This window comes from Bos taurus, chromosome 15 (genome assembly GCF_002263795.3).
Source record: "Bos taurus isolate L1 Dominette 01449 registration number 42190680 breed Hereford chromosome 15, ARS-UCD2.0, whole genome shotgun sequence".
Lineage (NCBI taxonomy): Eukaryota > Metazoa > Chordata > Mammalia > Artiodactyla > Bovidae > Bos > Bos taurus.
The window spans coordinates 75,183,366-75,293,030 of NC_037342.1; the positions used below are offsets into that span (position 1 = coordinate 75,183,366).

At 50.9% G+C, this 109,665-nt stretch overlaps 1 protein-coding gene across 9 annotated transcripts; it reads left to right on the forward strand.

The window, feature by feature from the left end:
* Positions 1-11,967: 11,967 nt before the first annotated feature.
* On the forward strand, positions 11,968-108,124 carry PRDM11 (PR/SET domain 11). Of its 9 annotated transcripts, none has more exons than XM_024975909.2 (8): positions 11,968-12,159; positions 52,661-52,785; positions 53,132-53,235; positions 53,814-54,076; positions 78,236-78,303; positions 93,467-93,654; positions 97,565-98,191; positions 99,192-108,124. In XM_024975909.2, the coding sequence occupies exons 2-8, from the start codon at positions 52,667-52,669 to the stop codon at positions 101,354-101,356; spliced, it is 3,534 nt and encodes a 1,177-aa protein (XP_024831677.1). In that variant the 5' UTR covers positions 11,968-12,159; positions 52,661-52,666; the 3' UTR covers positions 101,357-108,124. The 9 variants fall into 9 exon arrangements, with proteins under 9 accessions (XP_024831677.1, XP_024831676.1, XP_059731151.1 ...); XM_024975908.2 differs by lacking the exon at positions 11,968-12,159 and adding an exon at positions 12,267-12,478; XM_005216519.5 differs by lacking the exon at positions 11,968-12,159 and adding an exon at positions 12,525-19,430.
* The last annotated feature ends 1,541 nt before the right edge of the window (positions 108,125-109,665 follow it).

A 109,665-nucleotide genomic window follows, 5' to 3' on the forward strand; every position in this document is an offset into this window, starting at 1 on the left:
TTTACAAATTGCTCATGTTATTGACTTTGGTATGAGTGGGTTTTCTTAGTTTTGGAATCAGGTTTGTGTTAACCTCAATAACTTTTTGTTTCCATTTGCTTCTTTTTTGTAACAGCTGGAGATTATTTATCAATGCAATATGCTCATGAATCTTAAAGAACATAGGAGCAGATTGTTTAAAGTTTTCTTCTGTTCCCTGTATTAACTCTTCTTCAGCATGGGCCATTTGGTCTGACTATTCAGTTTAGACTATGGATTCTCTTCACACATCAAAGGAGTTTTCACTGTCTGTTCCTGTTTAAAACAAAGGACTGGACTGATCACCATCAGTAGCTGATGTGAGCTCCCTCAACAATTGTGTAGGCAAGTCGTCGTTTGATGTCTATATGTGGCCAGGGGTATAAGGAGACTTAGGTGAGCTGTGCCCCAACTGTATGGCACAAAGGCTGGCAGAGCTCCCTCCAGGAAGCTTGAGCTAGGAAGCACACTGGCACCATGAAGGGAAACACAGCAGCTATTAATGTAATTATGGCTGTATGATTACATAAGAGGGTGATGTAGAAAAAAACAGGTACCAATTCTGACATACCAAAAAAAAGGCATTGATACACTTCAATTTTCATTCCTCATATAAACCCCTACTAAAATAGGAATAGGAGGACATTCCCAAAGGATAAGAAAGAGATTATCAGAAACCTGTAGGCTTCCCAGATGGCGCTAGTAGTAAAGAACCCGCCTGCCAATACAGGAGACACAGAAGACTTGGGTTCGACCCCTGGGTCGGAAAGATCCCCTGGAAGAGGAAATGGAAACCCACTCCAGTATTCTTGCCTGGAGGATCCCACGGACAGAGGAGCCTGGAGGGCTACAGTCTATAGGGTCGCAAAGAGCCTGACACCACTGAAGCAACTTAGCACACAGCACTCATAGAAAACATAAAAGCAGGTGAAAACCTGGCATCAGTAACAAAACACTGTCTCCATCCTAATCATCATTGTTTGAAGCTAATGTGATAATATAAGAAAATTGACTGCTGCTGCTGCTGCTGAGTCGCTTCAGTCGTGTCCGACTCTGTGCGACCCCACAGACGGCAGCCCACCAGGCTCCCTCGTCCTGGGGATTCTCCAGGCAAGAACACTGGAGTGGGTTGCCTAAAATTCACAAATGTTTATAAGAATGAGTCAAAATAATTATTTGCATGAGATCTTGTTTATCAAAAAATTCAAGAGCATCAACTCAAAACTGTTATAAATATTATGTGATGGCTAGTCAGAATATACATTTATACAAGTCAGTGGCTTTCCAATGTAACAGCAAGGACAAATTAGGAAGTAAAAGCAATTGTGGAGATCTTACCCACAAGAGCAGCAAATGCTATAAAATATCTGGGAATAAGCAAGCAGTATGTTAGGTTTATAAGAAGCAAATTATAAAGCCTGCCTGAAGATTGTAAAAGAAGATTTGAATACAAAGGAGAAATGGGCCACATCCCTGAAGGAAAACTCGATATTGTAGAAATGTCAATTCTCCTCCAATTATTCTATCAGTTGAATGGCATTTCACCAAAATCCTGATGGCTTCCTCCCCTAAACCCATCATCCCGCTCTAAACTTGGGAAAGGCATCAGATAAACGATGGTAGAGAGGCATTCTACAGAATGCCTGACCAATGCTCCTCGAAACTGAGGCCATCAAAGAGAAGGAAAGCCAGAGCAACTGTCACACTCAGGAGCAGCCCAGGGAGATGTAGTCTCCTGGGTGGGATCCTGGAACAGAAGAATGGCTCTAGGCAAAAAGTAATGGCATCTCAACAAACTATGAACTTCAGTTAATAATGATGTATCGACGTTGGTTCAGGAATTGCAACCAGTGTGCCACACTGAGGGAAGGTGCCAACAGGAGAAACTGACAGGAATATATGGAAACGCTCTGATTTTTTTGTAAATCTAAAACTGTTTTCAAAAAATAAAACCTATGTTCTAAAAATAAAAAATCCCAATGAGATATTTTTGAGGGGGTGGAAAGAAGGAGAAACTTTCAACTTTAAAGTTTACTTGAAATGATACCTGGATGATGACAAATTTTCTATTTACAATTAATGAGTGCCTACCAATTAAGGTGAAGTGCAGAGAGTTTCCACCTCCTCTCGTCTTGAAGATCAGCCCAAACCAAAAGTAGAAAGAAAAAAAAAAGCAACACTAAACCCACCTTACCTGAGAAGAGGATGCATCGGAAACCTAAGATCTCTAGGTGAGCAGATGGGAGGCAGCTGGAGGAACAGAAGCAGAGGAGCAAGAACCAAACCTGAGTGTCCGGTGGAGGCCCCGGGACAGCAGGGAGCCACTTCGTTCACCACCACTGACCGGCTCGGGAATAGAAAGGAACAGGTCCCCAAGAAAGTCGTGGGGAAGCCTGTGGCTGAAAACAAAGGGATGTTTTTTCAAAACCTTATACAAGATGCAGTGAGACCCCAAGATCACCGGTCCCAAGCACACCCATGGCAGCCAAGAGGCTATTCTTTTCCTGTTTCTGAAGACTGCTAGAGATTCCTTTTCTAAAGAAATGGACACAGAAAGTCTAACTTGGTTTCAGCAGGCACTGAGGAAGGTGGAAAGGTGCTGAATTGAAAACAGATGAGTAAGGAGACATCAGAGACCTCCAGCTTCCTCCTCATTCAGGTCCCAAACTAGAGAGAGGTCCCTCTGCTCTGGCATCACTTTGAAGTCAGCCCAGGACTGGACTTACTGCCTCCAACTCCCACCCATGTCCCCTGCACATACGTCCCCTGGTAGCAGGGTGGAGAAACATTCTTTATAAATGCAGTGAAGACTTGTGCCACCAGGGGCATCAGCCAACTTCAGCTTCCAGTAAGCCCTGTGCACAAATCCCACCCTCCCGACACCTCCCAGAGGACACTCGGAGCTTCACTCTTAAATATGAAAGACAGCCAAGGATCATTGTACATTTGAAGACAATCCTACCGTGAAAGAGAATACAATAAATAGGAGAGAAAGAAGTTGAAGAAAGCAGCTAATTCACAGAATAGGAGGGGGAAGAGGATATTTCTAAAAAAAAAAACATTGCCTCCATTAAAAAGAAAAGAAGCTATAAGAAACAAAGAACAAGAAATCTTGTTTCTTGATGGAAATTCAGACTATGAAAGATGAATACACACACACACACACACATATATATATATGTATATACACACACATATATATATACTGGCCTCACCCCACACAGCATGCAGGATCTTAGTTCCCAGATCAGGGATCTAACCCATGCCCCCTGCAGTGGAAGCAGGGAGTCTTAACCACTGGGCTGCCGGGGAAGTCCCCAGGCTGAAATTTTTTAAGAAAAAGGTTAAGTATTGAAAGACAAGGTCATGGAAATCTCCCAGAAAGTACAAAAAAAAAAAAAAAAAAAAAACAACCCAAAGCCTGTGGTATATCAATGGAGTGAAATGCTACTCAAAACCAAAAATGGACAAACTGCTGGCTCAAGCAACATAAATGAATCTCAAAACATCCTGAACAAAGAGTTGTAAAAACAAATAAATAATGTAGTAAAAACCAAGAATATGTGGCAGAGACTCCAGGCAGCGCATAAAGCCTATAGTATTCACTATCTAACTCTTCAGAAAGATTTCTGATCCGTCATGTAAGAAAAAAGTGTAGGAAAAACAAAAGGCTCTGATAGGTAATCTAAAAGGTTTGAGGGTATTGAAAATTGTAGTGAAAGGCATTCTACAATGTTAGAATAAACCCTTAGATGTTAAAAAAAACTAAGCAAATGCAAAAAAAAAAAAAAATGGGTCCATTATGAACTCTAGGAAAAACAGAAAGCTGTAAAATCAAGGCAATTTAATAACAGTGTGTTCTTGGCTTAGCAATTCACAACACTGATACACTCATTACAATGAAGACCCTGTGCAGGGACACAAGTCACCATGAAGATGTTAGCAGACTGAGCCCAGGGTGCGGGGCGGGGGGGGTGGGGCGGGCATCCGCGAATCGGGAGTGTGAATGAGTGGAAGACTCATCTTCCATGTCAGGAAATCGACAGACAACGTTTGAGATTACTTACTCAACAGCTAGCAATATAAACATATAATTTGGAATGTGAAGGCAAATATCATCTAGGAGTTAAAATCTCTGCCTCTGGGAATTAGATCAAGTTAGTTAAAGTGGAGGCTGTGTCCTGTCTAATACTAAAATATACTATAAAGCTATAGCAATGTGAACAGTTTGGTACTGTGCAAATAATCAATGATACATAATAGAGAAGAAGTAGGCTTGTGTGTGATACGGAAATTTAACATGGGATACAGATGGCACTGTAGAACAATGAGAAATGGATGAATGACCCAATAATTGGTGTTAGGACAACTACTTATTCACTAAGGAAAAAAAAATTCAATCTCCATCTTACACTCTGCACCAAAATAAATTCCAGATGGGCCACATTTTTTTTTTAATGTTAAAATTAGAAGAAAATTTAAGAGAATATTTTTACAATTTCCTGAAGAAGAAAGTCTTTCTGACAGCAGAAAACCAAACCCTTTAAATTTCCATACAGAAAAAAACATCATAAATACATTTACAAATGTTTCTGAATTGAGAAAATAGTGATAAAATTTCAAAGACTTTTGTTATCCTTAATATGTAAACTACATTTATGAATCAATAAAAAAGACACAAGATCCCAACCTTAGACAAAGAATGTGATCAAGCAATTCACAAATGAGACACCATGATTAATAAACACATGAAAATATGCTCATCCTGCTATTAATACCATGTGATTTAAAGAAACAATGAGACAGATCTCTCTCACATCAAATTACTGAAGATTAAGCAGATGGATGATGCTCAGTGTAAGGGTTTAGAGAATCAAGCAGGCTCTCACAAAGCCAATGAGAACTGACATTGGTACCACTTTTCTGGAAGGCACTTTGGCAAAATTTTTCAGGATGTGAAGCCTGGCACATGCTTTGTCCACTTCTGGAAATTATTTCAAAGGAATAATGAGAGAAGCACATAAAACATACGTCTAAGTGTGTCTGGAGGCTGAGGGCCGAAGAATTGTTGCTTTCAAATTATGGTGCTGGAGACGACTCTTGAGAGTCCATTGGACAGCAAGGAGATCAAACCAGTCAATCCTTAAGGATATCAACCCTGAATATCCATTGGAAGGACTGATGTTGAAATTGAAGCTCCAATACTTTGGCCACCTGATGCGAAGAACATCTTTTCATTGGAAAAGACCTTGGTGCTGGGAAAGATTGAGGGCAGGAGGAGAAAGGGGGCAACAGAGGATGAGATGGATGGATGGCCTCACCGACTCAATGGGCATGAGTTTGAGCAAGCTCCAGAAGATAGTGAAGGACAGGGAAGCCTGGTATGCTGCAGTTTATGGGGTGGCAAAGAGTCAGACGGGAATTAGCTACTGAATAACAACAAAGACCTCTTCCACCAGTTTCCCTGGAGCACAGACTTGCCTCACTCTCCACCCTGAATTCCCTTCAGGGCATGTTGAAGGTCAGAGCTGCAGCAGCACAGGGATCAATCTCTGCAGAGGCAGATGGCAAATGCCCTTGTTGTTCAGTCACTCAAGAGTCTTTTCCAGCACCACAATTTGAAGGCATCAGTTTTTCGGTGCTCAGCTTTCTTTATGGTCCAATAATCTGTACATGACTACTGGAAAAACAATAGCTTTGACTATACGGACCTTTGTTGGCAAAGTGACGTCTCTTCCTTTCCTTCCAAGGAGCAAGCATCTTTTAATTTTGTGGCTGCAAAATTTGGAGCCCAAGAAAACACAATCTGTCACTGCTTTTACTTTCCCCCTCCTATTTGCCATGAAGTGATGGGACTGATCTTAATTTTTTGAATGCTGAGTTTTCAGCCAGCTTTTTCACTCTCCTCTTTCACCCTCATCAAGAGACTCTTTAATTTCTCGTCACTTTCTGCCATTAAAGTGATATCATCTGAATATCTGAGGTTGCTGATATTTCTCCTGGCAATCTTGATTCCAGCTTGTGATTCATCCAGCCCAGCGTTTCACATGATGTACTCTGCATATAAGTTAAATAAACAGGGTGACAACATGCAGCCTTGATGTACTCCTTTCCCAATTTTGAACCAGTCAGTTCTTCCAGGTAAGGTTCTAACTGTTGCTTCTTGACCAGCATACAGGTTTCTTTGGAGACAGGTAAGGTGGTCTGGTATTCCCAGCTCTTTAAGAATTTTAAATGCCCTTGAAAAGCAGCAATTTGTAGTTGACGGCAGAATACAGTAGAAGGAATAGTATGCCACTCTGAGGTTAGGTTATAAAAGATGATGACTTTCTTCTGCCTCTCTCTCTCTGATCATTCACTCCAAGGAAGACCAGCTGCCGTATCAGGAGCAGTGATCCTGAGATGCCCAAATCAAGAATCTAAGCTCTGTCTTCAACAATCACAGGAATGGGGTGATCAACTTGCCCTGGTTTGCCTGGAGCCAACCTGCTTTTAAAGCTGAAAATCCCATATCCTGGGAATCTTCCTCATTCCCGGCCAAACTTGCATCATGGTTTATCCTACATGTGAGGGAGTTTGGAAGTGGACTCGCCAGCCCCAGGCAAGCCTTCAGCCCAGCTGACAACCTGGCAAGCCCCAGCTGACAACCCGACTGCAACCTCACGAGCAATTCTGGGCCAGAACCACCCAGTTAAGCTGCTTCCAGGATTCCTGGTTCTCAGAGACCGTGAGGTAGGGAAGATCCACTGGAGAAGGGAATGGCTCTCCACTCCAGTATTCTTGCCTGTAGAATTCCATGGACAGAGCTACAGCCCATGGGGTTGCAAAGAGTGGGACATGACTTAACTGAACAAAAACATTGATTTAAGCAACAGGGAACCTATTGAAAGGAGTTCAGGTAGCTCATAACCCTCTGAAAAGTTGAAGAACCAAGTGCAGGGTTCGCAGAGACAGAGTCACAGCCAAGACCATGCCACAGAGCCCGTGCGGACGCTGCTCGATACTGCCGAGAGGCACTATAGCTTGTACCACCAGCCCCTGCAGCCCTTCCGTATCCAGCTACAGGCACTCCTGCCCTCGAGAACTGACTCTAGTGCACCCCGACTCTCACCAGAAAGGACCGTCCATGGTCCCTGTCTCTACATGTCACCAGATTTCAGTCCAAAGGTGGGGGATCTCATCTAATTGGCTGAGGCTCCATCATATGTCTGTACCTTACCTTTGAGCTTCTACAACAAAATACCGCTGGCAACTTAGAAACCACAGAAAATTATGCCTCACAGTTCTGGAGGCTGGAAGTCCAAGATCAGATTGGGTCTAGTGAGAATCTGCTTCCTGCTTCTTGAATGGCGGTCTTCTGTTTGTGTTCTATGGTGGGAAGGTCAGGAGAGCTCTCGAGTCTCTTTTCTAAGGGTGCAAATCTTATTTATAAGGACCCCACCTTCATGACCTATGCATCCCCTGAAAGGGAATTTTTGATGTTTTCAGATTCTCTAGTGGGCATGGGGGCGGACACACCCTGGGTCTCTCCAGGGCTCAGAAGGGTGGGAATTTCCCCAGTCACTGGAAGGGAAGTCAGACACTAGGTAGCCAGATAAAAGACAGGTCCACATCAACCTCATAAGCAGGAGGGACAGTTAAATAACATGGTTTATGAACATACCTACTGACTCATCTGGCACTTGGTCAGTGTTAGTAGCCACATGGCAGCCAAGGTGATGGTGTGAAAACATAAGTGAGGCCCTGCGTTTCCCCAGCTGTAAAGCATCGATGGCTGCTGCTGATGTTCAAATAATCCATGGAAAAGCGTCGCCTAGATCCAACCCCTTCTTCTGCTCATCTCCTTCCCCGTCTCTCCTTCTACACTATGCTCTACACTAGCCTTGGGCCACCCCATACAACAAGCTTAGCTAGCTTCTGCTTCAGGGCCTTTCCCCAGGCTGTGTCCTCTGCTGAGGGGACTCGACTACTCAACCGTGCATGGGGCTGACTCCTTCCCACTGATCAAGACTCCCATGAGATGCCACATCTCTGAGACCTTCCCTGTCCAAGGTTCTAAAGCTGCTCTTTCACCTTCAACCTGCATCTTAATCATCTCACCTTGCCGGGCACGTGGTAGACAGCCCATGAGGGGCAGTAGCTTCTGTAGAAAAGAGGAATCTATTTCCTGCCAAAACTCAGCAGGAGGTACGAATGAGGGATAGCTTGGTGGGGGCGGGGTGGGGGGTAGGGGATAGAGGTTTGTGCTTCCTGGGCAGTTGACAGGAGAGGCAAGCTGTTTGTCAGCAGAACCAAAAAATAGCCATGATGATCTGACCCAGGGCATTTGATCTTAGTCATCAGCAGCTGAGCGAGGAATCCCTTGGTTATAAGCCAGTCCCTCCTCCCTTCCAAGAGAGGAATCCCTCAGCTGTTGGGCGAGTGGACAAGACAAGACCAAAAGAGAACCATGCCTGGCTTAACACAAGGCCCATGGAATCCAACTCCCTTCAGCAACTCTTCCAAATGTGGATTTATTTTAAATATTTATTTCTTGCCATTAAAGGTGGGGGGGAATCTTTAATAAAAGGCAGAGAAAACAAAGCTGAGTTAGTAGGATTAGAAGTGGGAAAGGAGGAATGAGGAGGGAGCAACTGCCAAAGTTGTTGGGGACGGGGGTGGAATCTGGCCCTGAGCTTCCTGGCAACCTGCGTAAAAAGGGAGACCTGATCAGTTATGCAGCTCTTCTTGTTAGCAAGGGAGATGCTTGCCAGCTCCTCGAGGGAAATGCAGTTGATCTTTGGTCTGTTTTTTACAGGCACTAAATCCTGAATGAAATTTCTCCCTCAAGGCTTTCAGAAGGGTCATTGATTGATGCAATAAACACTGGTCCTTGCTTCACAGCAAATGTGGAAGTGAATCTCTAGTGATCCAGGGGGCATTTAAATCGCAGCTCGTTGCATAAATGTTTTACTTGGGTATCAGTAGTAGATGAGAAAGGTCTCAGATTGGCTTTTCTTTCTGAAGATCTGAGCTTCATTCACTTAGAACATGTCAGTGTCCTCACAGGGACCTGGAAGTGACTGGGATTGTTGGTAAATTTTTTGTAGGGGGTGATCATGAAGAGCCTGACATCCCATCGCACAGTTCTGGTCAGCTCCTATTGTGTGAAATGCACAAAGGAGAAACCAGGGAAATATTTTACCAACTGTTAGGCTAAAAAGTTGTCTTATGGAGAAGGACGACAAACCAATGTCGTCCAAGGGTGGAGAGCATGGAGCAATGGAGTCAGACACATCTGGCTGTGAATCTAGCTGTGCGGCTTCGGGTAAGTTTCTTAACCTCTCTGAGCATGGTGTCCCTGTCTGCAATAACAGCAATGATGCCAATTGCCTTGGATTACTGAGAGGGTCAAATGGTAAGGTCCCTGAAAGTGTGTGTCATGTGCCCTATTCATGTCAACCCCCTTTGTACCGCCTGACCCCCAACTAGTTCTCAGGGGATCTGAGTGGAGCTCCTCTTCATCCTTACTTCTGTGTTTCAGGCCCAACTCAGCCCACAGAGGGAAGAGGCTGAGGCACAGTCTCAAAGGCCTACCTTGTCCAGACCTCTTGTCTACAGTGATCACTTTCGGGCCCTGGGATAATCACTTTAGGTAATTACCACTTTCTGCCCTCTGACCCCAGGCATTTGTCCCAGCCCTTGCCTGTCTTGGGCTCCCAGAGAGTCTCCCAGTCTTGTTTCAGATGCCTTCCCAAGCCGTGGTGTTGATCACGTGGCTACAGGGCACTTCTTGAGGGAACAAGGTAGGACCCCTGGTGCAAATTCTGTGTCGCACAGGAAAAAGCTGGAGCTCAGACAGAAGAGTCACGCGCCCCAGGTTCCATGGCAGGGGGTGGCAGGCCGGACCTCAGACCTGGGTCTTTGAACCATGCAGACTCTCTGTGCCCACCAAGCGTGACGACTGGAGACTCCTGGCCTGCAATGCCCAAGGACCCAGCCTCACTCCAGAGCTGGAGCCTGGAGACCGACTGTTCCTGGCAAAGAGAAGCCAGACTGGGCCAAATGGATGGGGAGATTTAAATAGAAAACCAGCACCACATGGAAAAATTCCCTCTTTGCCTCACTCCTCAGCTCTTTCTCTCAAAGACCATTTTGCTTTTTGGAGGCTGTGACCACCTTCTCTCTTTATCCTCTTGGCTTTCTGGCCTCATCTGGGCTCCTCTGCCCCACCCACTCTTGAGTCATCATAGCTGGCCACGTGTTACACACCCTGCCGCTTTGAGACCTGCAGGTCTCTGCCAGTGCTGTTCGCCTTTCTGGAACGCCATCCTACTGCTGGTGGAAATTCCAACCCCGTCAGGGCCCACCTGACACCCTTTCCTTGGTGAATCCTTCACAAAAGGAATACATGGCTTCCTCCTTGGTGTCCTTTCCTCTCTCTGCCCAAGCACCTGGCCTCCAGTATAAAGCTGTGCATTAATTATTGAATTAATCTGAGTTAACTACCAGTTTCTCCATCTCCTGGCCAGACCAAGACCTCTTAAAAGGACCAGGTCTAACTAACCTCAGTACTCCCCAGTACCCAACACTCTGCCTGGCACTGAGCAGAAAGACACTCAGGAAACTTTTTATAGTTATATTGAAAGTCATATAATTCTGATGTTAATTATCGTTACTTGAGCATCTACTGTGAGCAGTCTGGTGCTAGGCTCTTTAAACAGTTTCATGGCTCCTCACATGGAGCTGGCAATGAGGGTTGTTATTCCTGTGTCCCACTTTGCAGATAGGAAACTGAGGCTCAGAGAAGGGAAGTCCTTTACTCAAGATCACACAGGAAGTACAAGATGAAGGACTTCAAGAAGGTGTGTTTGTGATGCCAGATTCAAGGGAAACAGAAGACGTGGTACATACAGAGCTTCTCCCCTCAACCCCCAACTTCCAGACTCCAAGAGCTAGGAGCATGTCCTGGGGTCTGACCATGGATGCCATCTGGGACTCAGGCTCCCAGCCAGCAGGTAAACTGACAGGGACCTCCATCCCCGAGAGGACATCTCCCCGGGGCGGTACCCACTGGAGACCTCCTGCGCCAAGACTTTCAGGGCTTCCACGGATGTCTGAAGGTCGGGAAGCCCCTCCCTAAGCAGCGCCCCGCCCCGGCGCGGTCCTGAGGTCAAATTCCTCCTGACAACCTTCTACTAGAGGTTACACCTCGGTTTAAGAGCCAGAGCAGCATAGCCTCCCCTGACAGGAGAGATCTGGCACTTGGGCCCCTTGCCTTGCAGACAACGCCAGAAGAACACTGTTATTTTGGGAGTAGTTGTCTTGGTTACGCCATCCCGCGGTGTTCTCTGCTGCATCCTAACCCGTCAGGTTTCCAAGCGTGGAGTAAAGCCTTTCAAGCTTTTAAACACCGTCTTTATGAATATTCCGCCCGCTCTTTTCTTTGCTACCTTGTTGCTCTGCGATGTTGAATCCCATTTCACAGATGAAGAAATTGAGGACCTAAGCAAGCGATTTCGGTTTAAACACCTTTACCAAGACAGCCCGGGACCAGCAAGTCCGGTTCTCAGGATCTCAATCCCGGTAAAAAAAAAATTACAATTTGAAGAACACGTGCGGCTCGCGACGTGAAAACCGCTGCCCCACGTAAATAGTTAAACGTTTCAAATGAACCCCCCCCCAGCCCTCTTCCCCCAGCTTGCAGCGGGATGCACCTGGCGTTTGGAATTCCGAATGGCTGGGCATTCAAAGGGTTAAACCGGATCAGGAGGGGGCCAGTTGCGGGCAGTGGAGCCAAGAAAGGGTTAAAAATATCAACACGTTTACCCCCCAGTTTGGTTCACAAGGGGCAGCAACAGGAGTGGGAGAGCCAGGGAGCCCCCTCAAGGAATGACTTTTTAAAATTCTAGAACTTTTAATTCCGACCAAAAACAAAAAAAAAGTGTCCCAGTTCGAAAGTTCTTTTAACCTCTTCTTTTTTTCATTTTTTTTTTTTTTTCTCGATTTCTCCCGGGCTGGTTTATAAAAGTCGCCCTGTCCTTTTGGGTTCGAGGAACCAGGTTCCCCCCACCCCCGCTCCCCTCCAGGCAGGGCGCGGGGCGGGGGCGCCGAGAGGACCCCGGCAGTTTTCTCCCGGGGCCGGGTTGGGACGCGCGGCTGGTGAGTCCCGGCTCCGGGCCCCTGAATTGGGGGGTCCGCGTCTGCCCCAAACGCCGCTTTCTTCCGTTTTCCATGTCATTTCCTGTACTAATAAGATGGTGGTCAAAGCAGGGGAGGAGAGCAGCAGCGAGTCGCCGCCGCCGCCGCCGCCGCCGCGCCGAGGCTGGCGCTGAAACTTTGCCGGGGCCCAGCGCGCCCGCAGCGCGGCCGCTCCCGCCGCGGGGGCCGCCAGCCGGGGCCGCGCCGCCTCCGCCGAGCCGCCCGCCCGGGCCCGCCCGCGCCGCCCGGGCCCCGCGGCTGCCGCGGCGCTCCCGGGAAGGTGAGTCAGCCCCGGTAGCCACTGTGGCCATTGAAAATGGCTTCGGAAAGCGCTCGGCAGTTTGCCAGCGCGCGCGCGCGCACGCGGGGGGCCGCCGGGGCAGGGGCTGCGAGCGGCCGCGGGGGCGGCGGGCGGCCGGGGGTGCAGCGCCCGCGGCGCGGGGGGGTCCGGGCGGCGCAGGAGCGGGGTGGTGGCGGTGGGGGTGCGGCTCGCCCCGGCCCGAGGTGGGTTAACCCTTCGGCAGGTAGCTGCCGCCGCCGCCGCCGCCGCGGGACTCGGGGGCCGCCCCTCCGCCTCCTTCCTCCCCGCCCGCGCCCCGCTCGCTCGCTTGCCTGCCTTGTTACAATGTAGCCTTTGCTCTGCGCCGGCGTGCCGCCCGCTGACGGACGTGGCCGCCGACCAATGGCAGCGGCCGCCCGGGCCCGGGGCGTTCGGCCTGAGAACGCTGAGACACCGGCGGGGCGGGGCGAGGCGCCGCAGGCTGGACTGCTCGTCGCGGCCGCCGCAGCCGCTGCTGGCCTAGTTCTCAGGGGGCGGCGCGCTTTGGGCTCGGCCACGGGGGTTGCGGCGGACGTGGGAGGCATGAGTCCTGCCGGGGTGCGGTGGGGGGCCCTCTTTCCAACGGGGTGCACGATTTCCCGGTAAATATGGTCGCGCCGGCGGCATTTCTTTTAACACGTTTCGCATCCCAGGTGCGGTGTAGACTCTTCGGGAAATCTCTCCGGAGTGTACCCCCCATTCCCACCCCCCACCCCCGCAATCCCCAAGGTAGTCTCCTCTGCAGGCACTTGGCGGCCGATGACCTTTCTCCGGTCAAGGCCAGCACGCCCCAGGCAAGTGGCTGCAAGGAGAATACAGATTGTCTTGAGCGCTGGTCGGTGCCGGTGGAAAAGTTGCTCGTGTCTTGTACGGGGTGTTGTTGGGCGATAGGGGCTTAGACCACCCCCGGGATGGGCTGGGACTTCAGGGAGAAAAATGTTAAACCTCTCTTCTTTCTCAGATGCTTGTTTCATGTGGAGTAAGGCTGTTGTATATAATTTAGAGTGGCTGAAAAGAAACACACCCAGCTCTTTGTCCGCGGGGACAGGGGGAAGAATGAGACAGGGCTCTTGATGCCTGTAAACCTATAAACTGGGGGTTCTGTCTGTGCTGTAGCAAAAGAATTTTCCATGAAGCATGATGCCTGTGGCACCCAAGCTGTCCTTCGCCCTCATTTCCCCTTGAGAGAAAGGAAGGGGTTGGGGCTATGAGGTCCATGGGGCAGATGTAACTCTTCTTCCCTGGGGAGTGGGGCATGATTTTTGCTCATTGACTTTCTCAGAGGTGGGTGAGCAGAGTTCTGTGTAGGCACGTGTCTGTAAACCTTCCTCTCTGGAATAGAGCCCAGGCCGGTTGCTTTAGTTAAATGAAACAGGGCTTCTCCATTGGAGTCCTCCTTCCCCTTCATACTGACCTGGGACTTTGGACTTGGCACGATTGCCTTTGACCTCTCTGGATCTTGCTCCTCCATCCCTAAAGTAGGGCCAACAAAGCCTGTCTGGGCAGGCAGTTGTGAGATGGAATGAGACAGCACAGAGACAGTGCCTAGCCCATAGCCCACAGTGAGTTAAGAAGTATTTTTCTTCCTGGGATTATTGCAGAACACTCTCCAGGGAATATCAGAATTGCCCAACAAGCTCCACCCAGGTCCATTCAGTCCCAAATTTGCTGGGGCCTCCAAGGGGCAACTGAGGCAGAGTCTATGCTGCCTACCCTAATGACGTGCTCAGAGGTGAGGGGCTCCCCTCACTGGTCCCAGGAGTCCTTCACCAGCCCTCACAGCTATCACTTACATACTACTCTGACCTGAGTTACAGTTCTGTCCTCTTGACCCTTTGCATTGATATGTTTCAAAAATTTGTTGTCTTTGGTGTCAAGTAAGACTTCTGAATGTTTCCTCACCTGGACTTAAATGGGGGAGGGGTTTCCCCTGGTTCTAAGTTCTTGGCAAGTGTGAAGGAAGTGAAGACCACTGGACGAGTAGGCAGGAGTCATTCCTGTTTATTCAGCTGCCTCCTCAGCTCGTTCTCTTGACTATCTCATAGTTATGACCCACACACAGAGTCCGAGGCTGTTCCATCATTTTCATCCCTAAACCACCTCCAGGGCTCTCATCTTGTCCAAGGCTGCCACCATCTTGCTAGTCCCTAAGGCAGAAACCTTGGTGTCTCCATTCCCACACTGCAATCCACTGTATCTCCAGATCTAGGGAACTCCAGCCGATTAAATTGACTCCATCTACATCTTCTCTGTCTTCTCTTCCCGAGCGTCTTGGTCAAGCACCACTGTCTATTCCCAAGACAATAGCATGAGCCTCCTAACTCCACCTGTGACCTCCCCTCCACGTCAGTCTTAGGGTGGCAGAGTGATCTGTTCCCAAGAAGATCACAGCAGACTCCCCATTTCCGCATAAAGCATTGAAAAGTCTTCACAGTACTTGTGGGGTAAAGAACCAAATTGTTCCCATGGTTTAGAAGCCTCTGAGTGATGTGGGCCTATCCTTTCCTTGGCCTCGTCTTCCATCTTCCCTGCATCTCTCTGATCTCTCCGGCACATGTCGGTCCCTCCTTCTGGAATACTGAAACAGTTGTGATCTAATGAATGAGTTAAGGTTGGGGGACAGCAAGATGGAGTGAGTGTCTGGTGGTGCTTAATGCTACACCCTAAATATTTCCAGTTCCTCCAGGCAGGCACGTGTAGCACTGACTGTAGCTCCCCTTGTGCTGGCTGGGGCCGTGAGTTGTGAACTACAGTGGCCCATGCCACTTCTGGTCCAGAGCATCTGGTTGCTGGTGTTGAGACCCTCCTAAGTGCTCTTTTCCTGTGGTGTGGCAACTGGCAGGAGGTAGGGTTGGTGGCTGCTTCTGCTGGCCTGGGTCCCTGTGTCGCTCCCTGAGTGGAACCCCCTTGGTGCCTCATAATGGACGTGCAGCATCAGTGATGGTTAAGCCTTTGTTGTTTCAAACTACTTAGATTTGGGGGTTGTTTGTTACTGCAGCATAACCTAGCCTGTCCTGACTGATACAGACTGGGGGAGCATTCTAGGCAGAGATACATACAAACACACACAGGCTTGGAAAAGCTCATCCTCAGTGGCCAGGGTGATCTTTTTGACATAAATCTGAGTCTGTCAACCCCTGCCCGAAAAGCCTTCTGGAATCCTTCAGTTGCCCTTAGACACTGTGGGGACACCATCTTGAATCCCTCCATTCATCATGTTCAGCCGAACGTAGTACTTTACTCATGTTTCCCTGCCCTGGTGATGTGTTCCATTGCATCTGTGTGGGTCTCCTCATCCTTCATCTTTCAGCTTCAGCATCACCTGTTCAGGGAAGCCCTCCCTGGTTAGGTCAAGCCCTCCACGGCAATCTCTCATGGCCCATGTGCCTTTCCTTTATAGCACTCGTCTTAGTGGTGGTTTTATATTTATTGGTGTATTTACAGATTGCAGGCTTCCCTGGTGGCTCAGTGGTAAAGAACCCACCTGACAATGCAGGAGACTCAGATTCAACCCCAGGGTTGGGAAGATCCCCTGGAGAAGGAAATGCAACCCACTCCAGTATTCTTGCCTAGGAAATCCCATGGACAGGGGAGCTTGGCGGGCTACAGTCCATGGGGTCACAAAACACACAATTTAGCGACTGAAGAACAACAACGTTGATTGAGTCTTACTCTTTGATCAGACCATAAGCTCTGTGAGGGTAGGGCCTGGTTTGGTGTGAGAGTAGGGCCTGGTTTGGTGTGCACGTGCTGCTGTGTCTCCATTGTCTGTGCACGTGAGTTGCTCAGTAACTATCTTCTGACGAATCTCTGAGCGTTGGCTGCAGGCTCATGGTGTGCTGGGAGCTAAGGACAGGATTCCTTATAAACGTTGCTTCCCTGGGGTGTGGGCAGGTAGGTCCAGCAGGAAGGAGGTGTCAGGTGTGGCAGGCAAAGTGATTGGCCCTTAGAGTATGGATACCAAGCTTTCCATATTTACAGATGTTCATACCCCCAGAAGGACTGTGTTTCTGGGATGTATGAGAGAAAATTCCAGGAGGGCCAAGAGGGTGAGATTTAGCGGATCGTTGAGGTCTCTGATCTGGAGAGTATATGATTTAGTGAAGGAACTGCACAATAAGAGATCCAGGGCTGATGAAAATGAAGGTCACGGTGATGAAGGCAGCTAATATTTACTGAATGCTTACTGTGTCCTAGGGTATGGTCCTAAGCATGTCACATACCATATGTAGAAAACAGAGATAGGTATTATTATTATTTCCATTTCACAGATGGGGAAACTGAGGCTCCAAGAGGTGATGGAAAGTATCCAGGGCTACCCAATGATGTAGCCAGAATTGGAACCCTGGATCTGATGCCATCTCTCTAGGATGCCCTCTTAGAGTGGGTCTCATCAAGGAGAAGCCGCTTTGGAAAAGTCACATGGGGCTATAAGGTTTCCCAGAGGTAACCCACCTAACATCGCGTTTGAGCAAAAAGGTTCTTGGCTCAGAGGTGCCTGGTAGCCTTGGTGCCAGAGCTCGTCTAGAACCGTCTGGTGCCTCCTCCATCCCTGTTAGGGCCTAGGAGTCCTTAGAGGCCCCAGAGCCCTGTATTCTTAGAGTGGGCCTGGGAGGGACTTCCCTACAGCTGGTCCAGGGCTGCACTGGAAAAATAAGCCGTGCAGAAAGAAAAAAAAACAATGAAGGAAAAAGAAAAATGTGCTGTTATTTTTAAAAAGCCTGTTTCATATTGCAGATTTATATCTGCGTTGAAAAGGCCAGCATTCACAGAGGCGGTCATTTGTGGTGGCATGCCCAGGGCGAGGGCTCTGTAAGGGGGGAGGCCTGGGGCATCCTTCGTTTCTGCCTTCATTCATCAGGTGGTCAGTGCACAGAACCGCACTGTGCTGTGCTTAGGGGTGCAATGCGAAAGCCAGTCCTATCCCTCCAGAACTCACTGATCCGTCTGGGGAGGTGGGCAGTTAACCATGCAGTTTCAGGTTACAGCAGAAGGGGACAAGAGAGTGGGCCATGGACTCTAAGTCAAGGAAAGCTTCCCTGAGGAGAAGGCCTTTCAGCTGGGTTTTGAAGGATGAGTAGAAGTTGGAGAGAAAGGAAGGCATTCCTGCATGGAGTGTGACTTGTCCGAAGGCATGTGCACACAGAAGGGCTTGGGGAGGCTCTGGTAGTTCATTTGGCTGAAGGGTGCAGGAAAGGGAGGAGGTGAAGGGAGATGAAACTGGAAAGAAAGAATAGTGATGATAAAAGTAATATGACTAACACACCAGTTCTGATCCTGCCTCAGGTCCTTTGCACTGGTGTTCCCACTGCCGTAACACTCTTACCCACTGGTAGAGTGGGTGCTCTCCATGGTAGGCTCCCTCACCTGCATTGGGATTTGCTCAAATGTCACCCTCTCGTGGGCACTTGTTTAAAATCGCAACCCCTGTCCCCTTATCCCACTGTTTCCCTGCCTTTTTTTTTCTCCATAGTGCACAGCATGTACAACACGCCTTGGGTTTTACTTATGTTGGTTTTGTCTGCCTCCCTTAATTATACTATAAGTTCCCAGAGGGGGGAGTTTTGTCAGTTTTGTTCAGGGCTGCATGAGCGGTGCATGGCACATAGTAAGGCCTCGTATTTGTGGAATGAATGAATGAGTTGAGCACTTACTATTAATGGATGCAAAGTCCTTCATGACGTGTTTTCTATTTCATCTTCCCAGCAGCACCCTGACATTGGTGCTGTTATTTCCCTTTAGGAGCCTGAGGCTCAGAGAGGTGGACTAACCTGCCCAAGGTTTCCCCTTTGGTTGGCAGCAGCGTTGGGATTTGAACCCAGGTTTTCTGGCTCCTGAACCATCCCACCTAACACGGAGACTCTATCCCAGCCAGATTGTAAAAAGGTTATGACCGCTCTGCAGAGGAGTTTATACTCTGTCTGTGGGGCCTCTGGGAGCCACAGAAAGTTTTATTAGGAGAAAGCTGACATGGAGAGCAGGCCCAGGTCCCAGTCGTCAACAGCAGCGGCAGCTTGGGTGTGAGGCTGGAGGCAGGGAGGCCAGTTGGGAGGCTGTTACAGCGTCAGGGTAGGAGACGGTGAGGATGAGGGCATGGTGGAGGCCGTTCCAAAAGGGAGGGTGGGGGCGCGGGGAGAGGACTTGCCCCTCCGCACTGAGAGTCAGTGCAGTTAGGTTGGAGCACAGTTCTGGGGACTGAAGGCTTCCTGGAGTGTGTCTGACTTCACTTCTGAGTAGCCATGGCACCCCCAGATAAGATGCGGCAAAGTCCCTTGGACTGGCCTCTTGGCAGCGGGGTGGGATGGAGAGGGAGTGTGTGGGCGGGGCGCTCTGGAGGGGGCGTGGCCTCAGGTCCAGCCCTGCCCCTGCTCTCGGCAGCTGGGAGATGGCGGTAAGAGGCTGCCCCTTGTGCGTCTGCCTGTCTCCTCATCCGCACAGTCGGGGTGATAATGGTGCTGGCCTCACAGGGCTCCCCGGGAAGCAGCACCGAGTACCGGTGCGGCACAGGGCCAGCTCTGGGGGCCAGCTCCGTGGATGTGAGATCGGAACCACAGGGGCGGCATCTCCCAGGGCACTGACATAATCTTGTGCCGGACAGCACTGCCCGGAGATGGGAGGGTGCATAGTCACAGGGGTCTCGACTTAAAGGTGACCTAACCATACCTTCAGACACACTCCCCCAGCGGGCTTGTGTTCAAAGCCAAACATGCTTGGGCCTCAGTCTCCCTTGCTGTAAACAGAGACGGTCATGTCAGTCCTGTATTACCTGCTGTGGAAAAAAACTCCTTCCTCCGTGTTTTTTCAGGACCACATTTTAAGAGGACCATGTATCGAGCATCAGGGCACTTGACATCGGCCCCATAAGGTCTCTTCCTCATCCATTTCTGGATGAGGAAACTTGGGTTCAGAGAAGGTAAGTGACTAGCTTCAGATCACACAGCCGTCATCTTATCTTTCCAAACGCCTGAAGAAACCCACCTTAATGAAGGAGGTTTCCTTGTGTTATGTGATAGTTCCTTGCAGGGCCCCTGGATGCTTTCAACCCAGGATTTGATTATAAGCTCTGGGCTTCCCTGGTGGCTCAGACAGTCAAGAATCTGCCTATAATGTGGGAGACCTGGGTTTGAACTCTGGGTTGGGAAGATCCCCTGGAGGAGGGAAAGGCTACCCACTCCAGTATTCTGGCCTGGAGAATTCCATGGCCAGAGGAGTCTGGGGTTACTACAGTCCCTGGGGTCACAAGGAGTCGGACACGACTGAGTGACTTTCAGTTTCACAATTTCCCTGCAGGACCCCTGGGTGCTTTCAACCCAGAGTTTGATAAGCCCTTGGTTTCGGGACCCTCTCCCCACCTGGAACCTCACGAATCAAATCTTACTGGTATATCTGGACCAACTAAGAGTCTCCAGTGAAACGACTCTGGGTGAGGGGAGCAGAGGTGAAGGACAGAGGGCCGCTCGCTGCCTTGCTCCCCAGTACCAGCCCCAGATCAGGGTGGATGCTGACGGATGGGAGCCCTGTTTGCAAAGTGAGGTGCCCCTAGGCCTCTGGAGCCTTCGGCGCCTTCTAGGGCTTTCCCTGACACCCCTCTCCCACGTCCCCCAACCTGACCTATAAGGGCAACCCAGACCTCTCCCCAACTTCACACTACTCCCACATCCTTTATCGTTAGCCTCTGAGGTGAGCAGAACCACTCTCGTAACGCCCAGTTTATAGTTGAGAAAACTGAGGCTCAGAGACAGGAAGTGGCTTGCTGGAGGTCCTGCAACTTAGGGACCGACCAAGCTAACATTCTAACTCCAAATCTAGCACCTCTTCCTCTGCACCCCAGGCCTCCACTTCCTGGAATCAGAGCACAAGGGGGGGCCTCTGAGAGCGTTTGGCCCAGTCCTTCCCAAAGGGCAGACTGTCCAGCCCCTGCCTACATATCTGTGGTGGCTGGAGCTCGCCCCGTTCTGGGGGGACCGAGGCAGCAGACCCCAGACGATGTGCGTGAAGGAATGGGGGTGGTCAGCGATGTGCTGACCGGTAGACTGCTTCTTCCAGGCAGGGTTGGGGGCGAGAGGGATCAGCAGGCAGGCTATCAGCTTGTCTTGGGCTGGGCTGCTGTGGACGTCACTGAGCAAGTATATATGGAACCACCCCCACGATGTCAGCTTCCCCAGAGCAGCTTCTCTCACTATCTCGTACTTTCCCCAAGGAAAAGTGCTGAGGGCCGGGGAGGGATCCTGCTGCCCGATGCCCAGGGGATGGACATGGCCGGCTTGGGAGGCTCCGGGACGGCTGCGGGGCGTGGGGAGCGGCCCACCCAACCCACAGCCTCAGCAGGGAGTGAGCCTCTCGTCGGGGCAGCCGACTGGGACCCGGCTGGGCTGGACTCGGCATTGTCGTGGCCCAAGGTACAGGGCGGGTGGGCTCTGGGTGGGTGAGGGAGGAGTTGAAGGCTGGGACCCCACTCAGCCACACAACCCAGCACTTCACTGCTCCAACCCCAGCAAATGGGGCTTTTCCTGGGGTGGGTCAAGGCCCTTCCTCAGACCAGCTGTGTCCCAGAGGAAAAGTCAGAGGGGGCTGATATCTGGGGAGGAGGTGAAGAGATTCAGAGGCTGAAGGTGTCAAGGCAGAAGCCCCTTAGCCTGGGGTGGGGGGAGGGCAGGGCAATGGGATCTGCAGAGGGAATCAGCCAACTCAGCAACTGAGCAGAATTTACCCCCAAGAAGAGATGTTGGGTCTTGCAAAGGGAGGATGAGCAGAAAGGGAAGATCCAGGTCAGAATTTTGGACAGGGCGATCCCAGGTGTTTTATAAACATCGTGCGGGCATTCGTGCAAAGTCGCTTCAGTCATGTTCGGACTCTTTGTAACCCCACGGACTGGAGCCCGCCAGGCTTCTCTGTCCGTGGGGTTTCCCAGGCAAGAATACTGAAGTGAGTTGCCGTGTCTTTCTCCAGGAAATCTTCCCGACCCAGGGATCGAACCCACATCTCCTGTGGCTCCTGCGTTGTAGGGAGATTCTTTACCACTGAGCCACTGGGGAAGCCCTTTATAAACATCAGTGACAGCCAAACTTGAATAAAGCTTGTCGGTGTATATGGGCCCTGCCTGTAGCAGGGTGCTGCCCAAATCATCTTATCAGCCTCAGTTTACAGAGCAAATATCGAGGCCCAGAGACGTGAGGTGACTTACCCAAGGTCACACAGCTATTAAAGGCTGAACCAGGATTTGCATCCTGGTTAGGTCTGATTCCAGAGGCCGAGCTCTTCATCGCTGTGAGGGGCTGCCTCACTGTTCCTGCAGTGGGCACTGCCGTCAGGAGCCTGTGCTGGGAGGGACAGTGGACTGGAGGGCTTGCGGATTCCAGAAGTGTGCCCTGTGATGCCAGGCAGTAAGAGAAAGAACAGCCTGGACCAGGCATCAGGCCAGTTACCCTCTCTGTGTGTCTACGGGCTCACCTGAGAATGGGGGTGCCTGGCGCAGGTGCTGCCCCTGTTCCTGGGTTGCTGGGACCTTCCCTTGCAGCATTTGGGTCGGCACTTGTTCAGGGAGCACCCCTTTGGGCTCTGGAGATCCAAACATAAACGTAATTTGAATGGGCCCTGAACTGGAAGCACCAGGGGCAGAGTCCCCCAGGGCCAGGGAGAGGGTGGTCCGCAAACCACTGCCCATCCGTGAGTTTCCTGTTACTGGTCCGTAGCACGGTAGGTGCAGACCTTAGAGTAAGTGTTGGGAAACTCATATCGGCAGCTTGACTTGACACCGCTGCATCATTTCTTATTGTAATTTACAAAAGCATCAGTTGGCAACAGATTGGAAAACTTAAAAAAAAAAGCCTCTTTACCATAAATAGCTTGAGCAGCTCTGGCCCAGATCCTAACTGTGATTGAAGGTAGGAAGTGCCCTGCTGCTCAGAGACAAGGTGGGAAAAGGAGCAAGTATTCTGCCTTGGTGGCGGGGGAGGGGAGAGTGGCGTTAGGCTTCCAGAAGTGCTGTTGGGCTGGACCTTGAAGGAGGAGTAGGAGTTTGCCGGGTGGAGGAAGAGGGAAGGACGTTGTTGGTGCCGGGAACAGTATGTGCAAAGGCAGGTGACGTGCGGTTCTGAGGGTTCCGGCATGGCAGGTGATCAGAGTGTTTGGAGAAGAGGTGGTGGATGGGCCCTGGAGAGGCAGGTCAGGGCCAGCCCAGGAAAGCCTTGACTGCTCAGCTAAGGAGTTAAGACCTCAAGACTGGCCCGGGGTCAGAGGTCGCGTGGTGGGGGATAAGATCAGGCTGCGCGGGCGCTTTAAGGCCCGAAGGGGCCATCTGTGCCGAAGTTCCCTTTGGTCTTTGGCCTTGAGGGAGGCTGCCTCGTGGTCCCCAGAGGGGTCAGTGGCTGGTAAGCAGACTCCAGAGTTTGCCTGGTACCTAGTTGCTCCGGGAGTCAGTCCGGGCTGGACAGGCAGGCTGTTCTCCGGTGTGAGGGGCGGGCCTTCCCAGGCCGTCCTGGTCAGTGGGTGGGTGTCTGGTGTGGTTGGATGGCCGTGGCGGAACCTTTTTGTGCCCCCCCCACCCCGCCCTAAGCTGCCAGTGCTGCGAGCTAACGGGGTGTGTCGGCCGCCTGAAGGAGTCCAGGGCCGCATTTGGGAGGGGGAAGGCCTGAGGCCCCGGGCTGAGTTTGGGGGCTTGGCCAGGCCCCAGGAGCCTGGTATGTGAGGAGCCTGGGGTTCGCTTAAGAGGGGAGCCGTGGACGAAAGCCTGAAGCTGCTTCCTGCACGAACCCTTTCTGATGGGCCAGAGCTAAGCTGAGGCCTGCTTTTGAGGCCTGAGGGCTGGACGCTTGATGGAAGTGGCAAGGCAGGATTGCTGTCCCCACGAGGCCAGCACCCAGGAGCAGCAGGCACGGTGGCGGGGCAGCAGAGTTCCTGCTGTGGCCCAGCTTCCTGTTCCGAGAGGAGGCAACTGCTCTGTCCCGGGGCCCCTGGGAACAGACCACGGTGCTCCTGGGCCTGCATGTGGCCACAGGTCCTCCCCATCACGTTGCTGCAGGGAGGACCTCTCCCGTCCGCCCCACCTACTCTCTCCTCCTCGGGGCCCTGTGCAGGGTGGCCCAGGCTCTGGCTTCCTCCCTGCAGCTCCCTGTTGGTGGTGGGCCCCACGCTGCAGGCCTGTCTGGCTGCCGTTCAGCGGGGAGTCCAGCAGGCATTTGCAGGAGTCACGCGGGGTGCTCTGGTTTTGACTGTGGTCTTGGTGGTGCTGGAAGAGATTTCCCTGGTGGCTCAGACAGCAAAAGTATCTGCCTGCAGTGCAGGAGACCCGGGTTCGATCCCTGGGTCGGGAAGATCCCCTGGAGAAGGAAATGGCAACCCACTACAGTATTCTTGCCTGGGAAATCCCATGGACAGAGGAGCCTGGTGGGCTACAGTCCGTGGGGTCGCAAAGAGTAGGACACGACTGAGCAACTTCACTTTCACTCTGGTGGTACTTGGAGGCTTGCCTCTCCCGAGGCAGGAAAGGGCGACTCTGGGGCAGCTGGACTCCCCGCCTCCCGCTCTCCAGGCTTTGTCCCGCTGCCCCGGCCTCTCTCAGAGCTGGCGCTTCTCTGTGAGCAGTGGGTGGCACCATCTTGCTTCTTGGCCGCCCCTCTCCTCATAGGCGCCCCTCTGAGCCTGTTCTTCATGGGCTGTGTGGCCTTCCTTCCCAGGTGCTCCAAGGCCGGCCCTCTGCTCCAGCGTCCTCTGGCAGGGACTGAGCCCTGCTGTTTCTCCCTCCGGCCTCCCCGTAGCCCTGTCACCTGCCCCAGCTCTGGCTCCCTGGGCTGGTGAGGCCAGGACTTGCTGGCAGGGTTCCCTTCCCAAGTTTCAGGTGGAAACCAGGACTCCCCCCTGGCACTTCTCGGCGGCTCCCTGATTGCCTCCACCCCCCGAGCACCCTGGCTCTCGGTCAAGGACACTGGCCCAAGAAAGGCTCTTTTGCCCCTTTGGATGGACTCACGCCTGTCTTGCAGCAAGTGTGGCTGCTTTTGGCCCTCAGGTGTGGCCGCCTCCTTTTCTCATCCGTGGTACGGATGAGGCCTTGTGTTTTGTGGGGAGTCTGTACGGTTCACAAAGGAGCTACATGGATGATGTCTCATTTCATCTTCACGGTAGGCTTGGGAGGTGGATACTGTGAGCCCGTTTTGTGGATGAGGGAGTTGAGACTCCATAGGGTTCAGTGACTTTGCCACGATCTTGTAGGAAGTCAGGGGCAGAGCTGGAACTTGGACCCATACCTCGCGGCTCTTTTCCTTTTTCTAAAAATATGTGTTTATTTACTTGGCTGTGGCATGTGGGATCTTTAGTTGCGGCATGTGGGATCTAGTTCCCTGACCAGGGATCAAACCCCGGGCCCCCTGCATTCGAAGCGTGGAGTCTTAGCCACTGGACCACTGGGGGAGTGCCTCCTGGCTCTTTTCTGGGCCCGGTAGCTGTCCTGAAGGTGAGAGCGGCACTGATCTCGGCTTGTTAGTGTCAGGAGCTAGGTGCCTGACCAGGACTAGGGCTCTGCGGGCTGGGGCTCAGGCTGTTGGATTAGGCAGGGCTCTTCGTGTGGCCTGGTGGCCTGGGCCCTTGTCTGGGCTCAGTTTACAGTCAGGTGCGTTCAGCCTGTAAGTCAGTTTTTCCTTCCTTCCTGCATTCCTGCCCCCCAGTGTGAGGTCTTCCCAAAGACATGGCCCCGATCCTGAGAGTCTAAGCCTGATCCCAGACATGCTGGCTGGGGGCTGAGGGTTGTTGGGACAGAGGGGCCGGGACGGCATTACTGGGGCAAGGAGAACGGGGGGGCGGGCGGGGAGCTGGTGGCAGGAGGTGGACTCGGAAGCTGGCCTGTGGGCCTCTGACACACCGGTGTCCCTGTGAGGGTCCCCAACTCCTGGCCTCTCCCTCCTCCAGGGCCTGAGATTCCGTGCTGCTTTAAAAACATTCACAGTGCGGGGACAGTAAGGGCTTTTCTCCTCCTCCTCTGGTGAGGCTGTGAGGTTCAGAAGGGCTGGACCCCTCCATCCTTGTGGTAAATCCTTCCACCCCAATGCATGGGCTTGCACACGTCCAGGGACCAGTAGCTCACTGTTCCCAAGACATCTCCTTGTATTTTTATTATGTTGTTTTACTAAATTTCAATTATATAAAGAATATACAGAAAAATTTTTGCTATAAAAAAATCAAGTATTATTTAAAAAGTGAAACATGATTTTCCTCGATAACCGTAGCATTCCAACCTCCTCCGCAGGGCTTATCATCGCTGTTATTACTTTGGTCTAGATCTCCGTCTGTACGTTGCACACAGAGCCTATGGGAACATGTACCATTATAGCATGTGTATACGCATGTACATACATATGTATGTATGTACATTTCAACAAGCGGTTTCATCTGCAAATTGCTTTTCTCATTTAACTTTGGATCTAGTCATAGTTTTATGTAGTGAGCTTACCATAATTTTTTTCTTTTATCTTTTTTTTTTTTAAACTGATACACAATAGTGTATCACTGTAAATCATTGTAAATCAACAAGTAGTAAATCGTTGGAAAAGACCCCGATGCTGGGAAAGATTGAAGGCAGGAGGAGAAGGGGATGACAAAGGATGAGATGGTTGGATGGCATCACCAACTCGATGGACATGGGTTTGAGCAAGCTCTGGGAGTTGGTGATGGACAGGGAGGCCTGGCGTGCTGCAGTCCATGGGGTCGCAAAGCGTGGGACACAAGTGAGAGACTGAACTGAACTGAACACAGTACTGTATCAGTGGAGAGGATTATCATTTATCTAGCCATTCTCTTACTGCTGTACATTTAGCTTAATTCTAATTTTATTCTTGTGCTGCCGCTGGGTTATGGGAGCCAGTTGCATTTTTTAAAAATTGCTGTGCAATATTTAAAGTCTGTCCACTGAGGCTTTGCCCAGAACCAAATGTCTCCCTGAGGATCTCCAACTATTCCTTCATCTCTTCTTTAGCCAGAGAGAAAATCTGCTGCCTTGCCCTCTGCCAGTCCCCAGAGGGCTGGAAACAACAGCCATGGCCCCTGGAGTCTTTCCTCTTTCACACTTGGGTTTTTCTACCCTTACTCAAAAGGTGTGTTTTTCAGTGTCTCCTGCTGGCTGTTGTGATAAGTAAACTTTGGAATCCAAGTGCCTTGGTTCAGATCCTGGTGTTTCTGGGAAATTGACTTAACCCCTCTGTGCCTAGTTTCATCCTTTGTGAAACAGCTCACGGCGGCGTGTGTAGCACTTCCATGAGGACCAAGTGAACTAACACGTATAATGTGCACGATGCTGGTAACAGTTCCAAGAATGTTATTATCCTGGGCTCTCTTGTCTGTGTTAGCTCCAGACCCACCTCTGAGGGCAGAGGGCCCGTGTTCCCGTGGGCCGCCTGGGATGGCTCCAGCCTTTGCAACAGCTTCAGCCCGCTGTCCACTGATTTCCCAGAGGAGGCTGCTGCCTGGGAAGGCAGCGGACGATCAGATTTCTGCCTGGCTCGGCCCTGTCGGTTCTGGATGGAGGCCTGCGGGGAGGGAAGGAGGTCAGCCTGACCCTCTGCTTGGTGATGGTGGCCAGGAACCTGGTAATGTAACCCCATACCTTGGGCAGATTTGCCGACTCTCAATGGGGCCTGTTGTGGCCAGGGATTTGATCTCCCTTGGCCTGCAGGGTGAGCAGGAGAAGAAAGCCGCCCAGGGCCAAGCTCTCCCCTGAGAGCCCTGGGGCCCCTCTGGACCACACTGGCTGGTCCAAGCTTGGGTTTACCTTTCAGCCCCTGGGGTAAATCTCTGCAGCTCATCATCTAGTTAGTGCTGGAAAGGATGGCCCCTTTGCTCTTTTTCTCACACCTCCATCCCTCTTCCCCTCCTTTTAGGTTTGAAACCACCTTTATGCCACCATCTAACCAGCTCTGCACAGCCACCCTCTGAAGTAGGAAGCCTGGTCAAGGCCACTTCACAGATGTGCAGACAGAGGCCCAGAGATGTCAAGTGACTTTCCCAAGGCTGCACAGTTAGGCGCTGGCAGGGTTAAGGGAATATACCCAGGCCAACTGGCTCCTCGTTCAGTTCTTTTTCATGAGGCCACCCAGTGTGATAGTTCTGGCAGAAGGTGCCCAGTGGGGCAGCCCTGCCTGTCCTCTTGCCCTCTGGTCCGTGGCATGTGTGGTCAGTGAGCACAGAGGGTTGGAATTATTTCCTGAGAGGCGAGAAGCACCCACGCTGGCCCGGGGCCCGGCCCTTTCCCAGCACCAGCCGCAAACACTCTCAGCAGCCAGAGGTGGCAGGACAGAGAGTGGCTGCTTCAGCTGAGGCCATGTGCCCCTGCAGGGGAAGCAGCTTTCTCTCTGGGCCTGTCCTGTGGTGTGGGCGGGGGTCTGCAGCCACCCTGGGGACCCTGGGTGCTTCTCCGGGGAGGCGGGAGAGTAGCCATCATGGGATGCGTTTTAAGACTGGAGGAAGCGAGGCTCTGAAAGGCACAGGGGGCTAGTCTGAACTGGCGGCTGGCAGAGGGGAAACTGGAATCCACTCCCTGATTCTCCCCGTAGACCTTCCGCAGTCATGCTGCAGGTCACACCGAGGACACTGAGCTGGCCCAGCTTTGAGTTAAGAGCACGGATGCTGGTGTCAGAAGAGGAAGATGGGCTGGGTCCTGGCTCCACAGGAACTGTTCATGTTTACTGAGCACTTACTATGTGGCAGGTGCTATGCTGTCTTGACTCATAATATCTCACTCAATCCTTGGAATAGCCTCAGGAGATAGACACCATTATTATCTGCATTTAGTGGGGAACTGGCACAGAGAGGTGGCTTCCCGTGGACATATCGGCAGTGGGGTGGGGGTGGGGGCTGAAGCTGAGACTGCACTCCCAGCAGAGGGGCTCAGAGTTGCCCGTTGCACCACGACAAGCCTCTCACAGCCGGGAGAGCGACACCCGCCTGTCTTATCCTGGTAGCTGAGCCATGGCGGACCTCGGTGTGCATCTGTTGGGAATAATTGTGTGAATAGATGTGAGGCTTTGGACAAGTGACTCGGCCTCTCTGAGTGGCAGGAAAGTAAGGGGCCACCTTTTCTCCAGCGTCGAAGGGAAGAGTACCGCATGGAGGTGTTTCAGAGTGCTGAGGTCAGGGCTGGTCCATGGCGGCTGCAGTCTCTCTGGGCAGATGGTGCCTCCAAGTGGCTCTGAACCATCCTGGGAGTTGGGGTGCGGCTCTGAGCTGTCTCACTGGGGGGGATGGAGGCAAGTTCTGCCTGCATGGGTGCCTGTGGGGTGTCACCCATGGCTGGCATTGGGCTTCCTCTGAGCAGAGCCTGGGGCCAGAAGGGCGGAGGGTGAGCCCTGTGAGCGGGTGCGTGCAGACCCCTGCATTCCTCTAGGTCGCTCACAGCCAGCTGGGTAGCTCCCTCCCTCATTTTTCTTGTCATTTCCCCGTGCCTGTCTTTCATCTAGGCTCCGGGAGGCGAGGTGACTCACCCAGGTTCCCACAGGTGTGGAGCATGATTCCAGGCCTCACCCACCGCCTTCTGAGGGCCCCCTCCAGCTCCTCACTGTGGGTTTCAAAAGTGGGGCAGGTGCCTGGGGCAGAGGCAGATCAAGGGCCCCTGGAGGTCTCCTGCATGGCAGGAGCCCGCATTCTGGTATGCTCCCTTGGTGGGCAGCTCTGACGGTAGGCTCTCTGCAGGGGGACTCCGGGGATGCCGGGGTCCATCCCAGGATCTGCCGTAGATCTGCTGGGTGGCCCTGAGTAAGCTGCTGCCCTTCTCTGGGCCTGGGCGTACAGCCCTGTGAAGTGGGACCATAGGGCTCACTGCTGTTCTGCCCTTCCCTTTTAGGGGTATGGTTTATGCCTTAGCACCCAGACTGGCATTTTCTCAACCCCTTTTGAAGACACTAGGCTACTGGGGACTCTCAGCCTTGCCAGTTGGGGGACAACTGGACTTGGAATCAAGGACCAGGTTCTGGTCCCAGACAGTCCTGGGACTGTGAGACGCACATGGCAGGGCGGGGTGGGGCTTGCCAAGGAACTCCACTGGCTGCACTCCCCCGGGTGGGCCCTGGGAAACGGGTTCGGCAGACAGCACCCCCGCATGGGAGGCAAGCACTGATTCTGGAGGCTGCAAGATCTGGGTTTGAATACAAGCTTTCCCACTCACCTCTGGCCACCCACTTGGCCTTTCTGAGCCTCAGTTTCCTCACTGGTGAAACAGGAGGTGACGTGGTCCCCCTAAGTTGAGGTTAGGATGACATGCAGGCATGTCTCCCCAGCTACCTGCTGACACTTAGTTGGTTCCCCAGTGGCATGCACGGATCTGTTGAAGGGTTGGAAAATTGGGGGGAGGGGGGTCAGAGAAAGTTCCGGAAGCCTCTGGAGGCTGAGTCCAGAAATAGAAGACCCCAGAGGCAGAGGCTGCTGAGGGCCAGGCTGGCCTCCGCCAGCCCCCAGGAGGCCACAGTGAGCTGGCAGCGGGGGCCTCCCCTCCCTCCCGGGGCTGCTGGCTGCATAAATTACTCGGCAGCCTCTGGGCTAATTTTACCTTCTTGGTTTTCATGAATCATTTCCCATCCGGGGGCGTGTGCGAGGAATGGAAACGGCTCTGCCAGCTGGGTGCCCGGGCGCCAGCCACAGCGAGGCGCCTGTGCGGAGCCCTGCCTGCGTGCTCAGAAGCAAGGACTGGACACCCTGGAATCCCCCAAAGGGCCCCCGAGGGCCGGCTCCTTCCAGCTGTGTCCCTGTGCCTTTGGGTTATGATTTTGCAGGCCTTGGAGCTGAAACTTGGGCTGAATCTAAATGAATTTAGAATCACATGATTGTACTGTGATGGACATTTGGGTCTATTTTGACCCTTAGCGGTGGAGTGATTCAGCAGAGAGACCCCTGTGACCTGCTGGGGTGCTTCTCTGTGGCCCAGCTCTGGAAGTTTGCAGGAATTTTCATAGTCACAGAATACCAGAGCTGGTCGGCTCTGGCTGAAAGTCCAGCCTAACCACCTTGGGTAAACTGAGGCTCAGAAAGAGGAAGGAATTTAGCTCAGGAAAGTGACTTGTGGAAGAAGTCAGGCTAATGGCTGTTTACTGACTGCTCACCATTTTGCTCACAACACCTCTCTTTGAGTATTATTATCCCCATTTTATGGAGGGGTAACTGGAGGCCCAGAAGGTGAAATAAACTCCCCAGACGGCACAGCTGTATGTGGTAGAGCCATAGTTTGTGAGCCCGAGTTTTTCCTGACTTCTACACCAAGCTGCCTCTTGGAGTGGGTTTATAAGCTCACTGTGAGTGCTCCTGGAAAGCCCCAGCTCACCCTCGCGTTTTCTTCTTCCCTTCACCAAATGTGTATTGAGCCCCTGCTGAGAGCCGTTCTGGGCCATTTCCTGGGTGCAGCCAGGCTGGACAGAGGCTGGCGCCGGTGAGGCCCCTCCCCAGCACCCCATCTCACCCGAGGCTGAGTTCCCAGAGGACAGCGTCTACACAGCACTTTGGTCTCTGCCACACACTCAGCGGCCCAGCCCAGGCAGGAGGGACACGGGTCCGCCGGAGGTGTGGAAAGTAAGTGCCCTGCCCATTTGGCCACCAGCACCCAGCCCTGGCAAATTGTTGCCATGTGGGACCCCCTGCCTGGCGTTGCGAACGCTTCCGATTTTCCAGAGAAGCTGCACATCCGTGTTTTCACACGAAATCTTCTGTTTCTTTAGAGCTGGCACCCAAAGCAAAAATAAAAATTGGAAGAAAGTCAGCCATCCGTTTGTAAGCTGTGGATCCATACTTCTGCTGCCTCTCTCTAAGCCTGTCTCTGGTTAGAGCAAGGTCTTGTTCTAATCATTCCTCAGGGGCCACCTTTCTGAGGAGGTCCCTTCACTCCCTGCCATGGAAGACCCTACCCCACCTGCAATTGCCGTTTATCACCCTCAGCACTGGACTGCCACCCTGGAGTGGTGGAGAGGGGCGTGGGCTTTGACCTGGAGAGTCTCTAGATAGTTGCTTTACATCCTTGTTCAAGCTACTTAACTTCCTGAGCCTCCATTTTTTTAAATTTGAAAAAACAAGTACAGTAAAATTGAACTCAGAAGATTGTTGAAAGGAGTAAATACAATCAGACAGAAACCCCAGTTAAGCAGAATTAGGCAAAAGTGGAATTTATGGACCTAGCAAAGTGAGAAGTTCACGCGTGTCCACAGCTTCAGGCACAGTTGGGTCCAGGGCTCACACAGCGTCATCAGGACTCGGCCTGTCTGGCTGACTCTGCTTTCTTCTGTACTGGCTCCACTCACAGGCAGGCTGCTGGACTCGGTGGCACAGTGGCTGGCTGCCAGCAGATCAGTGCTTATGTTCTATTCTTTCAGCGCCTCCTCTTCCCAGCAGGTTCCTCCAAAGCCCCCAGACTGCAGCTCTTGATTAGCTGGGCCCTTTTCCCTTCCCTGCACCGTTCACTCTGCTGGGCAGATACATCTGCTGTGGATCAGTCCTCGGGCCAATCAATCAGAGTGAAGCATTTCAAAAAGGGGGCTCTCCTTTTAGAAAAGGACACCCGGGGGCTTGGTGCCAGAAGGGGGAATGGATGCCAGCAGGGAAGCCTACAGACATTCTTCCCGGGCTGCAAGCCTCATGAGGGCAGGGACCTAGTTCAGCCCGGGTTCCCAGCACCTAGGACAGTGCCTGGCACTCCACAGCATGCAAAGGTCAGGAGTGAATGAATGGATCTCCTCCACAGCACGTGTAGGACCCCAGGCACAGCCTGGCATCAGCCACATCCATACCCCTCCTGCTCCTTCCTGGAAAACCAGGATGAAGGTCTTGCATCCTTGGTCCTTGCGATGTTTACCCCTGTGGAGTGTAAGTGCCTCCTCAGTGTGGAGCTTGTCAGCCCAGCCCAGGAAGCCCCAGAACACCGGTTGGTGCAACTTGACATACAGTCATTATAATAATTAGTAATCGCAGCACCTGCCTTCACAGGTGTGCTCTGAAATCAGCTCACTCTTTATTTACTTCTTTACTGTCTGTGTCCGGATCATTTATGCTTTTTACCATTGCAAGCTTGAGCTGCTGCTAGAGACTCAGTTTCCTCAAGGGTAAGACAGGGATAGAATCCACCCTGCAGGATTGCGGAGAGGGTTAAGTGAGATTAAAAAAACGTGGAGCTCCTGGGCAAAGTGCTGGCACAATGGAGGTGCTCGAGAAGAGCCAGGTTCCCTTTGAATCCCCTCAAATCCAGGTCCTAGTGTGTGAATAAACCCACATGTGTAAGCCGTTTCATGGGAATGTGGGAAGATAGTTAATTCTTCACAAGTGGCCACTAATGGTGCACTCATACACATAAATCACACCTGTACACATATTCAGTTAGGAAAGAACCCTGATCTCTTGGCATAGAGGCTACATGTGGCCAAGACTCCGTGGATCAGCCAGACAATTTATTACCCCCAGCACAAGAATCAGCAGACTCATCAGCACGGTGGCACCAGTTATTCTGCCCCCAGGTCTCACGGGGCAATATAATGGGCCCAGGTGGGCATTGTAGGTTACGCAGCACTGGAAGGACTCAGGGCTGAGGACTTGGCACCTTTTGTAGCCAGCAGTAATCAAGTCAGTTCCCCTTCTCTGGGGAGCGAGCAGTTGTGTGGTATTTGTGCTGTGTTGCCACGACTGGCTTAGTTACCTCTGTGACTAGCTACGGAAACGGCTTAGGGTGTGAGGGTGGTGTGGGCTTACAGTATGACAGACTCCGCAGGGGATGCTCAGGGCCCACGGTGGACCGCCCCTCCCATCACACACACACACACACACACACACACACACACACACAAGCCTTACTTGTCCCAGGCCATCACACACACACACACACACACACACACACACACACAAGCCTTACTTGTCCCAGGCCATCTCTCACACACACACACACACACACACACACACACACAAGCCTTACTTGTCCCAGGCCATCACACACACACACACACACACACACACACACGCCTTACTTGTCCCAGGCCATCACACACACACACACACACACACACACACACGCCTTACTTGTCCCAGGCCATCACACACACACCCACACACACACCCACACACACGCCTTACTTGTCCCAGGCCATCACACACACACACACACACACACAAGCCTTACTTGTCCCAGGATGGAAGGGTGGCCTGGCTACCTGGTTCCCTGTTAGAGGTATCCGTGCGTGCTCAGGGATGATATACACCATGGCTTCCAGCCTCTGGCAATGTAGATTAGTGCTTCTCAGACTCCACTGGGCATACAGGTCACTTGGGGAGCCCCCTGTTTTAAAGCAGACTCTGATTTGGGAGGTCTGGGGGTGGAGTCCCGGACTCCGCATTTCAAACAAGCGCCAGGTAATGGCCCTACTGCAGGTCTGTGGACCACACCTGGAGAAGGAGGGATTTAGGTGACTTGTGAGGTGTCTTGTAATTCTGAAATTCTGGGCAGAATTGGGTAAATAAACTGGGTAAGTGAACAGCCAGAGAATGGCAGGGCGAGACGGAATAGGGAGGAAAGGAGGGAGCAGAAGGGGACGGCAGGAGAAGTAAAGGCTGGGGTCAGGCCCACCGGGCCCCGCTGGCCCTGCAGCCCGCTCTCTCCACAGTCTTTCCCCCTCCCTGGTCTCGTGGTGCAGACAGTGGTGCCCCTTTCCTTTCAGCCAGAACAGCACATGGTGTTTCATCAGGGTCCTACCCGGTGGTGTAGAGGCTTTAGGGATCGGTGGAGGAGTGTAGCGGCGAGGATGCCAAGGACACCACCGTGGAGAGGGGCAGGGAGAACAGAGCTGGGGGAGGGGCTGCCACGCGCAGGCTGTGTGGTGGTGGGTTTGCATCTCCCAGAGTCTTACTCTGGGAGGTCTTGAGCAAGTCACTGCCTCTGGGCCTCCATTTCCTCGTCTAGAAAGGAGGGCTTTGGGCCGGGTTTCCCTGGTGGCTCAGATGGTCAAGAATCTGCCTGCAGTGCAGGAGACCTGGGTTCGGTCCCTGAGTGGGGAAGATCCCCTGGAGAAGGGAATGGCTACCCACTCCAGTATTCTGCCCTGGAGAATTCCATGGACAAAGGAGCCTGGTGGGCTACAATTCATAGAATCCGAGAAGAGTTGAACAGGACTGAGTGACTAACACTTTTGAAGCCTGGGTGCATCCTTTCAGCTCTGACAATCCGTAGGAGGCAGTGAGATGTGAGAGCCAGCACTGGCTCTTAAGAGCCACAGGTGGGACCTAGGGGCAGATTGCTTACAGACTCTCTGCCTTCTGCATTAGCATCATAGAGGTAAGGAGCTGGGGACACCAGAGGACACGTTGGGTCTCCAGCATCTGTCTGCCGCCCAGCCAGCAATCAATGCAGAACATTAAATGGATGTACATATCCAGGCCTTTGCCCATCAAGACCTTGCCTTCCTCCCACTTTGGCCCCTGGTGGCTCAGCCCAGAGGCCCTATGCTGTTTGTAGCCTGACCCCCCGCCGCACGCACACCCCCTTCTCCCCCAGCCTTATTTGGCTGTGGTTGACTTGGTGCTTGGAATCCTGGGGCCAACTGGGTCTCAGGGAATGGACTTCAGGGTCCCCTTCCATGGGGACAGAGGGGGTCAGAAGGAGTCCCCCACCCCTGTCCACCCTCTGTCTATCAGCAGATACCGCCTCCCGTTCTGCACCACTTGCTGCCATGCTGGAAGTGGCGGGGGTTAGGGCAGCCTGGGACTAATTTTTTAGGCTATAAATACTGATATGTACTCTGAAACATTTTACTATGCAGAAAAGATAGAAGAATATAATAAACTTCCATGCGTCTGTCAGCCAGCCTCAACAGTTAGTAACTCTTAGGCATTACTAGGGCTTCCCTGGTGGCTCAGCAGTAAAGAATCCACTTGCAATGCAGGAGACCTGGGTTCAATCCTTGGGTCAGGAAGATCCCCTGGTGGAGGGCATGACAACCTACTCTAGTATTCTTGCCTGAAAAAATTCCATGGACAGAGGAGCCTGGTGGGTTACAGTCCGCCCCATGGGGTCACAAGCAGTCGGACAGGACTGAGTGACTAAGCATGCACGCATACGTTACTGAGCTATTTTTTTAAGTTAGAAATGCATGGATCTGGTGTACAACTCAGAAGTAAGTCCCGTTCCCCGCTTGAGCCCTCAGTCTCAGGAGCAGTGGCTGTCATAGCCTAGAGCCATTCTGTGCATGCATGAGCACAGATAAATGCATATGCTCTCCTAATTTTATTAAAATGGGGCATGTTTATTTTATAAAACACACATTAATGTAGCTTTCTCATTTTGTATCAGACCCCATTCTGGGTAGATAACAAATATTAATTCATTTAATCCTCATAGTGCTATTAATATCCTCAGGCACAGAGAGGTTAAGGAACTCCTATGACATCACGCTCATTTAGACTGAAGGCAGGAGGAGAAGGGGACGACAGAGGATGAGATGGTTGGATGGCACCACCAACTCAATGGACATGAGGTTGAGTTAACTCCAGGAGTTGGTGATGGACAGGGAAGCCTGGCATGCTGCAGTCCATGGGGTCACAAAGATTCAGACATGACTGAGTGACTGAACTGAACTGATGACATCACACAGGGGTTGACCTCATTGGGAGTTAAACCTGGGCAGCTTGGTCTCAACCACCATTTTTTTTTTACTGCCTCTCAAATTATATATATAGTCTTCTTTACCTCGGGATTTTGTTTTCACTACGAATTATGTAATCCATCCAACAAATGTGTGCTTAACTTTGCACTAGGCATTCTTCTAGTGGCAGGGGATATAACAATGAACAAAACAGACACACATCTCTGACCTTCTGGATTTTACATTCTAGTCAGGGAGACAGCCAGCCAGTAATAGAGATAAGTACTGCATATATTTGATGGTGAATGGTGCTCTGGAGGAAAATGAAGCAAGGAAAGAGGGGTAGAAAGCGTAAGGGAACCGCAATTTTATACAAGCGACCGGAGAATGTGATATTGAGTGAAGGGCTGAGCCCTGCGGGTCCCTGGGGGGAAGAGCATGCCAGGCAGAGGGAACAGCCTGTGCAAAAGCTTGAGACGAAATGTGCCTTGCCGCAGGCTGTGCAGGGCAGCCTTTGGGGCTGTGGTGAGAGTGAAGTGGCCTGGGAGGAGATGAGGTCCAGAGTGAGTTGGGGGTGGGTACCGATTGGGTCTGGCTGGCATGCCCCTGAGGAGCTTTGCTGTTTGCTCCGTGTGAGATGGGGCTCCAAGGAGGGTTTTGAGTGGGGGACCATTTGATCTGACTTAGGTGGTCACAGGTTCATCCGGCTGTGGGGTGGAGAATGGACAGTAGGGGCGGAGTGGAAGCAGGGGGTGGAGTTTGTTCCATTGCTTCCTCCTTTGAAGAAACTGCCTGTAGCGTGGATACACTCTCATTTACTTAACCAACCTCCAGATGGACACAGTGGTTGGTCCTTGCCATTCCAGACAGTGCTGCAATGAATACCCTTACCCATGTGTCTTGGAGAAATTCTGAGAAGTGGAATTGCAAGACCAAAGGTCATGGGTATTTTTTGAAAGGTCCCCAGTGCCAAATTGCCTTCCCTAGAGGTCCAGTTTATGCTCCCAGCAGCAGTGCATTAGAGAGAGCTCAGGTTAGAGCATCCGGTAAGATCTTGGGCTTGGCGTGCTAAGTTGCTTCAGTCAATTCCAATGCTATGCGACCCCATGGACTGTACCCTGTCAGGCTTCTCGGTCCAGGGGATTTCCCAGGCAGGAATACTGGAGTGGGTTGCCATGCTCTCCTCCAGGAGATCTTTCTGACCCAGGGACGGAATGACGTCTCTTACGTCTCCTGCTTTGGCAGGTGGGTTCTTTACCTCTAGTGCCACGTGGGAAACTTAGGGAGAGGGTGGCTGGGGGTGCCAGCCTGATTGGACCTGCGGATGGGGGTGGAGCCTGTACCTTTGGTGGGACAGGGTACCAGTGAGGATGGCCAGGGCTGCAGGTAACAGAGACCCCATCCTAGTCAGGCTTGAGTGAAAACATGTGACGGGAAGTGCAGAAGTAGGGGAGATTTTAGGACCATTTGATTTAATACCTTAACCAGGTTGATTGAAGTCTCCACCTCAGGGATGCTTTCCAATACCAAACAAACCACGCTCTGTCCTCTGATTCTTTGGCACCAAGTGAAACGAACGATCCAGAATAAACACAGAATCCCACAGGTTGGGGACCCACTCCCTCATGATTGTCCCCACTCCGAATGCCACTTGCAATTCCTGGGCCACCCATGCAATACTTATGACCAACATAAATCAGGGATTTCCACGACCTCCTCCCCAGATGCTGTAACTCCCAAGAACAATTTGCAGAACTCAGGAAGGTGCTTTACTTACTATTTTTGGTTTACTGTAAAGGATACAACTCAGGAAGAGCCAAATGGAAGAGCAAGGCATGGGGAGAGGGGTGTGGAGCCTCCATGCCCTCCAGGCATGCCACCCTCCCAGCACCTGGTGTGGTCACCAACCAGGAGGCTCTCTGAATCATAAGGATTTTTGTAGGGGACTTCCCTGGCGGTCCAGTAGTTAAGATCTCACTTCCCAACGCAGGGGTTGTAGGTTCAGTCACCAGTCAGGGAGCTAGGATCCCACATGCCTCATGGCCAAAAAAACCAAAACATAGAAATAATATTGTAACAAATTCAATGAAGAGTTTAAAAGTGGTCCACATAAAAACATCTTTAAAAAATAGAATTTTTATAGAGTTCGATCTTTGCCTCCTCTTACCCTTCTCCCCGATCCCTACATCGGTGGATGGGACTGAAAGTTATGACTCGAGTTTCTTGGTCTTTCTGGTGATCAGCCCCATCTTAAGTCCATCAAGGGACCCCATTCTATGTTACCTCATTAGCATCGACTCAGGTGTGATAGCAAGGGGCTCCTTGTGACTAACAAGACACTCTTAGTGGGAAATGCCAAGGGTTTTAGGAGCTCAGGTCTTTAAGACAAAGACCAAATATGTTTATTACTATACCACACCTCTCCACTGCTTGCTGTGCTAGCTTCATCCTAGGGGGAATTCCTGTTGGGGTCTTCTGCAGGATGTGCCTGCCATTTGCAATAATGGCTTCGTGCTTTCTCCAGAGGGTAGGACAGTCATTCCCATGAGGGAGGTGCAGCATCTGAGCAAAATCTGGTTTCATTAGTGGGAGGAGAGGGGGATCCAGGTACGCCACCAACAGTAAGAAGCCAGCTCATTAAATAGGTGCCATCCTTCACCAGCTTCTCCACTTGACTCATGAACCTTGACACTGTTTCTTCCAACTCCTTATCAAAGTCTTACCATGAAGGAGTCAACATATTACCTCCAAAAGATTCTTCAGGAGGAACCACCTTGGGAGTACGTGTTCCACAGCCCCCAACCAGCTGCACCGCTGGTGCTCAGTGAAAACTGATGTGTAGATAAAGTCCTGAAGCCAGATCTGTTGTGACTGAGACAGGAGCCTCGACTGGCTGGACCTCAGTTCCCCCAGTTGCAAAATCAGAGGCTGGATGGGGTTAGAGGTCTCCCCTTGGGAACTCCTTGCCCTGAGAGCCCCTGCAGAGTTTTTTCTTTGTTTTTATCAACATATAGAAAAGTAAAAGTGTGACAATGTATTTTCACAAACTTAGAAAATGGGACCAATACTCAGATAGGACCAGTCCTCAGATAGACATAGGGCGTGACAAGCATCCTAGAACTGCCTTTCTTGGCTCTTTCTAATTGTTTGCAAGGATAACCAGTTACACCTTTAACCACCATAGTTTTGACTATTTTTAAATTTTATATAAATCGAGCCGCAAAGCATGCACTCTCTGGGGTCACGTTTCTTTCTAAGCATCATGACTCATCTACTCTACAGTGTGCAGTTGTGGCCCAGTTTCATTTCTGCATAGTATTCTATCCACCAAGCTAGTTTTTGAACATAGAGAAGTATAATGAAAATCGCATGGCTCTGTGTAATCAGCAGGACAAGTGACTGAACCGCGTTAGATTTCTTTGCTTTTGCTTAGAATGATAGCAATGAACCTATGTGTTCACCCAAGTTCTCACATAACCTATAAGAACATTAGGAAAAGGAATGAATTATTACAGAGTCCATGCAATATGTTTCATGGACAAAACCTTTCAAATGGGAATATAGAAATTAAAACAGAGGTGCTTTGTGGTAACAATATTGGGGCCTTTACTGCTCAGTTGGGCGATGGATCGATTCATTGATCCAGTGTGTATCAAGTGGCACATATATGACACTTAGATGCCTATCTTTAATCTAGATTCCTCCTTCCTCCCAAAAAGTTGGTTGTGCATGCTTGAGTGCTAAGTCACTTCAGTCGTGTCTGACTCTTTTCGACACCATGGACCGTAGCCTGCCAGGCTCCTCTGTCCATGGGATTCTCCAGGCAAGAGTACTGGAGTGGGTTGCCATGCCCTCCTCCAGGGGATCTTCCCAACCCAGGGACTGAACCTGGGTCTCTTAGGTGTCCAGCGTTGCAGACAGGCTCTTTACCACTAGCACCGCTGGAAGCCCTAAATAGTTGGTTAGGTCCCAGCATCTAATGACAAGTGGATAAAGATAGAAGAACATTAGTTATCATCTTCTCTGGCAGTTTCTCAACTAAATGAGTAAAAAGAGTTCTTTTACAATTTTTTTTAAGTGATGTAGGCAAAAAAGAATGAAAACTCTTTAACGTAAGATCCGAAACTAATCACTAATGATATCCCAAAATATATCCTCCCAGACCTGTGTTGCAAATCCGTATAGCTAAATACACATTTTACATGCAATTGTTTTGTATCTATCTTTTTGCAACTTTCATTTAAAAAATAGACTTTATTTTTTAGACTAATTTTACGTTCACTGGAAAATCGAGCAGAAAGTGGAGAGTTTTCCTACGCTCCCTGCCCCCCACCCCCTTCCCCACTGTGGACAGCAGTGTCAGTCTTAGGACTAGCCCAGACTCCAAGAGTTGGAAGTGTTTTGGGACCCATCAGTCCTCAGCTACGTGGCTGGTCCAGGGGCCACCCCAGCAGGCATTCAACTGTTGGTTATACAGTTAAACCCAGAGGCATGTACATTTGTTACGACTGCTGAACCCACACTGACATCATTATCATGCAGAGGCCACAGTTTACATTAAGGCTCACCGGTTTATGCATTCTGTGGGTTTGGACAAATGGATAATGACATGTATCCACCATTATAGTATCGTCCAGGGTGGTTTCACTGCCTTAAAAATCCTCTGTGCTCTACTTATTCACCCCTCCCACCCTCCAACCCCTGGCAACCACGGATCTTTTTGCTGTCTCCATAGTTTTGCCTTTTCCAGAATGTCGTAAGTTGGAATCATACAAGATGTAGCTTTTTCCGACTCGCTTCTTTTACTTCATAACTTTCATTTTTCTTTTAACAGTATATTGAGCATGTGTTTCCATGTCAATAAGTATTCTTCTCAAGCGTTGTTAGTTGCTAATATTCCCTTGTATGTTGTCTATTAACTTCTGTGTTTGAGGTTTAAGTTATTTCCTTTTTTTTTTTTTACTACTAAAAATAGTGTTGCAGAGGACAGCCTTGTGGGTAAATCTTTGCACACAGCTTAATCATGTCCTTTAGGTAAATTATTCGATTTGAGATTGCTCCTACAAAGGTTTTGCTCGTTTCAAGGCACTGCCAAATTGCCCTGCAGAAAGGGTACATCAGTTTCTATTCCAGCTGCTAGAGTATGTGGGGTATTTCCCCATATACTTGCCAACTCTGACTGGTATTGAGATTTTTAACCTTTGCCAGTTTAATAAAGGAGAGATGGTATTTATTTGTTTTAATTTATATTTATTTGAGTATTAAAGTTTTGTGGTTTTCCATAAAGCATACTGGCCATTTGTCTTTTTTTTTTCTTTCTTTTACAACTTTTCCATTTTTTTCTATTGGAATAATCATCTTTATAGCATAGGTTTATTAAAAGTGTTTTTCTATTAAGGGTATTGACTGCTTGTAAAGGCCTTCTTTTAATGTCAAAAAAGGTCACCAACATCACCACCTAATGTGCTGTGGCTGGTTTTTTTTGTTTTTTTTTTTCGTTTAGTCGTTAAGTCATGTCCAACTCTTTGGGACTCCATGGACTGTAGCCCACCAGTCTCCTCCGTCCATGGGATTTTCCAGGCAAGAATACTGGAGTGGGTTGCCATTTCCTTCTCCAGGGGATCTTCCTGACCCAGGGATCAAACCCGCGGCTCCAGCTGCATCTTCTGCATTGCAGGCAGATTCTTTACTGCCGAACTACTGGGGAAGCCCCATACCTAATGTGTGCTACACTTTTAAAATAATGAATAAAATGGATAAGAAGAATATGTATAGAGTACTTATTTCTATGCCAGGCACTGTGCTGTGTAAAACAGCCCTGTGAGATAGGATCTGATATCTGTCCCATTGGACAGATGCGGAAACAGGCAGGAGTGGGTAGGGAATTTTCTCAAGGTTACACAGCTTGTGAATGGCTGTGCTGGTATCAACTGAGTAACAGCACATGTAGTGGCAGAGCTTCTGTGAGTCAATAACACTTTTAAATAAATTTACCTTTTGTTCGTCACAAAAGTATCTACATATTAATACATTTGCAAATTCATCTGATGTATAGGCGCTAGGTGTATAATTTATTTTTTCTATAGGCAGTGCTTGCTGGACATATACATCCAACAACTCCCTGTAATAATTTCATGCTTTTTCCTGCTTACCCCCCACGGTCTACGATTAAGAACCATGTCAGACCTTTTATTTTTCAGGAGGAGGAAACTGAGACTCAGGGCCAAGCAGGACCTCGCTCAGGGACCCCTAAAAAGTTTATGGCACAGTCAGGACTGAGACCCAGGGCTTGGGACCCAGCCCATGTCACTGTGTGACTCGGGTAGCCCCCTTACTACACGTCCCTTTGTCATCAGAGGAGACAATGCAGGATGCTTCGGGGGTGCGAGGCCCGCCAGATTCTCATGGTGCCAGCCTCTAGGGTACCCCAGTGGGTACAGACTCCCAGTCCCTCTGGCCACACTTGCTGCTGGGCATTCCAGGCCCTTGGCATCCTGCCAAGGGTGAAAACGGAGCTGCAGGCTCCTGAGCTGCATTCTGTCCCCTCCTCTTGGGCCTGCATCTCATTGCTGGGTTTGCAACATGCCTAATCTCCGCGTGTGCAGACTCCGAGGAGCCAGCTGAGAGGGAGCATTGCCAGCAGCTTGGGAGTCCTCCACGAGGCCTGCCGACCACCCCTCCCCCAGGTCCCTCCCCAGGCAAGCAGAGCCAGAACAATCCGAAGAAACGGTTGCTGGAGCTTCACCTGGCTCCGGCCTTACAGTGCCTGCCGACATGGACCAGTGAAGGACGTACGCCTGTGCTTTCCCTCTCTTCCCAAGGAGGTCCATTCAGTCCTGTCATATCCCATCTTCTCCCTCCCTGCCCCCATGGCCCTTGTTACAGATACAGAGGATTGTAATACATGTGAGTCACATAAGTGAGGCTTGATTCCGCTTCTCCCGGGAGCTGGACCCCTCCAAGAACGAGGAGAACGCAATTGTGTAGTTAGTCAATAGGTATCAGTAGTGAGTGTTATGTAACCCGTTGTGTTTCCCTTTTGCCTTTGCTGCCAGGAGGCTCAGAACTGAATGGAAAACTAGATCACCAACCATCTTACAACAGATTCTGGGTATAACTAGCATCATTCCTTCTCCACGAGGTCTCTGGTTGTTCAGTTGTCCTGCTGAGTATGGATTTATGTTATAAATCATCACAATTTTTTTAAAAAAAAGAATGGGATGAAGGTGGGATATAAATGAAAAATAAGACCTGAAAGGAAGTGGTCCATAGACATCTCACTTTGAGATTCAAATGAATGCTTTTCTCATAAAAGGATGGTCTCTGCAGGGCCATTTCAGACTTACAGAAGTGTCTGTGGGCCATTTCCCTCCATCTCTCTCTTGGTCTCTCTCTCTTTCTTTCCATCTTTTTTTCTCTGATTTCCTCTCCTCTCCCTCTTCCCCTCCAGCCTTCATTCTCTTACTATTGCCTACTTCTCCCTCCTTTCCTTTCCCCCTTTGTCTCTATAACCTCCCTCCCCTGTCTCCTCCCTCTTCCTGCTCACTCCCTTGCCTCTGTCAGCCAGTTTACTGTTCAGTTCAGTTCAGTTCAGTTCAGTGGCTCAGCCACTCAGTCCTGTCCGACTCTTTGCGACCCCATGAATCACAGCACGCCAGGCCTCCCTGTCCATTACCAACTCCCGGAGTTCACTCAAACTCACATCCATCGAGTCAGTGATGCCATCCAGCCATCTCATCCTCTGTCGTCCCCTTTTCCTCCTGTCCCCAATCCCTCCCAGCATCAGAGTCTTTTCCAATGAGTCAACTCTTTGCATGAGGTGGCCAAAGTACTGGACTTTCAGCTTTAGCATCATTCCTTTCAAAGAACACCCAGGGCTGGTCTCCTTCAGAATGGACTGCTTGGATCTCCTTGCAGTCCAAGGGACTCTCGAGTCTTTTCCAACACCACAGTTCAAAAGCATCAATTCTTCGGGGCTCAGCTTTCTTCACAGTCCAACTCTCACATCCATACATGACCACTGGAAAAACCATAGCCTTGACTAGACGAACCTTTGTTGGCAAAGTAATGTCTCTGCTTTTGAATATGCCACCTAGGTTGGTCATAACTTTCCTTCCAAGGAGTAAGCGTCTTTTAATTTCATGGCTGCAGTCACCATCTGCAGTGATTTTGGAGCCCAAAAAGATAAAGTCTGACACTGTTTCCACTGTTTCCCCATTTCCCATGAAGTGATGGGACCAGATGCTATGATCTTCGTTTTCTGAATGTTGAGCTTTAAGCCAACTTTTTCACTCTCCACTTTCACTTTCATCAAGAGGCTTTGTAGTTCCTCTTCACTTTCTGCCATAAGTGTGGTGTCATCTGCATATCTGAGGTGATTTATATTTCTCCTGGCAATCTTGATTCCAGCTTGTGCTTCTCCCAGCCCAGTGTTTCTCATGATGTACTCTGCATAGAAGTTAGATAAGCAGGATGACAATATACAGCCTTGACGTACTCCTTTTCCTATTTGGAACCAGTCTGTTGTTCCATGTCCAGTTCTAACTGTTGCTTCCTGACCTGCATACAGATTTCTCAAGAGACAGGTCAGGTGGTCTGGTATCGCCATCTCTTTAAAAGAATTTTCCAGTTTATTGTGATCCACACAGTCAAAGGGTGTGGCATAGTCAATAAAGCAGAAATAGATGTTTTTCTGGAACTCTCTTGCTTTTTCCATGATCCAGCGGATGTTGGCAATTTGATCTCTGGTTCCTGTGCCTTTTCTAAAACTAGCTTAAACATCTGGAAGTTCACTGTTCACATATTGCTGAAGCCTGGCTTGGAGAATTTTGAGCATTACTTTACTAGCGTGAGACAGTGCCAAAGAATGCTCAAACTACTGAACAATTGCACTCATCTCACACACTAGTAAAGTAATGCTCAAAATTCTCCAAGCCAGGCTTCAGCAATATGTGAACCGTGAACTTGCTGATGTTCAAGCTGGTTTTAGAAAAGGCAGAGGAACCAAAGATCAAATTGCCAACATCCTCTGGATCATGGAAAAAACAAGAGAGTTCCAGAAAAACATCTATTTCTGCTTTATTGACTATGCCAAAGCCTTTGACTGTGTGGATCACAATAAACTGTGGAAAATTCTTCAAGAGATGGGAATACCAGACCACCTGATCTGCCTCTTGAGAAATTTGTATGCAGGTCGGGAAGCAACAGTTAGAACTGGACATGGAACAACAGACTGGTTCCAAATAGGAAAAGGAGTACGTCAAGGCTGTATATTGTCACCCTGCTTATTTAACTTATATGCAGAGTACATCATGAGAAACCCTGGGCTGGAAGAAACACAAACTGGAATCAAGATTGCCAGGAGAAATATAAATCACCTCAGATATGCAGATGACACCACACTTATGGCAGAAAGTGAAGAGGAACTACAAAGCCTCTTGATGAAAGTGAAAGTGGAGAGTGAAAAAGTTGGCTTAAAGCTCAACATTCAGAAAACGAAGATCATGGCATCTGGTCCCATCATTTCATGGGAAATAGATGGGGAAACAGTGGAAACAGTGTCAGACTTTATTTTTCTGGGCTCCAAAATCACTGCAGATGGTGACTGCAGCCATGAAATTAAAAGACGCTAACTCCTTGAAAGGAAAGTTATGACCAACCTAGATAGCATATTCAAAAGCAGAGACATTACTTTGCCAACAAAGGTTCATCTAGTCAAGGCTATGGTTTTTCCAGTGGTCATGTATGGATGTGAGAGTTGGACTGTGAAGAAGGCTGAGCACTGAAAAATTGATGCTTTTGAACTGTGGTGTTAGAGAAGACTCTTGAGAGTCCCTTGGACTGCAAGGAGATCCAACCAGACCATTCTGAAGGTAGATCAGTACTGGGTGTCCTTGGGAAGGAATGATGTTAAAGCTGAAAGTCCAGTACTTTGGCCACCTCATGCAAAGACTTGACTCATTGGAAAAGACTCTGATGCTGGGAGGGATTGGGGGCAGGAGGAAAAAGGGAGGACAAAGGATGAGATGGCTGGATGGCATCATTGACTCGATAGACATGAGTCTGGGTGAACTCCGGGAGTTGGTGATGGACAGGGAGGCCTGGCGTGCTGCGATTCATGGGGTCGCAGAGTCGGACATGACTGAGCGACTGATCTGATCTGATCTGATTACTAGCGTGTGAGATGAGTGCAATTGTGCAGAAGTTTGAGCATTCTTTGGCATTGCCTTTCTTTGGGATTGGAATGAAAACTGACCTTTTCCAGTCCTGTGGCCACTGCTGTTTTCCAAATTTGCTGGCATATTGAGTGCCACACTTTCACAGCATCATCTTTCAGGATTTTAAATAGCTCAACTGGAATTCCATCACTTCCACTAGCTTTGTTCGTAGTGATGTTTTCTAAGGCCCACTTGACTTCACATTCCAGGATGTCTGGCTCTAGGTGAGTGATCACACCATCGTGATTATCTTGGTCGTGAACATCTTTTTTGTACAGCTCTTCTGTGTATTCCTGCCACCTCTTCTTAATATCTTCTGCTTCTGTTAGGTCCATACCATTTCTCTCCTTTATCGAGCCCATCTTTGCATGAAATGTTCCCTTGGTATCTCTAATTTTCTTGAAGAGATCTCTAGTCTTTCCCATTCTGTTGTTTTCCTCTATTTCTTTGCATTGATTGCTGAGGAAGGCTTTCTTATCTCTTCTTGCTATTCTTTGGAACTCTGCATTCAGATGCTTATATCTTTCCTTTTCTCCTTTGCTTTTCACTTCTCTTCTTTTCACAGCTATATGTAAGGCCTCCCCAGACAGCCATTTTGCTTTTTTGCATTCCTTTTCCATGGGGATGGTCTCGATCCCTGTCTCCTGTATAATGTCATGAACCTCCGTCCATAGTTCATCAGGCAGTCTATCTATCAGATCTAGGCCCTTAAATCTATTTCTCACTTCCACTATATAATTCTAAGGGATTTGATTTAGGTCATACCTGAATGGTCTAGTGGTTTTCCCTTCTTTCTTCAATTTCAGTCTGAATTTGGCTCATGAGTGGCTCATGATCTGAGCCACAGTCAGCTTCCAGTCTTGTTTTTGTTGACTGTATAGAGCTTTTCCATCTTTGGCTGCAAAGAATATAATCAATCTGATTTCGGTGTTGACCATCTGGTGATGTCCATGTGTAGAGTCTTCTCTTGTGTTGTTGGAAGAGGGTGTTTGTTATGACCAGTGCGTTCTCTTGGCAAAATTCTATTAGCCTTTGCCCTGCTTCATTCTGTATTCCAAGGCCAAATTTGCCTGTTACTCCAGGTTTTTCTTGATTTCCTACTTTTGCATTCCAGTCCCCTATAATGAAAAGGACATCTTTTTTGGGTGTTAGTTCTAAAAGGTCTTGTAGGTCTTCATAGAACTGTTCAACTTCAGCTTCTTCAGCATTACTGGTTGGGGCATAGACTTGGATTACTGTGATATTGAATGGTTTGCCTTGGAAACGAACAGAGATGATTCTGTCCTTTTTGAGATTGCATCCAAGTACTGCATTTCAGACTCTTTTGTTGACCATGATGGCTACTCCATTTCTTCTAAGGTATTCCTGCCCACAGTTGTAGATATAATGGTCATCTGATTTAAATTCACCCATTTCAGTCCATTTTAGTTTGGTGATTCCTAGAATGTCGACGTTCACTCTTGCCATCTCCTGTTTGACCACTTCCAATTTGCCTTGATTCATGGACCTAACATTCCAGGTTCCTATGCAATATTGCTCTTTACAGCATCGGACCTTGCTTCTATCACCAGTCACATCCACAGCTGGGTATTGTTTTTGCTTTGTCTCCATCCCTTCATTCTTTCTGGAGTTATTTCTCCACTGATCTCCAGTAGCATATTGGGCACCTACTGACCTGGGGGGTTTCTCTTTCAGTATCCTATCATTTTGCCTTTTCATACTGTTCATGGGGTTCTCAAGACAAGAATACTGAAGTGGTTTGCCATTCCCTTCTCCAGTGGACCACATTCTGTCAGACCTCTCCACCATGACCCACCCGTCTTGGGTGGTCCCACAGGGCATGGCTTAGTTTCATTGAGTTAGACAAAGCTGTGGTCCTAGTGTGATTAGATTGACTAGTTTTCTATGAGTATGGTTTCAGTGTGTCTGCCCTCTGATGCCCTCTTGCAACACCCGCCGTCTTACTTGGGGTTCTCTTACCTTGAATGAGGGGAATCTCCTCACTGCCACCCCTCTTGACCTTGAATGTGGAGTAGCTGGAGTTTACTGTTAACATCTCTTATAAACCCTCAGCACTTGGCTCTTTCCAGGGCCCTGACCCCGTCTTTGTCTCATTGATTTCTCTGGGCAATTTTGATTATTTCCATTTTGCCAAGGAAGACACTCGGAGAAGGCAGTGGCACCCCACTCCAATACTCTTGCCTGGAAAATCCCATGGATGGAGGAGCCTGGTAGGCTGCAGTCCATGGGGTCGCTGAGAGTCAGACATGACTGAGCAACTTCACTTTCACTTTTCACTTTCATGCATTGGAGAAGGAAATGGCAACCCACTCCAGTGTTCTTGCCTGGAGAATCCCAGGGATGGGGGAGCCTGGTGGGCTGCCATCCATGGGGTTGCACAGAGTCGGACACGACTGAAGTGACTTAGCAGCAGCAAGGAAGACACTAAGGCCTAGGGCGTTGAAGTCACGTGCCTGTGGTCGCACAGTTTGTGCTTTACACTTATCAAATCCAAGCTCCAGGCCTCAGGAATCTAATTCCCTCACACTCTCACTTTCCCTCACTGCCTCTAGATACCAGCCTCACCCACCTTGTCTAGTAGAGGTCATGAGAAAGTGCCCCAAGAAGAGGGTTCAAAACAATATCCCACCCACCCTGTCACCCCCTTGACATCTCTTATAGGGTTGAGATTCTCAATGGGGACCAAAGGACATATTAGTGGAGGTAGGGTGAGTTATGACATGGTTCATTTGTCCATTTATTCCCTAGACAAATATTTATTGAGAATACGCTGTGTTGCTAGGCCAGGCTGAGACCAGGTAAGGAAAGCCAGTGTAAAATTTAAGGAGGCACTCAGTCTCAGGTACCAATCCTGCAAGTACATGACCCTGAGAATGAGAGCTTCCTTAACATCTATTTTCTAGTGTCTTGCTTGTCTTTCACTTATTTCTGCTGGGATGTCAGACACTGTTACAAATGCTGACCATTCAGTGGTGAGCAAAAAGGCCTGCACTCTGCCCTTGGCGAGCTTCTAATCTATTATGGGAAACAGATATCAATCAAACAATCATGTTAAAAAGAGACTGTTCTAAGGATGACAGGGGCCATGAGTAAAGGGACATAGGGCTAGAGAGGATATTATGGGGGGTGGCAGTGAGAGCTGAAGGATGGGTAGGAGTTTTCCAGGTGAAATGCAGATGGAATACAAAGCAAATTCACAGGCTCCCTGGCAAGGTGGAGCATGGGGTACAGGTGGAGGATGCCGTACAGGTGTAGCCGGGGGTGGGCCGAGGGGCTAGAACAGGAGAGCTCAATGCAAAATGGTCCCCACCAGTCAGTTCCTAATAGAGTGCTAGAGTTTGCAAATGACTGATTTAAATCCAATCCAATGGAGAGAATTCAAGGCCACTCCTTCATGACATCACTCATACCCACCTGCCCAACGAGCTTTCTACAGTTGATGTGCAGAGATGGTGACCATATCCCTCCAATTTCGTCTCCGTCCATTTAACACAGAGATGTTTGTGATAGAACCTAATACTTGCCACATTTTCCCAATGAAGAAATGGGAGCACAGAGAAGTTAGAAAACCCACTGTCTTAGCTCAGGCTGTTATAACAAAATGTCATAAACTGGTGTCTTAAACAGCAAACATTTATTTCTCACAGTTCAGGAGGCTGGGAAGTCCAAGATCTAGGTGCTGGCTCATTTGGTTCCTGGTGAAGGCTCTCTTCTTGGCTTGCAGACAGTTACCTTCCCACTGCCCTTACCTGGTGCAGAGAGAGAGAAGGAGGGAGCGAGAGGAAGAGCACTCTGGTGTCTCTTCCTCTTCTTAAAGGGCACCACCCCTATTAGATTGGGGCCCCATCCATATGATCTCATTTAAACTTATCACCTCCTTACAGGCCCTCTCTCCAAATATAGGCACGTTGAAGAACATTGAGTCCTTAACACCTGCTCAGGGTCCCACAGCCAGTCACAGGGGTTTGAACACAGGCAGCAGAGAAGGCAATGGCACCCCACTCCAGTACTCTTGCCTGGAAAATCCCATAGATGGAGGAGCCTGGTAGGCTGCAGTCCATGGGGTCACTAAGAGTCGGGCACGGCTGAGCGACTTCACTTTCAGTTTCATGCATTGGAGAAGGAAATGGCAACCCACTCCAGTGTTCTTGCCTGGAGAATCCCAGGGACGGGAGCCTGCCGTCTATGGGGTCGCACAGAGTCGGACACGACTGAAGTGACTTAGCAGCAGCAGCAGCGGTGGATGCTGGGGGCCCAGACTCCTAAACTCTAGACTAACTGGCTCAGAATGTGTTGTGTGTGCATGTTGTCCATCCAGTTGAGAAGTGAGCCTCAGAGCAGGGGTATTCAGGGATCCCTTGAAATTGCATTGGGTTCACCCTGCAGTCCAGAACCCACCTGGGATTGGTGATTTCAATGATCCTTCTGGAAGAATGGGCTGAGGTTGTGGCATAGAAGTGAACCAGTCCAGACAAGACGTTTACCTTTGGGGGTCCTCCTGTTTCCAATGAACTCAGAGGAGGCCCCAGGCTCCAGTGAGGACGTCACCACGAATGGCTTGTGTGACCTTGGGCGAGTCACTTGACACACTTCCAGCCCCAGGTTCCTGCCTCGGTGACCACCGCCCCACCTCCCCCCACAACCCCTGCCACCATCACTGGCGGCTGGGGGCCATTTGGTTGGCCAGCCAAGATCCTGGCGTGAGGCCCTTCGCAGATGCGGGTCGCCACCCGATGCCGCGCAGGTGGGGAAGGGGCGGGCTTGCGGTGCGTGGCTGGCAACTTGAGTGTCGGCGGCGTCGCTCTGGCCGCGCCGTAGGCCGTGCAGAGTGGGCTGCGGAGGCTGGGGGTGGGGGGACCCGCGGCGGGCCACGAGGCGCTCTCGTCCTCCCCAGACGCCCCGCCGGGCGCCCCCCAGCCCGCGTGGGGGCCGAGCCCCGCGGGAGGGGCTGGAATCCCTCCCAGGCGGGGAGTGGCGGGGGGGGGCCCTCCCGAGCGCCCGCTTCCTCCCTCTCCCCGCGCGCCCCCCTCCCGGCCGCCAGCCAGCTACGTGCCCCCGGGGCCGGCAAGAAGCCACATGCCCCCGCAAGGAATGCCGGGCCCGGCGGGCGGGCGGGGGGCGGGCGCCGGGCAGGGCCGGGCCGGCCCGGGAGCGCCCCGCCGCGAAGGTTGGTGAGAGGCGGCGGAGGGCGAGCCCGCGCCCTTCCCGGTCCCCAACGCCGCCCCTGCGCCCGGCCGGTGCGCCGCGCGGGCCAAATCGCAGCGTCTCACACTTTCCCCGCCGGACCCGTTGGTGGGACGACCCGCGAGCTCCGGGGGCGGGGGTGCCCGGGGGACCGGGGGTGGTGGGGGGAGGCTGGGGCGGGGCGGTTCGGCCGAACCCGGGCCGCCCGCGCCCCCCTCCCCGCGGCCCCCCTCCAACACGTCCCCGCCGGCTCGGAGAAGGGGGCAGGCCGGCACGTCTCCCCACACCCCTCCCCGCTGCCGGCGGCTTTGGGGCCCCGGTGGGGAGCAGGGGGCTGATTAGCAGAGGAGCAGGGGTGTGGCCAGCGGGGCCCCGGGTAGTGAGTCACACACGCTGCTCGCCCAGTCCCGGGGCCGAGCGCGCTCTCAGCCCGAGCTGAGCGCTGCCCTGACCCGAAGAGTGTCCCCGGGCTTGGCATGAGGACCCTGGGGTGCCAAGGGAGGGGCTGAAGCCCAGCGCGGTGGTGGAGGAGGGCGGTAAGCTACGGGCTAGGGAGACTCCCCTAGAGAGAGCTGGGTGGGGCTTGGAGTCAGGGCCGCCCACGCGGGGACCCCCCCCCCCAAACCAGGCCCCGCCTGTACCTGCTCTGAGCTGGCAAAGCGTGCCTGGCTGCATTCCCTGGCAGCCCTGGGTGAGGGGCTCTGCAGCCAGGCGCTCAGGGCCCATTTCATCTGCCTGCCCCGCTTTGGCCCCCACTGGACTTGAGCGGATCCCCCCCCCTGTTTCCCCACGCTGCAAAGTTTTGTGCGGAGGCTCCTATGGGTCCCTCATACCCTTTGCTCTCTGGGCTTGGGGTCCAGGCTGTGCTTCGAAGCCCTGCCTCCTGGCCTGAGCTCCTCCCGGCCCCTGACCCCATGGGGCTGGTGGCTCCAGTCGTCCCCAGGACCAGCCCGGGGTAGAAATGGCATTTCCTCTTGGCCCGGCTACAGCTGTTTTTGTTGTCTGTGTTCTCAAGCGCTTCCTCTAGGGATGGCAGGGAGGGTAACCAGACTCCATGGGACCCCCGCTTGCCCTCTCGCCACTCACCCCTCTTCCCCTGTCTCTTTGATCCTTTTCCTGCGCTCCTCCCGCCTTCGCGCCCCCAGGACAGAATGACTGAGAACATGAAGGAGTGCTTGGCACAGACCAAGGCGGCGGTGGGGGAGATGGTGACAGTGGTGAAGACGGAGGTCTGCTCTCCGCTCCGGGACCAGGAGTGTGGCCAGCCCTGGTGAGGCCCCAGTGTGGGGACAGGCGAGGGAGAGGGGGGCATTGCCCGGCTGCGTTGATTGGAGACCCTGGGAAGAGAGCTCTCTCTTGCCCTCCTCTGGGCAACTCCTAGGACCAGGGGTGGGCACGGGCTCTAGAAAAACCCAAGCAGTGACCCAAGAAGGCCTGAACCCAGGTCTCAGGACCCCTGTCTTTCTACTATCTGCTGCATCAGACGAGCAGGCTGCCTGGGGTTCCTCTACCTGCCCCGTCCTTGTGGCCTTTGGGCCAAGTTCTTGGCTTCTCTGCCCACCAGCCTCTCACTCTGATGGCTTTGTTTTTTCTCTACTGGCCCCTGTCCTGGCCAGCTCTAGGAGATCAGACCCCTCGGTCATGGAAGTGGAGCCCAGGAAACTGAAGGGAAAACGTGACCTCATCATGCCCAAAAGCTTCCAGCAAGTGGACTTCTGGTGTAAGTGGAGCTTGGGGCTATTCCTGACCATGCTGACCATCACCCCCACCCCCACCCCATCTCTGCTTAGGGGATTTGCAGAGGCAACTCTGACGATAGGCACTCACCTATTGTGTACATAAGACACAGGTCCAGGCCTCAGTGAATCCTCACCCTTACCGCTGAGCTGTCTATTATTTGGTCCCATTCTCCAGGGGAGGACACTGGTAGGTTTGGTGAGGGTTAAGGATCTCCTGGCTCAGCTCCCCCGGCTCACAGATGCACACCCATCTGACTCCAGTCATAGGCTTTCTTCTGTTGTTTCAAATTTGAAACAAAGGGGGCTAGTGGCTTCCTTGGCATTGACAGGTGTGCCCCTTGAGTCGCCAGGGAGGCGGGTGGGGTATCGCTACTGAAGATGCAGGGGCCTGTGGCTCTGGGGGTGGAGCCAGGGCTGGGACTCGTGAGTCTCACGCTGTGTGCTTGCCACTGGTCTACACTGTGCTCAGGGTGGGTTTCTCATCAGCCCCTCAGCCACCTCATGGGGCTCTCTCCCTCTGCAACAACTGAAGCGCTCTTTCCTCTTTCCATCCCTGCAGTCTGTGAGTCCTGCCAGGAGTACTTTGTGGATGAGTGCCCGAACCACGGTCCCCCAGTGTTTGTGTCTGACACACCGGTGCCCGTGGGCATCCCAGACCGGGCCGCCCTCACCATCCCCCAGGGCATGGAGGTGGTCAAGGAAGCCAGTGGGGAGAATGACGTGCGTTGCATAAATGAGGTCATCCCCAAGGGCCGCATCTTCGGCCCCTATGAGGGGCAGATCTCCACCCAGGACAAATCAGCTGGCTTCTTCTCGTGGCTGGTGAGTGTCTCCTGGGCTGTGCCTCGGTAAAGGGTGCCGCGAACATGGAAGGAAACCAGCAGGGGGAGCCATATGCTGGCCCAGCCTGGTCCCAGAGCTTTTCTGCCATCACTGCTGGACAAGTTGATGATGGATCTTGCTGTCCCTTTGCCCCTGTGACCCTTGGTGGCTGAGGGCCATTCGGAGGAGCCGCCTCTGTCAGTAGTCTGCAGAATCGTCAGTGGAGCGATTTCTCCCTGAATCCTCCAGTGTGTTTCTGGAGGACCATTGTATGACATTTACAAAGGGTTTCCCCAAGCCCTCCTCTGGAGTGGATGACCTGGGGCTGGGGGCTGTGGGGATGCAGAGCATGACATTCAGCTAAAAAAGCAGTAAAATCCAGAGCTGGAGGTAAAGCCTCCAACAAGACAGGCACAGTCTCTGCCCTCAGTGAGTGGACCGTCTGGTGGGGGGAGCGGGCAGTGAACAAATACATTCACATATGACAGTTGCGGCTTAAGAGAGAATACAAGATGCTCTAGGGAGACAGCAGCATTCACAGTGCTCTGGAATTTGGGGCCTGGAGCCCGCGTTCGTTATGTCAGCCAGGTTTGCTAGTTACTATCTAATGTGACCTTGGACCAGTCATTGAACCTCTCTGCGACAGGATAATCGTAACTGATGGTGAAGATGAAATGCGTCGACGCTGCAAAGTTCTTAGAATCGTGCTCGCCTCTAGCAAGCGTGCAATGAATATCAGCTATTGCTGTTATTGTTCTTGGCCTACTTAAGGGGTTTGGGCAAGAGTTCCTTTGATCTGAGACTTAAAGAATGAGTAGCAGTTAGTCACAGGGGGATGAAAAATTGCTCCCTGTAGACAGAAGAGCTGAGAGAGAGGGACCCCAGGAAGTCTGGTAGGACAGCAGCAGTGAGCCTGAGAGGCAGAGAGGCAAGAATCAGCCGGGGAGGGAGATGGGGCCAGATCACGCTGTGTTCCATAGACCGTGAAAGTACGCCCTTCATCTTGCGGGCCAGGTAAGCCATCGGAACATTTCAGACAGAAGTGTGACCTGGAAGGTTGCAGAATGGAGAAGTGGGATTCTGGGTCAAAGGCTGGAGTGGAGATTCACATAAGGAAAGATAGCAGCTTAAATTCAGGTGCTAGAGGTGGGGACATTTGAGAGAGATTTAAAGAGGAAAATTCCTAAGATTTGTTGATGGACAGGATGTAAAGATGAAGAAGAGGGATTTTCAGATTTGAAAAGGAATTTCAGGCATCAAACTTGGACAGAGATCAGGGGGACATGGGACAAGTAGGAAAATCATTCCTTAACCATTTATGAGGGTCTCCTTTGTTCCAAGTACTGGGCTGACTCTGGGGACACAATGGTGAACCAGATCAGACATGAGTGCTGCCCTCATAGAGTTTACTGTGGGAAGATGAACTAAAGAATAAGATAAGTAAATGTAAAATGATGACTCTGAAAGGTAATGAAGAGACAGGGAGGCTAGGAGAAAAGTGATCAACAAAGGGATTTGATGTGGCCAGAAGTCAGGTAAGGCTTCCTAATAGCTGAGCTGTGATTGAAGGAAGAGAATTCCTACCGAGTGACGATCATGAGGACTGTCAGGATGGACGGGGCAGTATGAGCAACAGTCCTGTGGCAAGAGAGACCGTGGCGTGTGTGCCCACCTGGAAGGCCACTGCGCTTGGAGTGCCGAAAACCCAGGGATCTGGAAGAGACAGACGTGGCCATGTAGGTCCCAGCAGGCCAGACTGGGACTTCTGTTCTCCATTTTAAGAACAATGAGGAACTTTCATTTATGTTTTAAAAAGGTGAGTTTGACTGCAGGCTGGAGAACTGATGGGGTAGGGGCATTGGTCAAGAATGGACATCCAGGGGACTTCCCTGGTGGTCCAGTGGTTAAGATTCTGCCTTCCAGTGCAGGGGGGCCTGAGTTCAATCCCTGGTCAGGGAATTAAGATGCCACATATTGAGCATTGTGGCCAATAAATAGATAAAAGAATGAGCATCTGCACCCCAGTCAGAGGGATGTGGTCATTCTCTAAGTCAGCGATGGTGGAGGCTTGAGCTTGGGTGGGCAGAGACATAGAGACAAGTGAACTGCTTTGTGGATATTTCCAAGGTGAGGGAGATCTGACTTGGAAAGAGACTGGCCTAAGTAAGGGAGAGGGAAGTATCAAGAACAACTCCTGCGGTGTTCTTCTGCCTCCAGGTCAGGAATGGTGTCTTTCTGTGAGAAATGGAGAATACCAGAAGGAGACTGGGTTGAGGGGAAGATCCTGATTTTGGTTTTGGGGGCTTGTTGAGCTTGGAGTGATGTCAAGATATCCAAGTGGTGATATCAACTAGGAAGTTAGATTATGGGTTGGGATCTTGGAAAGGAGGTCTAGAAATGTCACTTCATGAGTCACCTGTGCCTAAGCGGTCAGTGGGGCCAGAGGGCTGGAGGGCAGCACCCAGGGAGAACGGGCTGAGTGGGAGGTGGAGAAGCCTACGGGCTAAGCTTTGAGGAACTTCAACAGTGAACGGTCCAGAAGGGGAGCTTGATCTGCACGGGAGACACAGCAAGAGCCTCCTGAGAGGTGGGATGGCCGGAATGTCCAGCAGTGTCCAACTGGGCTGAGAAGCCAAGTGAGGAAAGGGCTCAAAAGTACCCACTGGACTTAGTGCCGGGGAAGTCACTGGTGATTTTAGCAAGAGCTGATACTATAAGACCACGGTTGCCAACCTGGGGCAATTTATACCTCCTCACCCCTTTCTGGGATATTTGTAAATATCTGGAGACATTTTTTGGCCATCACAACTTGGGATCTAGAAGGAAGAGGCCAGCGAAAGTGAAAGTCACTCAGTTGTGTCCAACTCTTTGCAACCCCATGGATTGTAACCCACCGGGCTCCTCTGTTCATGGGATTCTCCAGACAGGAATACTAAAGTGGATTGCCATTTCCTTCTCCAAGGGATCTTCCCGACCCAGGGATCGAACCTGGGTCTCCTGCATTGCAGGCAGATTCTTTACTGTCTCAGCTACCAGGGAAGCCGGGGATGTTGCTAAACCTTTGATAATACACAGGGCAGCCTCCTACAACAAAGAGTGGTGTGGCCTCGCTTGTCAATAGATGGGAGTTGAGAAATCCTGAAGAAGAGTAATGAAATAAGAACCTCATTAGAATGGAGGTGACTGGTTTAGTCACCTTTCAGAAGTTTGATGAGAAGTAAGAAGTGGAGGAGAGACATAGGAAGGGTGATGGCTAAGGGAAGACTGGGGTTAAGGAGGTTTTTGTATTTTTTAAAGTGGGGTGCCCTTTATTCAGACACATGCATCTGAGTTGGCTTCTAAGTCTCAGACACAGGTTAACTTTACTTAGGTTTCCTTGGTTATATTTTAAGTTAATTATTTTTGACTGTGTTGTTCACTGGGTGAATGAACGAACCACATTCACTGCTGCATGTGGGCTTTCTCTAGTTGGGGCAAGCCAGGGCTATTCTCTAGTTGCGATGAGCAGGCTTCTCATGACGGTGGCTTGTGGGACACAGGCTCTAGGTGCGTCGGCTTCGTAGTTGTGGTGCACAGGCTTAGTTGCTAGTGACATGTGGGATCTTCCTGGGCCAGGGATCAAACCCATGTTCCCTGCATTGGTAGATGGATTCTTATCCATTGGATCACCATGGAAGTCCCTAAGGGAGTTTGTTAATGAGACTTTAACTTCCTTAAAAAACCCAGTGGAGGAAGTCTGTCTGAATATACAGTAGAAATAGGCATGATGGGTAAGCTTTTATGTTGCCTGAGAAGGTTCACATGGAGACATTTGATGTGGAGAGGTGGTAGGTCAATGTTTTTTCTGTCCCTTGAGGACTGTCTTAGAGATTTGGAGCTGATGAAGGGAGTTAGCTATAGTTGATCAAATGATGATTCTCCAAAGATGGCCAGGTTCTTCCCCTGGACCCCGTGAATGTGTTATCTTATATGGTAAAAGGGACTGCGCATGTGATCAAGTTAAGGATTTTGAGATGGAGAAATGTCTTGGGTTACATGGGTGGTACCAGTGCAGTTACAAGCATCTTTATAAGAGGAGGGCAGGAGAGGCAGCGTCAGAAAGAAAACACTGGAAGATGCTGTCCTGCTGGCCGTGAAGATAGGGAAGGAGCCAGGAGCCAAGGCACGCAGGCACCTCCAGAAACTAGGAAAGGCCAGGAAACAGATTCTTCCCTCATGCCTTTTGAAAAACACTCAGCCCTGCCAACACCTGATTTTAGGATTCCTTACTTCCAGAAAAGCAAAACACATTTGTATTGTTTTAGCCATTGTGTTTGTGGCCATTTGTTATAGCAGTCAGTTCAGTTCAGTTCAGTCACTCAGTCGTGTCCGACTCTTTGCGACCCCATGAATCGCAGCACGCCAGGCCTCCCTGTCCATCACCAACTCCCGGAGTTCACCCAGACTCACGTCCACTGAGTCAGTGATGCCATCCAGCCATCTCATCCTCTGTCGTCCCCTTCTCCTGCCCCCAATCCCTCCCAGCATCAGAGTCTTTTCCAATGAGTCAACTCTTTGCATGAGGTAGCCAAAGTACTGGAGTTTCAGCTTTAGCATCATTCCTTCCAAAGAACACCCAGGGCTGATCTCCTTTAGAACAGACTGGTTGGATCTCCTTGCAGTCCAAGGGACTCTCAAGAGTCTTCTCCAACATCACAGTTCAAAAGCATCAATTCTTCGGCACTCAGCTTTCTTCACAGTCCAACTGTCACATCCATACATGACCACAGGAAAAACCATAGCCTTGACTAGACGAACCTTTGTTGGCAAAGTAATGTCTCTACTTTTGAATATGCTATCTAGGTTGGTCATAGCTTTCTTTCCAAGGAGTAAGCATCTTTTAATTTCATGACTGCAATCACCATCTGCAGTGATTTTGGAGACCCAAAAGATAAAGTCTGACACTGTTTCCACTGTTTCCCCATCTATTTCCCATGAAGTGATGGGACCAGATGCCATAATCTTCGTTTTCTGAATGTTGAGCTTTAAGCAAACTTTTTCACTCTGCTCTTTCATTTTCATCAAGAGGCTTTTTAGTTCTTCTTCACTTTCTGCCATAAGGCTGGTGTCATCTGCATATCTGAGGTTATTGATATTTCTTCCATTATAGCAGTAGTGGGACTCTAATCCAGTGAACTTATGTGTTTGGGAGGGGATGGCTGCTAAAGTATGTGGAGAGGTGGAGAGAGGTATCTTGAGACAGAGGAGAAAGTGAGTTCAGGCTGGGGTGGGGGGAGAGGTGGAGGTGCCCACGAGATGCCCAGATGGAGCTGTCCCAAGGCACATTGGTGTGTGTGGGTCTGCAGCCTAGGGGGGAAAGCCAAGCATATAAACTTATGCAGCCGAAGCCCTGGGAAGGGATGGGCAGAGGGCGAGAAGCTTGAGGCTCGAGAGCCCATTGGCTCGGGGGGCACACAGGTCCTGGTATTCTTGGCAGGGACGGTTGCTGCCACCTTGCTGTGGATTGAGGTGTGAGTAGGAGGAGAGGAGGGGAAGCCAGCAAGGATGATCAGCTTGTTTTCAAAGTCTGGCTGCTCATTGATCAATTATTATATGCCAGGTGTTTACCTCATTCTTCCTCAAGATGGTCCCGCAGGTGGAGGTGGCTGCCCTTCAGATGGAGGGTGCTGGGACTGAAGAGGTTCAGTAAGCGACCCCCAGCTCCTGTAGGTAGTACCTGGCAGACCTTGGGTTCCTTCAAAGATAGGATGTGTGATGCCTGGGGCTTTAAGGAGTTCCTTCGTGGGAAGACATGTGTGGTTGTGTGATTAAATTCAATTATTCAATTCAGCCTCATAGAGCAACTCCCATGTACTAGGTACTGCACAGGAAGCTCTAGAGGTAACAGAAATGCACGAAGTTTGCTCTCTGCTCTTATAGAGTCTGTGGTCCCGCCATGGGCAGCAGGGGCCAAGGGAGATGAGGGGGGGAGGCCTGTTCCCAGCCCAGGGCGTTGCTGGTAGTCGTGGTGCTGCAGTAGACAGGAGGGGCGGGGAGAAGAGGAGTCGGTTTTGGCTGGGCAGATTGGGGATGGGTTTTGAAGGATGGGTAGGAGTTCAGTAGAGGAGGCCGATGCCTTCTCAGCCTGTGGGAAAGTCTCAGGGGAGAAAATCTCATACCCAGGGAAGGTCTAGGGGAGATCCCTTTCTTCCACCAGAGTCTACTCCTGGGACGTCCCAGCCAGGCAAGCTTGGGATCTCTAAAGCAGGCATCTTCCCCAGGTTCATGGCCTGGCATGGGTCTGGGGTCTAAAGAAAAGGGAGAATAGCAAGGTCTGGAGTTTGCAGCCTGGTCCTAGACCAGCTCTTCCTGTCAAGGGTGGGCGTGGCCCTCAGTTAGGGGCGTGGCCAGAGGCAGCTATGGTGCTTCCTTGGAGGTTCCTCCCAAGGGCCTCTGAGCTGTGCCCCCGGCATGGGTGTAGGGACGGTGTGGCTGGAGGTCACCATACCACATGGAGACTTTGACTTTGGTGATCCAGGGACACGAGAGGTGTTGAAGGCCTGGAGAGAACAGAAGTACAAAATGGCTTGAGCAGTGCCTGTGTGGGTGGGTGTGTGTGTTCTCAACTGGGGCCTCAGCTGGGGCAAAGCAGGAATGAGGAACAGCTTGCTCAAACGCTGGGTTGGCTCAGTGGTGTGAGAAAGGACAAATGGCCTGAACCATGGCCCCAATTTTGGACCAGGATCTAGAAGCCCCACTTCCTGAGTAAACTGCATTCATGTGTCAGATCCTGTCCCAAAGCCATACTTGATCTTGTCTGTTCTTGACCTTCTGCCTGCCTTCCAAAGCCCTGGCCTCCATCCAACACAACACATTTCCTCCCATAACTCAGTATGTAGAGTCTCAGTGGAAGCAATGATGGTGCTCTAAGGATAAGCATAGCCGTTTATGTTTATTGAGTGCCCACTATGTATCTGGCTCTGTGCTCGACACTTCACATCATGATCCTATTTGATCCTAGCGATGCCCTTGTGAAGCAGGTATTAGTCTAACCATTACTCTGCTGAGAAGCCTGAGGCCTGGAGAGGAGAAGTCATTCTGCACACAGCTGAACAGCTACTGAGTAACTGAGCTGAGAGTCGAACCTGAGCAGTCTGACTCTAGAACCCACTCTCTCATTCAGCCTCCTGGTCCTCTCCTCCTCCCGTACTTGTCTGGCCTATTCCTGCCTCCTGGCCTCGGTTGACTTTCTTCCTCTCATCCTTCCAGCCCAGTACAAGGTTCCTCTTCATCTCCCCTCAGCGTGGAGGCAAGCTGGTCCCATTGGCTACAGTGTGATGGAGGTGTGGGGCCCAGATTGAGATGAACCAAATGGCCATCTCCACTTTCTATCTCTCCTTCAAGGCCTGACCTCCTCGGGAGGAGTTTTATTTATTATTTTCGGCTGCACTGGGTCTTCGTTGCTGCTCCAGGCTTCTGTAGTTGCCAGGAGCAGGAGCCACTCTTGGTTGCAGCGTGCGGGCTTATTGTGGTGGCTTATTGTGTAGCACGGACTCTAGGTGCCCAGGCTTCAGTAGTTACAGCGCACAGGCTCAGTAGTTTCAGCGTGTGGGCTCCTGGGCATGCTGGCATCAGTAGCTGTAGTACATAGGCTCAGTAGTCGTGGCACATGGGCCCAGGTGCTCTGCAGTATGTGGAATCCTCCCGTACTAGGGATCAAACCTATGTCCTCTGCACGGGGGTGGGCTCCCATCCACTGCACCACCAGGAAGTCCCTAGGAAGGAGTTTTGCCTTCACTTCTGGATGTTTGGAAAAGAAATGCCCCTTCCTCTACTTTCTCATCTCCCTGGAAATATACAGACTCCATAAATCATTGCCAGGCTTGCCAGGCTGCCCTCAGACACTACAGGCCGGAGACGATGCTGCAGGCATGAGGTGCCTGGAGAGTACCAGGCAGCCATGTGGTTTCGGAAAGAGGCAGAAGAAAGAGGAGTCCAGCACAGGGTTTCTATTTAAATGTTTCACTGAGGCCCAGTCTGGTTCCAGAAGGGATTTAGGGCAGCCTAGCAGGATCTATAAAATATAACACGATAGCATATTAAAACTGGGAGAGAGAGAAGAAAGAAAAACAAGGGTGGAGATCCTAAATGGAGCCAGGAATGAGGCTAAAAATGCATACCATGATGACCTGTGCGTGCACTTTTAGCTATAGAGGTTCCAAATTTGGCAGCCACTGGGAAGAGGCAAGCTGACTCGGCTACCAGTGCTTTCTGGCCATAGCGTAAGGAGTTGCAGGTAGCTCCCGAGGAGGCCTGCTTCTCCGGGTGGATCCTGGGCGGGAGGCTTCCCAGGGCCCCTTTTAAAGAGGACACCGTGCGGTGGGATCGCTCCCCTGCTGTCAGCTGGTCTCTCCGCCTGCCAGATTCCTACTGTTCTAGGGAGAAGCAGACGTAAAATGTGACTTCGGGGTTTTCCATTTCAGCTTCCATCATAAAGTGGAGATTTATTTTAAAACTTAAAAGATTGGGTGTGCAAAGGCTTGTGACACGCCCTCCAGAACAGAATCTGAAAACCCCCGGGTTGATGGGAGAGATGAAGTGTGAGCAGATGGTTGCAACAGCGCAAGACGTCAGGGGAGGCAGGCAGGTCTGACCGGGCTTGGGGGTGGGCAGGGCTCAGAGAAGGGAAGAGAAGAGTAACGGGCTGGTCCAGGAACGGAAGAATGCACATTTGAAGCAGGTCGGGCTTCTGGGTGTGTTTGAGAATCTGAGCAACTGAGTTTCATGCTTATTTACTCTTTATTCTGAAATTTCAAGCTCTGCAAAAGCATAAGAATTGTATGATCAGGAGCCACACACCCTGCATCTAGCCCCGCCTGTTGCTAACATTTTATAACAATTGCTTCAGTCTCTGTCTGTGTGTCCTGGCTTCCCTGGGGGCTCAGATGGTAAAGAATCTGCCTGCAGTGCAGGAGACCCAGGTTCGATCCCTGGGTCGGGAAGCTCCCCTGGAGAAGGGAATGGCAACCCACTCCAGTAGTCTTGCCTGGACAGAGGAGCCTGGTGGGCTACAGTCTATGGGATTGCAAAGAGTCAGACACAACTGAATGACTAAGCACCACACAGCACAGCATAGCTACCTCCAGGCACGCACACACACACACACACACACATTCTTTTTTTTTTTTCCTGAACTATTTGAGACCTAGTTCCAGGTATCAGGCTTCGTGGCCATGCAGCGTCTGTCACCATTATCCAGCTCTGCAGTTGTACTGTGAAAGCATTCACAGACAGTACATGAATGAGCAAGTGTCGCTGGGTTCCAATAAAACTTTATTTATAAACACTGATGTGAATTCTGTATAATTTCAAATGAAATTTGAATTTATATAAGTTCTGAAAATCATACAAATGAAATTATATGGAAAAGGTTTCAGTTATGAAAAACAAGCAGAACCATGCTTAACTCACAGGCTGTGAAAACAGATGAGGGGTTGGATTTGACCTGCCAGCGGTAGTTTGTTGATCCCTGTCCTATGTAATCAGAGTATAGTTATTATACTCAGGATACAGTACTGTCTCAACTATAGTCCTTATTCAGATTTTCCCAATTGCCCTGAGGATGGCCCGGATAGTCTTCCCGCCATTCAGGACCCACTCAAGCATCACACATCTCATTTGGTTGTCATGTCTCACTAGTCTGCTTTATTCTGAAACAGCTGCCCAGATTGTGTTTCTCGTTCACAGTATTGCTACTTTGGAAGAGTTCAGGAGAGTTCTTTGCAGACCCTTCCACAGTTTAGATTTGCCCGATTGTTTCCTCCCGATCGATTCAGGTTATAGATTTTTGGCACTGGGTATGTTGTGTCTCTCACTGCAGTTAGCGAGAGCCTGTGATGTCCGTTTGTCTTCCCTTTAACTCAGTGCTTTCAGCAACTATTGGTGATTCTTGCCTATATCAATTACTTTTCATGGCTTGAAAGGATTTTTAATCATTCCTTCTACACTTACGACTGAATATTCTTCTGTTTCGAAGAAGTGCTCAACTTTCTCCCCCACCCCATCCCTTAAGGTTATTTTTACTACCAGTATGGACTCACGGATGTTTTTTTCCTTCATTGTGCTATGGTCCATTCCTCTCATTATGCGTTTTGAGCTTTAAATTGCCCTAGAGTTGGCCAGCAAAAACCCATTCAGACTGGCTTCTTGTCCTTTTACTGTTTCCTTACTTTTTCATGCAAAGTTTTGTGTTGTTTTTTTTTGCCCCAACACAGGGCATGCAGGATCTTTAGTTCCCTGACCAGGAATTGAACTTTGCCCCCTGCAGCGGAAGCACGGCATCATAACCATTGGACTGCCAGGGAAGTCCCAAAGAAGATGTTCTAGTCATCTCTCTTAGGAGCTCAAACGTGATTTAGTGAGAAATAGTCTCTAGAAACCAAATCTCTGGCACTAGATGTGCACATTGCTCCTGGGGTGTCCTTGCTTCTAAGCCTGAACTAGGTTTTGAGGGGTGAGTTAAAGTGAGTGGCCAGTAGAGTCAGGAACTGAGGGAACACGGAGTCACAAGCAGTGGGGATAGCATGTACAAGGTCTAAGGGCACGTGTGTAATGTTGAGGTGGGGGTGGTAATAGGGCACAGGGTGCCCTGTAATAGGGTGATAGAGGTACAAGGTGTGCTGAGACGGAAAAGTGAAGATGATGCTGGAAAACAGTTGCTTTGCTCACGTTCTAAGATGTTATGGATCTTAGAACACTGTTGAATGACAGTGTCAGCTTTTCTAGGAATGAAAATATGGACCTCAACCCTAAGGCTCCTCTTAATGTCAGAAGCATTAAATGGCATGACTTGTATAATTTTTGTAAATGCTGGTAGTTTTGTTATTAAATCATGAACCAAACCAAAGATATCCCCACTCTCCACAAAAATACTCTAGTTAACTAGTTTTGGCTGGAACTGTCTCTAATTCTTAAAATCTACTATATGGAACAAAAATAAAACATGAAAAACTATTCTGAATTTTCAATATAAACCAACTGCTAACTTGACCTTCAACTTTCCTTGCCTCCTCAGCACTTCTACTGCAATTGTTTCTCACTTGGGTTATATTGGAGGCTTCCCTGGTGGCTCAGACGGTAAAGCGTCTGCCTGCAATGCGGGAGACCCGGGTTCGATTCCTGGGTGGGGAAGATCCCTTGGAGGAGGAAATGGCAATCCACTCCAGCACTCTTGCCTGGAGAATCCCAGGGATGGGGGAGCCTGGTGGGCTGCCGTCTGTGGGGTCGCACAGAGTCGGACACGACTGAGCGACTCAGCAGCAGCAGCAGCAGGAGCTTCCATACTGGTTTCCATAGTGGCTGCAGCAATTTACGTTCCTGAAACAGCGCTCAGGGGTTCCCTTTGGTCCTCATCCTGGTCAGCGCTTGGTATTTCTTGTCTTTTTGATGAAAACCATTCTGACAGGTGTGCAGTGATATCTCATTGTGGTTTTAATTTGCATTTCCATGATGATTGGTGATGCTGAACATTTTTTCAAGGACGTGTTGGTCAGGTGTCTGACTTTTATCGTTTCAGTTCAGTTCAGTTGCTCAGTCATGTCCAACTTTTGCGTTTATCATTTATGGAGTCCCAATTATTTATGATTATATTAATTTTACTCTAAAGTTACTTTAAAAGGTTTAAACATAGAAACTAAATAAATACAACATTTCACACAGCTTTTAAACAACTATTAAACCAAGACAAACTTACGAATATAAAATGAACAGAACTACACAAACCAACGTAATTCAAATGAACAAAATCAGTGTCCTGTGTTGGATCATGTGTTACTGAAACTAAATCGCAGTTTATAGGGTGAATACGACAGTGACGACTTCGACACAGATTCTTCTGAGTTTGGGATGCCTCTCTGCTTTTGTGTGCCATGGGACACTTTTATTTTCTTTATTTGTTTGTCTCTATTTAAAACACGGGGCGATCTTTTGTTAGTACAACTGCCGCAGTGTTTCTTCGTCTTTGCCAGGATGCATTATTTACATATTAAAGTTTGTTCTTCTGTCATTAGCTCATGGCAAGTAGTAATAGTTGTACAGTCAGTCAGCTGTTACAGTGTAACAAGCTACCTCCAAATGCAGTGCAATAGAATGAGGGTCTGTAAATGTTTGTGTAAACGGCCAGATAGTAAGTCTTTTAGGCTTTGTGGCCCATATGTGTCTGTCACACTACTCAACTCTGCCATCCATCAGTGTGAGAACAGCCAGAGGTGTGTGTGTTCTAAGACTTTGTTTATGGAGGCTGAAATTTGAATTCCATGTAATTTTCACATGATAAAATAGTCTTCTTTTGAGTTATTTTCAACCATCTAGAAATGTACAAACCATTCTCAGATGGTGGGCTATACAGAACAGGTGGCGGGCTGGATTTAGCCCGCAGGCGCCGGCATATAGAACAGCAATCGTTTATCCTTGCTGGGGTATCTGCCGGTTGATTGCAGCTCCTCACTGATTCTGGTGTGTCTGCTGGTTGCCTGTGGTTGGGCTGGTTTAGCTGCGCTCCTCGGTGCTGCTCAGCCTCCAGGCACAGGGTGAACCCGGCTCTTCACCGAGGGCCAGGTCTGCTCCAAGTGTGTCTGTTCTGGGCCCAGACTCCAGGGACTCCCTGGGGAAGCTCTTCTTCTGTGGAGGCAGAGGCCCTGCAGGCAGGGCCTCACGAGCCCATGTCAAGCCTGTGTTTGCATCATGCTTATTACCATCCCATTGGCCAAACAAGTTAGATGACCGAACCCAAAGTCAAGGAGTGAAGAATTAGAGGCCACCTGTAAGACAGAGTGTAGTGCAGAGTCTCATGGCCAGGGTAACAGGGAAGGGCGAGAGCTGGACCAATTCAGTCTCCCACACGTGCCAACTTGGAGAAGGAAATGGCAACCCACTCCAGTTATCTTGCCTGGAGGATCCTGTGGATGGAGGAGCCTGGTGGGCTGCTGTCCATGGGGTTGCACAAGTCAGACACGACTGAAGCGACTTAGCAGCAGCAGCAGGTGCCAACTCAGTCACAAGCCCAGAGCTGCTGCTGTTCCGTTGCTCAGGCGTGCCTCACTCCTCTCGACCCCGTGGACTGACTGTAGCCCGTCGGGTTCGTCTGTCCATGGGATTCTCCAGGCAAGAATACTGGAATGGGTAGCCATTTCCTTCTCCAGGGGATCTTCCTGACCCAGGGATCGAACCTGCATCTCCTGCATTGACAGGCAGATTCTTTACTGTCTGAACCACAAGGGAAGCCTGTGTCTGTTGGTTCAGTCATGTCCCACTTTTCACGACCCCATGGACGGACTGCAGCCCACCAGGCTCCTCTGTCCATGGTATTTCCCAGGCCAGAATACTGAGTTGGGTTGCCATTTCCTTCTCCAGGGGATCTTCCTGACCCAGGGATCAAACCTGCATCTCCTGCATTGACAGGCAGATTCTTTACCACTGACCCCTTGGGAAGCTTTCCGATCTGTAGTGTGAGGTACACAGTTTGTTTCCAGCTGATTTCTTTCTGGCGACATGCCCATTCTTTTAAAAATAATATTGACTGATTGATTTGTTTTTGGTTGCACTGGCTCTTTGTTGCTCGTGCGGGCTTTCTCTAGTTGAGGAGAGCGGGGCTGCTCTCCAGGTGAGGTGTATGGACTTCCCATTGCGGTGGTTTCTCTTGTTGCAGAGCGCAGGCTCTAGGCTGCATAGGCTTCAGTAATTGCAGCTCGAGGGCTCTAGAGTGTGGGCTCAGTAATTGTGGTGCAGAGGCTTAACTGCTACAAGGCACGTGGAATCCACCACGACCAGGGATCGAACCCATGTCCCCTGCATTGACAGGCAGGCTGCCATCCATTGTACCACCAGGGAAGTCCAACATGCCCATTCTTATTTGCATTTTTGCTGTCCCTGAGATGGGCAGATTCTCCTGGCTCTCTCCCTAACCCTTGCCCTGAGACCCTCATGTCAGGCATAATGAGGAGACCAGTCTCCTCACACTGGTCCTCAAGTCCTGGCCCGAGGATTCATTTCACCAGTTTCTCCAACAGCCAGATTTATTACCGCAGAGAGTGAGGCCGAGTGTGTGCAGGGTAGGGGGTGGTCCTTTCTGCGGCTGGATCCAGGGCCAGTTCCCTTTCCAGGCAGAGCAGAGGGACTTGGAAAGGGAAGAGGTGTCTGCGTTGGTGACAGGGCTCTGGAGTCTCTCTCCTCCCACTTGAGGGAAGTGCGTCTTTGGGCTAGTCGCCGTTCTCTCTGAGCTCTATTTCTCTGATCCATCAAATGGAGACCCCACCCCCAGTCTAGGGGAACATCCCCCATGAATTGTGAGTGTTCATGCTTGTGGCATGCCCGGTGCCTAGCAGGTGATGAGCCCGTTGCAGCCTGATTATCTCCAGTTAGCTTCCTGTGGGTCTCAGGACTGACTGGGGGTGATGAGTGAGATTACAGATGTGGGATTTGTGGTTGTGTGTAAGCATACCTCATTTCCCAGGTCCCCAGGGCCTTATGAAATTTGATAATTAGAATAATAAAAGGCAGCATGTAAAGTTTTTCCTCAGAATTGATGGGGATTGGTGCCAGGGACCTCCACTGATACCCAAATCCATGGATGCGCAAGTCCTTTATATAAAATGGTGCAGTGTTTGCAAACGACCTACACGTACCTTCCTGTGTACTTTAAACAGTGTATTTATTTATTTGGCTGTGCCAGGTCTTTTGTGGCATGTGGCAGTCTCTTTAGTTGCAGCATGTGGGATCTAGTTCCCTGACCAGGGATCGAACCAGGTACGTAGATAGGGCCGACTGTACTAATTCCATTGTTGGTTAAATGGTGGTGGGGAGGTGTGGGGATGGCTTAGATCGTGGTTCTTGAGCCTCCTTAGTCACCGAGCAGGTTATTCTCATATACCAATATTCATAAAATGCTGTACACGTTTTAGGGAATTCATCGACACCAAGTCAGGAATCCATGGCTTGAATAATCTCAGAGGCCCCTTTAAAAGTTCTTCATTCTGTGTTTCTGGGCGCAGCAGAGGTCAGAGTTCAAGTTCATGTCTAGGTTAGCCTCTTTGCATGCTGCTAAGTTGCTTCAGTCGTGTCCAACTCTTTGAGACCCTGTGTGCTGTAGCTGGCCAGGCTTCTCTGTCCGTGGGATTCTCCAGGCAAGAATACTGGAGTGGGTTGCTATGCCCTCCTCCAGGGGATCTTTCCAACCCAGGGACTGAACCCGCATCTCCTATGGTCCTGCGTTGGCAGGCAGGTTCTTTACCACTAGCACCACCTGGGAATGTCACCCTCTCAGTTTGCCATTCTGGGAAGTGACTGAAGGCACTGTGATGCCGTCAACCTCCTGGGCCTCTGGGAGGAGCATCTGTGTGAAAGAGCTTTGTCAACTGTCGATGGCTTCACAAATCATTTTTGTAACTGCTTTGCCCTGAGAGGAGCTGCAGAGCTGAAAATCCGAATTCTTTATGGAATCAATGGGTTCCTGGAAAGTTGCAAGCAAATCAGGTTTTTAAAAATCCAATCTCTGCAGCATCTGGTTATGGAACCATTTAGAGGAACCCAGCAGTGAATTGTCAATGGTGGCAGACGTTGTGCAGCAAAGCAGATTGTTCTTCCCTATTAAACTGCCCATCTTTCTGTAGCAGATTTGCTAAAACCAGCAGCAAAGCCAGGAGTTCAGAGAGGACCCCAGGACGTTCCTGATTAATTCTCATAAGGTCATCCGGGGAAGCCTGGGCTGACATTTGTCACGCGGCCGAGTGCTCAAGAGCATGGGCTATACCTACAGAGTCTGAACTCCAGCTGCCCCACACATTTCCTTTGTGGCCTCAGGCAAGCTGCCTACTGGCTCTAAACCTCAGTTTCCTAGTCTGTAAAATGGGAATAATAGTTGTAGTTACCTTCATTGAGTTGTGAGAATTCATGAAACAGGGTACCAGAGTACTTGGCACAGTGAAGTTGCTCCATCAATGGCAGTGGGTAATGTTTTAAGGCTGATATCTTTGTTATTACCATGGTCAGAAGTAACATTCTAGTCTACATGGACCCATGCCTGTCCCAGGGAGGCAAACCTCATGTTTTTTATATTATTTTCTGAGGGTATGCCCATGTAGAATCATAAAATTCTTAAACAGAATTTTATAGGTCATTTAGGACAGACTTCCACTCAGTGGGAAAATTCTTTTTTCAGTTCTCCTGATAGTGGGTTGTCCTGCTGCTACTGCTGCTAAATCGCTTCAGTCGTGTCCGACTCTGTGCGATCCCGTAGATGGCAGCCTAAACACCCCCAGTGACAAGAAACTCACCTCCTCACAAGGCTGCTTGTACTATTGCAGGACTATTCTGCATGTTAGAACATGTATGTTAGGACTGTTCTGCATGCACATTCTTCATGCCTAGTTCAGGCCTCCATCCCTCAAGTGGTTCTGGTTTTGCCTGCCCTCCCCTACATGAGGGTCCTTCCTACATTTTATGATGTGTCTGCTTACTCCAGCCTCTTCTTCTCCAGGCTAAGGGACCCTCTTCCAAAGGACTAAGGGACCGCCCTTCTCTGGTCAGACCCAGGTTGTCAGAGTCCTTCTCACATCACAGTGTTCAGAGCCTGGGCTGGTCTAAGAAGTGCTGAGTTCAGAGTGGCCAAGGAGTTGACCTTGAGGGATAAGGCAAGGGAGGGTGCTGGTACCCAGTCTCCTGGGGCCTGGTCCTGAGCATGTCTCTGGCCCGGCTGGCCCTTCCTGGACCATCTCAGTCCCAGGACTTGAGGTCTACAGCCTGCTCTCCACTTGGATGATGGGGGCTCATCAGTAGCGTGTGATGTGCTCTGAACACCCTCTGTGATCCTGCTCGCCCCCTGCTTCCTCCACTAGAACTCCCTCACCCTATTCTTCTCCAAGACTTCAGCTAAGATTCCACACCTCCCAAGAAAGTCCTCGATGACCACCAGTTACAGGGCTCCAGCTCTGTGCTCCCATGTTCCACAGAATTCCCCACCGTAGTTCTGACCGCAGGACAGCACAGTGGCCTCTTTCCATGTCCGCTGGACTGTGAGTTTTGTGAGAGCAAAGACACTGCATTCCCAAATCACCATTTTATCCCCGGAGCCTGTCCTTGTAGCTGCTCCCTGGGTGATGTTTGTTAAATGAATGAATCCTTGATTGGAGAAAAGCCTGACTGTTGGGAAAGAAAGATATGTCAAGAAGCATCCCTCAGCAAACCTGGGATCTGAACCTAGCAACAGAGATCTTAGGGAGCTCCAGAGTCCCTCACAGCTCCCCACCCAGGACTCTCAGCCCAGCTGAGGCTGCAAAAAGTCTGATTATAACTGCTTGTTGTAATACATATAGCTATACAACAATAATGCATATAGTTTTACAGCTATATGTTGTAATACATGGAGTTTTACGCAAACCTCCCACCACCCAGAATGAATCATAACTGACATTTGGTCCCTTTAATAAACATAATCATGACTGTTTACGGAGTGCCTTCCACATCAATCATTATGGCAGGGCTGCAAGGTTGGTTTCCCCATTTTACAGATGAGGATACTGAAGGCTGGCCAGTGAAGTCACCTGCTCAAGGCCACTTAGCTTGTCAGTGGTGATGCTGAAGTTCCAGCCGATGCCTCAGGCTCCATGGCTCTCACTTCCCACTAGGCATTCTTGCAGCTGGCTTCGGGACCTACAGACACTTCTGTTTCCCCCCCAGAGAGAAAGGAGCAATCAGAAAGTGCTAATGAAGGATGATTAATATTATGATAACGTACATGGTTCCATGAGATTCTTGGGAAGGTCGCTGAAGACTGGGGTGTCATCTGGGGAGACTGGCAGGGGAGGGGAGACCTGGCCTGCATGTTTTCTCTTTTTGTCCATTAATTTTAAACCACGGAGACAGTAAAGTCTCAAAAATAGACAAAGCAAAAGCTGCATCCTCCTTCCCTCTATCTCCCCTCTAGAGGTAACCAGATATGAGAGTTTGAAGTGTATCTCCCAGGCTTTCTGTGCATAGATAAACACACAGAGTGATGTGCTGGCAGATAGTTAACAACCTGCTGGCGATGGTTGTGGTGGGGAATACATGTGCCAGTTTCCTTGGTGTCAAGGCTCCCCGCATGTCTGGTTTCAGACCGCCAACATGAAGGCACTAAATGAGCAGATGGGAAGAGCTGTCTTTAATTAATGACAATTAATCTATAGTATTTCTACTTTACAGATGCCAACATCCTCAAGAACATCCACATTGTGAAATGTAGTAAAGTAATTAGGAAGCTTTGGGCATTTGTTACCTATTAAAAATTAGAATATACTGAATTTAAGTTCATATAATTTAATTTTTAATAATGACCGTGTTTCACAGCTGGTTCATGAGACTGGAAAATTTCACAGTCAGTTCTCGGTAACCAGGACAAGCCAGTTCTAGCCACTCTTTTCCTTTCCACTCGAGTATGAACCCTATACAATTTTTTTTTCCCCTTTAGCCTTCTTGTTATTTAAAAGGCTCTTCATCAGATCATTCATTCAACTAGGACTCTACTGCATGCCATGGCCTGTGTTAGGGACCAGGGCCAGGCCACCGTCATGAGCAGATAGCCATGTGCTTGGTCTTCATCAGCTTTCGGTGTAATGAAGGAGCAGTCACCGCATTGACAAGTAGACACACCCTGCAGTTAGGCCTCTCAAAGGACGCAGCAGGACCATGTTTACAGACAATGTGAGAAGGGCGGGCGTGTGGAGGTCAGGGTGTGGAAGGGGAGAACCTCCTTGAGGTTCAGATCAGGAAAAGCTTCTTCCGAGGAGCAGACAGAAACCAAGACCCCAAAGATAAGATGGGACCAGCCACGCGAAACCTGTTGGGAAAGAGTTGCCCTAGGATAACACATTCATGTGGGTGCCATTTCTGTAAACTTTACAAACATGCACAGCAATTCTGTGTGTTATTTTTTAAGAAAAAGTCCTGGAATAGTAAGAATCAAGAAGGCTCCCTTCCAGCCTCAACAGCAGGGTAGTTACCCTTGGAAGGAGGGTGGGAAAGACAGTGAGTTGGAGGCAGAGATGGTCTTCAATGACATCCGTGTATTTTCCTGATGTTAGGGGAGACTGAGGTCTGGGACAGAATTGGCTGGTGGTTGTTTTTGCTGGCTCTTGCTGATGGATACAGAGCGATCAATTGCATTGCTCTTTATAATTTCTCAACACCTGAACTATTTCATGATTATTATTTTTTAAAGAGTCGCTGCAGAAGAGTGAATGGGGGAGAGGCCTGAGAGAGTTGGGAGGTAGGCAGGGACCACGTTGTAAAGAGTTGAAGATGATGACCTTAAGTATGATTTTTGCTTTAAGTACAGTGAATGCCTTCTTGAGCTGGTGGGCGGCACGTTCTAAAGTTTACATTAATAGGGTTCTCTGGCTGCGATGAGGAGAATCAGAGGAGAGTTAAGAAAGGCACTGGGAGGTTAGTTGGGATCTCTTGTCGTTGTCTTGAGGAGAGCTGATGATGGCTGGAAGCAGTGGAGACAGGAGCAGTTTTGAAATCAGGTTCAGATGACATGCTGAGGGATTAGATACAGGGGATCAAGAGAGGGAGGCATGACCCCTTTGTTCATAGTACCACTGTTTACAATAGCCAGGCCACAGAAGCAACCTAAAAGTCCACTGAGAGATGAAGAAGTAAAGTAAATATGTATGTAGTATATACATATTGACACAATGGAATATTACTCAGCCACAAAAAAGAATGAAATAATGCTATTTGCCGCAACGTGGATGGACCTAGAGATTATCATGCTAAGTGAAGTAAGTCAGAAAGAGAAATACAAATATCATATGATACCACTTATACGAGGAAATATGACACAATGAGCATATCTACGAAATAAAAACAGACTCATAGAGAACAGGCTTGTGATTTCCAAGGAGGAGGGGATGGAGGAGGGAAGGACTGGGAGTTTTGGATTCGCAGCTGCAAACTATTACCTATAGGATGGATAAGCAACAAGGTCCTACAGTATATGGCACAGAGAACTATATTTGATATCCTGTGATAGACCATAATAGAAAAGAATATGAAAACAGATATATATATATATATCTGTGTGTGTATATATATGACTCTCTGCTGTGCAGAAGAAATTAGATACAACATTGCAAATCAACTGTACTTCAATACATTAAAAAAAATAGGGAGGCATGAAGGATGAATTTTTTTAACAGCTTTGTGGAGATATAGTTCACGTACTATACACTTCATTCATTTAAAGTGTACAGTTCACTGGGGTTTGGTGGGGATGGCTTTCTTTCTGAAACCTGAGTGGATGGTGGCTCCAAATGCTGTGAAGGAGAAAAAGGGAGGAATAGGCTGGGGGTAGGGCCTGAGGTGAGTTTGAACTGCCAGTAAGACATCACGTCGTGTGGGAAATTAAATATTCATGCCTGGGGCTTGAGATGAAAATCTGTGAGTAGTGAACAAATTGAGAGTGTGGGAATAGATGTAAATACCCAAAGAAAGAGTATAGTTAGAGAAGGTGTGTGTGGAGGAGGCGGTGAGGCTTCCAGTCCAGATGGACGGAGAGTTCATGCTTTGAGCCCCCTCCCCCCAGATAAAAGGAAGGAGAAGAAAAGAGAGAAGCATAAAGTGACTGCCGGGCTGAAAACAAAGGCCCATAGAGCTGTCATCTGGTACAGGCAGAGACAGCCGTCAGTTTTAGCTCCTGAGGGGCACTAAGAAATAGAAGTGTTTGTGTGAGGTGGAGAGGGGTGCCAGGTTGACTGCTTAAAATGAGAAAAAGCAAGCAATAGGCAGACAGACTCCTATTCAAGATGAGCCTCTGGACCCAACCTCCAAAACTAATGACAATTAATGTTACAAAGAGAGCCTTCAAAAACAATGACAATTGAATTCACTCTAATTAAAATATAAAAATAGTATTTTTTTGAAAATGAATTTAAAACAACTGTTTAGGATCTGTCAGGAATAGGTTTGACTGTGAGATTCAAAATAACAGTGGCTCATGCAAAACAGGAATTGTGTTCTTCTATGAATAAATTCTGAGCCTGTATTAAGTCCTCAGGAACCTAGCTTGATCCAGCTAGTCACTGTCTCAATGCTTGGATTATAGCCTCATAGTCCAAGGTGATAGCTAGAGCTCCAGCCATTACATCTGCATTCCAGGCCATAGGATGGTAAAAGGGTATATATCAGCTGACTTTTAAAGAAGTTTTCAGGAAGATGATGCATGACACTTCCACCTCCACTCTACTGGCCAGAACTTGGCCAGAGGAGAAGTCAAGAAATGTATTCTGTTATTACAGATAGCTAGGCACTCAGTTATAATCCAGGGGTTCTGTTACTATGGATGAAAGGGATAATATATCATTAACACTCACAGCTTTGGGATCTTCAAAGAAAGAGTAAGGATAACATCCATTAAGAAGGATAAGACTGGCGTTTTTTGTTTGAATTTAAAACCTCTCTCTTAGAAAGATGGTGTTAAGAGAGTGAATAAACAAGCCACAGACTAGAAGAAGGTCTTTGTAAGTCATATTCTGATAAAGGAATTATATCCAAAATGCATTAAAAAACAAACTCTTGTGCGCGTGTGCTAAGTTGCTTATTGTGTCTCTTTGTGACTCTGGACCGCCAGGCTTCTCTGTCCATGGGATTCTCTAGGCAATAATAGTGGAGTGGGTTGCCATGCCTTCCTCCAGGGAATCTTCCCAGCCCAGAGATCCAACCCACATGTCTTATGTGTCCTGCATTGGCAGGTGGGTTTTTTAACACTAGCGCCACCTGGGAAGTCCATTTCAAACTCTCAGAACTCAACAGTAAGAAAAAAAAAAGTCCACTATTTTAAAAATGGGCAAAAGATTTGAATAGACACTTCACCAAACAAGATATGCAGCTGATAAATGAGTGCACAAAAAGATGCTCAAGTGTCATTAGTCATCAGAAGAAGGCAAATTAAAACCACAATGAATACTGCCTCATACCTGTCAAAATGGCTAAAACAGAAAAGCCAGTTCATCCAAGTATTGGCAAGGATCTGGATCAACTGGAAATCCCACATACGACTGAGGGGAATATAAAACAGTGTAACCATTTTGGAAAACAGTTCAGCAGTTTCTTAAAAGTTGAACGTATTCTGACCATGTGTCCCAGCAATTCCACTTCTACGTATTTGCCCAACAGAAATAAGTGTATGTATTTATACAAACACCGGTGTAGAGAAGGGACGTGTGGACAAAGTGGGGAAGGGGAGAGAGGGACGAACGGGGAGATCAGGATTGACATACGTACACTGCCATGTGTAAAGCGGCCGGCAGTGGAGGCTGCTGGACAGCACGGGGAGTGCATCTCAGGGCTCTGCGATGACCTAGGGGGTTGGGTGGGGGATGGGAGGAGCGTGCAAGAGGGAGAGAATATATGTATACATATAGCTGACTCACTTCATCGTGCAGCAGAAACTAACAGAATATTGTAAAGCAATTGTACTCCAATAAAAGAAAAAGATTTGCTAGTGATGTCTTTTAGCAGCGTTATTTGTAATAGCCAAAACTAGCCACAACCCAAATGTCCCGCAATAGGTAGACTAAAAAAAAAATAATGACGCATCCAAGCGATGGAATACTACTCACCAGTACAAAGAAATGAACTCTGGTACACACACCAGGAGGGACGAATCTCAAAATAACTGTGCAGAGTGAAAGAAGGCAGACATGCCTTCCATTTGGTTCTATTTGTATAAAGTTATGGACCACATCTATGGGGCTGCACAGAGTCAGACACGACTGAAGCGACACAGCAGCAGCAGCAGCAGCAGCAGCAGCAGCATGGACCGTGCAAAGTAATTTGTAGTGACAGAAAGCAGCTCTCTGGCTGCCTGTGGAACTGAGAATGGGAGATATGGAGAGAGGCAAGAGCGAGGGATCACAGAGGCCATAAAGTAGTTCTTAGGGATGATGGATATGTTTATTATCTTGACTATAATATATACATTTGTCAAAATTTATCACGACATACTGTATGTTAATTATATTTCAATAAAGCTGTTAGAAAAAGAAAGAAGGAGCACAGCATTATGAAACAAAATAAGAAAAGATGAGTGTGAAAAAGAACTAATTGAAATAGAAATTTCTGGGAATGAAAAATATTATTTGCATTAAACATCTTTTAAAAAGGAAGGAAAGAAAGGAAAGACATCAATAGTCATAAACTCTGGAATGAACATGGTCAAAGAGAGAATGAGTGAGTTGAAAGAGCATCCCAAGAAATTTTCTGAGAACATCACCCAGAAAGACATAGAGGGAAAATTATGAAAGAGTAGTTGTAAGACCTGGAGAATAGACTGGGTTCCGACCATATGTGTTTAATGGCACTTCTGCAAGAAGAGACTAGAGAAAATGACTGAGAAGCCGTACTCAAAAGCGTAATAGCTCAGAATTTTCCAGAGTTGAAAAGGAGGTATAAATCCTAATCGAGTAATATGCTTGACAACTAATGAGAATTTTAAAAAGTAAATCTCCACTTTAAAACCACATAGTGAACTGCAGAACATCAAGCATAAAGAGGAAGGCTTAGAATTTGCTGTAGACGGATTACCCACAAAAGAACAGCAGAGACTAATAGTAAGTTGCTTAAGAGCCTATGGCAGCCTTTTTGGCAGTCTTTATTTTCTGAAAGAAAATAAACTTCATCTGTCTAGAATTCCATATCCAGCTGAACTGTGATTCAGAAATGGTGATGAAATAAAGACAGTTTTATGGAAGATGAAGGGGTCCACCCCGAACCCTGAGGTTCTTGAATATTTAGAGATTGGGGAGAGGAAGGACCCGCTGGAATCACGTGTGCCCGGTCATCTGGTGTCAGCCTCTATCTCCCGCAGAAACCGTGGAGAGAGAGGAATGCCTGAATTCAACTGCTGTTGCAATGTGATGTTCTTGGCAATGCCGCTTGTTGGCATGTGCTGGGTATTCCTTCAAGGCAGAGAAGGGAGATGGGATCCCTGCCCAGCTCCGGGTTGGTCCTGCAGCAATGGGGGCTTAGTAGGGAGGCCACAGGGAGGGTTCTGGGTGGTGGCCTTGGGCCCTGGTCTGGGGAGGAGGCTGGGGACGCGAGAGCCCACCCCTCAAAGATGCCCATTTCAAGACTGTCTCTTTCTTCCAGATTGTGGACAAAAACAACCGCTACAAGTCCATAGATGGGTCAGATGAGACTAAAGCCAACTGGATGAGGTGAGTCCTGCTCTCTGCTGCTTTCCCAAGAGCCTTGTCCAAACTCTGGAAAGGAGGCCAAGGGAGCACGTTGGCCCTTTAGAGTCTCCAGTGGTGGAAGTCCCTGAAGGCCCCGGGACTGCTCTTGGCAGGAACATGTCTAGCTCCGGGGGACCAATCCTCTGACTCCCCCAGGCTTCCATCAGAGGGTCTGGAGGAGGCCTGTGGCAGACCAGCTGTTTACGGGGACACACATGTGAGTGTCTCTGGAGGCCCCAGGCCCCAGCCTGCTGGCATTCTCGCGTGGAGGTGGGGGTGTCCCTGGACTGTGACACCTCTCGCAGGCAAACTCCGGCTGGATGGGGTGCAGGACACATCAAAGTGCAACTCCCAGCCATTGTTTAAAAGGCCCCCAGGGAAAAGGGCGCAGTCCCTAGATTAGTTTTTGATTGTTAGAGTGATTTTGTCCATTGCTGGGGACAGAAGTTTGCACCAGAAGGATCCTTCACTGCCAGCCAGAGCGAGCAGGAGACTGGCCCAGGGCCACCCCGAGGCAGCTGCGCCGAGCTTTCCTTTGGGTTCTGTGCTGCTGGCTTGTGTGGTGTGCCTGGGAGTTGGGAGGCATCAGCGGGCAGTATGGGAGGTCAGTCTTGCCTCATTGCCTCCTTGGTGGCCTGTCTCTGGGATTCAGGAGCTGTGAAGAGGTTAGTAGCTGGGTTGCGAGCTGGGTCTTGGAGGCCTGAACCCGAGGCAGTACCGCACCATGGATCAGGCCCTCTGTCAGTGTCTGTGCCCCGTAGGGCTGGGGGCTGGAGGGTAGAGGAGAGATCATACTTGGAGGGAGGGCAGTTAGGGCCTCCCTGAGGGGAGTCTGCTGGATTTAAACCCTGAGACTTGCCAAGCAAATGCAGAGAAACTGGTTTGAGGTGGGGAGGCTGCGGTGAGTTGTCTGGTCCCCTTTCCCTGGGCCCCACTGCCCACGGGTCTCCCACCTGAGGCCGGCTGGCAGCCAGGCAGCTGTGGACACTCTCCGGGACACTTAAGGATTCGCCCCCTGATTTGTCGGAGCTGCTCTCCTCATTGTGATTGAACAGGTACAGAAGTGGAACCGCTGAGAACAGGCAGGCCCAGTCTTGTGCCATGGGGACCTGCCCCGTTTCACACAGTCAGGTCAGCTGTGCCCTGAAAGTGGCTCCAAGAAGGTGGGTGGACATCTCTGGCTGCCCTCTTCTCCTCGATCACTGGGTTCAGGTCAGATGAGCACGTGCAACTCAGCCCTTATTCCTGAGCACCTGCGGTGAGTCAGAGCCTGTACGGGGCGTCCTAGATAGATGGGCCCAGCCCTGCTCCCCGGCCCTCCCAGGACTCACACCTTCTGCTGTGGAAACTGCTTTTTCTAATGAGGCTGTTCCAAGGAAGTGAGGGCGATGTGCTGTGGGGACTCAGATGAAAGCGAGGGTGGGGAGAGCCTTTGAGCTGGGCCTTCAGGGGAGGCATTTGAGGGCACTTGTAAGCAAAGACTCAGAAGTGGGGAGTGGCGACCAGGTGTCCAGCGGGCGATCAGATGGGCTGCATGGCCCAGACCCCTGGCCCGTGGCTCTGGCCTGGCTTTAGGCAAGCAAAGGAAAGTGTTGTGAGTGTGATCTGCGTCAGGCCTTTCTGCACTGAAGTTTTGGCCAGGAGAGCTGATTCAGTTCCGCTCTTCCATGTATCTCTGATCTTTCCGTTTGGGGACAAGGCTTTGCCATCACTGCAGAGAAGGGGATTCATCACCTGTGCTAACTAAGTGGTCATCTGGCGCTCCCACAATTCTGACTTCATCAGGCTGGGACTGAGCCCAGGGCGTCGGCAGTTTGTAAAGCTCTCCAGAGTGATTCTGATGCACTGCTGGGGTTGAGAACCACTGCTCTGCTCTGATCTTCATGCTCCAGTGGTAAAGTGAGGCCCGGAGCAGAGCAGGGTCAAGATGATGTGGTCAGCGGCAGAACAGGACTGGAATCCATCTCTGAGCGTCTGGGCCAGTGTTCTCTCTGTGCATGAGGGGCCAGGCCAAGCCTGGCTTCCGGGGCCTCATGTGGGTGGGTTCTGCTATTGCTGCCTTGCTGGCCTGGCATCTGTCCTGTTCCTGCTCCAGGACCCATTCTGATTCAAGATGGTGCCAGGGTGGCCCACAGCTGGAGGGCCCTCATCTCATTAGAGACTCAAGGGGTAGGCTGGGGTTGGGTCTATGGTTTATTGACGGGGAGATAGCCCTCGGGTGGTTCCTGGGTTGAGGGGAAAGCCAATTCATCCTGGGACCCTCTCTTCCCCCTTAATGTACGGCTTCCATTTGTACAGCTCCTAATTTGAGGACACGTTCACTAGCTTAGGGGCTTGCAGAAGATCGAATGGAGTTGATTAATTTTCTCAAAACCTAAGTTTAGGCTGGGAATAGAATGGACACCCACTTGTTGACTCTATGGCAGCCCCATAGTGGGTGCTGTGCATTCATGAGATCGGTGGTCCACAACCCTGCAGGGGCTCTTTTTGTCTCCTGGAAGCAGTGTGTTGAAATGTTTTTGGTTGTCACAACTCTGCGGGTGAATGCTGCTGGTTTCTATCGAGCAGAAGCCAAGAATGCTGGTAAATATCCTACATTGTCCAGAATGCCCTCTCTCCTACCAACAAAGAATTTCTGATCCTAAATGCCAGTAGTGGTGAGATTAAGAAGTCCTGAACAGATTCCTTGTGGCAGCCCTTGGAGGTGGCACCGGGGAGACGGGGGTGGGGGCGGGGGACAAGGTTTGCATAGGAGACTCAGCTTCTAATCCAAAGTCTGTCTGAGTGCAAGGCCCAGGCCCTGGCCACTGTCTTGGGCGGGTGACAAAGCCTCCACCTTCTTCTTCTGCCACTGGGGCTGTGGTATTCTGGGTGGGTGGAGTGGGGAGACAAGGGCTGAAGGATCTTTGCGCCCTGTCCCTTGCTGTGGCTTTGGCAGCAGCCAGAGGGAATGAATCAGACTCTGGGTCTCCCATCATACTCTGGGATGCTCTCCTGGGCGGATCTTTGGGACCATGGACATAAGATAAAGGGTGGACAGAACCACACTGTGGGAAAGAATGAGTCGCAGAGCCAGAGCAGGTGCCAAGCCAGGGGGTTAAGGGCTGTGCTGTGCCCATGACCGAGGACCCTCTGTGCAGATGGAAGCCAGGGGCCTTCCTGGTCTCCATCAAAGTGGACCCTGTCTCCCCATGGATGCTCAGGGTCTCCTCACGTCCTACCCATGAGCTGCCAAAAAGGAGCTGCTGCCAGCACTGCAGTGGAGTGGTGGTCAGAACAGGGAGGAGCCTGCCCACACCCAAAGGTGGGGACCTGGGAGACTAGAAAGGGGAAGAGACCCACGGGGTTGCAGAACAAGCTTTCTGTGACCACGCCTTAATCGTGGGCGTCACCAGCAAGGCCACACCCCTCGGAAGCCCACTGTAAATAGTCTCCCTGTTGAAAGAATCTTCCTGCAAGCCCCTGGGTTTGCAGGTCTGTGCAACATCTCTGAGTTCAGGCTGTGGCCTCGTCCTAACCCCAGTAAGGATCCTTCATGCCTGTTGAGGGCTTTAAAGCTCTTTACATCAGCGTGCTTGTCCCTCCTCGGTAACAACCCCTGGTTCTAGGACGGGGAGAAGGGGGCCAGGGGAGGCTGCCGAGCTGCCTGCCCTGGCTCCTCGCAGCTAGTCAGAGGCCAGGCGGGACCCGAAACGGAAGGCGTCCGGCTCCGTCCGCGCTCCCGTCGCGCGTGCCGCGGCTCCTGCTGCCCCGCAAGCAGCAGTGCGAGGGCCCTGGTGCCAGGAGCTGGGTGTGGTGGTGGTGAGCGGGCGAGGGCGCCCGGACGCCTCCTGGCTCCTCGGCTGGGGGCCGGCACTTAGGAAGGAGGAGGCCTGCCGCCTTGACGGTCATTTACCCCATTGTGCTTTGTGGGATATTCAACCCAAGGAACGTGGCGCCCCTGGCCGAGCGTAAGAGGAAGCCCAAGTTCTCCAAGGAGGAGCTGGACATTCTGGTCACCGAGGTGACCCACCACGAAGCGGTTCTCTTTGGGAGGGAGACCATGCGGCTGTCCCATGCCGACAGGGACAAGATTTGGGAAGGCATAGCTCGGAAAATCACCTCCGTCAGCCAGGTTCCACGCTCCGTCAAGGACATTAAACACAGATGGGATGACATGAAACGGAGGACCAAGGACAAGCTGGCCTTCATGCAGCAGTCCCTGTCGGGCCCCGGAGCCGGGGGCCGAGCCCCTGCTATCGTGCTCACTGCCCACGAGAGGGCAATCGAGTCGGCACTGCTAACGGCCCGGTCCGGGCACGGCTTCCCCAGGGTGGAACTTGACGGCACGGACAGCCCTTCCACCAGCTGTGAGTACCTCCCCCCTGCTCCCCTCCCCGCGCCCCCTGCCCCCCTCCCCGCACCCCCCTTGCCTGCCTCCCGCTCACTCCTGGCGATGTCCCCCGCACCTGCCTTCTCTCTCTCTCTGCTGTTCCTTTCTGCCTCGCCCAGCCCTTCCATCCTTCCTTCCTTCCTTCTCCCACTTCCGTCCTCTCCCCGCCTCTTTCCCTTCATTCATTCTAGAATATGTCCTGAACATGATGCTGGGAGCTGGGAAGACAGAGTTGATTCTAAAACCTCCCCCAGCCCTGCTCTTGGGAAGTTCCTTAGACTCTTGAGAATAAGAAACCTTTCATTAAACAGTTGCACGAGGAAATGAGTAAAGAAGGATCAGTAGATGAATACAGGAAGTCCTGAGAACAGAGCTGACTTGGTGGGCATACGACCTGTCTTCCCCCAAGGGCTGGGAGCTGGGCTGACTCTCGCCTTCCTGAAACTCAGACTAAGTTTTTGAAGCAAGCACCCGCATTTTCCTGCTGGGTTCAGCCCTGTAGATTAGAGAGCAGCCGGTGGTGGTCTGAGAGCAGGAGTGGACTGGCTGGGAAAGGCCCCCCACCCCCCACCCCAGGGAGAGACAGTTGAATGGAGATGAAGGGTGGGGAAGAGTTAACCCGACGGGTGTGCGTGGGGCGCAGCGCAGGGGAGGGGAGGAGGGCCTCACAGGCAGAACAGCATGTACGAGGCCCCGCATCAGGAAGGCGCTTGGCACGTTCCAGGAACAGAGAGGAGCCAGGGAAGCCCCGTGCAGCAGGAGAAGGGGGAGGGGCGTCGGAGGAAGCCGGCCAAGTCCCGGGCCCCCGAAAGCTCAGGCCTGTCTGTGTGCCTGTTCCCAGGGTCTTTGTTTCTGTGATATTTCCGCGGGGCCTCTGTGGTGCCTTGCTGGCTTCTTCTCTCTGTGTCCTCTGCCTCTTTCTGCCTGCCCCAAGGCTGTCTCTAAAATCCCTCTCTCTGCGCTCTGGTTCCTCTCCCCATGGCTCCCTCCACCTCTTCTTCTCCGTCAGCAAGTATCTTCCTCTTTCCCCCTCTGCTAAGAAGCAGAGGCTCAGGATGAACGCTGATGCCAGGGGCTGGATGGGTGTGGAATTTCGCGGCCTAGACGGGGCGGCTGTCCTTTGGGGCTGTAGTTCTTGGCGCTCACCAGAAGGGGGAGCACTCGAGACCCCCCCCCCCTCACCCCTACTCCTTGCTGGGGCTGCCACCCCCTTTCAGCTCTGCTTCTGCACACATCTGTCCCCACGTGCGGTCCCAGCTGGAGGCCGTCTGGCTTCCCAGTGACCAGCAGGGCAGGAGGGCTCCAAGGATGCCAGCCAGGCCAGCCCAGGGGAAGATGGTTCACAGAGACCCAGCCTTCCCTTCCCAGGCCCCCTACTGCAGGGAACGTGCTAATTTCCTGTCTGGCCTGGGGAGGGCTCCTGACAGGGGGCTACTCAAGAGTCAGCTATTAAGAACTAAGGACGAAGGAGGACACCCTCCGGTCTGACCTCCGTGTGGTCCAGATGAAGCTAAGCTTCCTCTGAAACTAAGCTTCAGACGCAGAGGTAGTCTCAGGACTAGATTCAGAATAGGGATTCAAACCTGGGTCTGCCAGGTCCCCGAGAATCCCAGCTCCCAAGTTTCAGGACGATGCTACCAAATTATGAGAAAAAGAAGGGGGCTATCTAGGTGAAGTCTGTTTCTTAAATTCTGTCTTGCTCATCCTTCTGTCTCCCCGAGACTGAAGGTAATGAGGTTACCAAATGTGACATGAGCTGGGCAGGGGGCCCAGGACCCCTCCACCGCAGGCGGGACGGGCCCTCCTTTTCCCAGCTGCTGCGGCACTTGGCCAGGGGCTGGGTGGGACGAGGCCCTGAAAGGGAGGGAAACGACGTCACCACAGTACATCCTGGTCCTTCCAGCGCCCCTCTCCCACAAAGTGGGAGTCCACCAAGTGGGGGTCTACAAGGCACTCGGCTCTCTCCCATGCTGGCCCTAAGGAGACGGTAGGACCCTTGGGAGGCACGCAGCCCAAGATCCGGTCACCTTCCCTGGGGTGGTTCTGAATTCAGCCCCCCACCCCGCGTACAGGCAGAGAGATGAGCCTGTCTGAAGGGTCAGCCTGTATGTTTTTCGCTCTTGCTGTGGGAATTTGCTCAACACAACCTTGGTCATGAGAGAGCCGCTGAGATCTGAGTGTGCAGGGCTGGGCCCCTCCCTGTGACGGGCCGCATGGAGCGGTCTGTCTGATGCTCCCTGTGGGCCATCGGGTGTTCCTGGGTAGATGGGATGTGTCTGCTCCGGGAGCCCTCCTGGAGGCACCGAGGGAGCAGCAGGGCTGGTCGTCCAGGTAGATCTGCTCCGCCCTGCCTGGGCTTGTCTGTCCCAGCACCGCCATCCCTTGCCTCCTTTCTCCAGTCTTGTCAGCTTCCCCCACCATGACCAAGAGTGGCAGATTCCAGCAAGGCCACAAGGTGGCCCCAAGCAACGCAGAAACGGCCGCGTGGGGGCTGGACCTCGGGGGCAGTGGCCAAGAGCATCACAGCACCATCCTGGCAGTGTAGGGCTTTCTTCTGTCCTCTTGTGTAGTCTTCTTAACAGCCCTGCTAGATGGGCAAGAGGTCGGGGAGGTAGGTAGAGCAGTTGTTATCTTTGCTTTGAGAAACTGAGCTGCAGAGAGAGGAAGTGAGCCCGTGGGTTGACATGCCGTCCCTGGGACCGTGGTCGCTCTAGAGTGTCGCTGTGCCTGGGATAGGAAGGGGGCCTGAGGTCTGGGGGGGTTTGTGCTCACCTGTCTCCCTGGGGTGCTTGGCCCAAACACCCTGGGGGCCTAGGGAGCAGATACTTTTCCACGGCTGGATGGGGAGCGAGCAGAGGCCAAACTAGGCAGAAGGGGTAGCGGGGTGTGGGGTGGGGGAAGCTGGTAACTTTGCCGGTGGGGGGGTGTGTCCAAGCCCAGAGCTGCCGTCTTTCTCCCGGTTGTAATCATTCGCCCTTCTTTGTTTTTTTATCCCCCAAGATGATGAAGACGAGGAGACCCCCGGGCCCTCGAGGCAGCCACTGCGGGTGCCCCTGCGGCCTTCGCCAGAGGAAGAGGCCTGCCTGGCCAGGCCCACCCTGCTCCGTTCCTCCTCCTCCTCCGACCAGTCCGAGACCGTGGGCCCCAAGCCGGAGGCCCTGCCCCGGCCCTCGCCCCAGGCTGCCTGCAGGACCCCTCGGCCGCACCCCGGCCCGCCCAGCGCGGGCCTGGACTGGCAGCTCCTCCATGCCCACGCCCAGCAGACTGAGGTGTTTCGGCAGTTCTGCCAGGAGCTGGTGGCCGCACACCGGGACCTCGCAAGCAGCATGCAGGCCATCGGCCAGGCTATGGCCGAGCTGAGCGGCCGCGTCAGCCAGGCGTGCCAGACGCTGATGGAGATCCGGGATGGGGTTCAGGCATCTCAGCGGGGGCCTGCCGGGGCCGCCCCCATGGGCCCCAGCCCCCCAGCCGAGGCTCGCCCAGTGGAGCCCCCAGAGGCGCCCCCGGTACCAGCTCCAGCACGGACTACCAGGTCTCGGAAGAGAAAGCACAATTTCTAAGCCGGCCAGTTGCACTGGGAGGAAGAAAGCTGGAGGAGGGGCGTCTGGCCTTGAGACGGGGGAGCAGTCTCTCGTGTCCACCATCGATGACCTTGTAGGGTGCTGGGGGGACTGTCATCTCCTCACTGAATACAGGTTGGCTGCCCTGGGCTCAGCCCGACTCCCTCATCTTTGGCAGGTGCTCAAGATGCAGGAAAAACTGCCTGCTCAATGCTTGCTTGTCCTGGAAGGTCAGCCTCCTCTTGGTCTGCATCCCGCGGCAGCAGGCCTTGCAGGGAAGGGGGCTGCAAGAGCATCTCAATGGAATCCTGCTCTCCATCCTCAGGGCTGCTGTACCAGCCTCCCAGGCCCTGATTCTGCTGCTTTCGGGGGGCTGGGGAGAGGGGCAGCGAGGCCTGCGGAGGGGCCGGCAGAGCTCAGCCCCTCCAGGAGGGGTCTGCCCTCCCCTCCCCCAGGGCTCTGAGCCCCTGCCTTGGCCTTCTGCTTGCCCTCCGTGCGTATGCGCGCGCACGCGCGCGTGTGCTCAGCTGCCGTGCTTGCCTTTTGTGGGGCGGGGAGGAGAGCCAGATGACGTCAGAGGAAAGGGAAGACACGACCTGGTGATCGTAGAGCACTTTACGCTTCTCCGAGCGTGTGAACTCGGTGGGTCCTCAGGACAGAGCGGGAGAGGCAGCTGAGTCGGGGGTTACGGTCATCATTACCACCATCCTCATCTGCATTTCATAGATGACAAATGAAACAGTATCGTCTATTCGGGAGTGAGGGCAGAACCGGAAGTCGAACCTGTGGATTTTTCCAGCTCCCCTGTCAGAGGCCAAATCTAGACTTGGGACGGGTATTACTCCTTTCCTGCCCCTGCCAAGCCCTCTGGGCTTTGAGTGGGAGGCAACAGCAGCATTTAGGATGTGAGTCCACCCCCGGCCTCCCACCTACCCCTTCCTCCACCCCACCCCCACCCCCCGACCCCCACCCCACCCCCAACCCCAACACTAAGGCTGACAGCCAGTGGCTGGGAAGAAGTAGGGTCCAAATCTCAGGATCTAGAAGGCAACCCCTCCCCTGGCTTCTAAAAGAACCCCGAACCCAGCAGGGCTCCTGTCCCATTCCAGGTTCTAGCATGCCGTGCCTCCGCTTGCTTGGGCTGCCTATGCATTAGCTACACACATCTCAAAGCTTTGTGTTTGGTTTTGGAGTGTGGGGAAAGAGCCGGGTTCTTCGAGTTAGGGAGGGAGTTGGGGGTGGGGGGTGTGGCAGTTGCAAGCTTAGCTCTGACATGGGTGCAGCTCAGCTCTGTGTCCTCTTTGCTCCCTGGCCTGAGGCTGCCATATATCCCCAGCCGTCCACCCTTCCACACCAGCCTCCTAGAGCCAGGGGGCTGGGAGGATCGCTGTGCCCAGTGCCCGCCATGGCCGTTCCTGGAGTGCTGCTTCTAAACCCAGCCCGAGCTTTGCCCCGTGTTGGGAGAATGGAGGGCAACTGCAGTGTCCTGGGCTCCTTCTCCCATTCTGTGGTTCTTTGGGGGTTCCCGATCCCCAAAAGTGAACACTCCCCTGTCTGACAGCCTGATGGCTTGACTATATTGCCTGGCATTGCCCCACCCTCTGATGCTGGAATCAAAGATTGCCTTCCCAAGTATTTTTGTTAAGATGGCAATAAAAAGAATTGATCTCACACTTGGAACACACTTGGTCTCCAGCATCTTTCTTTGGTGTATATTCTCTTTCTTCGCTTCCTGTGAAAACCTCAAGGCCCCCGAAGCAAGGGTTAGATGACCAAGGGAAAACATGTTGGTGAGAGGGGCTTGAGTGCCCCTGGCATTCTCCAGGTCCCATCAGCTCTCAGACGCCCTGTGTTCAGCACCCTTAAAGGAAAGGAAAGGAATTGATAGGCTGAGGGAGGCAAAGCATCCACATAAGAAATTGTTTTCACTGTGTTTAATTTCTCTGCTCATCAAAAGTGAGATGTTGCTCAATGAATTTTACCTTTTGTCTCCTAAAAGTGTGTTAGGGGTCCTGGGGGAGAAAGCCCCACCATTTCTGGCAGGAAACTCTGGAAGGGTCAGGGGCTGTCCATTTGCTAGGGTACCTCAGAGCCCCCTCTGAGACACTCATTTTTTTTGCTCACCTGCCCATTGATCTGGGTGTCTGACTGGCACAGGTAAAGCCCTTCTCACCCAGCTCTGAGGCTTCTCATGAAGTGACTTCCTCTGGCTCCCCTGGGGAGTTTCTTCAGCAGGAAAGGGACCCCCTGACCTATGCATTGCCCTGGCTTATTTCCAGTCACAGGGAGAGATTCTCCCAGGCAGGAAATGCCCAGGTCCTGACCAAGGATCCATCCACTTTCTGGAAGATTCCAGCCTGTCTTTGATCTCTTGGAATCTAGGTCCTCCTCTACCATTTTTGACCAAAAAAGCAGGGTCATGGAAATGAAGACTATCCAATCTCCAGGAGATGCAAAGATGCTGTGAAACCAGGCCTGGGGGTCTTTCCCACCAAGGTCAAGGTGCTAAGTGGTGACTGGCTGGCCTCTCCCTCTGGCCCTGGGGAGAGAAGAGGGCATGTAGGAAGCAGAAGGGACACAGAGATGCAGAGACTTGTCGACTTCAGATGGAAAGGTTTTCCGCTTCTTTTTCTTGGCTTCAGTGGGAATGTGGGGCTAGCAAGTTAAACAGGAAGGAGAAACTGGTGCCAGTGGATGGAAATGAATGAGCAGCCAGTTTCAGCTTTTAGATGGGGACATCGCTCCTAAGAGTCTGAGGCGTCCAGCCGTGCCGAGGGAGGGCTGGCTGGGTGGTGTTCTCTTAAAGTCTAGGTGAGGATCTAGGGGGTGAATGCCTAACCCAAAGACCTTCCCAGCCCAGAATACAGAGCCCAGCCTCTCCTTAGTCATTCCTTTCCTATCTCTGCCTCGGGGACTGGGCTGCTTCCTTTCCATCATAGACAGAGCCCCTGGGTGGGAGAGTTTGAGCCTGGCCTTCATCTATCCCTGCCGACAAAATAGATGCCCTGTAGATTGTTTTCTCTCTTGAGTTGAAACTGATAGTTCATTTCCTGAGCCAGTTAGAAAATATGGTGCACTTGATAAGACTCAGTGGGTGAGGTCTGAAAAGTGTTGTCTTAGAGCTTATCTAGCCAATACCCAAAGTCAGCAGAGTTGAGAGTAAAAACAATCCATTGTCATCATGAAAGTTTCAGTCCAGAACCACCCCACCACCATCACCACCACCACCACCCACCCCCTTGATTGCTTCAAAGGGTTTGAAAAACCGTCAAATAAGCCCTAGTGTTCACAGATCAGCCTATGCTGTGCATTTTCTATCATCCTTCTGACATACTCTGTGCTTCCAGCCAACGAGGTAGTGACTGGAAACAACAAATAGATTTTCACTCCCTGGAAGCCTTCGGTTCCAGGAAGGGCCCTTGTTCACCTGCAGCCGTGTAATGGAACAGGCGTGCTTCTGCATACAGGGGTTGTTGAGTGGGGACAGAGGGATTCTAGGCGTGGATCCAGCCGTTTGGGTGTTACCGCAAAATACTTAAAAGTGGGAGACCTGGCTAGAAATAGTTGATGTTGGGACTTAGCTGGCTCCATTTAGCTTTACTTCAAAAATGATTTAACATAAACATCTTTTCATGGGAATGGATTGTTTATGATTCACTGAGAGCTCCCATGTGTATCTTATTTCAAATGCCAACTTTCAGAATCACCAAGTACAACAGGATGCTGAACCAGTTTTGATCTTTGAAGATACTTTGTGATCTATACAAAGTTTTGGAGTCCTCTTCCTAAATATTTTAATAATTTATTTAATTGAAATATAGTTCATTTACAGTGTTGTGTTGATTTCTACTGTACAGCAAAGTCATCCAGTTATACCTACATATGTGTGTGTATGTATAGCTATATGTATTCTTTTTCATATTCTTTGCCATTATGGTTTATCACAGGATATCGATTATAGTTCCCTGTGCTAAACAGTGGGCTTCCCTAGTGGCTCAGCTGGTAAAGAATCCGCCTGCAATGCAGGAGACCGGGGTTCGATCCCTAGGTTGGGAAGATCCCCTGAAGAAGGGAAAGGCTCAGTAGGACCTCTCTTCCCCTAAGTATTGATTCTTGTTGGGTTCGGAAAGTGTGAAGAGGTAGAAAGGGAAATGGACTTGAATCTTTCTAAACCTGACATCTTCACCAGGTTGCTCTTTGGACTAAATGCCTAATCGTTTCGTGTTCCTCATCTACTTTTTTCTCTTCAAGTTGAATGTCAGAGAAAATAATTCTATCTTTTAGAGCCGGATAGCTATTTAGAAACTGGAAAAAGGAAAGATTGTGTACTTTTCCCCTTGGGCTCTGTGATTCAAGTGATTCTTGTTAGAACAAAACATGAATGAATGGTTTGCCTTCTGGGTCAGGGAGTGGAGAAGTTTGATCTGCCTCAGTTCTGCTCTGTGCTGACCACTAGGCTGATTAATTTTGGATGTCAGATCCCAGGCTTTTGTAAAATGGGGACTGGGAAAAGAGTTTGCACATTTAGAAGAAATCTCACGTATGAAGAAAAAATAGACTCCTACAGTTGGGGAGTTGAGATTATATATGAGGGGCGCTATGCCTGGGGTACCACAGATGTGGATTCCCAAAGCCGCTGGCCACCATGACTGTCCCCACTGACAGCCTGTACTGGAATTGGCATTTGTACTGGAATTGGCTTTTTTAGGGGGTGGGGGAGAGGGATTAACAGTAATAATTGCTTATTGAGGAAGACTTGGAAAGTACAGAAAATTATAAAGAAGTAGAACCATCTATAAAGGCTAATCACTGTTAAAACATTGGTGTATTTCAAGTGGTTTACCAGGCTTGTTTTTAAAGCATGATTAGAACCACAATACATCAGTCCTGTTGTTTCCACTTTGCATTATATTGGGACCGTTTTTCCATGTCATAAAAGATTCTTTGAAAAGATTTTTCTGTAGATGAGTAACATTCCAGCATACAAATATACCACGGTTTATTAAATCGTTTCTCTGGTTTTAGACATTTAGATACTTTTGCACTATTACAAGCAGTGAAACAAGTCAGCATTGTGGTGTGCAGAGTTTGCATTCTTGATTCACATCCTAACATTTTGGATATTTTTTTTCCTTAATTTTACAGAAACTGTGGGAAAATCCACATAACATAAAATTTACCATTTTAAGTGTAAAGTTCAGTGGTATTAAGTACATTCACAGTGTTGGGCAAACAGCACCAGCATCCGTCTCCAGAACCCTTTTCATCTTCCCCAACTGAACTCTGTACCCATCGAACACTAACTCCCTATTGCCCCCTCCCCCAGCCCCTGGCAAACACCATTCTACTTTCTGTCTCTGTGAATTTGACTACTCACAGAAGTGGAATCATATACTATTTGTTGTTTTGTGGCCCGCTTATTTCACTTAGTAGGTGTCTTCAAGAATCGTTCATGTTGTAGTGTGGATCAGAATTTCCTTCCTTTTTATGGCTATTATTCCACTGGGTGTCTATACCGCATCTTGCTTATCCATTCATCCATCAGTGGACACTTGGGTTACTTCCACATTTTGACTGTTGTTGCATAATGCTGCTGTGAACGTGAATGAACAAATACTTGTTGAAGTCCGTGTTGCCAACTTGCTTCCCAAAGGGTTGTGCCAGTTTATTCTCCACCATTAGAATGGGAAACCCTAGTCTTGCCACCTTTACCAGTACAGAGCTGATCACTTAAAAAATTATGTGTGCCAACGATACAATGTGCTACTTTGCGCCTCTTTTCTTATCAGTGATGCTGAATACTTTCATTTATTCATCATCCATTTGGATTTTTTTCTGTGAACTACAGTTTCCCTCAGACTGTTCCAACTACAATTCTCTGGGCTGGGCCAGTCAGAGAGACTTTGATTTGTTCCCTAGCTTTTAAGACAAATCATAGCATAAGGAAAAGAAGGGGTTTTTTGGGGGGAGGGGAAGATACTTGCTTTACAATGTTGCATTAGTTTGAGCTGTACAGTGAAGTGGATCAGCCATATGTGTACATACATCTCCTCCCTCTTGGACCTCCCTTTTTTGACTGCAAATTTCCTAGGCACTTGGATAGCGCAGAACCCTAAAACGCCAAATAATGTCCTCTTGTCCATTTGATCTGTACATCTTCACCTGCCTGAAAATGTTGCATCACCTCACCTTTTGGAGGTGAGTGAGGTGGCAGGTTGGATATTGGGGATGTCATTTCAGAGAGAATGGGTGAGAGCTGCAAATTCTAAGGGTTCGACAGAACTTTGAGGGTTTTCTGGGCATTGCTAAGTTGGTGCTTTACATGCCCACAAAGGAGCCATGAGTTCTAGCAGGAAAAGCATAGACCTCAGTGCTCTATTTCCCATTTATTAGCAGTGTGACCTTAAGCAAGTGACTTAGCCTCTCTGCGTCTCAGTTTCCTTACCTGAAAATGACTTAGATTAGGTGGTTGCTCACCTTCCCTTGCCCCTTATTTACCTACCTCTCCTGTCTCCCCTGGGCATCCTTTTTTTTTTCTTTTAAGACTTTGATCTTTAGGATTCATTCATTGATCCTGCAGGCACCCTTGTCACATGGTTCCTTCTGCTAGGCTTTGTGACGTACCGGAAACAATTCAAGGGCCTCACCCTTACCACCATCAGAAACCTGCGGGTATCTGGGAGCCCCTGAAGTTAAAAGATAGTGAAGAGGGGGACTCCCTGGCAGTCCAGTGGTTAAAACTTTGCCTTCCAATGCCAGGGGTGCAGGTTTGATTCCCACTTGGGGAGCTAAGTTCCCACATGCCTTGTGGCCAAAAAACACATAAAATAGAGGCAGTTTTGTAACAAATTCAATAAAGACTTAAAAAAAAAAAGTTAGTGAAAAATAGTTTTCTAGTCACCTGTCTATCTGGGGTTGAATCTTATGTTTACCAGAACCTAGGAGGTGGGCAGGGCAGGTGTCATTTCCAGTTTCGGCAAACAGATTCTTAGAGGTACAGAGGCTTGCTTGAAGTCACACCAGACAGCGAGACTAGGGACTGGCTCCAGCTGGGGAGCCTGTCCTCGAAGGGCAGCTTCCCTGTAGGGTTTGGCAGATGCCCACATGCTCGTGGACGTCCAGCCACCAGCACCTGCCCAGCACTGTGCCTGGTACCAGCAGGCACTCACCAAAGAGTGGCCCGCGCCTTCTCACCTGTCCCCCTCGCCCCCAGGTACGTGGTCATCTCCCGGGAGGAGAGTGAGCAGAACCTGCTGGCCTTCCAGCACAGCGAGCGCATCTACTTCCGGGCCTGCCGGGACATCCGGCCGGGGGAGCGGCTGCGCGTCTGGTACAGCGAGGACTACATGAAGCGCCTGCACAGCATGTCCCAGGAGACCATCCACCGCAACCTGGCCCGAGGTGAGTGTCCACACGTGGGGGTGGGCCACGCCCGCCGCCGAGCCCTAGCGAGGCCAGAAATGCTTCTGTAGGTGCTTCTAGGAAATCCAATGGGAAATACTGTATACGTGGGAGACCCAGAGGAACTCAGGGAAACTGATGGGCTAGATTGGAGCAGCTGCTCTGGGATGGACCAGTGGCACCCCAGCGTGTCCTCCTCCCCCAGACAGGGTCAGGAGCCCTATTACAGATGTTTCAGAGCATGAGGGAGTGAGACGAGTCTCCAGTGCCAATGATATAATCAAAATCGATTCTGTTTCCCCAACTCAGATTGATGGAAGGATGTTGTAAACTGCCGCTGGCTCGATAATAGCAGCAATAACAGGTGGTACTTACTAAGTACTTCATACGTGCTAGACGTGTTTTCTACAGTGTCCCATGTAATCCTTCCCATTAGCACCTGCTCTGTGAATGTGTGGTGAGAATTAGATGAATAATATACACGCTAATGGTAGCATGTGGATTATTCTCTCCATCTTACAAGTATAGACCCTGAGCAGCAGATAAATATAGTGACTCACTCATCAGATAAATACAGTGCTCAGCAGAGGCAGAGCCAGGCTCCTAACCCACGTCTGTCTCAGTCCAGGGTCTAAGCTGTAACCTACAGTGTCGTCTGGCCTCCCGGACAAAACCAGTTTCTTCCCTGCTTCCTCCTCATCTCCTTCCTAGCTGTTCTAATGATACGCTATGAAAGAGAAATTTCTCTTAGAAGAAGAAGGTTGGAGAGAGGTGGGAAGGTGAGTTTATGTATGGATCATAGCCTGGTGGGTGGGTGTCCATCCAGGCTCCATTTAAATGAATCATTTGAAAGTGGTTTAAAATATTCGCCAGCTCCTAGCCCCTTGCCTCTTTTGGTCATCCTCAGCCACGCCAGCACAAACGGGTGAGCCCAGGTCATTTTTCCAACGGGACCTTCCTTGAACTAAAACCACATATCCAAAGACCCAGAGTCCATCTGGCCCTGGGAACCAAACCTACACCCAGGCCTCACTATATCATGTTTCTGACCAACCTTCTTATTGTAAATAAAGCTTCATTTGGACTATGAAGAGAAATGATAAAAAAGGAGTGAGAAGGACCCATTGGAATGACGCTATCTTCAAAATCAAAACAGAGCAAAGCAAATTGTGAACACTGAGAACACAGCTGCTACCTGACTTGGTAAAAGGTATCTGGTGATTGGATGGGCAGTGAGAAGAGACCCAATAGATACGCTCATCTCTTGTCTTCTTTGGAGCTGGGTGTTGGGCACATATTTGCCAGTTACACTTGGGAAGGCATGTTTCCATGACATGATTGCAATGATTTCCATTTGATCTCCGGAGATGCCATGATGAAAATGTCTGGAACAGATTAGGTGCTCAATAAATCTTTGTTGAATGGATAAAAGAAGAAATGAATGAAGACTGTCAGGAAATTTCCAAAAGAATCTTATAATCAGACGAAGAGAAAACCAAGCTGTATCTGAGGACACAGGTTCCATCCCTTGGCCAGAATCTTCTTGAATTCTTCTGGATCTGTAATATCTTTTTTCCCCAGTGTCTTCTCCAAAGCACCACAAGCTACATCATCCTCAGAGAGCCCTGAGACCCAAGGAGAATGCTCAGAGAAAGGCTTGAGCTTTCAGGAGTGGTTCAAAGGAGCCTGGCAGACAGACTTGAAATCTGTCTGCCAAGATGTGTGCAGTTACAGGAGGATGGAATGTCGATTCCTGGCCAGGCTGAGAAGTAGGAAATAGGGAGGGAACTGAAGCCTCCATGGGCAGGGTCAGAGCAGAGGGTGGACTTGGCCCTGACGCCCTTGGGAGCAGCCATGGGGCTCAGTGTCCTTTAGATGTGTCCATGTAGCCTGTAGCTTTGGCGGTCTCTGATAGTTAGTGGTGTCTGAGATCTGTGCGCCTGTCCTGCTCTGGAGGGGGGAATCCCCCACGCTCAACCAATTAAGGTCTTACATGGAAGGAGACTTCTTTGTAATTGGAGGTTGGAGCCCTGCTAAAGTCCAGAGCTTGAATTATTAGTCCTTATTAAGTAGGAACTCTAGTTGGTGGCTCAAGTGGTTGGTGGCTCCTGCCAAAGCTGGAGGTGCAAGAGATGCGGGTTCGATCCCAGGTTGGGAAGATCCCCTGGGGAAGGAAATGGCAACCTGCTCCAGTATTCTTGCCTGGGAAATCCCATGGACAGAGGAGACTGGCAGGCTACAAGTTGGACACAACTGAGCAACTGAGCAGCATTAAGTAGGAATATTAGTTGGAGGCCAGAACTGCTTCCTAAAGAGCATAAATTATTCCTTTGTGGTTATCTTTTAAGAACAGGATGCATCTAGACATGTATTCAAAGACTTTATTTATTGGTCTACTTTGGGTCATTGATTTACTTTGTGGTATTTCCCCCATGTTTTGTGGAGGCTTTAGAATCAATTTCATAATGTTTAAAGGTCTTCTTTGACCCACAGATTTTTTTTGGGGAGCCTTGACCCCAAAGAAATCTCCTGCTCATCCCAGAAAATTCGAATAACCTTGTCCTTGAGCAGGCAGCATCCACACATCTATAGCAATTTGTGCAACTGTATTAGCCATTTTGAAGAATCAGGCTAACATAATGTATTGTTGGGGAGTTCACCAAGGTCTTTGACATCATTTACACGATAGAAAGAAATAGAAGAGGAAACGTCAGAATTGTCAGATAAGGAAACACAGCAGCTGTATTTTGAGCGTGCGTTGTGTCCACGCGTCCTTCTTTATCATGCTAGAGGCTGTCATCTTGGAGCCCCCCGCAGCTGTCGGTGTCCCTGACTTCCCTTTTCTTCCTGCCTTGGTGATCAGTGAGACGCACAGAGGTTCAGGCCATGCTTCCTCACATCATCCTATCTTCTGGTTACTGGAAGAATTAGAAAGGACAGGTTGCTATAAGATGGACTTTGCCCTAAGGGATAGTCAGGGAGGAGGAAGAAGTGGGACTCGGTGCTTTGTGTACCTTTTACCAACTTGGGCTTCCCTGGTGGTTCAGACAGTAAAGAATCTGCCTGTAATGCAAGAGACACGGGTTTGATCCCTGGATCAGGAAGATCCCTGGAGAAGGAAATGACAACCCACTCCAGTATTCTTGCCGGGAGAATTCCATGGACAAAGGAGCCTGGCAGACTACGGTTCATGGGATCCCAAAGAGTCAGATGTGACTGAGCGACTAACACACTGTCAAGTGGAAGTGGCCGTCTTCCAATTGCTAAGACGAGGGGAAGCCTGTAGGCACGAGAGCTCCTTATGCACTTCGCTGAGCTACGTTACCACCCACTCAACTTATCACGTGGGACGTCATCTTTTAGGATGACAGGATGGCGAGTTCCTTAACTGCCAAATCCCCACGCCTACAGCATTTGCTCAACTTATAAACATACCTGGGTTTGATCTCTGGGTTGGGAAGATCCCCTGGAGAAGGGACCGGCTTACTCACTCCAGTATTCTTGCCTGGAGAATCCCGTGGACTCTATAGTCCGTGGGGTCGCAAAGAGTCAGACATAACTGAGCGACTTTCACTTTCACTTTTTGACACATAAGGCTACATTGAAACTGCCTCTTTAAAAGGAGTTCTCGCCACTTTTTGGGGTCCTTTGACTCCAGACCCTGTGATCCATTTCTGTTTCTTTCTATCACGTAAATGATGTCAAAGACCTTGGTGAAGTCCCCACCCATATGTTAGGTTAGCCCGATTCTTCACTGAGTAATCTGCCCCAGTTTTGCCACACCTGCTGCACAAGGCCGGGCCCAGAGGGATGCGTCAAGCGACTTCCTGACAGGAGCACTTTGTTTTCTGTTGGTTTCTCCTCTTTGGGGCTTTTCCCCACTTCCTCACACCCTGGTTTTCCTTCCTAGGAGAGAAGAGGTTGCAGAAGGAGAAGTCTGAGCAGGCTCTGGATAACCCAGAAGACCTGAGGGGTCCCCTTCAGCTCCCTGTGTTGAGACAGGGCAAAAGTCCCTACAAGCGTGGCTTTGACGAGGGGGACGTGCACCCCCAGGCCAAGAAGAAGAAGATTGACCTCATTTTCAAGGATGTGCTAGAGGCCTCACTGGAATCCGCAAAGGTAGAAGCCCACCAGCTCGCACTGAGCACTTCCCTGGTCATCAGGAAGGTCCCCAAGCGCCAGAATGACGCCTACGGTCAGTGTGCAATGACGATGTCGCACGGCGTGCAGAATGCCAGTCGGACCCAGGGGGACGGGGACTGGAAGGTGCCCCAAGGGGCTTCCAAGGAGGCAGGCCCCCTGGAGGACGAAGAAGAGGAGCCTTCGTCGTTCAAGGCCGACAGTCCCGCTGAGGCCTCCCTTGCGTCCGACCCTCCCGAGCTGCCCACCACCTCCTTTTGCCCTAACTGTATTCGCCTAAAGAAGAAGGTCCGGGAACTCCAGGCCGAACTAGACATGCTTAAGTCTGGCACGCTTCCTGAGCCCCCCACCTTGCCAGCGCAGGTCCTGGAGCTCCCCGAGTTCTCAGACCCCGCAGGTAAGTTGGTGTGGGTGAAATTGTTGTCCGAGGGAGGAACGTGCGGTGGACAGTGTGGAGGGGGGCCAGGCGCTCCCTGGGGATGCCCCCCTCAGGGAGAGGCCTGGGAACTCAGAGGTGGGCACCGGTCGCAGTCCACGCCCTCAGCTGCCTCCGACAGGCCGCCCTGCAGCTCCCTTGGGGGCTTCGTGTCTTGCCCTTGTATCCTCCTCGTCAATAAAGGAAATTCCGCTGCAGGAGGGGGTGTGTGCTGTGTTCTTGACCCGTTGCCTTTCTCCGGTGTCTTACCCCAAAGCCCGACTTCTAAACTCAATCTTTCTCTTCTCTCCCAGTCCCAGGCAGGGTGTCCCATGGGGGAGAGCCCCCGGCCTTCCTGATGGGAATGCAGGGCAGTGACCTCCCCTTGCCCATTTCTCTTGGCTCCTGGATCTTTTAGGGCTGCTCAACCACGAGGAAAGCCTCTCACTACACAGCTGAATTAGAGATTTACACAGCACTTCCTTTTTAACCACACCCCTTAGCTCAGGTGTTGCAGCTCTTCCAAGCCTGTGTCTTAACTGCATTCTGATCCCCAGCTCGCTTGGGGTCCCAGCTGCCTTCATTTGAGGGCACCTTAGCGGTGGGACAAACAAGTCCCATGTCCTCATGGTCCCGCTGTGAAACCTGGGATGTGCTGTATTCCTCCACGGGCTCGGCTCTCCTAGTTTTCCTCTTTGGTGGATACAGAACATTTAAGTTCCCTGAGCTCATGCTCGTGGAGGGTGAGGGCGGGCAGCCTGGAGCGTGGTGGTGGCCACCGGGGCTAATCCACAAAGAGGACGAGACGTGCATGGATGACAAGGATGCTTATAAATGAGTTCCAGGCTGGAATTCAGTCTGTTTCACAGAATATGACACCTGCCTTCTGGACCTTATTTCCTTCATTTTGGAAACATCTACGTGTTTGTTTGTTTTCTCTTCCCAGCAGATGTAACGGGTTCCTTTCCCATTTGTCTTCCAGCCTCAGAGAGCATGGTCTCCGGCCCGGCCATCATGGAGGACGACGACCAGGAGGTCGATTCCGCAGACGAGTCCGTCTCCAACGATATTATGACGGCCACCGACGAGCCCTCCAAGATGTCCTCGGCCACCGGGCGCCGGATCCGGCGCTTCAAGCAGGAGTGGCTGAAGAAGTTCTGGTTCCTGCGGTACTCCCCGACCCTCAACGAGATGTGGTGCCACGTCTGCCGCCAGTACACGGTGCAGTCCTCGCGCACCTCCGCCTTCATCATCGGCTCCAAGCAGTTCAAGATCCACACCATCAAGCTGCACAGCCAGAGCAACCTGCACAAGAAGTGCCTGCAGCTCTACAAGCTCCGCATGCACCCCGAGAAGACGGAGGAGATGTGTCGCAACATGACCCTGCTCTTCAACACCGCCTACCACCTGGCCCTGGAGGGCCGGCCCTACCTGGACTTCCGGCCGCTGGCAGAGCTGCTGCGGAAATGCGAGCTCAAGGTGGTGGACCAGTACATGAACGAGGGAGACTGCCAGATCCTCATCCATCACATCGCCCGGGCGCTGCGCGAAGACCTGGTGGAGCGCATCCGCCAGTCGCCATGCCTCAGCATCATCTTGGACGGGCAGAGCGATGACCTGCTGGCTGACACGGTGGCGGTCTATGTCCAGTACACCAGCAGCGACGGGCCCCCGGCCACGGAGTTCCTGTCCCTGCAGGAGCTGGGGTTCTCCAGCACAGAGAGCTATCTGCAGGCGCTGGACCGGGCCTTTTCCGCCTTGGGCATCCGCTTGCAGGACGAGAAGCCCACCGTGGGCTTGGGCATAGACGGGGCCAACGTCACAGCCAGCCTACGGGCCAGCATGTTCATGACGATCCGCAAGACGCTGCCCTGGCTGCTGTGCCTGCCCTTCATGGTACACCGGCCCCACCTAGAGATCTTGGACGCCATCAGCGGGAAGGAGCTCCCCTGCCTGGAGGAGCTGGAGAACAACCTGAAGCAGTTGCTCAGTTTCTACCGCTATTCGCCGCGCCTCATGTGCGAGCTGCGGTCCACGGCGTCTACGCTGTGCGAGGAGACCGAGTTCCTGGGGGACATCCGGGCCGTGCGGTGGATCATCGGCGAGCAGAACGTCCTCAACGCCCTCATCAAGGACTACCTTGAGGTGGTCGCCCACCTCAAGGACGTCAGCAGCCAGACCCAGCGGGCAGACGCCTCGGCCATCGCCCTGGCTCTGCTGCAGTTCCTCATGGACTACCAGTCCATCAAGCTCATCTACTTCCTCCTGGACGTGATCGCTGTGCTCTCGCGCCTGGCCTACGTCTTCCAGGGCGAGTACCTCCTGGTCTCCCAGGTGGACGACAAGATCGAGGAGGCCATCCAGGAGATCAGCCGGCTGGCCGACTCCCCCGGGGAATACCTGCAGGAGTTCGAGGAGAACTTCCGGGAGAGCTTCAACGGGATCGCCATGAAGAACCTCAGGGTGGCTGAAGCCAAGTTCCAGTCCATCCGTGAGAAGATCTGCCAGAAGACCCAGGTGATCCTAGCTCAGAGGTTTGATTCCCGCAGCCGGATCTTTGTGAAGGCCTGCCAGGTGTTCGACCTGGCCGCCTGGCCCCGGAGCAGCGACGAGCTCCTGAGCTACGGCAAGGAGGACATGGTTCAGATATTTGATCACCTGGAGGCCATCCCCACCTTCTCCCGGGATGTCTGCAGGGAAGGGCTGGACCCCCGGGGGAGTCTGCTGATGGAGTGGCGGGAACTCAAGGCTGATTACTATACCAAAAACGGCTTCAAAGACCTGATCGGCCACATTTGCAAGTACAAGCAGCGGTTTCCGCTCTTGAACAAGATCATCCAGGTCCTCAAAGTCCTCCCCACCTCCACCGCTTGCTGCGAGAAAGGCCGAAACGCCCTGCAGCGAGTTCGCAAAAACCACCGCTCCCGCCTGACTCTGGAGCAGCTCAGCGACCTGTTGACCATTGCTGTCAACGGCCCTCCCATCGCCAACTTCGATGCCAAGCGAGCCCTGGACAGCTGGTTCGAGGAGAAGTCTGGCAACAGCTACGCGCTGTCCGCCGAGGTCCTCAGCAGGATGTCTGCCCTGGAGCAGAAGCCGGTGCTGCAGACTGTGGACCACGGGTCAGAGTTTTATCCGGATATTTAGGAAGCTGGCGTTGCAGAGTTCACTAAGCTGTTGAATATTTTTTTAATCTATACTCATAAGCTTTGATATATTATATAAATATATATTATATTATATATATCTATAAAACCCACACTGAAAAAAAAATTTTAAAAACCAAGGGGACACATCCACCAGAAGCTACTGGGAGTTTTCAGATTGGAATAATGTTGGAAACTGACTCTTGTCTACAAAATTTGGCAGCTGTAACACACGTGGAAACTCATTTTCACTCACAGAAGCATGTGCTGGGGCTACACGGGCTCCCACCTGACTGTCAACCAACTCGCATAAGCTAAAATGACGGGTCTGTCATCGCCTTTAGGTAGCTCATTTTGTTTATGTTCTTGTTTGGGGGTTGAGGGGTTTGGGTTTGGGTGTATGTTCTTGCCTTTTTTATTTTTTCTTGTTTGGTTTTACGAGGGGGATCTCTTGGCCTCTTGGCTGACACGCTGGTCCGGCAGAATCAGACCTCTGATCTTTGGATAGGGTGAGCTGTGTATCCGGATCAGGGTGTTCGACCTTTTCCCCCTCCCACCCGGCTTGAGAGGTTTTCATTCATTCCCTGATGAGCGTTCCTTCACTGTCTCTGAATCAGAAGTGTCGGTCAGACTGTGACACCTGCCAGTCCCCACCTGTGTCACCTCTCCCGTCCCTGGGCTGTTGAGTCCCTCCTTCCAGTCCCCTGATGCTAAACATTTTACCTGTTGTATCGAAGGCAAAACTGCCTCATGACGGAGCTTGAAATCCTGGGGCAAAGGGAGGACGTGAGCCCTTTGCATTCCTGTTTTTTACCTGGTGTGGGAGACCATAACAGAATTCCATTCAGATCCAGGGAATGTGGGGGAAATGCAGAGCCAAGAAGTCCAGACCCCAGTAGGGCAACGATTTTTGGCTAAAAACACATAAAATGAAAAGTGTGTATTCAATTTACATGAATTATTTATACTCTGTCTTTATAATCGTATAATGTGTTTGAGGGTATATTATTTTTTCCTTTAATAATTGAGAAATGCCTGCTAGAGTTCAGTGGCAGGAGATGTCAATGCAAGTTGTGCCCTGGGTTATGCATAACTCTGTGAGAGTCTCTAGAGATTGGGTTCTGCTTTTGCAATAAGGCTGATGACAAGCCCTGAAGCCTGGCAGGGAGGTAGTGGAAAAGTGGGGAATGCGTCTATGCCTGCAAACGCTTCCTTTTTTGAACAGGGTAGAGATGTCCTCAAAGAAAGGAATAAACAGGACTCTCAAGGCATCAGCCTACACACACACACACACACACACACACACACAGCTGAGATATAAGCTTTAGAAATAGCCACTTGCCTACTCCCTGAGGCAAGTAGTGGTTTCATCTAGAGGAGTCTTGATCAATGCTCTTTTGTTCATTTAATTACCAGTATACCTCGCAAGGGAGTTTTTTTTAAACAAATGTGCGTGAGCTGTTAAAAACTTCTGTCCGTGTTTCCACATCTGAAGTATGCATATCTGATCTGCAGAGGTCCTGCGCTGTGGATGCAGGTTATATTTGGGGGAAGGGAGGAAGACCTGCATTTCTATAGTCTGTCTATAGGAGCCACCCCGATCATTTGGCAGAGGGTGGGCAAAGGACGGGATGATCTGGCCACAGGCAAGGCCTCGGTGTCCCCAGCCTGCTCGGCTCAGACGTTAGAAAACTGTGGTGGCTCCCTCCCTTCTTGGTTTATCTTGTCTCTGAGGCCTCATGCCACCGATGAGAGCCGGAGGGGAACTGTCAGCGACACTGAACACGTCACCCCTTCTTCCTTGTCCCGCCAGACCTTCACCCCCCACAGACCCCCTCCCCCTACCCCCATGGTCTTGGTGCTATGATAACTTTAGAATCATTGCTGCTAGTCAATAGCTTTTCATTATATAAATATATTATATATATTATATATTATTTTTGAAACTTTTTTTGTTTTCAACAGTGATGTAGCATGTTAAAACAAAACCAACTGGTTTTCTCCGACTGTCCCACTGCCAGGCCTCATATGCTGCCTTCTTCAACAAATCAATGCACCCCTGCCTGGTGACATTCACCCCTCACCCCCGCTCCCCAGTCTCACACGCTTTCCCACCCTCCTCTGAACAAGGAGAGAGTTAGCAGGAGCCTTCAAGGAAAGACCCAAAGCCCTTTCTCCAGCTTTGAAATTCCCAACCTCATGCACGTCACTTTAAGCCGATGTCTTCTCCTGCCATCCCCCTCGTCCGATCAGGGTCAGTATCTGTGGTCAAGTGCAAAGCACAAGGGTCCACCTTTCCCTCCTCGACTTCCTCTCCACCACGCACCCAATCTACCAGGTCTGTGGGAGAGCTCCCTCTGGACATCACACGGACCAAGATGGGTCGAGGGGGAGCAGAGATGACTGGCAAGGTGGGCCTCCATAGGGATCAGAAACAGCAGTCGGGATCCTTTCTTCTAGCCAACAGATGCCTTACGTCTCCCCCTGCCCACCCCTGTGCCTCCCCACCCACTACATCAGGAGACAGGGAGTCATCCCCTAGACCACCACTCATCTGAAAACCAGGAGGAAAGACTCTCTGATGGCCGCCTGAGTACTGTGGCAGGGCCACAACCGTTTGCTCTCAGGAGGCCATGGCCAAAATTAGCTCAAATTTTTATCCAGAGGGGAAAGAATCCTTTGGGCCAATGCCAGTGTCTACCTTACCATTTCAGAGGAGTGGGAGCCGGCCACCCAGGCTGCACACCTCGGAGAGGTTGGGCTCTCTGGAGATTCCTGAAGTTTGGGAAGGCATCTCGAAAACTTCAGGTGCTCATGGCAGTCTGAAGGCCACTTTGCCTGGGGACAGGGAGCAATTTGGGTGACACACCACTACAATTGATACAGAGTCTTTACCCTCAGAAGTTCCAGTGTTTCTATCCTGTGAATGCTGCGTGCAATTACCCATGGTTTTCACCCCAGGCGTTTCCACTCTCTGCCTTCGAGAAGGACTCCTGGGGTGTGGGGACTCTTGGGGTCTGCCCATATGCTTGGGCAGTCTAACCTCTCGTTGATGAGTATTAAAAGCTGTGGCCAGGTGATCCTTGTATGCTGATAGACAAGAGACAGAGCCCTTAAATTCAACCCCTGGCTTACGAGTGACAACCATTGACTTAGAAAAAATGTTCGTGTCTCTGGAGTCAAGCTTGTCCTCATTGGGTTGACCAATTAGTGTTTTTCTTCGGTTCATGGAGTGGGTGGGAAATGAGATCAGGTCTGTGGCCGATGGTGCCAAGCAGATACATCACAGAGCTTGGGAGCCAGAAACCCTTGTGATTAAACATGGTCTGCTTTTTCTCAATGGAGGGAAAAAACAAAAAGACCCATTGCCATCTTGTATCTGTCTGTGAAATGTGAGGCAGCCCAGCCCTGTCTACAACTCTTGCCGCTTCCCAATTTCCAAGTTTCAGCTGCCTGGGTGGGTATTACAGTCTGGGCACCCCCGACACCAGCTACTTTGTTTGTTTGTTTCTTCTTGGATGGCCGCTGGGCACGTCTAGTGCTGGGCAGACCCTCATTTCCTCATCCTCACTGAAGGATGGGCGGAGGCTCTGTCTCCTGGATCCCTGGTTTGTTGCATTCAGTGCTGAGCCCTGAATCCAGGGCGGTTGGAGGTCTCCACCCTGGTCCCCGCTTAGTGTTTCCATGTTGAGTTGGCTTGCTGAGCCCCCTCTCCTTGACTTGCTTATGTTGCCCCTTTGACTTGGAGAAAGGACCTTGTAATTATTTAAGGTGATGTTTAAATATTTTCCATTTGTTTTGAAGTGTTGCCAAGAAGGAAAAAATAGGCAAAAGTGTGTTGAGTGCTGAAAATGATCTCAGAGAGGCTGAAGTAGACCAGGCTGTGGAGTGGGCGCTGTTTTGGCTGTTTATTGGAGCCTCATGGGGTCCAGAAAGTGGCTTGGGGGTTGAAACAACTTCTCGATTCCTTCCCCTTTGTTTTCTCACCTGTGGGAACAGGAATTCTGTATCCAGAGCTCGCTGTGGCTTCCGGTCTGATTTCTAAGTAGAATTCATGTTCTTTCTTGGTCCCTACATCCAGTTTGGACAGAAGGCTCAGGCCCTCATCCCCTCTCACCCTTTCAAGCAGCAGGCCAGCCTGGGACAGCCAAAGCAGGGAGGTCAGACCTCCTTAGATGAGAAAGGCATGTTCACAAGGCAGGTGAGCTTGGGACAGCCCCATTTCCACCGCCAGCCTCCCCCGGGGGAGGCGGTGCTGGCTCATGGCTTCTAGGCTGGCTTCCTCCTCCAGTCTTGAGGAGGGAAGATTATGTCCAGGGATCCGCAGGGGCCCTTCTCCTGCTTGGAGGAAGGCCTCTCTCTGCTCTCTGTGGACAAGGTGCTTTAGCTGAGTGTCTGGAGCTGTAATATTTTAAGAAACCTTTGAGGTGATCTTTGTGTGTTAGCCAGAGGGAGAAAAAGTGCCCTTTCGGGAGGAAAAATGGTATGGCCCTCCTCTTTCATCTGGCCCTCCCCACCCCGACCCCATCCCTTCAAGTGGTATCGCCCTGGAAATACCTATGCAATCCAGTCTCCCTAGGAGAGTGCATGGAAGCAGGGGTATGTGCAGTGTAGAATAAAAATGCTACAGCATATATATTGTATATATGGACATATGCAGTACGTGTACCCACAGAGTAAGAGATGAAATCACGTCTATATATCTATAAATAATATCCTATATATTTATACATTTCTATGTTTTAAATAGATATAAAAAATAGAGTCTATAGAGAGCTGGGAGAGCACCGGGAAAGGCTGTCGCTGTGTTGTGAGAAGACGGAGGACATGGAGCCTTTGCAGGGGCGCCCGGGGCAGCTGAGCAGGCGGGGTTTGCTGGGAATGGGGCCTCCTACCCGGAGTGTTGGAGAGGAGAGTAGCCAGGCCCTGGCCCTCTCCCGTGCACTTTTCTCTCCTTTCCTGCACGCAGGCTTAGTCTGAGGTCGAAAGGAGATCCTCACCCGCTGGGCTCCCTCCAAAGTGTCCCCTTTGGCCCCCAACAAGCCTCCGCTTGGGTGGTCCCTGCTGCCCGGCAGTAGGGTGTGGCCTCTGACCCCCTGGGAGAGGGACACTGCACAATCTCCCCCGATGCCGCCCCCCTCGCAGGAACGGGCAGCACTGGTGGCGATAGGAGAGCTGCGAATTGGACCGAGACGGGTCCAGGAGAGATGCCGCTGCCCCACCTCCCCACTTTAGACGCTTTTTGCTGCCCCCCACCCCCGCCCTGGAGGCCAAGCCTCTGAAGTACAGCCGTCCTGGCCTCCCTCACCCACTCTTTCATCGCCTGCCAGGGCAGCATCACCAGTCAGCGCTGCCCACCATCCAGAGGCTTTCCGGCCAGGGCAGGGGGGGTGTCAACTAATGGGAAAGGGTGAGAGAGACATCCGCACACTCATAAATTCAGTGGCAACGCAAGTTCAGAAGCGGGGCTTTGGCCCAGCCCACTTTGCACAGCGGCTGCTCCTGGCTGCACTCGGGACAGCGCCCCCCACCCCTCTCCCGTGCCCAGTGACCCCTGGCCCCACCTGCGCCGCCGTTAACAGGCAGGTCTAGTTCACATACACTGTTCTGATTCTGTGACTCGAGGCAGAGGCTGAGCCAGACGCCCCAAGCTCATCCAAGCTCATCCACTTCCGCCGGGGAGGGCGCCTCCCTCGGTTTGGCCCAGCCCCCGCTCCTGGATGGCCGGGACGTCTGGGGGCCCGAGGGGGCACCGGAGCCACCGGCCGCGTGACGAAGGGCCTGTGCAGCCCTGATGGGATCAGAAATCCGTTTCACTTCCAGGTTCTTTCCCCGCCAGGGAGGTAGAGGAGGAAGGGCCGATGGGGCCACAGAGGATGGGAGATAGAGGGTGGCCACACCCTCTGCCCTCTAAGTCAGCCTCTGCCTTTTTGCCTCGTCTCCCGTCTCCCAGCCTCCTCTGACCTCCGTCCTACACTTCCATACCATTTACCAACGTACCTCAGTCTCCAGAAGAGCACCCCCCCATACCCACAGTCTGGGGCGGGGGGTGTCTGTTCTGCCAATGCCCACCTCTTCTCCACTCCACGTCCACCCTGGTCTCCTTGAGCCACCGCTAGCTGCCAACCGGGTCTCCGAACACCCTCCAGTGCCTGGCTCAAGAGAGACCAGGCCCGGCCAGAGCCTTCCTCCTGCTGCAGGGGGTCAGACCCGTGGCCAGGGGATGGGCATCCTCGGGTAGCAATCCCACAATGCACTGTACCTCAGAGAGAGAGCATCCTCGGGGCATCAAGGGCGCCGGGCCCTCCATCCAGAGGAGGACGGCTGGTCACTACACTGCTCCCCAAAAGACAAGGGCCAGGCTGCCCTCGGGGCACCCTCAGTTTCTTCACTTTTGTCTCTCTGGAAGAGCCAGCAGTCTGATTCCGTCTTTTTCAGCCCCGTTGTCTCTCTCCTCCTCTCCACCCCCACGCTGCTGAACCGTTTCATTTCAATCACAGAGGAAAATAAAGTGGGGATGGGGGGAAATACCTAGGAGTCTATTATCACATACATATTAATATGTTAATACTTTCTTTCTTAAAAAAAAAACAAACCCTCGATGTTATTATTTTGCAGACTACGCTTTATAGTACCTGTGTGACGGGACCTAGAACACTGGATACAAATAGAGCTATGTTGGTTTATCATAATATGTACGCAGAAACTTTCCTTTTGTCATATTATCCTTGTAATGTAAGAAGATTGTTAATAAAAGCATTTAAATTTATTCACTGAGGTTGGATCTCTGCCTTCTTGTCTTTCTCCCAGCCCGTGCCCAGGGTGATTCAGAATAAGTCCCATGCTTGGGTGTCAGGTGAGATTGCCTGCCTGCTCCCTGGACAGAAGCAACTGGGAGAGGCCTTCTAAGTCCTATTCCTGGTGTTCTTACTTTTCCACTATTCAAGGCCACTTCCAGCTGGTAACCTACACACCTCACCCACCCGTCTGGCCAAAAAGAGGTGTCACCAAAACCGTTTAAAATAAATCTCTCGCCCCCACACACATTTACCCCACAAAATTCTCAAAAGTATTGCAGATGAGACAGGCAGGCAGGCAGGCAAAGGCGCTTCAGTCGTGTCTGACTCTGTGTAACACTATGGACGGCTGCAGCCTGCCAAACTCCTCTGTCCGTGGGATTCTCCAGGCAAGAATACTGGAGTGGGTTGCCATGCCCTCCTGCAGGGGATCTTGGATGAACAGTGTTCTAATTCTCCATCCAACTACCTGCATGATTCTCCACTGGCAAACTCCACCCCCAGGGAGGGTCCTTCCCAACACTTTGCTAATGGCACTGGTACGGGGATGGGTGATAAGTGATGTTGGCCCAAATGTCTTAGAAAGAAGACGGGCATACATTGCAGAAAGACATAGAAAACTGTCTGTCGTGCTTCCTCCCAGGTGCTGAGCCCTCCTCTCAGCTCCTGCCCGCTCCAGCCCAGCCTCTGGTCACAGGCCATCCCTCTCCTCTCTTCTGAACCTCTACCTGCTCAGTGCCTGCCATCGTCCCTCCAGCCTGTGTCCCCCCCAGCCCCTCGGTGACTCAGAGCTTCCTGTCGTGAAGGCCATTCCAGTCTCCGCGGACGTTCGGTTCTCTTCTTTTCCCAGGGCAGAGGGCAGAAAGAGCAAACAGGTACAGCTGTCCACGTCTAATCAGCCCAGGTGAACTGGGGTCGGCCCCGCCCCACCGCTGGCCATTGGATCTGACCTACATTTGCAGCTGGGAGGCAAGGGAAAGATAAATCTTCCATTGGCCCTCAGCTGGGACTCCCCAAAGCAAGGCCTGGAGGATGTGGCAAGGGGGGAGGCCCAGTTCACTTCCTCTCCTCCCTCTCCACAGCTGCCCCCAGCTTCCCTCTCCAAGGTTCAAAAGACAAGTTGAGTTCACCCCAGAGAGAAGACTTAGGGAACTGGCCTGAAGACCCATTGCTGCGTGACAGTTTCAACAGTGACCCTTTGAAAACACAGATCCAGTTGTGGTGTCTTCCTGGTTCAGGAGCCTCTAAAGGTTTCCCATCGCTCCCATCCCAAAGTCCTGATCACAACCCATCAGTCTGCATGGTCCAGCCCTGAGCCTCCCAGCCTCCTGGTTCCTTCTCTGCCCGTGCTCCCTGGCCTCCTGTCTGTTGCCCCAAGCTCACGGGGCTCCCTGCCATTGCAGGACCTCCCAGCTCACTGTGCCCCCTGCCTGAGATGGTTTTCCCCAGGACGGTTGCCTGGCTGAGCTCTTTTCGTCTTTGAAGTGTCAGATAAACTGTCTCTTTTTCAGGG

Excerpts from the sequence above, each read along its gene's own strand:
- PRDM11 (XM_024975909.2), top strand. The coding sequence starts at position 52,667 with ATGACTGAGAACATGAAGGAGTGCTTGGCACAGACCAAGGCGGCGGTG. Across the intron at positions 54,077-78,235 it reads CTGGCTTCTTCTCGTGGCTG|ATTGTGGACAAAAACAACCG; the intron begins GTGAGTGTCTCC and ends TCTTTCTTCCAG. Across the intron at positions 78,304-93,466 it reads ACTAAAGCCAACTGGATGAG|GTACGTGGTCATCTCCCGGG; the intron begins GTGAGTCCTGCT and ends CCTCGCCCCCAG.